Source organism: Drosophila navojoa, chromosome 2 (genome assembly GCF_054131105.1).
Source record: "Drosophila navojoa isolate 15081-1374.11 chromosome 2, UAZ_NAV_1.0, whole genome shotgun sequence".
Lineage (NCBI taxonomy): Eukaryota > Metazoa > Arthropoda > Insecta > Diptera > Drosophilidae > Drosophila > Drosophila navojoa.
The window spans coordinates 22,572,329-22,716,507 of NC_142890.1; the positions used below are offsets into that span (position 1 = coordinate 22,572,329).

At 41.8% G+C, this 144,179-nt stretch overlaps 1 protein-coding gene across 1 annotated transcript; it reads left to right on the forward strand.

Annotated features, from left to right (window-relative positions):
- The first annotated feature begins 10,948 nt into the window (after positions 1-10,948).
- LOC108660342 (cytotoxic granule associated RNA binding protein TIA1) lies at positions 10,949-110,887 on the forward strand. Its single transcript, XM_030383045.2, has 9 exons — positions 10,949-11,163; positions 11,849-12,840; positions 68,672-68,759; positions 98,310-98,385; positions 108,535-108,637; positions 108,711-108,903; positions 110,154-110,501; positions 110,579-110,747; positions 110,807-110,887. Exons 2-9 carry the CDS (start codon positions 12,549-12,551, stop codon positions 110,846-110,848), a joined length of 1,311 nt encoding a protein of 436 aa, XP_030238905.1. The 5' UTR covers positions 10,949-11,163; positions 11,849-12,548; the 3' UTR covers positions 110,849-110,887.
- Positions 110,888-144,179: the final 33,292 nt, after the last annotated feature.

Genomic DNA, 144,179 nt, shown 5'->3' on the forward strand with positions numbered 1-144,179 from the left:
AGATGAAGAAGAAGAACAAACGGAGGCAGCAACAGCAACAGCAACAGCAACAGCAGCAGCGACAGCGACAGCAGCACCAATAGCACCAGCTAAAGTAGCAAGCATTCTGAGGCCATTTTATTTTACCAACCAAAACAACAGCCACCAGCTCCCCGCAGTCACTGATCACGGCAACATTGTAGCAAAAATTGAAAAAAAGATGAAAAAAGCAGCAGAAGAAGAAGAGAATGAAATGAGAGAGAAAAAAGCAAAAGTTAACCACGTTGTCATGTTGCCATGCTTAAATTATAATGAAAAGGACTGAATCTAGCTGCTCATGGATGCGCCCTGCTGCTGCTGCTGCTGCTGCTGCCAGTCTTCGTGTCTTTAAGTCACACAACACACACAGACACACACACACACACATGCACACAAACATGGTTTCTTTTCAGCTGTAGCCTTATTTTACCCAGGAGATGCTGGGGCTGGGCTGGGCGAATGCACAAGTCGATTCCATCTCATTGAAGGCTGCCAGTGTGTGACTAGACACACTTTGCCTTTGCTGCCGGACAACTCTTGCAGCTGTTGTTGTCGTTGTCATAGTTGTTGTTATCGTTGCTGTTGTTGCTGTTGATGTGGCTGGTCCTGTTGTGAGTGACTGACTTTTGGCATCACTTACCGCTCGGAAATGGGATCATCAGCCTGCCATTTCCTTGCGCGCTGCTTCACTACACACAGCCTCGGCTATTCGGGGCCAAATGATTGTTTATGTGCGACTGCTCTTCTCTCTCTCTCTCTCTCTCTCTCTGTCTCTGTGTGCGTGTGTGTGCTATGCGGCCATACATATTTAATATTTCATATGTCTGCAACGATTTCGAAGGTCTCTTTTTGCTTTCACTGTCCCTGTTTGGTTGCTCGCTCAGCGCGTCGCTGCGTATTACATTAAATCCAAAATGGAGCTGCTGATGACGACGAATTGTCCTCGTCCTGCCGCCTCCTCTATGTGCCTACATACATACATCTGTATATACAGCTGTTTATTTGTCACTGCCTGGCCTAATGCGTCGCCTGCCGATTGCTGTTTGCCTTCTGTGTCCTGTTACCGCTCATGTGTATTTCATTTTGTCTTTGCCAGTTCCGCTTGACTTGCTCGCCATGTTGACTGCAATTTGTATGGAATACAGACCTCACAGTCCTCTGTTTCGCTTGGTTAACCTGGACACAGTCTCAGGCGAAGGCCAACTGCTCCTGCTCCTGCTCCTGCTGCTGCTGCTACTTGGCATGTCTTAGTTTTCTTATTTCACTTTTGGATTCTTGCTCGAATTGTTTAGAACAAAAGCTGCAGCTTTAATGCCATTTTAATTAGGCACAGTCCCAGGGGTAACAACATAGTTCAAATTTCAAACAAATTGACCGTTGGCTTTAGCTGGAAACTCTTGCCAAAAGTCGAAAAGTTCCTGCCCAGACGCAGCTGGACTCTGGCTAAACGCACTTGCCCAAACACGATGCACCACTTTGCGCAGAATATATGCACACACACGGCCAGCACCCACTCAGCCAGCCACTTGGACTCTGCCCATGCCCACAAGAGTCGCCCAAGTGGTTGCAGCTCAGCTAAGAAAAATATGTTGGCTTGCTGCCTGTCTGTTTGCCAGTTTGTGAAATCGGCCAAAACTTACGGTAAAAGCCAACTAACTTAAGTCAAAATGTATAACATGCCACGCCCACGCCCACACACTCACCCACCCACAGTCACATAGGCCGCCCTTTAGCTTGTTTACCTTGAGTCGGAAGTCGGCTGCGTGCGGTTCGACGGGGTGGGGCAATGCACACCACTTATGAGTGGTGCAAGTGCACTTTGCACGTTGTCGTAAGCATTTTAGAATATTTCATTGGATTCGGCTACGCTCGACAGCGCCGCATAAATACTTGAGCACTGGGACCACCCAACCACTCACGGCACCTAAAGGCCACTTTGGCAGTGGGCGTGGCGGCACATCACAAGGTCATCCGCTGCCTAAATGCTTGATAAAAAATGTCTCTTAGGCAGCGCCACTCCACACCGAAATCCAGTTACGGAAATGGGCTCAAATTTGGCAAATAATCAGCTCGATCTGTCGACGGGTGTGCATGACTGGCAAATATCCCTTAACAAGCAGCTTTACCAGGTACCTGCTGTGCAGCCAATCGACTGTAACTTGTGACAGTTTCAAAATATTTTACATTTTATTTTATGCAAAAAGAAAAGAATTTATGCTTTGCTAAAATATTTAATGGATTAGCTCAACTTTACAATAATAATGGATATTTTTCTTAGCTGGTAAAACTATTAGCCCATATACATGTATTATATGTAATGAAAAGGCTTTGTTGTTTAGTTTACTGTAAATTTCTGTATGCTGATGACGCTGCTAAACTGGCTGAAAAGGCTTTTGTTATCTTCCGAGAAGAGTATTTAGTGTGAGTAATATAAGAAATGCACAAATCGAGCTGACATACGTACAACAGTCTTTCGCATAGACGCACTTCACTCGAAAGCACTCACAAAAACACATTAAGAGACTTCCGTTGTCGAAATCATACAAAGGTTGGGCTTGGCTTGCCTTGCTGGGATGTTGACTTGGGTCTGGACCGCAGCCGGGATCACTAAAAAATTCCATTTATAAACGGCAACCGTATTAAACCAATCTCATCTCCGGTTGTTAATGACTCGCTGAGTACGAGAGAGCCAGAGCTTTAAGCACCCCAAACAGCCCAAGCTGTCACTCGCCCCTCCCCTCCACGACCACACCACGTCAAGGCTCTTCAGACTTTAACCGACTGCAGAGCGATTCACGCACTGGCCGAGACACTGAGACAAATGAAATCCGACGAAGCCGCCAACCGTCCGCCATGAGCGATGGCATTGCTCATGTGGGCGCGCGCTTGATTGGAATTTGCAGGTTGTCGCTGGCTGTTGCAACTGTTTGCCGAGTATCGCCAACAGCAGCAGCCGCAGCAGCAGCACAGCGACCGCAAATTAGTGCTAAGTGCCCCCCATAGAGCGCTGGGTGATTCGGCATGGATTTTCTTTGGCCAACGTGTTTCATTTGTTGCGGCAAGATTTGAAAGTTGATTAATGGATACAAAAACATTGAGAAAGGCTGCAGCCGGCAAGGCAGGGGGAGGAGTGGTACAAGCATCGTTTGCTTACAGCATCGAGTCCGAGCTGACCAGACGCGAGTCGCCGGAAATGAATAAAGTGTGAATTTTTGTGTTTTCACTGCAATCTCATTGCTTCTTGTGTCTCTCAATCTATCGCACTCTCTCTCTCTCTCTCGCTCTTGCTCTGTTTGCAGAATGCAATTTTGTGATGAAGAAAAATTGATTGTCGTCGAGTGGAGGAACAAGAAGAAGAAGAACAAGAAAAAACATACAAAAGAAAAACACCGCCGCAATTGTAAAATAAAAGAAAATCCCAGACTTTGCCGAGTAGATTCATGAATAAGGCAAGTCCTAGACCAACATCGAAGGACGACAGGCGGCAGCCGCTATTGCAACCCTAAAAAAAAAAACAACAAACTTAATATTTGTTCAAATTGCGGCAAAGAAAAATCGTTCATTCTAAAGTTCAATAGTGCGTAAAATAAATTGTTTCCGTTTTTAATATGCCAGAGCGAAACAGAGCGTGTGCGAGAGGGAAGGTGAGAGAGAGAGCGAGGGGAGGAATAATCGAGCGAGCTTTCGCTTAAAGCAGAGCATTCGCCATGTAATTTCGATTCAATTTAAGGGACTCTCATGCTTTATGCAGCAACTGATAATCAATTTGTCACTTCGGCCCAGTGTTTTGCATACCAAAACTCAATTAAATGGAGCACACACACACACGCACGGCTACAAATGTCGTCATGTGCCCATACAGATACAGTTACATTAAAATTTACATTTACAGTTGCATTTAGAGTTTGCCGGCTGCTGCGACCATCGCGACGGTAAATGCACAGATTTATGCGCTTCGGCATCGCCAATGTCCAATGCATATACATTATAGATATAGATACATATATACACACACAGATACATACATACATATATATGCATATACATACATATGTATCTATGTGTGACTATATGCAAGTAGTATATTCTACAATATTTTTGCATGAATTATGAATTGTGTAAATTGTGAGCGCACACACACACACATACACACACACACACACACAGCAGTCACGCCTATGCGATGCGATATATTGAGCCGCTTGTCTGTGCTTGCGGGCCACTGGATACGTAAGTGTTGCCAAGTGGCGTGTAGGCCAAACCGCCGCGCCAGCTGCGCGCTTGGCCAGGGTAACCCGAACGAGGGACACATAATTTTACAGCCGGAGCCTACAGAGTACAAAAATTTAAATCACTGCCTGGCCTCGAGTGCTTTTTGTTACAATTTACGCTTTATGGGTGACATTTTACAATTTACTTGCTCGCAAAAGCACTTTGCCAGTGTGCGTATGTGTGTGTGTGTGTGTGTCTGACTCAAAGCGAAATGGCCAATATAAATTATACAGTTATGTGCAGTTACTGTGACACTGTCTATTGCCTACGCCGCTGCAGTTCGTTATTTCCCTCCCGCCCCAGCCAACAGACCCGAAATATTTCTAGCGCCATAAATATGATAGCATTTCTGAATCTCCGAAAGCAAAAGATCAATTACCATCACACACAGCTATTTAAAGCAAAGTAAACGCTCTTCTTTAATGTGTAAATAACTAGCCTTTTAGTATGTATTTAAATATATTATTATCATAATTTATATCATTTTTAATTTCTACTACTGTTTTAGAACTCATTAAAAATAGAGGACATATTCTTCTTACAGGCAGACTAGGTATTTTTTTTTTTCAATTATTTTTATTATTTTTAATAATAATATTTTTAATATTTAATATATTTAAAATTTAAAATTTGTACAAAAAAAAAAAAATAATAATTTAATACGTTTTGAGAATAAAATAATGAAGTTAGGCGCATCAGAAAGAAAAATGCATTTAATACATTTAATACACAATACAATTTTTTAATAATTAAATTTGCAATTAATTTAATTTTAGTTACTGTGTAAATGTATAAATTAAATTTATTATATTAAAAAAAAATTTTTTTCTTTTTAATAAATATTATAATAATAAATAATAATATAAAATAGCCTCTGCACGGCACTTAGGCTATCAATCACATATATAAATTGATCAGCTTTTTGGAGATATCACGCTTATTTACCCTCAGTATATTCGTAAGCATAGACAAACCTTAAATGCATTTTTATTTTATTTGAATATGCCTAACTTCGGCAAAGTGTTGAAAACGACAGCCAAATATATTTTTACATAATTATATGTATGTAAGGGCACAGGTGTAGCGCCCAAAAAATGAGAAATAAAGGCTTAGCATTAGATTATCCAAGTAATGCCATTAATATCGTGTTTATTCGTTTCGCATCGAATATCCAAATACTAGTATTAGCGTAAAAATCCACTTGCCTTTCAGATGTGATGATGCGATAATCCAAATATAATTGCGAATATTCAAGCTAGCCCTTATAATTTGGCTTTGTTTGATGAGATTTGGCTGATTGCAGTTATTTCGCGCTACGTTAGGCCAACAGCCAGAGCACAGCTCATATTTAAATAGCCCATTACTCATATAAGGCACTGGCATGGCCATTCAGCACTCGCCTCCACTCGACATTCATCACGATTCAGAATCAAACTGGGTGGACAGTGTAAAATAATGGGCATGCGTCCTGTTGACGCACTAAACGAAAGTTTGTTGTGTTTTCAGCACTTGTATTTGCTTTGACTTTTTGCGCTCTTTATTATCTCGGCTCGATTGCTCTCATTCGGGGCATTATGAAATATTCAGCAACTGTGCCGCGTGCGTAGAGAAAATCAAATTATTGGAGCATTTCACTGAGCAAAGAAATAATATTATTTCGTTGCTCGGCTCACGATTTGTTGCCTACGCATTCAGGTTGGGAAAAGATTAAATTGTCGTAAAAGCAATCAAGTTAATGACTCCAAGAGTATCGCATAGTTGGCCAGTCGAGGAGTGGGTGAGTCCTTTTGAGTGCTCGGCAAACCTTTTTAGTGTTTATTTGTGTTGGATTTGTATTTGCGTACCGAGAAGGTTAGTTTATGCATTTTTGTTTATATTTTATTATTTTCTTGTTGTTTTCTTTTTTTTTTTTTTTTTGTGCGGTCCGAGCATATTTTAATTAAAAATATTAATAATTAGCATAGCAAAACCTAAAACCCTAAGCTGGCCCTAAGCGCGGCTGGGGCGGGGCGTGCCATTGTGGGCCTCGGTCATATCTCAGTAATATACATTAAAGGAGCATAAAAATTCATTACGTTGGCGGCAGTTGCCAAACAAATTATCGTTAGCCAAGCTAAAAGCCAAATTGTGGCGGTCGCCGAACAACAACACCGAATAAAATTGTCGCACTGCAGCCCAAGGAAAGCAACGCACAAAAACGGGAATAAAAAAAAAAATAAATAAAGCACTGAAAACACTAAAACAGGCCGCAGCCCAAAGTGTTTATCCACACAATTTTCAACAAGCCAGGAGAGAGCGAGAGTGAGAGAGAGAGAGAGGGAGAGTGAGAGTGTGAGAGAGAGTTGGGCAATGGATTCAGCGTTCACATGCTGCTTCTGTTTATGGGGATATATACACATGTATAGGTATGTATGTATGTATGTATATATGTATGTATGCACTGCCGTTGGAGCTCATCAAGCAGCTGAACTCCCTGGTTGGGCACTTATGTATTTCCATTATCTGACACACCTATTTAAACATTTAAAGCGCCGAGTGTGACCCCCATTAGGCAGCACCTTGCCAAGACCCACTCGCCCCAAAATGTGCATAAATATTTCACTTATTTCGTTTTTACTGCACGCTCTCAACAAAAATATACATACACATGTGTGTGTGTGTGTGTGTGTGTGTGTTTATGCTTGTTGTTGCTGTTTTGGCTGTGCTTTTTGGGTCGTCTTGAGCATGTGGACATCAATTTATTTAGTGCGACTCCGAAGCAACCGAATTTGCACATTCCGGATATATAACGGGCGCACGAGCGAGCCATGCGCCATCGATGGATGAAATTGTCTGGGCTGGCGCTTAATACGAACTGCCGGCCGAAAGGTGTTTTTGTTTAAAGCATCCTCATTAAGACTCGGTCTGCGTTGTGTTGTCATCAAGCTGGGACCGTTTGGCGACCCTCTTTGGACTCGCTGGGCGCACTTGACTTGTGCTTGGGCCTGCGTGTCCTTGATTGAGCAAGCATTTCGGGAGCCTCTTCATTTATTGACCCTTCGTCTGGGCACTCCTGCCCCAAGTGAGTGCCATTGTCTGCCACTTGTTCATAGGTAAAAGACAAGACTAAGCGTTTACTGTACGGCTCGTTTCACAGCTCCAGCTGGCATTGGCCAGTGCTCGATATTGGCCTCTTTGCCTCTCTCGTATTCAAATACATGCTCGAGTCATTTAACTCCATGTACTTGAGCCGTGCTCGACTGCCAGCCATGGGCACCACTCGGAGCCAGTCTCAGTTTCTCACTCATGTGCATTACCCATACGCCCCGTACACTCGAAATATCTAATTGGCTCAAACAATGCCCTAATTTTCTGCTCAGTCGCGGGTAGCGACAGACTCAGCCGCAGGAACAACAAGCGTCGTAAACAATGCGCCATTGTATTGTCCTTACACACATAAACAGAAGTCATGCCCAAGCACACACACACACACACATACACACCCATACAGACGCACACAGACTTGCACTTCATTATGAGGAGATATTTTTAGACTCATTTCGGTTAAAGAGGCTTAAGCACGTTATAACTTTACCCTTCACCCCAGCTGCTGGCTCGCCCATTGTTATTTGCCCAGCTATTGTTAGTGTTGTTGTCGCTATTGTTGTTGCTGCTGCTGCTTCTTGTGACGCGCACGCTGCAGAGTCCAATTTGACGCTGATTTACCTAACAAGCGCCAGAGCACTAAACAAAAGACAAAGGGTATCGCAGCGGGCAGCAGGGTATGCACGTTTTGTTTTCATTTAAAGTGATTTTAAAAATTTAAAGGGCAATTGTCCTCACGCGTACATACATCCGCACACACACACACACACATGCCCAGTGAAAGGAGCTGTCCTTATGGGCTGCTAAGACAAAATGGCCCTTAGCTCGCCTTTGCCTCGCGAGCTCTAGCTTGGCTCTCATTGTTTACGTCACTTTTGTTATTATGCACACTTGTTGTTGTTGTTGCTGTTGTTGTTTGCAGCTGTTGCTGTTGTTGCATTAAAACATATGCAACACGACTCCAGTCTGTGAGACATCAAATACGCTTACCGTAAGCCCTCGCCTCCCCTCCTCACAGTGGCAGCTGCTGCCCTTTTTCTTCACATTCTTTTAGCACGCGCGAATGCATATGTGTGTGTGTGTGAGTTTATTTGTGTGTGTGTGTGTGTGTGTGTGTGTCTTCTTGTAATGACTCTGACTCTTATGCTAACCAGGACAATGATAATGTCGCATGCTAAATTGCATGCAATTATGTAATTTTCTTGTTTTTGCTACCTTTTTTTCGCTCCCCTGCATGACGACCATTGGTCTCTGGTCTGCATTCTTCTCACTTAGCGCTCATTACTGTCTCCACTGTTGTTGCCCCCAACACACACACACACACATACACAACAATATAAACCGTCCTTGTGTCGTTCTCGTATTGTTTCTGTTCGCTTTTATACTCCACATACTATTTACGTTTCTCAGTAATTATGACTTCAAATGTTGATAATGAGTGCTCACTTTTCGACGACCGTATGTGTGTGTGTGTATGTATGTGTGGCTGCCACATTGCTAGTGTTGCACTCGGTTCTGATTAGCATCCACACAAACACAGTTCGCGGCTGCTGCCCCCCGCTTTCTGCACTTTGCCTTTGACTAAGCTGAAACCTTTCATTCATTCAGGTTCGCTCAGGTTCCTCGAATTTAATAAACTTTGCCATCAAAGAAGATATTCCCGCTTTGCTTTTACTGCTCACTACTATACAGGCAGCAGATATTTGCACACAAAAACTTGGCATAAGTTCTTGATCGACATTGCAGGCGAGACGGCTTGAAGAAAATTTCATTAATTTTTATTATTTAATGCGAAATTTCTGCTTGGCTTTTTCCATCTGATTCCATGTTCACAAATTGATTTCTGAGAATTTTATAATTATACAAATTGAGGGATTGGCATATATATGCTATATTCTTCTATTTAAGAGGATGTTATATGATGATTACAGAATATTTATTACATTTTCTGATATAATATCTCTATTGGCAAACTACGGTTGTGGAAAATAAATTGAGTTTCAAGTCAATTTAAATAATATTAGGGCTCAAAGAATTCTGAAAGTTTCTGAAAGGCGTGCGATCATAACATCAAAATGTTATTTTTTAATAAAATTATAATATATTTTTAATTTAATTTATGATATTATGCTTTGCATAATATATATTTTTTAAGCAATTGCATAAATATTTTTAATTTAATAAATTATATTTTATAATTTTTTTTTTTTTTTATAGGTCCAAACATTAGATTAGTTTCATTTTTAGATTCATTTCATTAACTTTATTTAAGTAGTATATATTTTTAAATTATTTTAAGTAGTATATATTTTTTAATAATAACCCAATTATTTTATATTATATATAATTTTTTTTTATTTTATTTTTTGCTTATTTTATTTCTATATTTTTTAAAAATCAATATCATAATATAATTCGTTCAACGCTCCCTAAGTTTGTCAAAAATAATAAGAGACATTAACCAAAAATGTAATGAATTAAGCTTATTTTTTGTTTTATTTCCTACTTATTTAAAGTTGTTTTTTTTTTTTTTCAATTTTTAAATACAGTAAATAAATACAAATAACAGCTAGTTGTGTGACTGTTTAGGAGTATAACAGTTTGCAACATTTGGGCACAAAAAATAATGGGAATTTCGAGGAACGACAGAGCCAACGAAAATTTTCGATGATGCCTTAAGAGTCGAAAGACAACGGAATTGAAGACTTGATTGGGTTTTATTAAATTAATATAAATAAAGCAATAATAAATCACATACAAATATTGCATTTATCTACATGAAAACAAATAAAAAGTAAATGTAAAATTATTTTATGTTCTATGCTGGTATGAAATTTCAAATTTTTAGCAACATTTCATTAGGTTTTGCGCTCAACTCTTGGGCGATTCGGCGCAGTGGCGCCAGTTGGTGGTGCACGGCAGAAATTGAGTAGCGAAAAGGCACGAAACGAAGTCACACAGACGAGCGACACACACACACACACACACATACAGAGGCATCGAGAGACAGCAACGGTATATTGTAAATGGCGGCGGGAGCGCAGCGACAGCCACGAGGCAGAGAACGAGTGGGAAAACGATGACGACAACGACGACGTCGGCGACGATAAGAACAAGCACGAAGAGGAGAGAAGAGCAGCGTAGCTCGCTTTGGCACTGGCGAGAGTGAGAGCGAGCAATTCGTGAATATTTTATGAACGAGCGCGTTACTGGGGGCTTGCTCGCTTAGGCGACACAAATAACGGGACTGTGGCAATTGGCAGCGTCGGCTCCTCAGCCTCGTCCTCGTCCTCATCGTCGTCGTCCTCGTCGTCGATATGCCACTCGCTGCAGCTCGTCGCGCGTCGTCGGAGAGAAATGTAGGGAAAAGCATCCCGACGTGCTCCTCGTCGTCGTCGTCGTCGTCGTCGTCCTCTTCGGTGTCCACTGCTTACGCGGATCGCTCGCTGGCAGCGGCAGCGGCTGTCCGCCTGGCATGTTCTGGCCAGGATAGCGCCGCCGTTGCCGTTGCCGCTGCCGTCGTCGTCGTCGCAGCAGCGGCAGCAGCGCTTTTCAAATTTTGGCCAATGCGTGCGCTGCTGGCGTTCAGTAAGAAAAGCGTCGCCCAACGGTCTAGTACGAAATCGTACCGTACGCTTTGAGTTCTTTCTGTTCTTTGGGTAGCCAGCGATGATATAGTCGTAAAGTCGCCTAGTCGTATAGTCGCATTGCTAACTAAAGAGTGTGTGTGCGTTGCGCTCGTCTCTTGACTCGTGCGTTACTTGAAACTGATCAGAGCAGCATCAATAAGTAATGACAATTGCTTTTAGAGTTCACTCAGCAATTCTGTGCGTTTCTTTGTTTTTGTTCTTTATTTTCATTTTTGATTTAGCTGACTCCATTTATTGTGCAAGGCAATGATCCCTCTCCCTGGCAGTGCAATCAACTGTTTTACTATCGTATGCGAGATTCCTACTTTTTAGCCAGACTGTAAACATTTTCTCGCCATTTTCAAGCCGCAAACTTTGGCGACATTCATTAAACTTGAGCTATGTTTGTTTAAATTGTTTGGCTCTGGCCGGCTCTTTACGGCATTCGGCTGGCAGTCACTGACATTCAGTGACTTCTGAAGTTCATTGCGAACTCATCAGCGCGCCAGCAGCTAGGAAAATAATTTGCAAACTCTGCGCACTTTTTGTTGCTGCTAAAAACTTTCGAAACGACATTGAGCTGAGACTGCTCGGCTGACTAAGAATTCCCTTCACTTTTTTTTTTTTGTCCATTGCTCAAAACATTGAAGTTGAAGTAGTACTCGTCTCGTCTGTGACGCTGTCTGGCGCACATATGACAGCAATATTTATAATTTCCGCTGTTGTTGCTGCTGCTGCTGCTGCTGCAGACACAACAAAAATTGCAAAACGATAAGCAGCAGGCGAAATCATTTGCGATTACTGGCTGGCAGGCAAATACATAGACCCATATCCCATTCCCACAGTTGAATGTAACGTTACGAAAGCCAAGAAGTCGGTAGAAGGAACAACAACAACAATAATAAAAAAAATAATATTAAATAATAAAAAAAAAATACAATTCAAGTGCGCTCGTGTTCGTGAATTTTCGGTTGAACAAACACATGAGCAAAACGCAAGAGAAAAGCGAGCAAAAATTATAAAAATAATAAAAACAACAACAACAAGCACACACATACACACACAGGCACACTCACACAAAGACACAGCATCGAGTACATAGGCGAAGGGCCAGAGACGCAGCCACAGCAGGAAAAGTGAAAATACACGAAGAAAAGTTGCACAGAGCGGCAAACATATTTCATAAGTTTACACACACTTGCAGAGCCACAGACACGGTCACAAACACACACACACACACACAGAGCCATATAAAACATAGCCCGAAGTCAGTTAGAGCGAGTCCAAGTTGCTTGCGAGAGACGGAAACGGATACGAGGGACACAAAGGCTAACGCACGACCTTTGGCACAGAGTTCAGCAGCTGCAGCAGAGGGCACCGATACGGACACGGACACGGACACGGAGACGGAGACAGGGCACAGGACACTGAGGCGAGGTCAACAAATCAATAGAAACAAAGCGCATAGCGAGCGAGCGATTGGCCACAAAAACAATATCAACAGCAGCCAGAGCTAAAAAGCGTAGCAAAATTCATTCACAAATTATGCTGGCCATGTCGACGCTAATGATGCCCGCCCCAACTATAGCCATGGGGGCCCCGCAGATCACGATGGGCCCCCACAAGCCACCGGAAACGAAGCTGCTGGCCATACACCCAGCCGCTGCAGCCGCCGCCGCCGCTCAGCAACAGCAGCAGTCCGTGACGGCTGCCCATCTGCAGCACAATGGACAGCAGCAACATGTCCAGCAGCAGCAACAGCAGCAGCTGCAACAGCAATCCTCAAATCCACAGCAACAACATCAACAGCAGATCCTGGGCAGCAACTCCAAGCCAGGTAAGCTAACCATTTATAAATAAAAATAATAAATTGAAATATAAAATAAATGTATACATGAAATAATTCACATTGAAAAAAGTTGGATATACATATATATGAGGTTATTATATAAACAATAAAAAGTGATTTTCTCACTAGAAATCATTTTTTAGTTTTATAAGTGCTAAAATTAAAAATAATAATAATAATAATATTTTTAATATATAAATATAAATTTTGACTTTTAAATAAATGATAATTTTAATAAAATAAATAAATAATAAAAAACAAATAAAATGTCAAATATACTTAGGATATTTTATGAGCAAAAGGAAAGACTTTGCGCGCAAGATTTCAAAACACGAAAGATTTCAATTGTCTCACTAAATTCACAAATATCAAAAGTTAAATATTTTTATGAATACTGTGAGATTTGAGCAAGCCGAAGACTTTGTCTGTAGCAATCAAAAGTGTCAGTTTCCTGAATTTGTAACTTTTTGCTGGACACAATAAGAGCATTGCCTCGAGGCAGACAGGAATAAAAAGTAATTTATAGAAAATTTGTATGCAACCAGGGCAACCAGCAACCAGCAACCAGCAACGAGCAGCCAGCAGTCGAGCAATGATTTAAAAGCCGAGGCAACCAAGCAACACATTCAATTACACTTCATGGCAGAGCCTCTGGCAGCGCCACTGGATGGCTAAAACTCTGAGCTGAGAGAATTCCAATAAGTCATAATTTTAACAGACACTCTCGGCTCTCATTTGGCTGTTGGATATTTTTGTGAAACTGTTGCCTGAATGGCCGAATTTGTACATTCGTGTATTCGCATGCCATGGCAATAGCAAGAATTGCACACGCATTCTGAAATGAATTATTGTCGGCAGGCCAGGGCAGAGGCCGGAGTTCGGAGTGCGGAAGCGATGGATGCGAGTGGGGGCGAGTGGGCCCAAATGTCAAACGTTGGCATTACAAGCATAAATATCAGTTACAATTTTCATATTTGCAACCGCAAATACAAAATTTGATACAGACAGGGAGCTGCCTCGGAGCTGAATTGTTTTTGGTGTCGTTGGGTGACGGAGCGGGCCGGAGCGGGTCGGAGCGGGCCGGAGAAATTGCACAAAACGAGGAGATTTACAACTTAAAAACAACTTAGGCCAGAACTTGATAACAAAGCGCAGACCAGACCCTCGCCTGCCTCGCCGCGCCTCCTTTGCTAATGGCACAAACTATATAGGAGTACACAAGTAGTCCCTGCGCTCCGCACAGCCCCTGGCCTAAGCCGGAACCAACGGCTCAGGAAGCTGCATGCAAATGAAACGTTGGCAGCGCCTGCCCATCGACTTAAAACTGTAATGAAAATGAAAAACAGAAAATGAAAAACGGAAAATGTATATATAGTTAGAATAGTGAAGTGTGTCTAGGTATATTATTAAGCCCGTCCCGCTCAGACAAAGGGCGAAGCGAAAGCAAGTTGAAAATGAATTTAATTATCGCAGAGAAAAAGTGAAAATTCCCACACTCGAGTCGGGCAAGTTTTCCTTTGCCGAGGCGTTGTTGATGAGCCCCAAAAGTGTGAGCAAATTGCCAGACAACACGAAACAGCATAACTGCGAAAAACAAGACCAGCAACAACAACAACAACAACAACAACCAAAAGCACTCCAGTAAAGTGAAGTGCCAGTCCACATCCCCTCGAATATTATGGAAGAAGCTGAAGCCAAGAGAGAGAGTTGCCCCAGTTCCGTTTGTTGCCTCAAATGACCACACACAGAGCACAGTCGCCACTCTCTGATGACAATTGACTGGGCAATAAGCGACACTTTGGAGCTAATTAGCCGAGCGGGCAGAGCTCGGCGAGCGTTGGCTCCACATGATTGCAAATTGATAATTAAGCACGCTGCACATTACCAATTCAAATATATTTGAATTTGCCACAAGCCAAAGCCAGAGACAGAGCAAGAGACAGAGCGAGAGCCAGACGAGAGCAGGGGCAGGAGCAGCAGCACAGGTCACAGCAGCCAAGCAAAACAGTTACGAAACTGAATCTGCGGCCAACTGGTGGCGCAGCCAGCAAACAGACGAATGCATTTAAATTTATACAAACACATGTACACGCCACGTACGTATGTACCTACATATACGGACCGCAGTGTACGGTGCATGAACTTTCGAGCAGCACTTGCAAACACACACACACACACTCACACAGTGGCAGACAGCAGTTACACCTATGCGACGCTCCAAAAACAAACTCCAAGATCTGAAGTGTTGCAGCAGCGCGCTGTAGCAGGTGGCAGGTGGCAGGTGGCAGAAGGTGGAAGGCAGCAAGAGCCGAGCATTGCCAACAAGTGCCAACGTGGCTGTGTAAAGAAAGAGACACTAACCGACAACAGCAACAACAACAACAACAGCAACAAAAACAACAACAACACTTGCAATAACTACACAGCTACAGTGAATACCGCTATGAGCACCGAACTTTTGCATTGAATTGATTGGAATTTTCACTATGTGGGAAATAGTTTAAAAAAACTGGATTTTTATACTTAAAAGCAAAAAATAAATCTTGTGGGCCATAGTTTTATTTTTATTGAAAATAGTTAATATTAAATGTTAGTTAATATTTAAGTTCAAGAGCTTAAAACAAATTTTGTTTAACATTATTATATTTGTAAGGCAAATTGGTAGAAAAAATGGCTATTTAAATTAATTATCTACGCATGATAAAAAATGTTAGTCAATATTTTAATTGTATTTATTTATTAATAAAATTTTTTTAATATTACTTACTTATTATTTTTATTATTATTATTATTTTATTTATTTGTATTTGTTTATTATTATTATTATTATTATTATTATTATTATTATTATTATTATTATTATTATTATTATTATTATTATTATTTTTATTATTATTTTTTTTTTTTTCTTTTTTTTTTTTGTAAAATAAAAATAATAATTTGAAATGTATTAGATTATTTATGTATTTAATATGATCTGATGCAAAAAATAAAAAATAAAAAGTAAATGTAAAGATTATTTTATTTCTAAATTTATTTTTTTTTTTGTTATAAAAATATATCATTTGCTTTTACTGACAAATATTTAAACAGAAGTTTCCGTTAGTGCAGTGAATATATTAATATTATCTTGACATCTAAAATTTGTGAATATATTTGATTTTATAACGTCAAGCTGAAGGCCTCCTGCAGAAAATATATTCATGTATGAAGAATACACGAATATTATATTTCTCTAAACAGCATCAGCATTTAAAAATTCTTTGTGCTTAAAACTATGAGATATATTTTTAAATAATTATATAATAAACATTAATGGAAGTATCAAAATAAGAACTTGTTTTCATTTTCATTAAAGCAAAAAAGAAAAGCATTTGAATATGTTTGTTGTTTACAGAGTAAGAGTTTAGTGTGAAAATGTGTAAAATTGGAAATTTGTAAAGTTTACACACATATTTCTTGAATTTCCATTGGAGCGTGTTTTATGTAAATATTGTAGAAAAGCACAAAAACCCTACCAACATAATTCCTGTTCAAAAAAAAAAAAAAATAATAATTTTGAACACCCATTCAAGCATATGGAGGGGGTGTATTAAAAACCCTTTACTGACTGCCAATCTCAGGCACATTTAATCTCCGTCTAATGCCGTCTTGCAAAGGCTTTCTTTACTGTATGCCGCATTAGTCTCTTATGCTGCGCACTGCACTCGCTTGTGTTTCTTTGACAGCATGCGAAGCGGCGTGAACAAGTGAAGGGAAGGCTGGTGCTTCACTTTCGCTTTGCCGCTGGAGACGGCGCCAGCAAAACTTTTAAATTGGTTGGCAACACTTGCCACACTCACACGCACGCACACACACATGTATACAAGAGCGCAATGACAGTCGCTTCACACAGATGCATGTTTGTTTTGGAAATGAATTTGGAAAATTTTGTGCCCGGCTCTGCGCGAAAAGCGAGCGAAAAAGCAGCAGAGAGCAACAGAGCCGTAGCCGTAGTCGTTGCCGTAGCCAAAGCGAAAGCCAATCCAGGCGAGGCACACGACTGCGAGCAGCGACTAAACGTAATTTGCCAGCAAATCATTGGAAAAGCGTTGAGAACAGCAAGAGGTAAAGCGAAACGGCAACAGCCGCCGAAAAGTATGCATTGGTAAATGTGATACATAAATACAGACATGCACATGCATGTGAGTGGGCGTGGGTGTGTGGGCATGGGTGCGTGCATGTGTGCGAGTGCGAGTGCGAGTGCGAGTGGGTGTAAAAGCCACTAAAGTGAAATGCATTTATCGACCGCAAAGCGTTCGAAATGAAATCTGTTTAAGGGATTTTAATACCCTGGCGAACGTGCTGCCAGTGTGTGAATGTCGAAAGGGCGATGGGTGTGTTTGTCTGTGTCCCTGTGTCTGTATCTGTGTCTGTTTGTGGGTGTGTGAAATAAGGACAGGCAGGCGAACACAAAAAGTCAATGAATTCGTTTGGCGAATTGAAAAATTAATTCAGTTGCCGTTGCTGGCGTCGATAAGTAGAAGAAAAGGAAAACTTTACACGCTGCCGCTCACTTCATGTGTCTTGAACTTGGTGTGTATTTGTGTGACTGACTGTATGTGTGTGTGTGTGTGTGTGCTTGTGAGTGAGAGCTTTTTACTTACTAATGATTTCTCATTTCGCTTACGGTATTTCTGTGTTATTTGCGCTTTTTGTCTTACTCCGCGTTTTACAGCAACCATCGAGCCAACGAGCCACCCCCTCGACTTGGTTTGCCTTGTAAGCTCTGGAACAGAGGCCAAATTACTCACTGCCGTTGTTGTGGATTTTCCTCATTTTGTTCGTTTTGCTCGCTAGCAACAACAACAAACAGCAAACGACGAGAAGGAAATTAAGCAAAAAGCGCAAAGATTTATTTCGCTTTGATCAAAATTAAATGAATTGATTTTAATACGCCCCGTGGGCAAGATATTTTCTACGTTGGCCAAATGAAAACGCATAAAAAAGGTGCCGCTGCTGCTGCCGCTTCTGGTCGTGGGCGTTGAACGATATACACCATTGCCATGGGCGTGGCAACAGCCTTGGCTTGCCTCGCATTCCAATCGAGCGTGTTGTGCGTGGCCTCTTTAAGCGGCTTGGTCCGACCAGCTCTGCTTAAGCAGCGCACAATCAATTCTGGCTGAGTTAAGCACTTGATGCACAGCATAGTAACGGAAAAATAGAGTTGCGTAAATATTAAATAGGAGAGCTAGCCCAACATTGTTTCGCATTTCTGGCGAACCTCATTAAGTCAATTCAATTTCACAACAATTTGAGATACACCGTTTGAGATCAAGTATACAAAGTGGGCAAAAAGTTATTACGGCATATGAAAACATAATAGAATTCAATTGTAAATGTAAGGCCCGTCTAGAATACTTACCTCTCCTTTAAAAAATTTAATTTGTTCTAATATTGGAGCAGAGGTGCGATGGGTAATCAAATGTGAACTTATATAATATACAATATATATTATCTAATTGGTATCGAAACTTTTAAGTTTTCAAAGACAATTGGAAAGTGAAAATATTTGATAAGAATATGCAAGCACGAAAGACACTTAAAGAAGTACAGTGAACAGGACAGAAAGATGCAAGCATTAGAGAAAGAGAAAAATATATAGACAGAAGGAAGAACAAAACACAACGTGAGGTAGAGAGAACTAGAAAAAGAGAATGTGCAAAAGAAAAAGAGCTTAAGATAGAGAGGGGCATATTAGTATATAGAGACATAATTATATCAATACTAAAAGAATGATATAGAGACAGATTTTTAGATATATAGAGAGCAAAATAGGTAAGATCCAGACATACGAGAAGAGAGAGACAAAAACACATAAAGAGAGAAAGATAAAGAAAATAAGAAACATAAAAAGAGTTGCGAAGAAAAGGACAAAGACAGAGAGTGTGAGTCCCAAATACACATGCAGAGAGACAAAGACAGAAGAATCTATGCATAGAATGTGAAGAAAAGCAATGGTTCAAGGAGAGAAAGTGGGATAGATAGAGAGTGAGAGAGAGAGAGAGAGAGAGAGAGAGAGACAGAGAAACGAGATAGTTTATGACAAGGAAGCAGCAGCTTGAATAAAATTTACCAATAGTACAAAACAATAATATACATTGAGTTTTGTAAACTCTTCGTATGTTTATTGCATCATTCATTTATATTAATATTCATAAAAAAATAATACATAAAGGTAAATATATATTTAGTTACTCTATAACTCTATAAATAATATAATAAATATATCAACTGATATAAACCAAGTAAAATTTTTTAGTTTTAACTTCAGCTTACTTTTAATGTAATTAAATTTAAGTCCAAAGTAGGAATATTCTCGCTTAGGCAGTTAAGTTTAGATTTCCTCACGCATATTAAAAAGCGCTATAAAAACACATGAGAAGCAGTTGATTTCGCCTTTTTGTCGCTTCAATTCGAATTTTTGTGTTATTTCCGTCAGCCAAATGGCAAATGAAAATTTAACATTTTATTGTTCACTTCAATTGACATTTGGCACACGAATTCGCATTCGCATAGAAAATGAGGCTCGAATTCGCGCCATCGACATTTGGCTGCCTGCAAAATGTTTTTCGCCGTCAACAACAGAAGCGACAGGAACTCAATTTTTGAAAATTCAGACATAGCCATCGCTCGCTGCACTTGTCGTCCCCTCCCGCCCTCGCCACCTACTACCGCCTAGCCCTTTGTCTTCTGCCCCCGTCGGCGCTTGGCGATTTCACCCACATCAAAACTGACTGAGCGCCTGCCTAGTTGCTGGGGCGTGTGTGTGGGCCTGGTCAACACTTTGGCACAATTTAAAGTTCATGCATTTTTCATTAACGCCCAAAAAGGGTGACCACTTGAGTGGGGCATCCATTTCATGGCAGAGCAGCGATACGACGACGTGCTCCATACGGCTTTAGAGACGGCCCAAACAGGCCAACAGCCAGTTAAGATGGCCAGCCTTCTTTTACGGCTGCCCATATGACAAACACAGCATTCGAGAGTCCGATTCCATTTACATTTTGCGCTCTGCTTGGACTGTTTGTATCGATTTTGAGTGTCGCCTGCCATTCGGATGGCTTTTATTTCGTATTTATGTGCGGTGCAGACTATTGACCCTCTCCCAGACCCCTAACCGCTAACTTTGGCACGTTTAAATGCATCGACAGCAGCTGAGGCAGAGGCGGCGGCTGAGGCGGCAAGTTTCCGGCTACGTGTGCAGTTTTTTACTTAACCCCGTGTAGGCGCACATTGTTCACCATTTTTTCTCTCATTTGGGGTTTTATGCCCCTTCTTGGCCTTACCATAAAGTCATTTGGCTCTCGCTGATGGAATTTTAGAGTAGTCTTTGAGCAATGGCCCTGCGAGCTCGACCGATTGCCAGTGGTAAAACGAGCAAAAGGAGAGAAGCAGCAGAGTGGCTGAGCCGAGTAAGCCGAGTTTAATGGGCTGTCGCTACATTCTACAGCATCAACAAAACGCACAGCAAACGTCAACAATGCACACAACAATTTTATGCAAATAATAATTTATGAATATCCAAATATGTAGTTTCGGGCGGGGGCAGCAGCAGGGTGGGGGCTTAAGCACTGGCCAGCACAAACTAAATAAAAATCTAAATAAAAATAAATATACTTGAAAATAAAAGCAAAGTGTAGGTAAATAAAGCATGCAGCAAGGACGATAGACCACGGACTATGGAGTATGGAATATTATGGACTATATAGACTATGTGCTATGGACTATAGAGTGACCAGCCGAGGATATGGACGCAGGCCATAAAAAGTGCTAAGTAAACACATGTGCGACTCCCCCCGGTCCCCTCGCCCCCCGCCCCGGCCCCTGGCCTGTGGACGTGGCCAAACGAATGCCTGCACATAGTGTAAACACATAAATTTATGCATTTTCAATGGAGAACTGTTAGCATAAATTTACGGCCCAAAAAAACCCCAACAAACCAGAGCAGAGCTCGTTGCGGGGGTGGCTGAGTCTGAGGCTGCCAAAGCCAGGCAAAACAAGAGAAGCCAAATGTAAAAAACAAAAAAAAAAAAAAAAAAAAGGAAAGGAAACGAAAGCGTAACAAAACAAAACAAAGCAAAAATAGCGTTAAAGCAGCGCAAAGCAAACAGTCAAAAGCTCGACAAAAAGCAAACAAACAAATAACAAACACAGCAAAAAGGCAACTCTGAACAGGAAAAAAAACGCAGGAGAAAAAAACACAACGACCCACGGGTCAACAGGCACTGTGGGCGGCGGCACAGACAGTGAGTGGGCGTGAGGCAGCTGCGAGAACTACAAGCAAGCGCCAGCAAATTTCAGTGCTTTAAAAAGGATCACACAAATCCCAATCATTGAATCAATATACAGTGACAAGTGCCTGAGCATTGCTTTGACTAGCCCTCTCTCTTACTCTCTCTCTCTCTCTCTCTCTCTTTCTCTTTCTCTGTATGTGTGTATGTGTGTTAGCCAATGGTCAAGTGTTGGCCTACGAAATGCGCAATGATTTTGTGGCAGAGTCTGGTCAACATATGGAATGCTTATCCGCTTATTAGCTGATCAGATATTTAAATATTGAAAATGAGTAAAAAATAAATAAAAAATCATAATAAATAAATAAATAAATAACATCGAATATTGTTTTAAAAAGTTATGTAAATAATCGGAGACTCAAAAAATAATAATTAAGCGAATATAATAACATTTGTGGCAGCCCCGGGGTAGAGCCGCCCAAAGCTGCGGTAACCTTGAGGCTTTTTTGTCTCTGTGTGTATTTGAGAGTGTAGAAGCTTCTCAGCTTGCACTTATTTGCACTAATGCGAAGCTTCAGCTCTGGCTGCAGCTGTGAATTACGCTTAGGGCTCAGCTCTGCTCTACCTTCAGTTTTACTTTCAGCTCTGCCCAGACATCAGCTCTGCCCAGAGTTCAGCTCTGCTCAGCCTTGAGCCCTTCTCTGCCTTCAGCTCTGCTCACAGTTCACCTCTGCCCAGAGTTCAGCTCTGCTCAGCCTTGAGCCCTTCTCTGCCTTCCGCTCTGCCCAGAGTTCAGCTCAGCTCAGGCTTCAGTTTTGCTCAGGCTCTGCTCAGTCTTGAGCTCTGCTTGAGCTCTGCTCAGGCTCTTCTCTGCCTTTTAGTTCTTCCTTCAGTTCTTCTCAGGCTTCATCTCTGCTCAGGTTCCGCCCAGACTTCTTCTGCTCAGGCTTCTGTTTTTTTCTCTACCTTCAGATCAGCTCTGCCTTCGCCTCTACATTTAGCTCTGCCCAGACTTCAGCTCTGCTCAGGCTCTGCTCAGTATTGAGCTCTGCTCTGCCTTCAGCACAGCTCAGGCTCCAGCACTAGCTTCAGTTCTGCGCAGGCTCTGCTCAGACCTCTACTTCGCTCAGGCTTCTGTTCTTTTCTCTACCTTCAGCTCTGCTCTGCCTTCAGCTCTGCCCAGACCTCAACTCTGCTGTGCCTTCAGCTCTGCTCAGGCTTCGGCACTAACTTCAGCTCTGCTCAGTTTTCAGCTCTGCCCAGACTTCAACTCATCTCAGGTTTCACCTCAGCTCAGGCTTCTGCTCAGGCTCTGCATTCAGCTCTGCTCTGCTCTGATCTAGTTTCTGCTCTACTCTACTACTATGATCGAGGCAATCAATTTTCAATTCATCATTTCCAATATATTCCAATCATTTATTTTGCAGCTTTATCCCTTATATTATAAATACCATTATCTCTTAGCACAGCAGCTAATTTGAAACTTTTGTAAGAGTCTTGGGGCAACCCCATTCGAGTGCAAGTTTCCCAACAGCTCGATTCCATTCAAAGCGAAAACTTTACACAATGCCGAATAACAGTCGATGGTCCAAGGTGCGCAGTTTGTGATGGGAAGTTAGATTTGTGCTAGTGTCAATCGAAGCAATCAATTTTTTGAACTGGGCATGCACAGGCATTTGGCCAGCGGGCAGCGGCAGGCGGAGGGCGGAGGGCGGAAAGCGGGACCAAAGTCAAAACGATGCCGGAAACGCCATTGAAAATAGTTGAAAAGGGAAATTGAGCTAAGCCAGTTGCGCAGAGCAGCTTACCAGGGGGCTTGCCAGCTGGCGTCTCACGTTCAGCGCTCAGTATCGTGTTCTCTCTCCTGCTCGTGCTCGGCGCATACCACATGCACTTTCTGCCTGGCTTCTTTGTATGAGCTGCTGCTGCTGCTGCTGCTGCTCTTGCTCTGGATAGATATTCCATTTGCTTTCGCTTGCTGCTGCCTGCCGCCTGCTAGCTGCCTGCTGCTTATGGAAATCCGCATGATGATTGCATATCCTTGGCTGCGTGGAAACGGGGACGCAGCCATATCCCTAATTCTGTTCACGAGGATGGGTGCCGAAACTTTGCGTTCATTTGGTTGGCTTGCCGTATTTTTCTTCATCGTTCCTTTTTTGGCTTTCAGCTGGCTAAACTTTTACTTTGCTCGGTTTTTCCCATTTTCCTCAACGGCAGCCCAGCCAGCGTCCTGCCAAAGTGTTTTTCTTCTTGCATTTGAAGAGCTTTTTCTTAATGTCACTTATGCATAAGTTCCTATGAGTTTCCCCACACTCGCACACACACACACACACGCAGACGAGATCCAGGCGGGAGCTCACGCTAGTGTTTGCTTGCGGATAAGTGCAACGAGCACCACACACACACACACAGACCTCCTCTCTCTGTGTGTAAGTGTGTGCGTGTGTTTGTGTTTGAGACTAACTTGACGGCACATCCTCTGAGGGGATTTACAAGTGCTTAGTTCTATGTCGGAAAAAAACGCTTTAATATTATTATATTTTCTTTTCTATGCACTTGGAATCATGCTACATGCATGTGCACCCCACCCCGCTCCCTGCTCGGCATCCTTGTGCTTTTGCCAGCTGAATAAAATTAAATTAAATGAGATATCTGCTCAACTGTCGAAATAAGATATAAGCAGCCGCGCTCTGCTCTGCTCAGCTCTGCTCTGAGCGGGCACAATACAAATTGACTACAATGACTGCCTACCGCAGGAATCATAAATAATCAGCAGCAGCAGCAGCAGCAGCACAAATGGCAACACCCACATTCCCCCCTCGGCCTGATGTATTACATGTGTTGGCATTATTTACTTAACTCTCTGCTCTATTTTTGCCGCTCCAAAAAGTCAAAGTCTACGTTTGTGCGGCTCTGGCAGCTACTATTAGTGCAGCAGCAATCGAGGCGAGCAGCCGGAAAGCACAGCACCAACAACAACAGCAGCAACAACAACAACAACAACAATAACATTGAAAGCAGAGCTAGGGACCATGAAGAAGACATTAAGACACAGCATGCGTTACTTACAGCATCCAAAAGACGCACATCCACACGCACACACACACACACACACATGCATATATATATATATTAATGTACATGGACATGGCCACGGCAGACATTGGTGGGCGTAAAGAGAAAGAAATATAATGCCAACATAACATTTAATCCAAGAAATTCCATATCGTTGCCAGTTGCTAACAAAAAAAAAAAAAAAGAGAGAAAAGAAAGGAAAACACAACGACGCAGTCAAGGAAAAAACTGGCACAGTGGCACAAAATTTATAAATTATTAAATTATTAAAGCAATAAAATTAATTTAATTTAATTTTTCAGTTTATAACAAATTTAAAATAATATGAATAATAATGCCCAAAACTAAGCAAACAATTTCAGTCAACATTCATTCTCTGCCCACTGTAGTCTGATTCGCCCACTGTATCAGGTGCCTCGCTGGGCTTAGAGCAATGGCTCGCTCATGGCTAATGCTTGGCAGATCATTGCAATGGGCGCTGCTCAAAGAACATAATGCTTATTTCCACTGTGCTTATCTGCTTCGCCAGCGCACTGGGACAGCAGTAAGAGCAGCAGCAGCGGCAGCAGTGGCAGCGGCAGTTTGGCTCTGATGCTCTGGCTGCGGCGCACTTAAATTGCGCCCGGGAAAATAGAAAAGCGCACCAGAAACGCGGCTGCCAAATGCGCGCACATACTGAAGGAGCGGCATGAAGCGGGCCAGTATAAAAGCCAGCGGAAGGAAGAAATAATCATAAAAATTATTTCAGCACACACACACACATGCACACACACGCACACACATGTGATGTTGATCATAATGTTGCAAGGCGTCGTCCGCTGGGGAATTTCTGTACTTTCGATGCCGTCGCAAGATTTTCATTTTAATGACCTGGCGCTGGCAGACTTTTTAATTTTCGTGCTTCATATTTTTCTATTTACGCAGCGTCCACTTTCCCTCACACACACGCACACACTCTCCCTCTTTATGGGGCTAAAGAAAATAGAAGCGAGCGCAAATTGATATCCCGTCGTCACTTTTAATGCCTCCTGAACGCGGTTAATGAAAGCTCGTGTGCCCCGCTCGCTGTGCGCAGCTATTTTTATTTTTAAATAACATTTTACAACATTTCCGCACAGCTTATTCACAGGTGAGTCGAGTCCCGTGCCCTGCGTCACATTAAATATTTCATTTGCGTTATATTTTTCATAGGGCTGGCAGAAGTTGTAATCACATCAGATTTGATGCCTGCAGCGGTTGTCTTGGGCGACATTGCGAATCTCATTAACATTTAATTAGACCATTTTGGTAATCGTAATGAAATGAACTTGTTAGCCGCCAGCGCCTGTTCAGCCATTGTTCAGCTCCACTCCGAGCAGCGAGTCGGTCAAGCAAATTGTCATTGATTTTGCCGCTTAATCTGCTTAGCCAAACCTTACGGCCAGTCGAGCCGGTCGAGTCGGTCGAGTCAGTTGTTTACCTACGGAGTGGAGTGGAGCATAAAATCGAATTAATTTGAGGTGTTCTCTGGCCGCATCTTATTTTGGCTTTTGTCTCCGGCTCCGGCTCCGGCTCCGGCTGACCCTCGCAGCCTCGACGCGCCTTTTGTGTGTCTTTTTGTTTTGGGGCGAGCCCGGCCCGATTCGTCGGTGGCCAACGAATGGTCATTTGACATTTGTCGACAAAACGTTTACATTAAATGTTTTGCCATTTCTTTGCCTGTTTCTGCTCTCCTCCGTCTGCGCCCCTCCTCGGCGACATTCTTGAAATTGTGCGCATTGCCTTGGCAATGGAAGCCAGAGATATTGTCTCCATGGCCGTTGCCTGGGCAGCCTGGCGCTAGAGCAGTTGAGACATTTGCGTTGACAAGTGTTTCAATTTTCAGCTCTATCTCTGGCTTTTCTTTTCCACGAAACTTTCCAAATATAGTTCTCCAAATGTCAGCAGCAGCCAGCAGCGAGATCAAAGATAGAGTAAATATGATTTGGACATTGCTGGAATTGTTCACTTCAAATAGGCGAACAAATTCAATTTATCGACTGCTGCAACAAATATCATGTTGCTCAACAATTTTTTAATTGCTTCCATTGATTTGATTATGCGAGCGCTTTGCATGCTGCACATCTGCCATTGCTCTTATACTTTTGTGCAGCTCTCTTCTAATTGCATTATCCAAACGGGACGAGACGAGACGAGACGATACGTGGTGCCTTCATCCAGCTGCTGCGCAGACCACAAGCTCTCCATTTGTCAAACGGAACGAAGGAATTCAATTAAACACATCAGTCTGTCGGCTGCCTGAGGCCGTCTGTCTGTCTGTCTGCCTGCCTACGCCTATCAGGAATCACTCAATTTACAATTTTTGTGAAACAGCAAAACCACACGCTCCATTAAATGGCAAACAAATGCCAAAAAGCAAGTCAGCCCGCCCACGCCCCACCTACGCCCCCACCTATGCCACAAATGTTGGCAGCTCGAGGTTTGTAAGCAAATTTTTTAATTTATTGCATAAAATGTTTGGGGTTTCGTTGCTGGCAAGCCGCAAAAGCCAAAGAAATTGTTTCAATTTGTCATGACAATTTCTTTGAAATGAAAGCACCGTCTCTGGTGACAGGCGAAAGGGGGCGTGGCACGGCGCGGCAATATAGCCGAATTCAATTTGGCCTTAGCTGCCGTTTCCTCCCAGCGAGCTGTTAGGACTAAGTACGCAGCAGACATAGGTCTATGTCGTTCGTTGTTTATTTACTTTGATGTAATTTGCAATTTTCACCTTTCCGCTGGTGTAAAAAGAAGCAGAGAAAGTAATGTAGAATGAAATAAAAAACACTCCGAGGAAGGAAATTGTCGAAAGCTAGGCCATTATCAGAGGTGGCGCACCGAGAGTTGACAAATCGGCAGCGCCTTCCAAATGAGATTTAAGCCAGCGAATCTGCGCCTTGGGTATTGGCTCAGGCTCAGGCTCAGGCAAGTGGGGCGAGCAGCAGGAGGCGGCGTTGCAATTTGGCCACGACAATCGTAAATCTGATATTTCCCCATGGCTGGCATGAATGGGCAATGAATCGATCGCTATCTAAAATGGCTAAAGCTCAAATGGGGCTGGGTTGGGGTTCACATGTAAGTGGGGCAAATGAATATTGCAAGCATTGTGGTTCGCTTCTCAATTAGCGCCCGAGCAAGTCATTGTCTGTATGTGTGTGTGTGTGGGGAGGAACTCGAGCTGCTGCCTGTTGATCCCTGACAACTTATGCTCAGATATTTTGACATGCAGTCGAAAAGTTGAGCCGAGGCACGGCTCACTCCAGTGGCAGCCCCTTGAACTGAGGGCAGACAGCACGGCTTAAGCGCGACCTGGCAGCTGCTCAAGTGCACTGTGCATGGCTGAGCTAAGTGGCCAAAACAAAAGCAACGCCTGCACGGGACAATAAATCTCCTCGCCTGCCACTGCGCTGCACTCGATGATGCGGCTCTCAAGCTGCTTAGCCGCAACGCTGGCAGCCCTTAAACACTGCCTGTCTTGTGATGCAATTTCCGGCGTGCCGTGGGAACGGCTCCAGACGACGCCGCAGACAGCAGCAGGAGGCGAGCATCTGCAGCTGATGACTGAGCGCCGTTCGCGGATGTAACGATATGATTGGATTATTATTATTTTATTATTTATTGAGACGCTGCGCTAAGCGCTGCTGCCAGACTCCGGCAAGGCAGAGAAAAAAGCGCACAGACATGGCCAACTGCACTTGCCCCATCCGCCCCGCCCACTTGGCTCCTAATGGCGGCCAGACATGCAAGTGGCTGGCGCATCTTCCTCGCCAGGCGCTCCATAATTGGCGCCTTTATCTCGCTCACCGCTGCCCAATTAAAGTTAGTTTGCAAAGTAATTAGGACGATTATGTGGCGCTCAAGTATCAATAGAAGGCAATTAAACTGCGACTGCGACTGCGACTGCGACTGCGATAGGAGCATCGATTGTCTTAGCCCACTTGAAAATATTTCAGTTATTTTTTTTTTTTTTTTTTTTGTTCTTGTAAGTTTTTTACTTGCGCGGCTTAAGTGATTGCCATGGCAAGAGAAAATAGCTGAGGGAAAAAGCACTTGAGGCTGATAACCTGAAGATGGAGGAAATGAAAAATGTTTAATCACAGGTGCGATTGTTGTTGCTCCTTTGGGTTAAGCAGTGAAGGGCCTGAGCTGAGCTGCGAAAGTGGAAGAATTAATGAATTGCTTGACGAAGCAGGAGCAGCAGCAGGAGAAGAGCAACACACGAGTCATTATTTGATTACTGCTTGGCTGCATTCGATACTCTACGAGCCTCTCATTCAATTAACTGGTATCAGGTGAGGCCTATCTATCTACATTTGGGTTTCAATCAGGGCAATGGAGTTCCCTGGCAGGCCAGGGCATAGTTAAGCATCTGAAAAGTGCCTAATGAATGGCAGAAGTGCAGGCACATCCTATACACAGAGACAGCTGAAAGGAGACGAGCACATCGAGAATGTGGACGACGCAGTGCATCAGAGTGATAAGTTTTAGTCTTGCTAATGAACTGCAGAGCGCATGCACTAATTTGAAAGTCACTCAGCTTAATCCGCAAAACACAGCCACGCCTTCCGCCTACTACACACACACACATACAAACATTGAGCCAAGTCAGAGTCAAGTCGAAGCTATGCCAAAAAGTTAAAATTTAATCTGTGATGTGGCAAAAGTTGATGAAGAAACTTAAGCTTGGGCGAAACGAACCATTCGGAGTGCGCCACATGTTGATGTGAATGCAAACACACACACACACACACTCACACACAAAGAACTATAGCTCTTCATTCGCACTCTCCATTCAGAGTCGCTGGCAATTCGTTCGCGAGTTTTGATTTCCCCTTGCCATGGCCGAAGGAAACTGAAAAGAAAAATAATAAATAAATAGTGTTTTAGCGAGCTGTGAAAAGTTATGGGTTTTGGATTGGGCAGGCTGGGGAGGTTGGGGAATTGGTGCTAAAAAGCATTTGTTATCGCTGCCCGAACATAAATTCACTTTTGTAATTATTTCTCGCATTAGTTGCTGAGGTGGTGCACGGAAAAGTCAGTCAGCAAATGTGAGCTGACCGTGCTCCATCATGGCCCCACTCGCCCACTCGCAAATCACACTCCTCCCCCCACCCTTCTGTAAGATCCACTAAAATGAATGGACGCTGCTCGGGATTATTTGTTAAAGCACACAGCAGTCAACTGCTGCTTGGAAATAGCACACTCATTCACACACACACACACGCACGCACACATATGCAGTCGCACACTCTTACACAACTTTAAAATTGAATCAATCATTCTCACTTTGATGCACATCAGCAACAGAAGCTGCCTTAACTGCTGCTGCAGTTTTATCAAAAGAAAATGCTTTCTACTCTCTCTCTCTCTCTCTCTCCCTCCCCCCTTGGAGAGAGGGAATCTGAGGGGGGGCTGGACGGCTGCCTGGTAGCATAAGCTGTAACTATAAACAAGCAGCTTATGTGTTTTAGACGTTCGCTCGCTCGCTCGTTCGTTCGTTCATTCGTTCTCAACGTCATTCGGTCGATGTTGCTCCATCTTTGCACAGGGTGTTAATTTTTGTTGGTTTATGAAGTCGACTGGTTGCCATTGCCGCTGCTGCTGGACTGTGGGCCCCTCTCGCTTAAACACTTCAGGCACGGCAGCTGTGCGCAGTTCTAACGAGCAAAAACTAATAAATCCCCACGAAAATGTCTGCGGAAACGGAAGCCGTGTGTTGTTCTCTGCCCAGCTCTGCCCAGCCCTGCTCAGCTCTGCTTTTTTGCTGGAGCTACTGGCAACACGAGTCCAATCCCAACTCAAACCCAAATTCAATGGAAAGGCCTGTCTACCCGTGTCTGCGATGTGTTTTCTTGCTTAATTCTTATTATTATCCCAGGCATTATTATTATTATTGTTGCTGTTGCTGTTGCTGCTGCTGCTAGCTACTGTTGCTGTCGTCTTTCACAGACTTTCTTTAGCTTTCTACTCAAATAGATATACATTTATATATATATACATGTTTATATATAGTATATTTGTACTATATATACATTTCTTTCCTTTCTTCCCTTCCCTTTTTTTGGAGCTTCTTTCATTCATTCGCTTGTCTCTGGCTGCGCACGTTCGTGTTGCTTATCGTTTGCTTGTATTATGATTGCCGTTGCCATTGTTCAGTGTCGTTGTCGTCGTCGTCGTCGTCGTCGTTGTCGATGTGTTTGTTGCTGTTGCCCAAATTGTTGTTATTGTTGCCCTGCAATAGTTCATTTTAATCTACAAACAGGATAATGCAAGAAGGATTCCGTAATGTGGCCTCAACTCAACTTTTTCGACGCCTTTCCTCAGCAATGTTTTCGCTATTTTCTTTTCTTTTCTTTTCTTGGGCTTTGTCTTCCCTATCGCATGCTTTTTATTAATACATAACTCAGCGATTTATACCTCCCCCAGTACATTTCCCGAGAGCTAAGCTATTCCACCGTATACCTCTTCCTCACTTCGTTCCCTTCCATTTCAGACATTCCCATTGCTGTGAATTGTCTACACTTTGCACTTCATTCTAAGTTCGTTTCATACATTTCAAGTGTTTCTTATGTTTGTTGACGTGCTTAAAAGACTTTCTAAACACTTTAAATAACAGTTTTCACTCTATATTGTCTACTTGATATTGATTTTGTATCCATTTCCCAATCTTGCTATGAAGCAAAGCTATTAAATTCTTATCATATTTTGCTTAATACTCTTTGTAATATTATTTAGTATACAAATTGGGCATTTTGTAATGTAACGAATTTAATACAATTGCTTACTAAACAATGTATTCAAAATATTTTTAATTATTTTTCTATATTAAGAAATGGTTTTGGTGCTTGGATCTTACTTGAATCACTTATTAAAATCATAAATAAACAAATATTTTTCTATATATGTATATGAATATACGAAGATAAATAGTATATAATAATAATAATAATATATATAATTAAGATCCATTAGTCGTTATTAATCAAGATTCAGTATTCCAATTGTTCGATTAATCTAATTTTGAATAAAAACTTCCTACAAGGGGCAGCGAGTCCCTGCATGTAGGACACTATTGTCTAAGAAATCTATCCATAGGACCTCTGATCACTACGCTCGACTGTAGTGTTCTTTAAAATACCACTCAAACAGCTTAAACTAATCTGATATTATTATTGATAAACAATATATGTACATTAATTTAACAATACGACTCCATATCCCCATACTAATTATATCCCCACGCTTCCTTAATCTCTACCTACTTGAGTTTCATAACATTAGAATACTTCCATTGTCATTGCTTGTATGGAGCTCTGCTTTATTTCTAATTATTGCACATTTTTCATATAATAGTTCAGCTTAGCCACTTAAACCTAAATCCAAATAAATAAATAATCCAAACAATAATAATCTCGGAACTATAAATAGTTGATCAATGTTACATATGATACTCTGGTAAATCATTGACAATTCCTGGCTTCGTTGCTAGGAGCTTCATATTCGGTTTTCAATTGATGCTCCCATGACAACGATTTGGAGTTTTGAGCACTGTATGCGACCATTTATATTGCGCTGCGTTAAATGAGAAATCTAAAAAGTTGCGAGTGCAAAACTCGTTCTGAATATTCTCCCAAGGCGAAGCGGTCAGACGAACGACGAATGGTCATTGGCCACTGCAATCGCAAAAAGTTGGACAGCATTTTGAAAAATAAAAAATAAATGAAAACTTCAGCTGCAAGTTCGAGTCTAAGCGTGTGTGTGTGTGTGTGAGTGTGTGTGTGTGAGTGTGAGTGTGAAACAACAAAAATCTAATTGCGCACAAAATGAATTGATGTTGTTGCCAAGCGAAAATGAATGGATGGCAATGGCAGTGGTAATGGGAATGGGAATGGGAGAAGGAATGGGAGTGGGTATTGGGAAATGGGAAATTCGGAAACAGAGGGCAGACATCCACGCAGACGAGAAGAGCGCTGAAGGCCCTTTTCGGGGAAAGCCAGCCTCTCGAGTGTTTTATTAAGCGCATGTATCTAATTTCGAAACGGGGCTCAAGTGGCCAGAGTGGACAATGGCTGGCAGGACGAGGGAGGCGAGGCACGACGGGCCGAACTAATTTATGGCGCTCCATTAAAACTTGAGTTCAATTGCCAAAAATTTCATAAAAATTTTATTTAAAAAGCAACAACGAGCGAGCTGCGCAAAAAGCCAAAGCGAACAAACACAGCGGCAAGAAGAAGAGCAAAATGAATTTAATACACATTTATATATATATATGTACATTGCTTATGTATGTGTGTGTGTGTGTGTACATAAGAGATGCGCAATCAAGTTTATTACGTACTCGCAGTCGTCGCCCAAGCGGCGCCAAAATTGGACCCCCCTCAAGCCTTTGCAAGGCTGCGCTTTGAGCATGTCCTGGGCTGGCAGGACTCGTCCCGCTGGGCGCATTGCGCAGTTCATTTGTGCAAAAATGAAATAAATTTAAATATATTTTTAGTGCATTTCGCATAAAACAAAAAGATGCCTCGCAGGCCAGCCCCTGCTCCTCCTGCTCCTGCTGCCTTCCTGCCCGCCTGCTGGGCAGCTTTTTGGCTGCTCGTTTGCTCAGCCTTGGGCCGAATGCCACTTCTTTTATTTTCCGACCGTTTGCCGTCTCAGCTTTTCCAGCGCCTTTTATTGTTTGTAGTTTCCCCCAGCCAGCCCCCGGCCCGCCGCGCCGCTGATATTGTCTCTGTTTACTTATTTACTTTTGCGCTTTATTATTCTCCATTAACTTGACAAAATGAGCAGAGCAGGAGGCGCAGACATCTTTGCTTGCTGACCACCACCCATTCAGTCGGCCGTCCAGCAGGACGTCACCCAACTCCGCTCCACCCACATCTCACTTCTCTCGGTCTCTTTATTTTTCAAAAAACATATAAAAAGAGAAACAAGAATTAAATAGATAAAGTCTTCTGCGGAGTCTCATTTAGGCAAAGGACTTTCTGCACTGCACCACACAACACATTCGCACATTTCACAGAAGGCTTTACAGCTGATCCAGGTGGTGCTGGCCCAGTTCGAAAATTCTCATGAAAGGGACAATTTTTCATACTAAATGCGTATGCGCCTGGCAGACCTTTGTGCCAATCAAACGTTTCACCTTTGGCTTAACTTTTTCCCTTTCGCATTATATTCCTGACTAAGCGAAAAAGCAGAAGAAGAAGAAGCAGCAAACATGCTCATTACGCTGACAGCTCAGCCAATTTTCAAAAATCTGCCACAATTCTTTTGTTGGCAGCTAACCGGAAGTTTGCAATTTAGGCTCTGGGACAATTTTTGTGGTGAAGGGCTTAAAAAAAGGGGCATTGTTGTTGTTGTTGTTGTTGTTGTAGCTGCTGTTGTCGAAATTGTTGTGAGTGCTTAGCGCGCCTTAAATGAGTTTCTGCTCTGATTGTGCTTAATTTGTCGGCCTCGCTGTGTAGCAAACACTTGCGCAAGGCAGCGCTGTGCGGAAAATTAAAGAAAAGCGGAATTTTCCATTGAGCATGTGTTAACTCATAAGCCAAGTACGTGTGCAGCTCGTGTGTGTGTGTGTGTGTTTATGTGTGTGTGTAACTGGGGCAATCTCAGAGATTAAGCCAATTAGCCGCTCTGGCACTGCGCTGGCTCTTAGCTTTTAACTGTTGTCCTTGCTTGGCTCTTGTCTTAGTCCAATTGCCAATCTAATGTAAATTCCATTCAGCGACAAGTATGTATGTGTTTCTCCCTCTCTCTCTCTCCTTCTCTCTCTCTCTCTTTCTTCGTCTGTCTGTCTGTGTGACCAACTTTTCAGGTTTAATTAGCTGACGGCTAGTTAACTCGGTCCCAACTTCAGGCCACCTCTGATCCCTCTCGACGTGCAGCCATGTGAATTCCATTTCCATTCCCAGCACAGGCTCGCATGTTATTTTGCCTGCATGCATCCAATTAAGAGGTTTGCCCTCTGCCACGCCCCCACCTACCGACCGACCGCCCGTCCGCCCGCCTGAGGCACTCCTTGTACGTTTTCTTCTCTGCTTGTTGTCCTCCTCCCTCCGTCCCGAGCTGAGCTGATGAAGGACGGGGTGTAAGTTTTTAAGTGAAAAATACTCAGCGCGATTTTACTTATTTAGTACGTAACTGCAATTTACGCCATGCATCTGCATACAAAATGCATTTTTTCAGCTTTATTTTCTCTCTTTCATTTTTTGTTCGTGTTTCGCTGGGCGGCACGCCCATTTTTTACGCCAACTGTGCACACAGACCCACACAGACATATTATTTGTGTATATCTATGTGCCCCTCTCTCTTTGTGTGTGAGTGTGTGTGTGTGTGTTTTGGAATGTGTATGTACACTGGGCCTCTCAACTTCCCTTTTTATGTACTGGCTACTAGCCTAGCCAAAAAACAAAAAAAAAAATGAAAAGAGTAGGGGGGGGGGGGGGGGGAAATGGGAGAAATGCAAATAGCATAAAATACAATGCTGAAGTGCCTGCTCAAGCTCCTCTCATCTCTGGCTCTGTTGCTCTCCAGCTCAAGCCCTTTTTCACTTAACTCCTCGCTGTGGATTTTTGTATATTTTAAATGCATTTTCGACAAACACACACACACATGCACATTGCCACTCATACAGACACACTCACTGGGCACATACCAGAGAACGATGCATCCTTTTGGCGCAACAAAAAATCTTGGCAAAAGGGTTCGCATTGGCAGTTCTTTTTTATATATATTTTACTTTTTCCTCCTTTTTCTTTTTTTTTGTGTCTGCGCTTCCTTAACATTTGATTAATGAATGCACAACGCGTTGGCAGTTCATTTTTGGCGCACTCAGGGCGGCTTAAGCGGATGTAGCGACAGTAGCTGCGAATATTGCGCATACGCCGGATTGGCTCTATCGGGCGCATCTTGCAATTACGACATCATCGATCGAATGCAGCGGGCATTCCATATGCAACTAGCAGCTGAAACTTTTACTTTATATTTACCCAGCTGGCTTTCCACTACACTGGGAGATACGCAAATCATCTGCAATGTGCTCGCTTAAAGCTTTAAGACTCTTCGTGGATTGCCGCCGTGTATTTCAATTCAATAACAATGCCGGGAAGGGAGCGCACGGGCAGCCAAACGGCGCTCGGGCCACAGTCAATGTCTGCTCAGAAATTGAATTGTAAGTAAGGCTAGAAATGCCGTCGCATAAATGCGATAACAAATAAAAAACATAAACTATGACCCGCTCTGACGGCAGACGGCAGACGGCAGACGGCAGTCGGCAGTCGGCAGTCGAGAAGCCAGCAGCAAAGGCAACGACAAAGGCGAAAGCACCACAAGCACGGGCCGCGCCACAAAACGAGGAAGCCCAACATCAATTCTGGGATTTAGGATACTGATTTGATATACTTTTTATTACCATTAAGTATAAGTTGACAAAATGCCGCCACAGCGCCGATTTAATGGAAAGGACCGCCCTGCTCCCACTGCCACTCCCACTCTCATCTCCCCACTGACTGGGCAAAATATCGAGCGCTGAAATTTAAAGCTCGCTGCTGAACACTCGCAGTACTCGCACTTCATGAAATAGAAACGGCTCTCTGCTCTCCAGTCATTAGCTGCGCACCATTAGTGTCGGCGTCAGTCGACCGCACCCTCCCCCGATCCGTCCTCAATCTGCTGCCCAATCCACAGCGCTGTGGCCCGAAAATCGTGGCTCGTTATTATGGCTGATAACATTTTTACGATGCCGACAATGACATGACATGATTTTTTTCTCTCTCTCTCTCTCTCTCTCTCTCTCTCTCTTTCATTTTTTGTTCTGCTCCCATCTCTCTTATTCTCCCTCTCTCTGTCTATCGCTCACTCGCTTTCATCATGTTCCCTGTGATGCTGATGTTCACTGTCAAGGGACAAAACGATTTTTTATGCCAGCAAAATGACGCAGTTTTATTGCGCCTCGGCCAAATAGTCTTTACGTTTTTTTCCACACGCCGAGATTTTCATTTTTAAATCATTAAAAATGGCTCATAAATTTATTGCTAAAGTAGCCAAAGCAGACATCACAAAAATATGCCTTTGTCGGAGCTTATGTTTCCACAGAGTCCACAGAGTCCACAGAGTCCAATAATATTCGGCCTCTGCTCTTGGCCTTATAGTTATATTCTAATTTCAAACGAAGACATATTTCTGCACTTGTTTTTACAACTTAATTATTGGGTAACATTTCACAAAGAGAGAGCAACAGACGCGGATGCTGTGGGTAAGCTTTAAAAGCTGTGATATTAAAGAAAAGATATAAAGATAGCTTTGGCTTCAATAAGCGCAGATGATATTAACTATTGCTATTAGTCGGGGCATCGAAAATTCGCTTGAATATTTGAATTTTATATTTGTAATAATGAATAACTATTATTCATTGTCTGTTATTATTCTTATGAAAATAAATTTTAATCTTATTTATGATGATTAAATTAACTTTTATTTATGGAATACTATTTTTTTTTTTTTATTATATATGAAAATAAAATTTAATATTATTTATAATAATTTTATTTATTGACTATTATTATTTGTGTCCAAATTATCCATTGAAGATCTTAATGTATAGGAGACTCACAGTCTCTTGAAATTCATTTCGGCCAATCTTTCAATTAACTGTCAAATTTTAAATTAAAGTCTAGTTTGTTAAATATTATCTTGCAAATTTAATTTAAATTTAAATAAAAGTCTGCTTACCTTTAAAAAGATTTAATCTATTTTAATATACGTTATTATTATTATTATATATATTATTATATATAATATTAATATAAAAGTTCTTATTTTTTATAAAGTGAATAAAAGTCAGAATAATTTTTTGTAAAAACAGAAAATTAATTAAATTATTATAGCAATACTTTCACACATAAAAAAAAAAAAAATATTTTGGTATTTTTTGGTATTGACAGTTAATTATTCAATTTATAAAGTTTATATAAATGACAAATAAATGAATTTATATAAGTAATAACTAAAATATTTAATATCAATCAAACATTTGAAAGGAACTACAAATCAAACAGAATATTTTTCAACAAAAAATAAACAAATAAATAATAATAATAAATAAATAAAAAAATCTGCTCAACTAATTGAGTTTCTGCCTGAGCTGGACTTATCCAAGTAATCACTGAATATGTAGCTTATGCATAAATTAGCAACACATTATTACAATGACAACGACTGGCTGGGGTGGGTGGGATGGAGGTGGAGGTGGAGGAACATGTGTATTAAATATTATGTAATTAATTGGCATTAAAAGCCAAACAATGCCAAAAACAAAACACGAGTGAGCAGGCACAAAAACTCACATAAAATCCATGCCAGCCGGCCACAATATTGAATATGCCACGAGAGGCGCTCACCTCAGAATTATCGAGGACCGCCGCCCCCCATTAAGTGCTTTCATGTTCGGCTTATGTTTTATTAATGACTTGGCGTCAAATTTATGTATGCGTATATTTCCGAGTAGGAGTGTGTGTGTGTGTGTGTGTGTGTGTGACTCTGCATAATTAATAATAAAAGAAGGCTTTGCTACGATTGCTTGAATTACGCACTTGCAGCCGCAATAAAAATACTAAAAACTTGATGGGCAAATTTTGCATAATAGAAAATCTATGATGGGATTATATATACTTATGCACATGCACATTATTCCCCACATTCGTAAGCCTAATTAAATGTAAAAAATGTTTATTTACAATATTATTTGTATTATTTTTTTTCTGCCATACATTTATATTACATGAGCAAATATTCGATTGAGCGTAATGAAAGCAGAATTTACTGATATTGCAAATAATATCAATGAGCGCATACTAATTGTAATCCATGTTCTATGGGCCTCGATTGCCAGTCGAGCTTGACTTCTGTCCGAACTGTTCACACAATCAATTTGCCTGACCCATTGTGCGGCCTGGTCACACTTGAGAAATTACATGATGAAGTTTGTGAATGGGAATTGTGTGCTTGGGTTGCCTTCAAATTAATTTGAAAATTACTTAAATTGTTGATTAATTTATTTGAATATATATGTATGTATGTATATGTATATGCATAGGCAAAGTTTCGGTTTTGGTGAAATTGTCACGTACTCGTCGTCTTTGACAACTGTCGGTGTCTTCAATCACATGTCAGCGTCAGGTCAGTGCATGTCATGAAGTGCCTGGTAATTGCCAAACTAAACCACAAAAACTCACACACACGTACACACACACACTGGCACTGTAGGGCGATGGCTCTGTTAAATGCGTCATCAAATCGCCTTTGCATGACTTTGAGCCACTTAATGCTATTTGCATCCAATTGCGGCTGGCGACAAGCAAAGGACATTGACGTCCCTTCCGTTACGGCCCGCTGCATATGTCGGTCAGGCCGGGTCCGGGTCCGTGTCCGGGTCCGGGCGTCGCGGCACTGCCCCCCATAAGGCTGATGCCTTGTCGGGGCTGCACGTCATTATTATAATTTCTGTATTTGCACAAATGTCGCCGGCATTGCCAGCCCGTAAATTGCAATTGCCAACGATTATTGAATTTAGTTAAACAACGTTTGTCGTGGTCGACAGTTGCCCCACACAGCTGGCACGCCGTCCTCCGCCCTCCCTCTCGCCTGCCCACGCCCCGCCTTCACAGTGACCGACCACAGCTGTCCGCAGTGCACCTAATCGCCAGCTGCTGTCGCCAGGACATTTGCAGCCTTCGCCCTGACCCACCAGCCCCCACCCCCACAGAACGTCGAGCAGTACGTCGCCGGCTCAATGCAGCAGCATATCCGGTGCGCTTGCGTATCAAAGTCTGTCTGCTTGTCTGATTGACTTCCGTTGTCTACGTTTGTCAGTTTGGCCATTTTGGTTTTGACTCGACCCGGCTACACAGACAGACAGACGAACAGACAGACAGACAGACAGACGGACAGAATGGACAGAGTGGCAGCAGGCGAGCAGGCTGAGCTATAGCCAACATGGAAAGCAAGAGTGAAACGGAGCGCATGCACTCGACGCAGGAGAGCGAAAGAGATGGATCGATTGAGGCATCTGCTTCAGCTGGCTGCTTTCTGCACTTATTTACACTTTAAGTGAATTGTTTGCTTGCGTTTTAACGCAAATGCAATTATGCGCAGCCAACATTGCAGTCGACGTAGCCGCAGCTGCAGCTGCTATTGTTGTTGCTGGTAATGCAAATGTCCATGCTGCTGCTAATGCTGCTGTTGCTGCTGCTGCTGCTGCTATTGTTGTTGTGGAAAGGCAAAATGTAAATCGTGTTCTTACTAATGTTTGAACATTAGTTGTTCGTTGTTGTTGCTGTTGTTGCTTTAACAACTTTCCATTGCTCTTTGTCGAATGGCAATCATGAAAATAACGATAATTGCAATAGAAGTCTTTCTGTCAAGCGGCCAACGGCACAGCACATGTGGCCCAGAAGGAATAAGTCTAATCTTGACTAGCGATATGTATATCAATATGTAATATATATGAATATTTTATATATTTATGTATACGTACATTTTATATACATATTTAGTACATTTTGTCAATTTCATATATACATTTTTTATATAAATTTATTTATTTATTTAATATTTAATATAGTAACTCAATTATTTTTTATTTATTTATTTATATACATTTATTTATATTTTTTAGATTTGTTTTATATACAATTTTTATTATTTATTTATTTAATTTTTTTACAATATATATTTACATTATATATTTTTATATAAATATACTAAACTTTTTTTCAATATTATTATATATATTTTTTATGTATATTTATTTGTTCTTTATTTTTCTTTATAATATATTAAAATATTTTATAATATATTAAAATATTTTATAAGTATTTAGTATTTTTCAGTAGAATTTATTACATACATTCATTATACATATTTTCAATATGCAAATGCAATTGCCAGCTGCAATTAGGCAGAACGCGAGATCTCTGACTGGCCTGCAATTAGGCTGAGCCCTCAGCTCTGGCAAATATAATGACAGAGAGCAGAGCACACGTATGAATTGTAAATTGAATTCAGCCAGACTCAAGTTTGCCCCCTAAGTGCGCCAATATACAATGGGCGCAGCTGGCCGCATTCACTTCGTCTCTAATTGCTGACAATTGATGGAGAAAAATATCAGTTGGTCGCACTTGAAGGCGGAGTCCAGGGCATATAAAGGGTATATTTATTGTCCACTATGGCTAACTACATATATAAGTGTCTATCTGCATTTCATTACTAAAGCGTGAGCAATTCGTCCCTTGCCTTGACAAGAGATAACCGATTAGTCTGAAGTTTTACAAAACAACTTGAGCCTCAACAAAAAGGAAGGAAAAAAGAACCCTCATTGACAGCCCCAGCTACCAGCCGAGTCGCAGCCATAAACTCATGGCTTATCAATCAACACAAATTACGGTCATAAAGGCAGCCAAAGTGAATGGGACAAGAGGGCCCAATATTGGCTGCAGCTGCTGCTCGACACAACATGAATATTTACGAATAAAAAATGAATACCCTTTGCCGATTCGTCCCGCTCGTGTCCGTCCTTTGCCAATTCGAGCTAATACCAAAGTTCAGCACGGCTGTCGCTTTGTTAAGCAATCACATCGATGACCCAAAGGTTGACTTCTTTGCATCCATTTTGAGGGATCATAGTGTGCGTGAGTGTGTGTGTGTGTGTGAGCGACCTTCCTCCATGAAGCGAATGCCAAGCAGGCATGAAACTCAACTTAAGCAAGTTACATGCAGAATTACCTTTAATTGGCCAAAGATGAAGCGCATGCAACTCAATCCATTCCATTGAGCCTCATTGAAATATTGTTAAAACAGTCCAAACAAAGTTAAGCAACTCCGACAACATTTCAGCCCCTCCCCCTCCTCAGGCAACATCGAAGCTCCGATATATTTCCATTTCAGACACGTGGCCAAAGGGGAGGCTGCGTTTGGGCCGCTTACGGAATTATTGTTGGCCATATTGAGCTGCGTCGTGCTAAATGCAAATTGAAAACTTTTGCAATAAAATTACATTAAAGAACAATTTGTCTAAGCGCTGGATCTTCGTCGAGCAATAAGCAGGGAGAGTATGGAGAGGGAGGCGAGTAGGAGGCTTAAGTGCTGGCACGCCCTGTCGACATGTGGCTCCTGCCGATTCGAACTGAATCAATCAACTGCGGAAATTATGTTAACAGCAGGAAAAGTTTTTTTTTTTATTCCTTTTGCCTTTTTTACAGGACAAATGTGGGCATGCGAGTCGCTCTGAATTCAATTGTAATCGCAATTGTGTGAGTGTGTGTGTGTGTGTGTGGGTGTGCGTAATATATCATCGAGTGACCGCAAATGGAACTGAAGACAGCAAATGTGCTGCCTCAAAGTCAATTGGATATGGTGGCACGTTTTGTCGGCAGCGGGAATACGTCAATGTCAGCGCCAGGCCAGACCCAGCCAGACCCAGCCGGGCCAGCCAGAGCAGGGCAGGCCAAGAGCTCGGCGCAGGCTAATTATTTTACATTAAATTAAATAATGATACACTTTCGAGAGCAGCGCGTCACGAAAGAGTGGCACAAGGTGCCAGCAGCGGTGCAGAGGCGAGGCGGAGGTGGTGCCGTCATCATCAGCATAACGCTGCTACGCTGGTTGTCAGTCGAGTTCGTGCAACGACAAAGAAATCATTGGGGCACGTGACGCAATTTGCATAAATTTGAAGCAGCCACAACGAGCCCCGAAACGGAAGCGAGCGCGTAATTTCAATTGCGGTTAAACAGCAACCAAGTAGAAAAGCAGCAAAGTGCCAGACACACACACACACACACACACACACACACACACATAGAGAAGAAGAGGAAGCGGCAGAAATAAACTAGTCCGTGTCTGGGAGAGCTGCTCTTGAGAGGCGAACGTAATGCGGACATTATTGAATACGAAGACCCGTTATCGACATAAATGTCTCAGAACGTGTCTCCTAATGGCTCTTGAATTTATTGAAAAATTATGAAAAGGACGCGTCGTCAATGGCCACAGGTCAGGTGGCTGGAAAAGCAGGGCGGAAAAGCTGAGTGGAAGCGCTGGCAGCGCTGCCCAGACGAAGCGTGGGCCTGCAAGTTATTTCTGTGCGGATACATCCTAAATAAACAATTTGTACGTTACGCCAAATGGCCGAAATATATTTTCCTATTTGCCGTTAGATTTCTAATGAATTTCGGTGGCCAGCAGACACGCCCCCTCCCGTCCCGTCCCGTCCCGGTCGCCCACTGACTGCTGTCAGTGTTCTGGCAGAGATAACGAAAGCCACTTGAAGTGTTTACTTGCGACAAATTGATGTGTTTGCATTAGACGAAAATAATAAATTAAGTTTTCTGTGCCGCAGTGTCCGACTGCTCTCTGCTATATGTCACAAAGAATATATATACACACACACACATATATATATAAATATTGATGGTATGTAGCGAGGCAAGGATTAGGAATGATTTCTCAGACATGTATATCCATCATAATGTGTGCTATTAATCGAAAACAAAAGCAGAAACTAAACAGACAGACGAAATATCTGCAATATTAGATAAACTCTCTAATTAATTATCCATCTCTCCTCTTTTTCTTCCTATTCTTCCCAGGTAAGCGGAACACACGCAAGCGGCAACGCAATCAAAAACAATGCTGAGCCCATTAGCTCTGGCCCAAGGTGAGACCACACTTATGGTATATATATATATATATATATATATCAGACGCTGAGCTATGAACCCTGCGCCCTAGTCACATTTCCTCCGGCCCGGCTAAACGTTACGCCAGAGCTCTGCAGCTCAACCGGCCAAAGTAGCGTATAATGCACGGCTATTCTCAGGCAGAAGCTCAAGCAAGGGCCGCAGTGAATTGTGCCAATATTTTCTAAAAATAAGGGAACAGACGCTGCTTGCTTGCCTGCAGCTCGATGTGGCACGCTTCTGCCCAATATGCGGCAGCTAAACGTTTCCGTGCACGCGAAAAAATCGCAGGACTACGGCTCCGGCTGGGTCTGCTTTGCATAGCTGAGCTGAGCTGGTGGCAATGCAGTTGGAGAGCATGGCAGGCCATTTCTTTGCACTTTTCGTGTGCTTTCATATTTTCCTAACGTTAATGTGGCCACAAATTGAAAAAGAACAGCAAAAGAATGAAACAAGCGCAAAATCTGAAGGGATAAAGTGGAAAACGGGTGGGAAAGAGTTTCGGTGCGGGGCGCGTGTGAAGGGGCGAGGGGCAGGCGAGCAACACAGCGCACCTGAACTCAATAAAAGCTTCATTTTGGGTTGTTCAAGCAGCAGAAAACCAGCACCAGCAACAGCAGCAGCAGGAGCAGCAGCAGGAGAAGTGCAAAGAAAACAAAAACCAAAAAATAAATTATTTAAGAAAAATATGTTTTACATAAACTTTCGAAAGCAACGAAAAAAATGAGGAAAAAAAGGATGAAAAAAAGGAGCCGCAGCAACACAAGCCAAGTAAAAAATCAACAAAGAACGCTTGGAACAAATGGCATGTAGTTGGAGCGTTGAAAATTGCAAAAGTAAATAACTAGGTAGTGCTCAGAAGAAGGTCCCGGAACAGAGGTTTTCACTTGGCAGTCGACAGTCGGCACTCGGCCTGGCCTGGCCTGGCTTGGTTTGGTTTGGTTTGGCTTGGATGGCGGCAGAGAATGAAATCCGCGTTAAGGCAGCGCCAGCAGGCGAAACAGTTGCACAAAAAGTTGTAAAAGTATTATGAAATTTCAAATAATAACTGCATCTACATCTACATAGAATCTAAGAAGCCGCAGCATCAGATGCAGCTCCAGTCCGAGAGGCCAAGGCGATGCGATGGCTGGCAAGTAAATAAGTTGAAATAAAGTTGAAAGTAAGGTTCTTAGTTTGCTTTAGCCGCTGGCTGCTGACGCTGCCTTAAAGGCTTAATAAAATAAGTATCCATAAAAAGATATGAGCTCCATAAAAATGTGCCAACAACAACAACAACTAGAAAGGTCTTAAAATGGAGAAAAAGAAAAAATTAAGCAAATATCAGGGATTAAGCTCAGCCAAACATCGTGGCCCGCGGGCGTGCAACAGTGTTTAAATCCATTTGAATGCAACAGCTGAGCCAGCCCGCATTAGCCCGGCCAGAAGCTGGCCAAAAGTCCTTGAGCTACGCGAAGCAGCTCCGGGAAATTATCGGATGACAGCTCAGCAAATCGCCATAAAAGCTGCAAATTACACTCCGTTTACTCAGCGTATGGCAGCGGCTGTCGCCGGAGCGCCATCAATTGACGGCGCTGCCAGCGAAATTGCAGTGATCCATAAATGTTGCAAGTGTCAGAAGTGCCAAGCCGACAACACAAAATGCTGAGCGGTCGACCTAGTCGACCCAAGCTTAACAACAACAACAACAACAACTTGAACAACAATTACAACTACAACTTGGAACTGGCCAATGGACGTTGTGCCGCTGTCAGTGGGCGCTGGGCAAAAATAAATGTCACACTAGCTGAGTAAATACTATTGAAATGAGCAACACAGTGGAGTCCATGGCCACTGATGGCTGCACAAACAATTCAAGTGCCGCAGGCAACTGCAACTGCAACTGCAAATAGTTCGAAATCAAAGCAGGCGCAGCACAAAATGCCCTGCTGATATATATAAATGACTTTAGGGAGTTTTAGTGTGGAATCAAAAGTACCTCGTTTAATGCAAAATAAATATATATATATATATATATATATATCTAATACAAAATATTATTTATTTCGTAAAAAAAAATAATAATAATAATAATTATAGTAAAAATAAATGAAAATAATTTTGGAGTTTATTGAAAATTAATTAACATTTATTCGTCGATTTGTTAAGTATTTTATGTTAAGTATATGCGAAAGTTTTAATGAATAATTTAAAAATAAATAATAAAAAACCTAAAATATTTTAAAATTATTTATCTATTTATTTTTTATTAACTTAATTATAATATATATATAAAAAAATAAGAATAATAATAATAATAATATATATAGTAAAAAATAAATAAAACTAATGTTTGAGTTAATTGAAAATTAATTAACATTTATTTGTCGATTTGTTAAGTATTTTATGTTAAGTATATGCGAAAGTTTTAATGAATAATTAAAAAATGAATAATAAAAAAAAAACCATATATATTCCTAAAATTATTTATCTATTTATTCATTGTATTTTTTATCATCATAATTATTTTTTTTATTATTTATTCATATTGCATATATTGCATATGCATATAACTAATTTTTTAGTTTTTTAGTTAATAAACTTTGAATTTATTACATTTCCAAAAATTAATTTTTATTACATTTTCCATCGAAACTCAAAGTCACTCTAAAATATATCAAATCTCATTTCGCTCGATCCAATTACATGTATTTATTCAAACGAAATGCGTGACGAAATCGTGATGCCCATGGTTGTCATTGTGTGCCAGCTGACAGGAGACAGCAGACAGCAGACAGCAGACAGCAGAGAGCCGAGCTGACATTCAGTGCTCATCTGTCCGCCTGCAACGCTTTGTCCACTCAGCTGCGCCCTCGCCGCGCTGTGTGTAATGGCTGTGTAGTCGTCTTTGCGCTCATTTTGTTTTTGCCGCTGCATAAATTTAATATTTTGACATATGTAAGCGCAGCGGCAGCAGCAGCGGCAATAACAACAATGAGGGCTGCAACGGCGAGAGGACTACAAAAATGAGCACAAATAAATTTACATGCATGCATTTTGGTTAAACTGTCAGACCACAAATCAGAAATACACTAACACCATGACATCTGTCCCCAAGTCCCGCAATTGCTGGCTTGCGTCTCGCTCGCACAATGTGTGTGGGTGTGCGTGTGTGTGTGGGTGCGTGTATCTTTACTTGTATGAATAACTACTGTCAAGCGTGGCAACATGGCCGTGAGCATGAGCTGCCAGCCCCCACTTGCCGACCACAGAGGCGGGCACACGCATACATCTATATGTATGTATGTGTGTGTGTGTATGTGTATATGTATAAGAGATTTATGAACGGCAACGGTTTTTAGTTGACGCTCGTCTCCCTCAGCTGAGCGCTGGTGCTTATCTGCATTTGTGCCTGGTCTGGTTGGGCCTTGCCTGGCCTGGCCTGGCCTGCACTCCACTTTATATTTAATGAATGCCATAATGACTGCAATGCAACGCATGAAATATTTATAGATGTGAATGGATAGGACTCAGTCAGCCCCACGCCCAGACCCACAGCTCCCACCTCACACCTCACACACCTCAGCCCAGCAGAGGGCTGCGCACTCATTTCAAAGGTTCTGCTTTGCGTACATCATTGAAATTTGTGAATGTATGTATGTATATGCATTGAAGACATAATGATCACTTGTAATTATGATGCATTGTCAGCGCTGCTGCTGGCTCAAATATTGATATTGTGTCCCCCGCAGCTGTTGTTGTTGTTGTTGTTATAAATGCAGCGGTTGTTGCTGCGGCCAGTTGCGGCAAGGCCAGCACATAAAAAATACTTAATTTCCTTTAATAAAGCCGCACAAATTTAATTAACCGGCATGGAAATGCATTTACACCTTAATTATTAATTGAATTTAAATACATAAATACACGGCACAAATTGCAGCAGAACCCGGACATAAAGCACAAACACACACAGACATTGAGCCACATATTAATACATACGCCCACGCTCATACACACACACACACTCTTAACTGTAAATATATTCCCTTATATAAAACATATATAATATATCCCTTTGTTATTTTGTCCTTTCCGCAGCGCCATTCTTTTTTTTTATGTATTTTTATTTAATCTTTAAATATTTATAATTTTAAATTATGGCCATGTTTGGTTTATTAAAGTCTGCTATTTGTTCCCTGTTAACTTGACTTATTGTTGCTTACTTGGCCTTTGTGGCTGCATGCGGCCAATCAATTGCCAGAGCACTACAGAAGCTTCAGCTTAAATATAGTTAACGCAACGTAAAGTTACTAGACAATAGTTTTAGTTTTATCTAACTTGATAGAGATTAATTCATGCTGTACTATGTACTACAGTATTTAATGCTACTAGGATGATCGAGAAAAATTACTTAAATATTAATTTCATAGAATGCCTTTGACAATTTTAATCGAACGTCCAACTTTAAACGGTTGCTTAGAGATGATTCCGGCTTCATTATCACTATCATGATGAGCATGTGATTGTGATGCGTCGAACTTCGTCTTTTCTCAGGGCTTGCCATGCTTATGCAGAATGTAGACCATCAGGAGAATATATCATGACTCGCCTTTGGTCTATACAAAAATGATTTTAAATATTTTTATATGAAAACATATTTATGAATTAATTCAGATTCTTAATGATATGTACCAAGACTCATCTGGAATTTGAAGTGCCATTTAAATAGATGATTGTAAGAATGCCATTATTATATATAAGTTTTACAAGAATATGCATATAAACTGCATTGTGTCTCTAGTCTATGTTCGGCTCAGAGTAGACTCTCAAAATCAATTCAGTTTGTTGTCTGCATAATTACTCATGCAGATTTTGTGGCTGGCCTCAAGTTAGTTCAGATATTCAGCACACAGACACACACACACACAAACACAGCTGGACAGACACACACACATTCAATGTGTCAATTGTGTTGTAATCAGCAAATGTCGCGGTAAGAAGCAACGACCGCGAGGCATGCAACATCAATATAATCGATCGGCAATTCAGTCAATCGCACCGCAATTCCGTTACCCAAGTAGGCGTGGCACTGTGCAAATGTCATTATGTAACTGCGTATAATTAACCGAAAATCGTTTAAGTGCCCAACTCCAGGCAGCTCTGCTGCTCTCCCGTTCTGCTGCTCTGCATCTCCCTCATTAGCGATTCGCCCAGTCGCTGACCGCAGCATACAAATTAAAAACGCAGCAGTGTGCCCGGAGGCGTGGCACTGCTGCACTGCACTGAACCCTGCTCTGCTCTGCTCTGCTCCGCTGTGTTTATGTGTGTGTGTGTGTGTGCAGAAGAAGAACGACGACAGTTGCATTGCGCTGCGTGTTTACTTTGACATTAAATTAAGTTGTTTGGTCGAGCTGCGTTTTTAATTTGCAACACAACTCAGGGCCGAGTCACTGTGCCAGAGGCCGGACGATGTCGCTGGTACAGTGCTGCGGTGGTGCGGTGGTGCGCTGTACGCATATATAACAAATAAATCATTTATGGCCACAGCGAAAATATTTATTGAGTTGCCAGCTCGAACGCACAACGAGAAAAAGAGACAACGAACAGAGCGAGAGAAAGCGACAGAGATAGAGAGAGAGAGAGAGAGAGGCGCATGTTGAGCAGAAATAAATTAATTAAAAGTTTGAGTGCGTGGCTGTATCAAACTTTTTGCTTGGCCAACGCGGCGTATGCGCGATGTTTGTCGATGTTAGCTGCGACGCCAGGCCGTCGCCGTTAACAAAGACGCACACACACACACACAGGCACAGGCACACATGCACAATTGTCAGGGCCAAAACAGAACAGAACAGAACAGAACAGCGCTCAGCCTGTTTGGCTGCCTTCCCGCCTGACTGCGCCGGCACAAATGTCAAATTGAGGACACAAGTTGGGCAGGCGGCTCATTGCTGGCATTGCTGCCATCGCTGGCAGCAGGGAGCTGGGCAGCAGCAGGAGGCACTGCAATCAGCAGCCAAGTGCAAAGCTTTTCACATAATGCGCGCTATTGGTTCCACATATGCAGCTGGCATTTTTAATTTGTCTTAACATTTTAATTGCAACAGCGAGCGCGACATTTTCATTTCGTATTGACGCCCCAGTGCATGGCTGCCTAAAGTGTGCCGCTCCGAAATTCGCTGGCACACTTGTGCACAGACAGCGGACATGCCGGAGGAGATGGGCTGTGGCAGTGGAGGCGAAAATTAATCAACACGCTGCCAACAACTTTGTGCCAGCTGTTGTTGTTGTTGCTGTTGTCTGCTCTGCATTTCACATTTTTAGTTTTTTTGCTCGTAATTTCTATGCAAAAGCCAAACAACAACAACAACAGCAGCAACCAAATTAACACTGCCAACAACACTCTCGCAGCATACGTTCATTGCGGCCAGCACAACTTTAGCCCGACCGCCTCCTGCCAGCCTGCTCAACTGTCTGCTGTAAAGCTTGTTATTTCGTGCTTATTTTAACATGGAACTTTTGACGTTCTCTCTCTCTTCATGCCAGATGCTTATCAATAATTTATTTATAAGCTTCACCTCAAAACACATGTTGTCAGTAGGATGCCATGTCACGTCCCCTCAACCCGTCTCCCACACCTCATGCAGATGTCGACGCTCTGCTGCCGTCGCTGCCGTCGTTGCTGTTTTCTGCTTTATGAGCTGCTCTCACCGTAATAGTTGCGTTGGCAGTTTAGCTAACAAGCCGCAGTTGCCGCCTGACACCTGTATTCCTGCCTGCCATCCCCTCACACACACACACACACACACATGTGCGAAGAGTATGCTGAACGTGGCACTACTCCTGCTACTCCTGCTGCTGGTCCAGCTGGCAGCTAGTTTAAGCTGCTCTCCTGCTTGCTGTGAACTCACTCGAATCGCTTGCATAATTTATGATTGCAAAATGTGTTCATTTAGTTTTGCAAATTGTTGACATGAACAATCATTAGGGCCCAGCACAGATTTCAACACCATTTCATCCATGTACGAATTCATATGCGGCAAATAAGTGCCAGACACGCCGACAAGCTGTGTGCAGCCAACGAAATGAATTGAGCTAATGAATCAACTCAGGAAACCATGAATTGAAAATGAATCGAAATATGTAGTATATGAGTGGAGTTAGGCAATATTTCGAATTACTTAAGCCTGAATGGAAAAAGAGAAAAGCAAATAGAATTATATTGATAATAATAATAATACTGAAATTAAATAAAATACTAAAAAATACTACAAAATACTGAAAATACTACAAAATACTGAAAATAAAAAATGATTTATTTGTTTATACATAAATAATAAAAGTATAAATATTATACGAATGTAGTATCTAATCAAATTCGTTGAAAAAAAGGTCATTACTAATAACTTATCCATTAAATTGTTTACTAATTATACTAAAATGTACTGAAAATACTAAAAATACTGAAAATACTAAAAAATCAAAAAATATAAATATTATTTAAATATTATAAATATTACTTGAATATATTTAGTCTAGTTAAATTCTTTATAATATGTATATATAAATATTATACGATGATAGTTAATCTGATTATATTCCATCAAAATAAATACAATATTAATCAAATTCTGAAAATACTAAAAAACACTAAAAAGTACTAAAAAGATTAAAAATACTAAAATACTGCAAACACTAAAAATTAATATTATAAAAACAGTATAAATATTTGTCGAATATATTTAATCTAATTAAATTCTTTACAATTAAATACATTTTTAATAACGAATATATTCATTTTTATATTTATGATACAATAAATACTTTAATTACTTAAAATACTGAGAATGCTAAGAAACAATGATTTATTAAAAATAATTGTTTAATTATATTACGAAAATATTTAATATAATTAAATTCTTTAAATATAAAGACATATTCTTAAAGGATTATTTATAATAAAAATAATTCGAATTGCAGTTACACAAAGATTGCCCATTTTCAATGGCTGCAGAATATAAAAATATTAAAAATATGTGTTTGTCTGTATACATTATAAAAGTCAATTATATTTTATACATTTCGTTTTTAATTTAAAGCAAAATGAAATATAAATAGAGAGATGCTTGAAGCTCTTTCAATGTTTATTTGCCAAACAACTTAGGAAGCTAACACATACTCGCTTATATAAGTATGTTCGTCAGCCAGATATGAAGACGATGAAAAATTAGCAAGTGTCAAAGATAAATAACTGACGCTTCCCTCAATCTAGGCACGCAACTTTCCGTAGCCCCGTATTCAGTTTTTCAGGCCAAAGTATTTATTTGCCTGTAGAAATAGTGTCAAACTGAGTGGCTCTTCACATACTCTGCGCCCAGAGCTACGGCGCGACGTGGCCCGAGCCAAACTTGACTAACTATGCAAATAAGTGCGACATGTGTGCCACGCCCATTTACAGCGAGCCCAACCAGATGCCCGGCCAGCCGCCCTGCCAGCCCCAGCCCGTGCCGACTGCGCCAGGACGGCACTTGGCGCGCTGGGTAAGTGCAGTTGGCAGAAATTAAGTAAGTTTGTAGCTGCAATTTTTGGCTAGAACTATGTCAAGTTTGGTTTTAGTTGCCAGCAAAGTTTTGCTTAAGAAAATGCCAGCAAGTATGTACATAAGTACATCAAATAGGGCACGGCAGAGGGCAGCTGCTACGCTTACTGTTGCGGCAGGAGTGCGGGCGGACTGACACTAAACAGAGTCGGCAAAACCTAATGAATTTCATGCATGACATGCAATTCTCGCGACGAGTCGCTTAATTAAAACCATTAGACGTGGCCCAAACTTGGCTGGCCGAATAAAATTGAATGGCCCCAGTCCCCAGAGAGTCGCAAGCTGTTTGTCCGCTCTCAAGCCCATTAAACAATGGGAGCCCCAGCATCCACAGCATCCAATTTACATAGTTTCTTTAATGTTTGCTGCATAATTTTCACATTTTTCAATGTCAAACTGTGGCGCTGCATTCTCTGTGCAACTGCCGGCAGCCGAGAAGAAGCAGAAATCTTTGCATGTTTCGGTCATATTCTAAAAATAATAGCAGCAGCTATACATGCATATATATATATAAATATATATGTATATGTATATGTATGCATATCCTTGCATATGGCATGGCTGAGCCTGGTCAAGCGACCCACTAAGCTGACCCGGTGCTCGGACTTTTATGACTCTATGCCAGAGACAGGCGCTGCCAGCGGGCTGGGAGTGTGAAATTATAACATTTGGTAAAATAATGTCGCCTGGCTGCAACTGAAAGCAAAAGCTTAACAAATTTGCTGCATAGATTAGAAAAAACTGACACAATTTATGTGCCGCAGGGGACCAGCATGCGAGAGAGAGAGAGAGAGAGGAGAGGAGGGGGAGAAAGTGGAACTGATTAAATCTGCTGGTACAAAGAAAATTCTGCAACTGGCAAAATAATGATGCTTGCCAAAATGAACTTGCTTTCATTGCGAGCGCAGGCTAACTTTTCTCTCTCTCTCTCCCTGTCTCTATCTCTGTCTTCTGTCTCACTCGGGCGATCTCTCTCAAGTTATTGGACAAGATTGCAAAATTAGATGCCAAAGCGGCAGCGGTAAATGGCAAACAGCAGCGCAGGATGCGAGCGACGCCAAAGGCCCAAAGCAGCTGAGCTATGGCCAAGTCAAAAAGTTTAATTCAAAAACTTGTACAAAAATGCACATTTAATGGAAATTTACTACCTGCAGTCGCGTCAAAGGCAGAAGCAGCAACAGCAGCAGCCGCAGAAACAAAAAAAATACACACAGAGAAATTACAGCAACAACCTAACAAGTGCCACAAAGTTGCAGTTGCAGCTGAGCAAAGTGGTGGCTGGGTAGGGTGGGGGAAGGCCAGCAGAGCTAACAGCAAGAGCCTGGATACACAGCAAAGTGTTAACGGTTTGTTTGCGCGCCAAATGGCAGAGGCAGAAGCAGAGGCAGAGGCCGAGGCAAGGATGCGCTATTTTTGGAGCGCCTCGCCTCTGTCGTTGTCCGTTCGCTGCGCTGCGCTGCGCTGCGTTGCGACAAGCAGCAACCGGAAACGGAAATTGCGTAGCGCCGTTGCATGGCTGGCAACCAGCTAGCCCCACTCTGTGACCATAACCATAACACGAGCCACCGCACCACAGCACAGCACACCACACCACACCAATCTACGACAGCCCACCCCTGCTGGGCAGTGCTCAGATGGCACCGCCTGTCCGCCATTAACGCATATCCAAAGGAGGGGAGGGGGGGGGGGGGGGGGGCAGCGGCATGGCCAGGATGGCGCAAGTGTTTTATAACCTGTTTGAAAATGTCAAGGTTAAAGCGTTCGTAGGTAGCAGTTAATGTCCGTATAATGGCAAAATACGATGTTGTGCATTATTGAGGCTTGCATCCCACTAAGTAGAGATGGGTGCAGGAGTCGGGCGCATGGGCAAAGGGCTCATTTGAGAGCATCAGCAGGAAACTAGCTGCGACGAATCACAATGAATGAAAATGCCAAAAAACTTTTCATGTGCAACACGCTGGCCGCTATAAAAACCGCTGGCAATGTAATGAAAATGGAAAATGGAAAACTCCATTTGCTGACCAGCCACAAGGTCTGTCTGTCTGTGTGCGTGTGTGTGCTGCTGCTGCTGCGCTAGAGCCAAACAAATAAGAAATTAGTTGTTGAGAAATTGTTGCAGCTGCAACCATAAGAGGTAGAAGGAAAAGTAGCAACAGGAAAAAACTTTGCGCTAATGTCTTAATGCAAAAGTTTGTTAACGGCAGCGCACCGAGGGGAGTTCACCTGGCTCGAAACTTGTGTGGCAACTTTTGGCTGGCACGTTTGATTGAAATTTGCGGCATATTGCCTGCCCCGCCCACGCCCACACTCGACATAATACCATGCTTAAACAGCTATCAGCGTAAGCTGAACTAACTGAGCTGAAATGAGGCTTCAAATCTGATGCAGCTCGACTGTGTATATTAGTTTGCCAACGAAATAAAAGAAGAAGATGATGAAGAAGAAGAAGAAGAAGAGGGGCTCACTCACACACGTTCGCTGCAGTTTTGCAATTCGAAAATGGCAACGGCGGCAGCCAAACAAATTGTTGGCCATTACCGAGTGAAGGGTAATTTTTACTTTGCAGCTCCTGCCTGGCGCTTTATTTGCCAGCCAAATTTGTACGAATCGCAACAGCAGTTGTAAGAGCCAACAAAGCCATCAAAACCAGCAGTTGCTACAACTACAGCAGCAGCATCAGTGAATGGCTGCCTGTCGATTCCTAATAGGTGATTTGCCAAGAGGAAATTGAGACATCAATAAATGTGGCTTGCCTTGGCTCCATTCACTGTGTGTGCATTGCAAAAGTTCAAGGGGCAATACACATGAAGAGGCCAATACAAGCAGCCATAGAAGAAGACAAAGTGAGAAAGGGAAACACACACAGAGAGAGAGAGAGAAAGAGAGAGAGAGAGGCAGCAGTTGTCTAAGCTGAATATTGCGTATACGACCCATTGGCCGCTACTAATTGACTAGAGCTACTTCCAGTAGTTAAAGTTATGTAGTTAGCAGGGTCTTGTTCCCATCATCATTCGCTCTGGCAAAAAGTCAATTTGCATTCGCCTTCCAGCTTTCGTTTTGTGCAAACAAATTGAACGTTATTGCAGCGACAGTGCCCGTGTGTGTGTGTGTGTGTGTGCAGGTCAAATCAACGCGCCCTTTTAGAGAGCAAATGTTGATATGACGACTGCACATGGTCACGGCAATATAGACAACACGGTGCGGCACGGCACGGCACGGCACGTCGACTCCAGAGCTCACGCAGTGCGCGAAAGAAATATTTATGATGTCAACAATCAATGCACCGAATGCCAATACAAACAAAGCGCGCTGCGTGAATGAGGCAGGGTCTTCATATTGTTTGGTTTTTCCTTTTGCGGTATATAGACATATTGACACACACACACACACTTAGTTAAATGCCTGTTGTGTAGACTATGGCAAATAATTTTAATATAACAACGGGAGCACAGCAGAGCTGGTTGCCATTGTCGTTCGCCTTTGTTAACCCTGGACAGCCATCAACCAATGCCAATAGACAAAACCACTGAAAATTCCAGTCATCAAATAGAAATAAGGATGTTCAATTAAATATTGAGCTCGATGAGAGTGCAGAGTCAGGAGTGAATAATACCTGCAAGAGTAAAGTGAACGTACGGAGTGCGCTGTTGAAAGCAATTTTAAGAGCGACTAATTTATAAACTGAAGCACGCCAAAATTCGTATTGCAACTCTTCTCTTCTGTAACACTTGAGGCTGTTAACCACCCAGACTAAAGATCGTTCATCAATCACTATCGCCTCTTTGAATGGCTCTCAAATAACTATCGCCACCATCGATTGCTCTTGCTCTGCTTCCCATTGGGTAACTAGGAATGTTATATTTAATTATGATTTCCTCTTTTCGAATTGAATATATGGTTATTAAAATATTCAAATTAATAAAATTAGAGTGTGCCAACATTTTTTCATTATTTCATATTGCTAGGTTTATAAGAGTAGTACTTTATATTGAAATACCGCTTTGAAGATATAAAATTTCAGTCTTTCTGTATTCGCATGTCTATGCTCGTTTACTTTGCTTAATCTGAACTTGTTTTTACTGAATTAAAACATGTGTAATTTAAGTTTGAGGCAATCAAATGTTGCTGGAATATTTTTCTTTAGAAAGAAAACAAAAAGAAACAAGGCAAGATATATTAGTCTTCTATAATAATTATATAGGTTTTTTAATCCTTCCTTTTATTTCATTTTGATTGAAAATGCTTTCATTTAAGCGAGAGCTTCAAGACCACAGCTTGGCAACTGAATTTAATATAAATAAATAAAGTCGCAAGGTGATTATCCGCTTTCTGGAAATTTTTAATCTTTCTAAAAAACATTGCATCTTCTTTTTCTTGCTATCTCTGATGCCTCCATAATCTTAGCTCTTTTCTGGCTTGTTGTACTTTATTTTGTTTTTAAAGTTTCTTTTTTTTTTATTCTTTGCTGCAAGCAGTAAATAATATGCTAATTGCATTTTTACGGCGAGTTTTCACTTTGAAAACAAATGCAGAGGCAGAGATTGCAATAATGACAATGACAATGACAGCAATAATTAAAATAGCAACGGCTGTGAGCGAAAAAGTTTGCTACATTGGCTAAGCAGCTTGCGGCATAATGCAAATATAGTCATCATTTGCACATCACCCTGCACACACACACACACACACACAGACATACACACCTATACAGGCGCAAACTGCATATGTCATAATCAGCGTGCAATTTGCGCCTAAAAGTTGGCTGCAATTCGCAATGCAGAGGTGCGTGTGTGTGTGTGTGTGTGTGATGATATTTTTTCGTGCATGTGAGCTGCTGCTGCTGCTGCTGCTGTCATATGTTAAATGCTCATATATATATTTACAATTTAACATGCATGAATTTTGTCGCTCGGCGAGCAAGCCAAAAATTTGGTTAACAATTTTCTGGGCCAACACATGAGTGTTGCGTGTTTGAGTTTCCCGGCAGCGGAGCAGGCAAAGCAGCGAAAAGCTAACAATAGCACACAAGACAAATACACACACAAAACTCGTAGCACACACACACCAACACACACACACACACAGCATGCATAACGTAACGTAGATGGAATAGCTTATATATTATTTGCAGTTAAATTAAACCTAACAGCTGTGCATTTTACATATGTGGGACCAAGCTCTACACGTCCTTCTCTCTCTCCCGCCCTCGCTCTCTCTGGCTCTGCCTCCCTCTATCTCTCTGCACGCCCACGCCCACTCTTTTAACAGCTTGTGAAAACAAATTTAGGCAAATATGAATTTTTAATACAATTGCTGTATGTTATTTTTGTTGGCTGCTTCAGCTTCAACTTTTGCGCATTGGAAACTTTGCTGCAGTATTTCTGCTTAATTAAGTATGCTAAAAGTGGGCGTGGCGCAAACACACACACATATGCCTGCACTCAGATGCGTCACGATGCGAATAATCAAATTAAATTATTTATATTAAATTGGACATTTCCGACAGGCAAGCGCAAAATAAAAAAAAAAAAAAAAAAAGTAAAAATTTTGGAAGAGAGAAATGAAGAGAAAAAATAGTTATGAAGCGACCTCAACAATGCGATATCCGATTTAGTTCTCGCTGCTGAGCCACTTGAACTAATAATTTACACAAATTGGCAATTTCGCTGGGCGAGCAAACGTCCGTCAAGAATCGGGCCGGACTGGCTCGTAAACTGCGAAATTCGGTCAAAACTTTGTTTCAGCCATCTCGCAAACTTGTTCTCACTTTATCGCATCTTTATCGCCTCAGCCGCGGCAGCAGCAGAGGCAGCTCGACAAACACGTCGAGAAATTCAAATGATAAGGAGCCAGAGTCGACGAAGCAGCTGTGGCTGCTGGGCATGGCGCGTTATGACAACATAAACGATATTTACTTTCTGGTTCGGTTTTGTTGTTGCTTTTCCTTTTGCTCTTGCTTTTGCTCTTGCTCTTCTTTGCATTTGGTCGGCTCTATTTTTTGCTTTCCTCAGCCGTTCTAGCCATTTCTTTATGCCCGTCTATGGTTTTTATGCGCGTTTGCCATTTTATTCCAAGTCGAACTTAACCGAACGCAAAACTTTTCGACTGTGTGCCATTTCCATTCCCATTTCCATTTTCAATTTTTATTTTATTTTCGCTTTTCGTTTCAGTTTGTTTCTTTTGCACTTTTTGCTATTTGAAGTACTTCAAAGATTTTAGCATATTTTATTTGAATACTTTATTTCGCTGAAATGCGTTTGCCTCTGTCTTATTCAGCGGCTCTCTATGTGTGTGAGTGTGTAAAGAGAGAGAGAGAGAGAGAGAGAGAGCAAGTGGGAGTAGAGCGAACTAGCCAAACGAACGACACGACTTTCAGCTTTGTTGACCTCGTCCCCTCCGCAATCAGTTCTAACTAGTTTCTATGTCTTTGGCGCAAAGTTTTTCTTTAGACATTGTGAAATGAAATTTTTGAAAATTTTTCCGCGGGGAAATGAAAAAGTTTGTCCTGGCGGACACAATGCGGCTGGCCGCGCTACACCCGTCCGTCCCACCCAGCGCCGCTGGGCCACTGCATTCGATTCTCTAGCTGGAGACCGAGCTCGAGCTCGAGCAGTGTCATAGTTAATATAACGCATACGCCGCGTTGCCCTTTTGACTTTCGCCGCCAGAGCAAACGGACTGAGTTCATGTCCTGCTTCTGCCATTTGCGTGCCAATGTGCCGAGCGCAGCTGTCGGCGAAACCCAAGCACCAAGCACCAAGCATCGAGCATCGAGCATCGAGCATGGAGCATGGAGCGTGGAGCTTGGAGCGTAAAGAGCGCAAAGCATGGGATAAGCAATAAAGGATAATGTCATTCAATGTTTTGTGTGTCGTGCACACAGAGCACCGACAACGAGGACGCTAACAACAACAACAACAACAACAACAACAACAACAACAACAGCAACAATAGCAACAACAGCAACAGCAATAGCAACAAAGGCGGAAGCGCTTGCCATCATCAACGTCTTCCTCATCGCTGTCGCTGTCGTCGTTGTTGTCCTTGTCGCTGTCGTTGTCGTTGTCGTTGTCATTGGCAATAGTTTCGCACAGACTTTGTTGCTGTTGCTGTTGCTGCTTTTCGAGCTCTCGGTCTGCTCTTCGTATTGCTGTGCGGCAGACAATAGTCAAAAATGTCTTCATGCTCAACGCGATGCGCATAACGGAAATTCGCATTTGAAAAATACTTTCTTCATTTAACAACAATGTCGTAGAGTGTAGGATCAAGAGGGGGGCGAGGGGCGTGTGGGTGAGAGGCGAATTGGGCCAAGCAAATGCCTGGGTGGCAAAGTGTTGGCATTACTGTAAATCGCTTTCGTTTTACGTTTCATAATGATGAAGACAGCCGAGACGCTGCCGCTGTCAAGTACAATGGGTGAAACCAGACGAAATACACATACAAAATAACTGAGTAGCTGTGAATGTGAACTCATTCTGTTTTATACAATCCAATATTTAGATAGACTCTTCATGCGCACAATGAATATAATATATTTGCCAAAATTTCTTCAGCTCTCAGCGAAAAATAAAATAAAATGCATAAAATTTCGCGCTCTGCCGTTCTCAATTTAGAATCAATATGGAATGAGTTTTGCTAGATTCATTCCATTATGCCGAGCTCGTTGATTTTGAGTCGCGTCTTGTTACATTGAAAAACTTTTCACATAAACGTAAATATGAAATCGAATTGATTTCGCTCTGATAGAGAGAGCCAAGAGACAGAAAGAGTGAGAGAGGGAGTGAGAGTGAGAGAGAGGGAGGGAGAGCGGCAAGTACATGAAATCCACCTAAATCCATGCCAGGACTCAACGAGTTTTTCCAATTACATTTAGTGTTGTTTTCGATTTCAATAAACACTCCGTGCTCAGTGAGTGTTAAAAAACAATTCCGATGCGCTCGTCCAGCAATTGCAGCTGCTGGCCCCGCCCATAACGCGCTGGCATGCAGAACATCCTCTTAACGCCAATTAAAGGCAACGTAAATGCGGTGAAAAAACTGAGCCACTCGATAGACGGTTGTCACAGCTAATGGCAGCGCCCGGGACGTCAGCTCATTTCGATCAGCGGGACATGCGCTGACATTTCGCCAGCAGCTACCACAGCTACCCCATGGCTGGAGGGGAAGCCCCGGGTGTGCCATATTTAAATCTAATTTTGTCACCATGCAAATAACGGCACGTTTACGCGCAAAGACACATGACGCCCTGCTGCAGCGCTCACTCTCCCTCTCTCCCACTCTCTCTCTCTTTTTTGCTCTGGATATGTGTGTGAGGTGCTTTGACTCGTTGTAATCGTGATTTCCTGCGCTACAGACGGCGTCAGCATCATGTGAAGGGGGATGGTTAGCTGCTTTGGTTAGCTGGTCGACATTGTTGGCGCTGCTGCCTTTGTTGACGGCGTTAAAAATGTCACAGCGCATTGCATAGTTATTGGCCCGTGTGTTAATGCATCGCGTACACCACAGCCCGCAGTCCGCAGTCCGCAGTCCACATGGTCGGGTGCCGCACCTACAAGGCAGCCGCGTCCTTGCAGCTCCCGGCCGCCAGCCATTCATACCGCGGGCTAAATGTTATACGCCGTGTGCATTTGTGGCTGCTGAAATCCTTTTGATTTTATTGTTGCTGTTACTGTTATTGTTCTTGTTGGTGTTGCTGTTGTTGTTGTTGTTGTTGTTATTGCATTGTGTTGCGCACACCATTCGACGTTTGCATATGCCCTTCACACACACACATACACACAATAGGTATATCTCGTCTATTTGTGCCACCTTTTGTGCCGTGTGTTGAAATTAGCTTTCAGCTGGTTGGCGAGAAAAGACCGCAACTGCTCGCAATTGCACAAAAGCTTATTATATATGTATATATTTGTATATATGTACATATATATATATTTGCCTCGTTTCTTCTTTTGCCATCCCCTTTCTATGCGTATGCGTGTGTGTGTGTGTGAAAGAGAAAGTATTACATTTTACAGCACATAATGCGCTTTGAGGTCGCGAGCTTAGTGTGCATCAAACCTTTGGCAGCAGCTCGCAATGCCTCTCCATTTCAGTTCCCCAGCAGCTGAAATGCTTTTAATGTTATGGGTATTTACAGCACGCGCGTGAATGCTGTTACAAAGCTTAGTGCATTTCCAATTGTTTATAACTTAATACAAACTGGCCTGCATGGGGAAATATGGAATTGAGATGTGGTTTTATTAGATATCTAAGCAATATACGTACCTGCAGTTGGCTAACTTCTGCGAACGGGAGTTGCAAACCAACAGGATAATCAAAAACTTCTTTGTTTGAAAGTCTTTTAATCAAATCATTCCAATCTTATAAATTTGTCACATAACTGAGCCATAGGAGAACATGAACAACTCAAGTAAATTTCAGGTATTAATTAATCTAATACTCATCTCTCTCAACTCTCTCTGACAAAGCTTTTTATACCGGTTAAATTGGATTCCTAAGTAAACAATTTGTTTATTAAATCTTCTTTTTTTTATAATTTTTTTTTTTTTTTTAATTTTTTAGTCAAATAAGTTACATAGAAAAACGCATTAGTCAGCTTAAACAAAGCTTAAATTTAATATATTTATTGAGAGAGGCGTTATTCACATTTCAGCATCCAAAAGATATTTTCTAAGGAAAACGTACTCCAACTCCAACAATGGAATGCATGCAGTGCCATTTGCTAAAGCATTCTAAAGGCATCAAAAAATAAATTTTAATTTAAGAAAAAGACATTTTATTTATTTTTTCATTTTTATTCATTTCTTTTTATTTAAGGAATTATAAGTGACAAACCACATATTGTTGTTAAAAGCGATAGAACTTAGTACAATAGTCTTAATAAATGGGTATTAAATATTATAAAATTCTTTAGTATTCTTGAGCTGTATAAATAGCCGATGTTAAAGGACTTTGTGTCTGCGTTACAGTCTGTCAATGATTGCCCATATTTTATACAATATTGGTATATAAAATACGGGCTATCATTGACAGACTTAAACTCAGATACAAAGTCCATTAATATCGGATATTTAAACAGCTCAATGCCTAGATGCCTAAGCCAACATGTCAAGTCAACAATTGGAGATTATTGAGAACTACAATAGGAATAGGAGAAACCCACACAAGTCGACTTAATTATCAACTGGTTGCCAAACTGGCTTATTTTACATTATTGGCCTCAAAATCTTGGGTAAATTTAAGTTTTAGATTATTATTGACCAGGCTTTGGGGTAGTTGAATCTCTCTCACATTCACGAATGCTGCTTTTGAGAGCGCTTTGCCGTATGTACTCATAATTCATATATTTCATATATGCATGTAGAATCGATTCTGGGAATAAATATCATAATCAGCTTAGCTGTTGAAGAGCTGTGAGGCTCTCGGCTGTGCAGCTGCAGCTTTGATCTCTTGTTCTATTCAGAAACGAAAAGCAAAATTGAATATGAGCACGACGTGAGGTGGGCAAGCCTAATTTCGCATCCTTATGCCCTCCATTCAATGCTCAGCAGTATTTACCGCAAGGGTAAGCCTGTTGCATGGCAGACCGTAGACAGTGTGGGCTGCATGCTGGAAGCTGAATGGCAAATCTTAACTTGGGGCAATGGTCAGAGCTGCTGTGGCTGCGCCTTGAATATATTTTCAGAGCACTTCCGCTTATTGTTGTTGTTGTTGGTGGCAGGAGATGTGTGTTTGAGCTGTTGTTGATTTCATTCAAGAGGCAATGCATTTTACAGTCGAGTGTTCATATGAAAAATGTACAGCAATTCGAGTCAGGACTTCTGCCCACTTACGCTTTTATCCTTTTTATCAGTGCCATTGTTGTTTTGGATGATGCACTGAATGTAGTTGGAGCCATGCATGCAGGCACTCGAACCAACAATGGACGCTGATAGTCGTTGCATTTATTGTTGCTGCTGCTGCTGCTGTTGCTGTTATTGTAGTTGTTGTTGTTGTTATTGCTGCTGATGCTGGCAGCACGGTGTGTCTTGCGGGCGTTGCTCTAAAGAGGTACAAGTGCCAGTGTAACATTATTTCCGTTGAAAATACATCAAAATTCGCCAACGTGGTAATCCCGCTTTATGTGCGTGTGTGCGTGTGTGTGGACACTGCGAGTTTATATACATACATTTATTCACACACACACATGGCCGATTGCTGTGGTTAGTTAGCATCTGTGTTTATATTTGTATTTGTGTTTACATTTGTTGCTCCACTCATACCAATACAGAGATATTAAAACGAAAAACATGTCAGGGGTGGGGCAATGCTGCACACCCACACCCACACACACACACAGAGCACCGCACATACACATGCATATATCCATCACCTTTTCCACCCACGTGTGTATGTGTGCTTGGGCTTCTCTTATATGTATATGTATATATGTTTATATATATATATATTATATATATGTTAGTTACCAACGATTTGGCGTCGCACATTTGTGTTTGTTCAGCTACTTTTGCGGTTTGCCGCTTTTCGCGTACATTTCAACCACATTTGTAGTCAGTCCGGTTTCGGTTCGCGCATTGGACATATGCCAAAATGTATGCCTCATCGGTGGGTGGGTGGTTGGATCGAGGCAGCTCTGCTGGCCACCACAACATTCCACTACCGCAAGCTTCACTTGAGTTCACTTTATGCTGCCTGCACGCAAATGAAGGTAAACACTTGCTGAAAATGTGTGCACACTTCCATTTCCAGCGCTGCCCCTAGGCAGACCCACATTCAGTCAGCCGACTCTATTCAGTTTTTCTCTTGGTTTATGCAGTGTGGAAGGAGAAGAAGCCAATTTTATTTTGGCATTATCTATAAAGCCTGTGTAATATGGCAGGCCAATTGTTGTTGGAGAACTACGAAAAGTGTGCGATAGATATTGTAATAAACAATTCTATCGATAGTTGCAAAAATATTTTTTTTAATAAATTAAAAAAATATATATAAAACCACATATTTTTATATATACATACATTTTTATTTGCGAATTTTATTGTTGTTTTTATTTTCTTATATATACAAATAATTTTTATACTCATTCACGAAGTGAATTAGTATATTGGTTTTGTGCAATGTCCGTCTTGCTGTCCGTCCGTCTGTCCGTCTGTCCGTCTGTCCGTCTGTCCGTATGAACGCAGTTCATTTCGCCGCTATTGAAGCTAGAGACTTGAAATTTGGAACACATACTCGTGTATAGCTCCGATTTATAAAGTGTTAAAATTTTCCCGATCCGCCCACTAGGGGCGTGGCAAATCGGAAAATGCATTTTCCGATATACCAGAAATCATGTTAGTTGAAGAGCTAGAAAGTTGAAATTTGGTATGTAGATCCGCGTTGACCCCCCAAGTCCAAAAAGCTATGGTGGATATATCTACGCCCATTGGGGGCGTGGCAAATCAGATAAAACTGTATCTCCTAAAGTTCTAAAGTTAGAACGTTGAAATTTCGCACGTGAGCTAATGCTATAATTCTATAATGACTGATGGAAAAATTTTATGTCTACGCCTACTGTGGGCGTGGCAAATCGGACCTGAAGATATAGTAATTTTTCAAATTTGGCTATATTTTAGGCACTATTGATGCTAGAGACTTGTAATTTGGTATATATACGCGAGTTGACCACCCAAGTCCAACAAGCTATGGTGGATATATATCCGCCCAAAGGGGGCGTGGCAAACCGCAAAACTTTATATCTCCTACAGTTTAAGACCTAGAAGCTTCAAATTTGGATAGTTGAGTTACTGGTAACCTCCTCTATCGATGCCCCAAAAATAATTATCACGCCTCTTTGGGGGCATGGCATATCGAAAAATACCCTGTAATTTTCACATTTTTTGAGCGTAAGCATTCAAATTTCGCATTTACGTTACCGTTAGCTCTTTCTAACAACTGGCCAAAAATGATGTGTCTACGGCCACTAGGGGCGTGGCAATCGGCATTTGTAGTATCAAATTACGACATTTATATGCCTGAGCTATCTATGTATGTACATGTATATACAAATAGGCTTAATAGGCATTGATAACACGGAAGGAAACATTTTTATAAAATTTAAAAATAAAATTTAAATATTTAAAAAATATAAAAGAAGCTAAAATAACAAAATTTTCAATTTACAAAAAAGAGTTTTCCGCGGGATTTGAACTCGCACCCAAGCCATGTTTGTCAAAATAACAAAAACATATTTAGCCGGCGCCTTTGCCGACAGCGCTACCGCCTACTGTCAACAATAGTAATTAAAATGAAATCCAAAAATAAGATTCTTGTTATGAGAGTAGCGGATGGTAAATTCAAAAACAAAGCAAAAACAAATCAGTCTCATTTCAACGCTAGAGTATGCATTTATGTGTACATACATACACACATACAAATGAGCGCGTGCATAAGAAAGGCTGGAATGCTTGATGCTACATATGCGTGCAGACTTATGTATGTACATACATATACATGCATATATGCGTACATACATATATGAGGGCTTTTTAAGAAGAATAAAATATCTATTTTATAAAAAACGAAATATGTATGAAAAAAAAAAGAAACTCAACCCTGATGGAGACTTGAACCTCCGCCACTCTAACATAACTTGCGACGCCTTTAGCGCCCACGCTATTGCTTTGCTTTGCAAACTGGTAGCTAAAATACAATAAGGTAATAACAGAGCGTCATCTGACAAAACTACAACAACAGCTAGAAAATCCAGAAATCATCGCAATTCTTAGAATGCTAAAAAGCGCGCAGTTGTAATGTAAGCAAACGCTAAAGAATCTGCAATAGGTGTGACCGAAAGCTATTAACGAAAATTACCATACATTTGTACTCAAAAAGTGCACGATCAATATAATAATTATCGATTACTCGATAAAAATTACCAAAAGCTACAATATAATCAAAAAGCATAATTGTTTTGTACTAATTTTTTTTTAAAGCCAAATTAAATTAAATTTACAAAGGGACTGTGAATGAGTATTCCGCAGTCGGTAGCGCCCGACTGCAACGTTCTTACTTGTTTTATATGCAGTTTTATTTATTAATATAGTATTATTTCATAAAAAAAAAACCATAACGTAATTTCAATAGTTAAAAAACTGACTAAAATTCTATAGTTAAAATACGGAATAAGCACGATAAGAATTTTTACGAGTCATTTGACATAAATGAAGGGCAAGTAGTAGTGAAAGTAGCACTCGAGTTCGATCAATTGGCAATTGGGCAGGCAGCATTTAGATTCTCATGCAGTTCGTGCACTTGGGACATGGTGAAAATTTCAGGATTCTAATTGATGCGCAACGACTAAAGTGCGATAATAGCGCTGCTAAATTGCAGCGAATTGCAATCACAATGTGATGGCTATACACAAATAGGGTCACTGCGCACGGGGCGTATGCGCGATTCAATTATAAATGACAAAATGTGAGAGGCCGTATTAAAGGGCAGCTGCAGCCAAATGTAATTTAATAGGCAAGTGAAAAGCAGCTCGTTGCTCACAGCTCACAGCTCCCAGGGGACTGGCAGCTGCACGTATTTATTAGCTGACTTGCACTGATGAAGGTCGCTCGCCGCCCGTTTCCTGCGTCGGTCCCAGGTCGCTGATTGACTCACGATTATGCAATAAAACAACTGGCGAGGACAACAGCAGAGCGACTAGATAGAACTGCGAGCTGAGACAATGCTCGTGTCTTACTTTCTCTCTCTGTGTGAATGTGTGTGTGTGTGTGTGTGTGTGTGTACTCCACTGTTTCATTGACTTTATTTCAGCGCCAGCTTTTCAAAAAGCTCCAACTTTTTTATGTCCAACTCATTAAAAATGTGCGCCAATGGACTTTATGCCGACCCGCTGCGGCCACGCCCACAACTTTGGGGCCTTTCTGTTGTGAGCATTTGGGTTCGCTTGCCGGCGACTCCATGAATGGGCTGTGCAAAGACCGCGCGAACAAGCAGCAGCAGCAGGAGCAGCAGGAGCAGCAGCAGCAGCAGCAGCAGCTAAATGCAATTTCCAAGTTTTTAATGTGCGAAATTTCTAATTTAAGATTTACGATATTTTTTATGTTGAATTACATTTCCGTCTTCGTCTGCCCCGCCCAATCGCACAATGCCTTCAGCCTTGATGTTGGCTCATTTTCGTTTGTTGGCGTTTGGCTGTGAATTCATTGCGCCGGGCTTTGTCTAGCTTTACGCCCCGTTCTCGAGTTTGGCTGGACTTTTTTATGTGGCCCATCCTTAATTGCTGGCAATGCTTTGGCCAGATTGCAGGCGATTAATTGCTGTTCCTACAAAGTCCTCGCAGATATCCCGACATCATTATAGCCGAGAGCATAGGTCAGTAACCACCATTTCATCTACTGGAACTTTATTATGGGCCCAAATACCAGACCAGACCAGACCAGACCAGACCAGATCCGATGTGTAAGTCCCCCATTCCGTTTGTTGTTGTTGCCAAATGAAATGCGCTGATTTAATTGTTTTCGGCTGACCAATCGACCAGATGCGGAAGGGAAAAAAGTTTGTTGTGTGAATACGCTTTGAAGTTTATGGCCTGTTGTTTACGGCCGAGCCTGTTGTTGAGTGTAACGAGTTCTCCTGCTGCACTTTGTCAGTCTGGGGGCAATAAATCGTGGGTTGGAGCAGATTTAGTTGCGCACACGGAATGTTTGACTCTGCGATTCGAGAAGATGAATTGAACCACGATTGATGGGGGAATGCATTTTCAAATTTAAATATATTCCCATGCATTCCACTGGACAATGGACTGGACTGACACAATCCGGAGTAGAGCCGGAGAGGCCATGTTTGTCAACTGCTTAAATTATATTAAGCGTTAAGCAGACTCGAGCGCGAGCGCCTGACATCAGACATTGGTGTGGTGCAACTCGAACCACTTGTGCGAAGTGCCGGCGATTCACTTCGCAGCCCAAACCCGAAAAAAGAAACCACAAAAACCGTATCTCTATTGCAATCACTCAAAACAACGGAAATGACGCTTAGCACAACTTCCTGCCGTTTAGCCGGACAAATGGAAGAGCGCGTGCCAAGCTACGGGACGACGCGCAGCTTAAACGTGGCCAAAGCCAGCTGCAGACACGATAAACCGAATGGCCAGGCGGATTGCCAGGAGCAGGAGTGGGAGGGGATGGACGTGGAGGAGCATGGGCAAGGGCAGCAATGGGTAAATGGGAGCTGGTAAATACGTTTTTTGGCATATTTGTCAACGCTGTTGCCACAGTGGCAGCAAATGAGTGCCACGCCCACAGTGCCATTCATACATTTGCCTTTGCCGCTGACTGACATATTCAAGTGCAATTTCCTTGTAATACGAAACTATGTCATTTCGGCACGGACACGAACACGGACACGGGCACGGACACGGGCCGGAAGCAACAGCAGACGAGTTGGCCAACTGAGAGATAGCAGAGAAAATTGTTACATCTGCGAGTGCTTGGCATCTCTCTGCATAGAGACACCACACACACACACACACACACACACACAGAGATGACACGTCACAACATTTGGGCGCCTTTCGTGTCCAGCACCTGCTGCCTGCTGCTGCCTCCTGCCTGTTGCCTCCTGCCTGTTGCCTGTTGGCACGTTGCAGCCGAGGCGACAGCTCCTGTTGGACGCACAGCTATATATGCCAGTATCTGCGGCAACCAGCTGGCTGGCTAGCTGCCTGGCCTCAAGTAGCCTAAAGAAGCGTCAGCTGCCTGCAGTCTCTGGTCTGGGACTGGGACTGGAACTGGAAACGCCGCTTGCCAAACAACTCGACAACGCCACTAAGCCGGACGTGGGACAGCGGGCTGGCTGGCCGACAAGCGGCGTTTGATAATGTCAAGCCCAAAATTCAGCCACGAGTGCAGATCCAAATGCCACCTCCGCAATCGCACGTTGCGATTTCAGTAGCCGACAAAGGACAAACGACAGACGACAGTCGACGAGCTGCAAGTGTTGCCAACGATTCTCGTGTGGGTCTCAAGTGTGCGTCAAGTGCTTTGGCCTCAGGCCTGAGCTGCTGATGAGTTTTGGTTGCCAGGCGCTTAATTAGTTTTAGTTGAACTTGTGAGCGTTCCTCTTTGTAATTGCCTTTGTGTGTTTTCGTCTCGTTTGTCATTGCAGAACAGTTTCACATCTTCGTGGGCGACTTGAGTGCTGAGATAGAGACGCAACAGCTGAAGGACGCATTCACACCATTTGGAGAAATATCGTAAGTTGAATAAACAATTTGATTTAATGAAAAAAAAAAAAAGTCAATTATATTTTATCGAATGTATACAAATATTGTTCTATATGCAATTGGGGAAATGTAAACAAATTTATATATATGATCTGATTTATACATGTATCAAAATATATTAGAGCCTCACTATAAAAATTTACAAAAAAAAAAAAAAAAAAAAACCTGAAAATTTTATATTTTTGTTAGCCTTGAGAATATTTCCACTTGGCCAGTCGTTGAGTGTATAATATTTGTATTCAGATCAAATTAATTATCTACTACTAAACATCAAATCTACTTTATTGACGTTGGGTGTGTGCTTCGAATTGAATATTAAATTGCATTGTAAAGAAAATAAAAATTTGTTTCTGATACATAAGAATATTTCTATTCTAATATTTATATTTTATTATTTTATTTATAATTAATTTTAATTTTATTTATTTTATTATTATTATTTTATTGTTACGTAATTTTATTAATTTATTCTTATTATCAATTATAAATTTTTAATATTATTATTTTATTATTATTATTATTATTATTGTTATTATTACTTTTATTAAATTAAACAATTTCGAACATTAGTTTGTCCTCAGCTTTTGTTTCAATGGCAATATATTATATAAATGTTTCGAATTACATTTATAACTGGCATCTAATGTATTCTGTTGAAGTAATTAATCATTGAAAGAACAAAACCATTGAGAAATCCATTGATAACAGAAATTTCAAGACATTTCCCGCAAAGGGAAAAGGAACCAAAAGCAAATGGAAGCTGGGCAAATGGGCAAATGGGCAAATGGGCAAATGGGGCTGTTTGTATGCTCTGATTATTTGCTAAACATGAAAATTAATTTTGTATATCTATGAGCATTTAAGGCTGTTAATTGCTTTTTCATGACGACTGCGATCGACGAACCTAAGTAGGCCAACAGCCAACAGCCATGAGCCATGAGTTTGCCCGCTTGGTTTTGTGGCAGCGACTGGCGAATTGCTTTTTGGCCGGCGCATTAACTTCAATCAAAGAACATTTTGCGGCACTTGTGCAAATTATTAAATAAATAAACAAACGTCGAATGCTGTGCCCAGTCGGCGCAGCTATTCCCCAGCAGCGACCTATGTACGCTTTATTTATGAATAATTAGCAAGCCGTGGGGCCAACAGCGCTGAGCGCTGAGAGCTGAGAGCTGAGCTGAGGAAAGCCACAGAATGTGGCGCCACAGTAACGTAACGGGCAGGTTATTTTGGTTCTTTCTCTGTTTGCCTTTTTCTTTCTTTTTTTTTTAATGCTGAAAAGAAGACCGGGCCATAGAAAATGGAGCTGTGTCGGGGCTTCGAGCAACGGGCAATAAATTAATAATTTAATTTTCGACTTTTTTGTTTGAGCCAACAACAACAACAAAATGCAGCGGCCCCAATGCTGGAAACCCGCAAGCGGCGACGCGGCAGCAAACAAAGCGCCCTTCAAACCGAATGAAAATGGGGGAAGCATAATATCAGAGCAGCGAACAAGTGAAAGCAAATATAACCTGATTTATTCGCAGTACGAACGGACCACTGACACCACCCACCACCCAACACCCACCTGCCCACCTGCCCACCTGAACACCGCCCACCGCCCACCGCCCACAGGTCAACGGCAAACGACTCGTCGTCGTCGCTGTCGTCGTCGCACTAGGAAGCCCCTTAATTTGAAGCGTGTTTTGCTGGCTTTTCATTTGCCACTTTCTTAATTAATGAGCAGCAGCCGGGCGCTGCCACGCCCCCCAGTGCACCTGAGCCATGCCCGCAAGTTGTATGCGCTAATTTCTTTGAGATTTTGCAAACGCCAGCTACAAAAGTTGCTCTCATTTGGGCCAATGCTCTGTGTCAGCCACTATTTATTTATTTAACATTTTATGGGCCTTTTTGCCTTTTTAAGTTTCTCCCGTTTGGCTCTTGCTCATTAGGCTGTGAGCAGCAGCGAGCAGCAGCAGCAGCAGCAGTCAGCAATGGCAGCAGGAGCCGGCGTTCGTCCCGCTGCTCAAGTGGAGCCCGAGGCCGTCAAATAGTAACATTTTCCGCGTGTTTATTTTTGTGAACGCAAATCTACGAAATAATTACATTTTTCATTTGCACCTAAAGTGGCTGCCCGGGGGCAAAGGAACGGTGCTCCTTTATTTGATTTTTAGCGTCTTGAAGGACGCTCGCGCGCGCTGCTTCATCAGAATCCTTGATGTCGCTGATGGCCCGGCAGTCGGCAGTCTTCAGTCTCCCGCTCATCCCTATCCCCATTCTCATTCCCGTCATCGTCGTCGTCGTCGTTGTCATGGTAGTTGTCGTACTTAGCCGTAGTCTGTGGCCTTAGCTTTTAATTTATTGCTCTTTATGTTTTGAGTGCCCGCGTGGGAAATAATCGCAAATGTGCTGCCGCTGCCAGCGGCGCAGCCGGCGTCGCAGTCGCCATCGTAGTCGTAGTCAAAGTCTCTCTCTGTTTCGCTTAAGGTCTTACCTACTTTTCATCAGGTTAACAACACTCATGGGTAGATTTTTCATTTAGTCGCGCATAAGCAGCAAAATTTATACAACAATTTCGCCCCATTGCTGCTGCTGCTCCTGCTGCTGCTTCTATTTTTTTTAATTAACTAAAAGTTTCTTTGCATACACTTTGTACCCAAGCCAACAACAACGAAAGCTTTGATAAATATAGATATGTGTATATGCATACGTATATGAGCATCGCTCTCTCTCTCTCTCTCTCTCTCTCTCTCTCTCTCTCTCTTTCCCTCTCTGTATGGTTTTAAATAATGACAGCACAAGTTCTTACGTAAATTCATAATGCCTTCAAGTTTTTGCGGGCTTGCGTTGCCACGAAACTCATTAGACGACGCCTTGGGAAGCCGGTTCGAGTCTAATTTCCCAAACTCACGAGCTCAAGCACGTGTTCAATAGGGCTTATGGCTCATGCCCGAGCTCCCTCCGCCCTAGCTGCTGCAATTTCACATTGAAGCGCATTTAATCAGGCCAATTATTTGGCTATAATAGTTTTCATGGTTTGCTTATTAAATTCGGAGCAAAAGTCGAGTAGAGATAAAGTAAGAAAGCAACGTCTGTCGGGTATGGCCGATAATGGCCATCAAGCACATGACCCAGCTCTTGATTAGAGCTAGCACATAGCTGGCGTCGCTCTTATATGGCCAATAAATAATTTGGCTATTGAATGAAACTCGAGTGGACCAAGCACAGAGCAGCCCAGCCAACAATTAGATGGAATCAGTCGACAGCAGCCATTCAAGCGCCGCTAGAGCTGGGAATGAGACTGGGACTGGAACTGGGACTGGGACTGGGGCTTCATATTGAATTTCTATTATCTATGAGCCCGGGGCGATCCTTGGTCGAATTACAGCCGCTTGCCGGTCTATGCGATTAAGATTGATGCAATTAAGCAGGCGCACTTAACGAGCGGCCCGAGCGGCACACTCCGGTACATTCGGCTGATTAATTAATTACATGCAATATATTTATGGCGTGCAGCCGGAGTGGGGGTGTCTCTCATAAATGTGCCCGTCATAAATAATCGAGGCCTTCTTCACACGTTGTCTGTGCTGTGTGCTCTGTGAATGGCATTATTAGTCGGATTTCATTTGATGGAATCCACATCCAGAGCCGAACAAGCGCCCATTTCTTTGCCAAATAATTGAATAACATTTGCTGTAGCATACTTTTGTGCGCGCCATAATTGGCAGTCGACTGGCAATTGTTGCTGCTGCTGCTGCTGCTGCTGGTCTATTTATCGTTGGCAACAAAGGGCTTAACTTGGGCTGGCTGGCTTCTGGACAAACTTTGCCAAACATATTTTAAGAGCGGCGCAGCATCACACAATGAAAACCTGACCTTCTGCTGCGACAACAAGGTGGGACCAGTACGTGCCACCGCGCCAAAGCAACCAAATCAACAAGATAATAGCTGAATGAAGGCACCAGCAAATGGAAAGAAAACTCGCTCGCTCACTCACTCACTCACTCACTCGTTCGTTCGCTTCTCCATTTTTCGGTTAGTTTTAATGATACTTGAGAAAGTTTTGATTTTGGCTGTGTGCAGCTCCAGCTCCAGCTCCAGTTCCAGTTCCAGTTCTGAGGCGTTGACATCATTACGTTGATTTCTTTTGCTTCTTCTTCATTGTATTTTTTGTTTTCCTTGCCAACGGACTCGCATAGGTGATGCAGCTCGTCGACGCTTAGGCAGCAGCTCTCAATTGAGGCGATGCTGAAAATGAGCAAAACTTTTAACTTAATCTATTCAGAAAGTTGGATTTGTCGCCGCTGCCTGCTGCTGCTGCTGCTGTTTCATAAACTTCAAAATGCGCTTGTGCACGTCGCGCAGTTCGACTTGCAGCTGCGCTGGCTGGAAACGGAAACCAATGATCGGCGACAAGTGGGCGCCTGCCGTCTGATGGAGCTGCTTTCATTTCAGAATGCTGCTGCGGAAATGGAAATGGCAATGGCAATGGCAGAGGCAATGCGAGGGAGAAGGTGGGGGAAAAAGTTGTGCGCGTCGCACTAAGTAGGCGTCGGCTTTTGTCACGACGCAACGAATGACAAATCAAAATCGCATTCAAACGCGACGCGGCGTGCAGCGGAAGTTAATGCGAAAAACTTTTGCCCCAGAGCCCGCACAATCAGTCAGTCAGTCAGTCACCCAGTCAGCCAGTCAGCCAGGCAGGCAGTCAACCAGGCGCCCCCTGCCCCAGCCCAGATCTTAGCTGGGTGTGAAAAATGAGTCTTGGGAGTTGCGACTGCAGCAACCGCAGAAGCCTGACACTTTTTCACGCTGCCTGCAACAATTTATATTTGTTGGCAAGTGTCAAAAGTTGTTCTAGGCGAAGAAGCTGCTGCATATCGAGAGCGAGCCATATACGCACGTATTTGTAGCCGGCATGAGGCGGCCAAACTTCTGGCTTTAAAATGCCACTTCATTAAACGCAAATTAAAAGCATTGCCCGGCTCGGCCCGAAAGTGTCAGCATTTAAATTGAAATAGGCCAAACGGCTGCCGTTGCCGTGTAAACTTTTTAATATAATTTTAATGGCCGCTCGTTGAAAAGTTTGCGCCCGAGGCCGAGCAGCCAAATCATTAAATTGCTAACGATTTCCATCCCTATTTTCAATTTGTACAGATTGTGTATCAATAGCAGCGAGCAGGGGCCGGGCGCGCCCACTAATGCTCAGATAATAGACAACAAATCCGCTTAGATGCGAGGCCTCCGTGTGCAACATAAATTTATTTAATTTACTTTGCTTTCGTGCTCTCGGGCAGTCGCTTTATGGCAACAACTTTTCACATAAAATACGCATTAATTCATTAAAATTGACAAAAAGGCAAAGCACGAGTGCCAAACATGGTTGGCTGCCTTTTGACAAGCACTGTGCCAACTTCTGCAACTAACTGAGTTGACTGACTGACAGACTGACGGACGAACTGACGGACTGGCTGTCTGCCACAGAGCTGCGCTGAATGGCCAGAATGGGACACTGGCATTGTCCTGCGCCGAGGGCCAACTAAACGGCTCTCAGTTGGCAAGCCAAACAATTTGCAAGGCCCGCAATCGCCCGCTGTCCTCCAGCAGGAGCCGGCCGCTCGAATATATATAAATAAAATTGCTTCGCTGCGCAATGAAGAGCCTGACGAAGGCCGCCGTCACCATTTAAAATTAAATCAACAGAAAATCCCGAATAAAGGCTCGCCCGAGGCGCCGCTGGCCGGAGCGACTTTTTTTATCGCGCCAACAAAGCAGCTGCGAAAATTATGCTGCAATGAAGACGACAATTTTTGGCTGCCATTTAAAATGGCACTTTATGCTCAGCTACAGCTACAACTGGAGCTACAGCTACAGCTACAGCTATTGCTATTGCTATTACCATTGCTCCAGCCTCGTGTCAGGCTTCGCCTCGCAGTGCGGCTGTCAGTCGCAGGCAGCGCAGCACAAATTGAATTTAAGTGCAGTTTTTGGCTTTGCCACAGCGCAGCCCTTGGCCGAGCAGCGGCTTGGCCATGTTGAGCGGCTGCCAAAAAGCTGTGAGGCGCACCCCCCCTCCCCCCCTCCCCACACCAGCTGGCGCGCACATATGTTGCGAGTTTATCACTGGGGCAAATAAAAATGTTTGAAATTTCTGCCGCTTTGCTGCTGGCCTTGCTCTAAACTTTTTGGCTACAAATTTATTGGCAATAAATTGACTGCCATTAAAGTAAGCGCCAAGGCGAGGCATAAAAAATGGCTGCCAACGCATAAATCCTCAAAATAATTTGACACAATGAGTCACACAGATTGAGTGGGCCTCCCCACTTTATGATGGGCTCAAAGCGAGCCTATGGGCCTTTGGACGACCTGCGACCCGGGCGGGTGGGGAGCCGCAGGTGCTGCACTGCCGCACGGCAATCTCAGTTTAAAGCACTCGAGCATCGAGAACTGAAGCCGAAAAATTAGCAGCGAGCAGCAGCAGAGCAGAGGACGTCGCACAAGCCCTATAATCGTGGACCAATAGACTGCTGGGCCAACGTCGTCCACTGAGTGACACTCTGTGGCATTCGCTGTTGTCCCGGCAGCCTGGCGGTGCAAATAGGGGGAAAAAAATCTAATCAAAGCTAATCCAACAAAAGCGAATGACGGCCAATGTCAAGAGCCTTCCTTCCTTCCTTTTGTTTGCCCAAAGTGGCGTAAGCGCTGGAATTTGCACAGCTGCGGCCAGGTGAGCCACGCGGAGATGCGCGCGACGCAGACGCTGAACATTTATTTAAAATACAAGCTATAAAATGAGCTGCCACCAGTCCCAGCGCACAGCACACAGCAGGAACTCCAAGCTCCCCCCTCCCATTCCCTAGTCAAGCGCTGTCCAAGTGCCGAGTGCCGAGTGCCGTGTAATTGCAGCACAAAGGTGTGGCAGCAGGAGGACGACGAATGGGGGGCGGGGGCGGATTTAAATGAATTTGATTTACGTTTTTAAAGCCAAATAAACGCCTTTCAATTAAGTCCAAGCGTCAGCCACAGTCGCGACCCTCTGTGGCAAGCACCTGCGTCTCGCATTCCCTCTCTCTCTTGTCTCTCTTCCTCTGCTTTTTCTATTGACTTTGCAGTGGCGTTGACAACGCTCACGTTGGCTGCCATTCGCTCGAAATACTCGAAAAACCACCGCAAACACCTAGCAAGCATTCATTCGACTACATTCAGCGACTGCCGAGCCAAGCCGAGCCGAGTCCAGCGCCCCGCTGTCTTTTTGCATGCAGCACTCATACGCCCCATTGTCTCTCGTTTCGCCTGTCGTTACGTTTTGCACGCTCTACGCTTTGCTCGTTGTCGTTTTAACGGGCGGCCAGGCTGGCTGGACGGCAGACGTGTTCACTGATTTCACTTGCAAATTAATGAGAAATTAGAGACAACGCCAGGGCCACAGAGCCACAGAGCCACACAGCCACAGAGCCAAGCGAAAGCATCCCAGCCATTGCCATTGCCATTGCCATTGCTATAGCCGTTGCTATTGCGACTGCTCTGGCCGCTCTGCCATTGCTATCGCCGTTGGCCGCTGTCAAAGTCATAAAAAGAACATTTGTGCTAATTTAGGAAAAGGCAAATTTGGACAGGACTTCATTACGGGCACGTAACGGCATTGGCATTGCCTCTCGTTTGATTGATTGAATTTGTCTGGATTTGGGCTGGAGCTAAACACTTCTTCTGCTCGTTCTTCTGCTTCTTCCCCATCTTGTAGGGGCCGCCCACGTGGGCTCACCCATGCATTTCATAGAATACATTGAAGCATTCGTGTTCCCAGATTGATATCAATTTGATATGTTTTTGGCAGCTGTATTTGCATAATGACTTTTTAATTTTAAATTGTTTGAGTGAGCTTCACAGGTTGTAGCTTGAAATACTTGCAAGAAACGGGACTTGATCCTAGGCTAAGACAGTTATGGGAAATTTATATACAGTTTGCGCAATTGCATAATAATAGTTCACTCAACTTGGTACAGTTAAAGCGTCTAAATAGATGATATAGAAATTATTTGAATAATTTATGAATATTTTATTATTTATTTAACTATTATTTTATTTATAATTTTATTATATTTATTATTTTAAAAATATATTTTATTATACAAACTCATTTGATAATATTAATTTTTGATAAATAATAAATAATTAATAAAATAAATGTTGATAAATAAAATTACACACAAAGTACTTCACTTTTATACATGAGATTTTTGTTCTGCTAGATCTGCCCCAATGATTTCATGTGCTAGAGTGAGACAGTTGCTTAGCGTAGATCTCTAACAGAGATCTGTTAAGGCTGGGATTTAACATTGTTAACAATGTAATGCATTACTATTGGCCTGCTACACTAAATAAGACAATGCTAAGATATTTTTAATTTGCTTTAGGGTAAGTTTATAAAGAAAGGCTATTCTAAAGACGTAACGAAAGGCTTACGTTAGCCTACATTGTCACAATTACATATATTAGTGCAGCAATGACTAGGAGATATAGGGAGGGACTGACACTGAGAGAGGGAGAGCTGAACTAATCAAGTATTGCATGCGAGGGCCCAGCCCAGTTTGTTAGTTCAGCTATGAAAAGTGACGCATTGTGATGCGTTGTAATTTGAGATTAATTTGCATATTGAAACGCACAGCACTAACAACAAAGACAACAACAGCAACTGTGGCAGCAGCAGCAACTGAGGCAGCAGCAGCGACAGTTACACGTTTGTACTTAGTCAAAGCAATGACGAGCCGATTAATTGCATTAGATTACTAAAGCAGTACACGCACACACACACACACACACACACACACACACACACACACACAGTCACATACGTTTACTTAATTTGAGCTTTGAGTTAATTTCATTTCTTTGTTGTTGCTGCAGCGCACAGAGGACGAAGGACACGTCAGGCGCATGGATGAAATTATAATTGAGAAGCCGCAGCAAAATCCTCAAGCTCACACACACACACTCACACACACGCACACTACGCGTTCTAATGAAATCAGCACATACATACGTGTATGCCAGCGCAACGTGGGCTGAGTGGGCGTGGCTGCATATGTGTGCGGCTAAATAGCTATGCATGCCTAATGCCCTGTACTCAGCTCTGCATGCGCTGTCCCTCTTTAGCTCTGGGCACGAACGTAATTATAGACACGGGAGCAGCGGCCCCTCCCCCCGCTGGCTTCGCCCATTCTCGGCTAATAATCAACTAACACATTTCTACGTCCACAAGCAGGCGAAGATAATGCGCCTTTGTCTCTCTATCGCATGGCCACGCGCTTTTTATGATTAAAATAACAAAAATATATACACATGCATGCATGTATGTGTATGTGTGTGCGTGTGTGTTAATTCGCTTGCGCGTGTTCTTGTGTCGAGTGCTCAAATTAATTAGGCAAAACAAAAAGCAAAGCGCAAAGCCACAACAAATTTAATAAAAGCGTCGACAATTTACAAAGTGCCACAACTGGAGCTGGAGCTGGAACTGGAACCCAAAGCCAATTCCCAGCCCAGTCCCTAGCCTGTCCCCCTTTCAACCCCTTCCTTATCGTGAAAACAAGTCAGGCACTGTGGCCTGCTGCGCAATTAACAAATTTCATTTTACGGTGCAGCGCAGCCCTTTGATTAGATAAAAAACTTCCCTTCACATACCTCATTCTGGCGAAATACAATTTCGTAATTGACGCAAATTGTGAATCTGTACATTTTTTACCTGCCCTCTTCTATTTTGCTTTGTCTCTCTGTTCTTGGCCAAAATAAAATACTTGACTGGCAATTGCCTGCCTTTTCCCCATCCGAGTGAGAAGTCTACAACAATTTATTTACATTCATATCAAAGGCAACTGTCGAAAGCTCTGCGAAGGGCATGAGTAGGGGCACAACTAAATGGCAATGATTTTTAAATAATTTTTACAATATATTATGCAAAATAACATGTGGAATGAAAAGAGTTGACGCACTTCAAGCGTCATTGCGCATGCAGAGTGTGAAACATCTTACGGAATGATATATAGGCCCAGACCTTGGGCAAATGTCGCTGTCTCGGGACTCTGTCAGCTCACAGTTTCCAGCTGGCAACTGCCGACGGCCATATGATGTTTGATTAATTGTTGATTTATCGCAGACAGACAGACAGAGAAAGAGAGAGAGAGATAGAGAGTGTGTGTGTGTGAGAGGAGTGCGACTTAGGCATATCACGTATACGTACTCACATTTATAAATCTAACAAACGGACAGGGCGAAGACGTCGCATATGAATAAGCCGAGCAAACGTGAGCCGTGTCACTGAAACTCGAAAGATTTTGCCAAATGGTGCGAAATTTATTTTCCAGTTGAAAACAAGTGGCGAGGCAACGCCATGTGACAGCAGCAGTTCATTGGCATCTAGCAACAGCTGCTCAAAAGCAAAGCCAAAGAGAGAGACAGAGAGATAGAGAGAAAGAGAGAGAGAGATATATATACAGATAGAGACAGACACTTTCCCTTTGTTATATAAGCGGATGATCTGTGTTTTTCTACCCCCAGGCGCAGCAGCTGCAATGAAGTCATCATAGGAGCTTTGAATTTGTGGCCACAATATTTTCTCTCTGCATATTTATGGGGGCTGGGGCGTCGCTAGTTCGGGACACACCTCTTGAGTAATTATGTGCGCCAATGCTCGGGTTGAAATCATGTTGTGTATTTCCGTAGCAATTTCGAAATTTTAAACTTGTTAACAGCAAATTGAAGTCATTTCCTGCGCGAACAGTAACACCAACACCAGCAACAGCAACAACAACAAGGTCTCTTGGAGCAGGCAATGGCAATATGTTGGACAAACGTTTTACTGTTGCTGTTGCAACGGCACCAAATAAATGAGAAAACCACAAAGTGCAGCAACAAAAAATGGACAAAAAGGCAAAGAGAAAAGCAAACAAAATGCCAAAAAGCTTCAGAAACGGAAATAAATGCAGCCGGCAACAGGCAACTGGCAAAGGTAAAGGTAAAAGCAAAGGCAGAGGCAGCGGCAGAGGCAGAGGCAGAGGCAGAGGAGAGCCAAAAGCTGACACCAAATGCAGAGGCGGACGGCCAAGGCGCAGCCAGGAGCAGCAGGCGGCCACAGGATAACCTGTTGACCACGTGCATACTGCAATTCGAGCAGCACACACACACACACCCACCCACCCACACACACACACACAGCAGACACACAGGGGGGAAGGAGAATAACAAAGTCCAAGTTTTCGGCAAAAGTGCCAAGAAAATTGCATTTTCGTATGCCAAAAGAAAATAAAAATAGGGGGGAAAAGAACCAAGCGACAGGGAAAATAACAAAAACCGAGAAACATGAAAAAGGTAGCAAAAGGCTGCTGAGAAATAAACTGCAGCGTTTTGTGCTCGTCGGGCGCAAGTGAAATGCGCTCGTCGCGTGCTGTGAATGCAATTTTGGAGCAACCGACAACAACAACAACAACAGCAGCAACAGGAACAGGACAGGCAGACACACACACACACACACACACACATGAACGCTTACAATTTCAGTATGAACGCCGTGCTGAGGGTGTAGCTGGGGCGACAAATGCAATCTACAAACAATGAAATGAATTGTCAAGTGCACAAGCATGTCGCTGACGTGCAATTGCAGCAACATGCCGATCCTCGCGCCCCACCGCACCACCGCACCACCGCCCCGCCCTGACCAGCAAGGACAACAACAGGCCTTCATTGGCTGCAATTGCAGCAGCACCCACATGCATTGCCAGCGCCATTTCCATTGCCATCTCTCAGCTCCCAGCTCTCAGCCCTCAGCTCCCAGCTGTGAATGCACACCCAGTGCTTGTTAACGCGCGGCTCAAACTTAAATTTATTTGCCTGCATCTGGCAGCTAGAAATCAGCTAAACAAAATCACGCTAGTGTCGCGAATGCGCCGCAGCAGGCAGATCGCCGAAGCCATCGCAGCTATTAAGAGTGGGAAAACTCTTCTAAATGCTGCCGAGCCAATAAATAAAACCAAAGGGCCTGAAGCTTTAATGACTCTGCAATTTGGCTCAAGCTGCTGTGTTGTTGTTGTTGTTGAATGTCCGCAGTGACCCTGAATTGTCGTCGTCTCGCTCGTTTGGAGTTTTGACTTGATTCTAGATTGATTGAGCTCACTTTAGCGCTTGGCCGGCGCCGACACGCCAAACACTCAAAATGCTGTGGGCTATGATGGAACTGTAGACGAATTGTTGAGCGAAATCTCACGTAAGTTAAATACTCTGAGATGAATAGGATAGATGCTGTAGCATTAGCAATTAGATGGAGAGACTTATATATAGTAGAGGGTTGTTTAAAAAACGTCGATCGTGACGGTTGTCCAATGATGAGCCGTCGAGTGAGTCTCAAGAGAGAAGTGAAGAGACGATGAAAACCCATTCATAGAACGTACTATTGTGATTATTATTATTTTTCATTATTATTACAATTTTTTAAAATTTTGTTATCAATATATAATTAAATATAGTTTATTAAAAGTTTGTATATTTTTTTAAAGATTATTATTATTTATTTTTATTAAATTTCTATTTTATATAATTATTACAGATTTGTCTATTTACTAAAGATAAACTACAATTATTATTATATCTATTTTTTATTTTTTATTATCAATAACATTTTATATATTAAAGATAATATTTATATATTTTTTTTATCATTTTTTTTTTTTTCTATATTTTACTATTTATGTAATTTTTTTCTTTTTATGTAATTTTTTATAGCTTTGCACTCAATATATATATTATGTACAATATATATATTATATTATATTTTTTTATTATTCACTTATATTAATTAAATCCTTAATAATCATATTGAATATAGGCTTTACATATTGCAATCCATCGTCTCCTCGTCTTGGGCTAAGCAACTCAATGACTCAGTCGCACCTTCGCTTTGACTTTTGTAAATGGTTGATTTGAACTTTTGTTTGGCCTTATTTATTCTTTTTATTTTTTATTTATTTATTATTTTCTTTTTTGTTGACTGCCGCAGGTTGCTTGGGTCAACTCGCCTCGCCGTTATCTTGTTGACATGCCGGACGTTGACATATCCATTTTTTACGAGCCTTGTTTTGCTGCCCGTTGGCCAGAAGTTGATTTGGGTGACTTTTTGTGTGTGTGTGTGTATGTGTGTGTGTGAGGAATATAAGATGAATCGGCAGATGTAGGGGGAATGCCAACAATAACAATCAACTCGAAAGTAATTTATTATTTTTATAGCGTGAACTTAGTTCTTGGCAAGCTGTGGCCAGCCAGTCCACACCTTCTTGAATCCGCCTTTTAATTGAATCAATCTGCAATGACGTCATTATCAAATTGCCATGGCAGGCACGGCCACAAGCAGCCAAATGTGTGTGTGAGTATATGTATGTGAGTTAAGTCGACGGCACTCACACGACAATTAACACTTGGCCATTACTTCCATTTGCGGCATGTTAATTTGTTGCCACATCAATTGCTGCTACCAATATGCGAGGCACATATCGAGGCCCACACACTCACACACAGATAGACGTTGTCCTGGACCTGTGCCTGCGCCTGCCTGCGTAACAATCTCACCGACAGCTGACACTGTTGCGGTTTGCAACTACAACTATTACAACAACAGCAACTATAACAACAACAACAACAACAACAGCTACAGCATTAACATCAGCAACAACAACAACAACAACAATAGCTTCAGCAGCAGCAGCATCAGCCTGCTGTCAATTGCCCGACACTCGGCAGCTGGTTTATTTGCCACACACACACACACACACACACACACACACACACACACATGCACACGTGGACAGAGCACGTACATATGTGTGCGTTATGCGTCCCGTTCACCCGCACAGCCACCCAGCCACCCATCCACCCAGCCAGACGGCCAGTCAACCGCCCACTGTTTTAGCCCGGCCAAGTCAGAGTCAGCGCCAGATAGAATCACATGGCCTGCAGCCAGTGGGCGGGTCGCGACCGGGGGCGGGACCGGCAGGCGTCGGCTGAGCAGTTGAACAATAACGCTTGAGTGATTATGCAATTGACAGCTAAATCAATCAATGATGTCAACTACATGCCGACAACGGCCAAACCGAACCAACACACACACACACACACACACACACACACACATACACATGCATGCACACAGACACAGAGCGGCGGGGGCATAGGCAAACATACACAACAAGCACACTCAATGTTTATACCCTGAACCCATTGAAAATGGGAAATCAGGGTATAATGGTTTTGTTAAAATGTATGTAACAGGCAGAAGGAGGCGTGGCAGACCCCACAAAGTATATATATTCTTGATCAGGGCGACGAGCTGAGTCGATTTAGCCCTGTCCGTCTGTCTGTCCGTCCGTCCGTCCGTCCGTCCGTCCGTCCGTCCGTCCGTCCGTCCGTCTGTCCGTATGTTTGAACGCGTCGATTTCAGAAGATACAAGAGCTAGAGACTTCAACTTTTTTTTAAAATGTCCGTATATATCACGCGGATATCGAGTTTATCACTAAAAAACGATAACTCATTTCGATACTTTTTTATCGATAAAAAACCTTATCGAATATCACTTAAATAATTATATCTCCTACATCTTTCAAGCTTGAGTCTCCAAATTTAAAATGTATATTAAGACGCATGTCATACAATTTCGGTTTTTGTTAAAATTTACCCCCCACCCCCAAATCCACCCCCTCACCATAATCTTTGTAAAAGTCGTATATCAAATACTAGAGACTTGTGCTTCGGTATACACATACATTTAAACAATATGAATACGTTCTGAAAGTTTCATTACGATCGTACGTCTAGAAATTAAATTATTCAACAAATAAGTTCTCCTAATATTGCCAACACTGCAGCGCAACCCAAGCGCAATGTGAGTGTGTGTGTGTGTGTATGCGTGTGTTTGTTTGTGTGTGTATGTGTGTGCGTGTGTTTGTTTGTATGCGTGTGTGTGTGCGTGTATTTTAATGGATGCGTGTGTGTGTGCGTGTGTGTTTGCTAATTATTATTGAAATATCAGTTGCTTGCAGGGTTCAGGGGATCTCGTAGTCGAGCAGTCTCGACTAGAGCTTTCTTACTTGTTATTTCTACGTTTTGTATGAGACACAACAACAACAGAAACAACAATAACAACAACAGAACACATTGAATCCCCAATTGGTAGAACGATTGACGTTGTTTTTGACATTTTCAATTTTTTATGGCGAAATTCGAAATTGGTACAAGTTTTTTTTTTCACCATACTTTCCATTTTCCATTGTTGGTAGTTGGGTCAAAAAATAAATTCAGACATTTAGGATTAAACTCTGCGCAGTTTATAAATGATTTCAAATGAAATATAAAGCATTTTCGCCAGCAGCAAAAAGTCAAATCAATTGCTCTTTAATTTAAATAAAATTTAAATGAACCCAACTGAATATCAGAGCTTCACATTCCTTTTTTCTCGGTAGCTGAGCGAAAGGTTCAATCACACTGCGAGCTCAGCGACTAAATAACAAAATTATGACAAATTCTGACAGCAGCCACAAGGCGTACGGAGGGACCCACATACATATTTGTCAATTCTCTTGCGCTGATTGCCGGCAATCGTCAAATTGACAAATAGCCCAAACGCCAACGCACGGAACGCATGGAACGTGCGGCATCCAACAGATTTCGCATTCGCAATTCGTATTGTTTGCCTGAGAGATGATAGATATTTTAGGGTATTTCTTTTTTGTTGCGCCCTCACACTCTTCCTCTCTCTCTCTCTCTCTCTCTCTCTCTCTCTCTCTCACACTGCCTGGCAAGCAAATGACAGAGAGCAGTCCCTCGAGCAGGTCATGTATATTTCATTTATTGATGACGTTTAATATAAGCATATAATGAAGTTGATGTTTTCGCTCACACGACAGACTCGAGATAAACGAGCCTAGGCATGCAAAGCATTCAATTACCTGAAAGCCTAGATGAAAGGTAAGGCAAGGGCAGCATCTCGCCAGCGGTAGTGAGCTGGATGTAGATTAGTGGCCATGGAATATTTACATACGTTGCTGACGCTACTTCCAGTCTGGTATTGCCAAGCAGCTGGCAAGAGAAAAAGTAAATAGCAGATATATATTGGTATGATTTTTCGTATAGTTTTGAAGATATATTTCTATATATGTATATATCTATATATCTTCAAAAAATATATATATAAAGGATGTTCCTGGCGACAAAGTTGATATATTAGAAAAAAATGAAAAAGATATATGAACATTTCCTTCTGGCTTGTGCCAGGATGTGTGAGTAAGAAATAAAGTCAACTTAAAATGTGAAATTATCGCATGTAATTATTATTTATTTCTTTTACTTTACAATCAAATTTAAAATAGGTCATTTATTAATATTTATTATTATATCTTATTATATTAAAACGGTATATACATTAAAATAAATAATTTATATATGTGACGATTAAGTATTATATAGTTTTATATGTTTATATTTTATTTTATTAATTCAATTACTTATATTAATTAAAATAAATAGTTTTAAATTTGTTAAAATTTTTTTTTTCCGAGTAATTATTATATAAATGTATACAATATGAAATTCATTCGCATAAATACAAATAATTAATTCAAATCTTTGTTGGTAGATGTCCGTCTACATTATACATTAATTGTCTGCAATATACAAGATCCATGATAAGAGGGTTTGCACGTAAAAGTTCACATTTTCCCTCTTTTTTCAACTACTCTATCTATCTATCAATCTATCTATCTATCTATCTATCTATCTATCTATCTATTTATCTATCTATAATGCAGCATTTGAATTGCCTTGACGAGTATTTCAAGAGCTTAAATGCTCTTACTCTTACAGATATACTTATGTATGTCTCTTGCCAAGTCGACATAGGTATACTTCGCTTCATACAACACTTACGTATCGATATCATTGCATATACTCTATGTACACATAATATGTACGTATGTATGTGCATGTATGTGTATGTGTATGTGCTTGCATACTTGAGAGTGGATGTTGTGTCTGCTGCTGTAGCATATCATCAATTATTTCAAACGGAAGTTACATTTTTGTATATGTGTTCATGTTGTTTTTGAAAAACAACAGCATCAACATGAGCAGGAGCAGAAGCAGGAGCAGGAGCAGGAGCTGGAGCAAGAGGAGGTAGCATAGCGCAGACTCTTCAGCCGGCTATCGAGACTTGGCTAGAGAGATGTGTGGGAATGTGGGAGGATTGCAACCAGAACGCTGATTGTTTTTGCTTTCATCGTATAATTGATGCTTTTCTGCAGACAGAGATAAGACAACAACAACAGCAACAACAGCAACGGCAGTAAAACAAATTTACTTGGGGCGCGAATATCTAAAATACGTTCAGTACTTAAATAAATAAAAAATCTGAATGGATGAACAGTATGGATGTCACAATAGCAATGCGAGTTCGCTCACATCTCTCTCTCTCTCTCCCTCTCCCCTTCTTTCCCTCTCGCGTATTATGTAAATTATAAGAGATGGAACATCTGTTGAAAATCTTAAATATTTCTACTCTGATATTTGCGTGGGAAGCGCAGTTACTTCAGCCATGTGTGCTGTGCCCGCCGAGCCATCCATCCCTGTTGAATTTGGAATTTGATTTCTCTCAGTTTATTTTGCCCTCCACGCACAGCCCATATCCCTTTTTTTGCAGAGCCGAACGGCAGCTTCAGCCTGTTGGCACTTTCATATATCGTTGTTCAATAAACATTTTTCAATATTTCTAACCTGGCACAAATGGGGAGAGCCGGTGCGGCGGAAGTTGCCATTGCTGTTGCGGGATTAACAGGGCAACACATTGTGTTTCCCATGCATGTGTGTGTGTGTGAGTGTGTTCGTGTGTGCGGCAATAAAGGATGCGTACATGGCATCTGCTGTGCTGTGCGGGTGAAGTCATAGTTGTACTCGCAGCTGAAGCCTTCCCTATGCGCTACAAAATCTGTTGAGTACAAAATACCAAAAATTTCTGACAACGAGCCAGATTGCATGTGTGCTATGCGATTGGAAGCATTACATAAATATTTGGCCAATACAAAACGCTGGCAGCTGGAATGACAGCCGCCCCGCACAGCCCATTCGCTATGTGAAACTCTGCATCTTCTGTTAAGCCAACTGCCAGCAGTCAACTGCCAACTGCCAGCAGGCAACAGGCAACAGGCAACGGTGAACGGTGAGCATACCGTAAATGAATGAAGCTGAAAGCTGCACGCTGAAACGGCTGCCCACTGACACTTGCAGTCGTTCATTAGACAATAAGCCCAGTCGAGCAGCTGTATGGCGATTTTTTGGCCGGATTCGTGCAGATAATCAGCGCCCAACGGTGGACCTGGATGCCATGAGTATATCGCGTCCGGCAGTAAAACAATACGGATAGCTGCAAAAAGAATGCCCCCAAGCTGCTGCAATGCGCAGAGCTTAAGCACGGCGCTGCACCGACTGACCAACAATTCGACAAGCGGCAGCTCTGACTGACAGTCGGACGGACAGTGCGCATCGAATGCAACTCGAGCCCTTCTCAGCAGCTGGATTTCGGCTTTCGCTCCGGCTCCGGCTCTGGCTTCAGCTCAGACCTCGACTACGACGTTGGATCGCCACTCGACGTTGCAAAAGTCATGAGCATAAAATCCAATAGCTTCCGCTAAGCTAGCTTATTCGAGCGTAGCTTGGGCCAATAAAACATTTCTAAGGATTTCGCCAGGATTTCGCAGAGCGCCCTTACGAGCGCCGCGAACCCGCGCGTAAAGCCAACTTGGGGCAGCGTGTGGGGCAGGTTCACAGTTCGCTCCGAGTCCTGCTTCTGCCCCTGCTACTCCTGCTGCTGTCGATGGCAACTGGTGGCTACTGCACTTTTATTTGCCGAGTCCGAGTCCGAGTCCAATCGACATGCGATGGCTGAAGGTTTCAGGCTTGGATTGCTTGCTAGTGCTGTAAATTATTTCCTAATTAGTTGGGTAGTTCATTTAAAGCACGTTCACATGTTGCCCCACCCCGTTGGGGAGGAAGCGAGAATTCGTATCAGGGCTGGCGCATCTGCGGCTCCATTCGATTGCCACAAATTTAAGCATTATTGCCGTGGCACTTGCAGCGACTTGCCCATTTAAAGGACAAAGCCTTATTTTATTGCCATCCTTTGTCCTGGCCGCTGCCTTGCTTATCTCAAGGAAGTTGTGCTCAAAACGCAGAATGGCTACAAACAAAATTCAAAGCCAGTTTGATGCTTATCCTTAATGATGCAGTAAAATGTTTTTTCTTCTTTCGTTTTGCTTCTGCTTTTTCTTCTTCTTCTTTTTTCTTGCCCCTGGCCACAGAGCAGAGGACACAGAGTTTGCAGTTTAAAGAATGGAGCCAATGGCAAAAGTTTTCCACTGCCATTTCACACGACCCGCCCCTCGGTCCACTTCCTCGGACGCTTTGCCCTCGCAGCAATCAAACTTTTGCCAGCTAAATAAATGCCTAAAAAACATTTGTCCCCCCCGCCGCTGCTGCACTTGCCGCCATCCACATTTTTAATTGCAGCCCGCGCTCATCTATCAATAGAACTATAGACGACGACGACGACGATGATATTGCATGCAAATCAAATTACACGCCATATCTGCCGGGCCTCCCATTGTGTGTGTGTGTGTGTGAGGCTTAAAAAAGGATAACGAGCCAAGTTGTTACAAGTTTTTAATAGAGCAAACTATCAAATGGCGACTGAACAACAAAAACGGAACGATGAAGAGGAATAGGTCTTGCGAGGGGGATACCCTGCAATAGAGCTGTTAAATGAAATGAGAACATTTATTTATTTGGAAAGGTTTATATATATTAACTGATCAGTTTGTAGACTGATAAATGGTACAGGATAGAATACGGCCTATATGATGTGAATGAATTTTAGCTTCAATTGTAAGATTTAGTTTTTGTTGATTACTAAGTATCCTTGTATTCATTGCTTGCTTGAGTCTCAATCTTTATATATCTGCATATTTATATTTACTAAAATGCATCAACATGTGGAATCTATCCAGCTAACATCTATTCATTTGCTAACTACTTATTTTATATTATTATCAACTTATTCATCTATCATTTACTACTCGATTTTCGTTTAAATTCCAAATCTCACTCGGATATACAAAAGAATAAGGGCATAAGGACTCCGCTTCGTACGGTCCACAGACAAACTGAAGATGATTATAGTCTCTTTTGATTATAGTCTCTTAAAACGATAATGCCCTGTCCTTCCTTATAACCGGATTCGTCTTTATCTTGACCAAATTCAACCAGAGTATCAGCATCTTCAGTTAAAGCTAACGGACTTCTCCACACTCCGTTGTGACGTGACCCGTTCTCCTGAAACTGTCCGCCGACAAACGCGACGTAGGCGGCATAACAGCCGCATAAACTGCTAAAAAGATGATGAATTTTCCGACTTTATAAACTTGCCAGTCTGCGCCAGCAGCGCAGCTCCCGACTCGTGGCCTGTCTGGGCAGCGCGCTCTGTAAGCTACCGACTTTCTTTGTCGGCTGTCGGCGAGTGGTACACAAACTTTTGAGCAAACTTTACTTCACTATATTCCTCTTGTTCTTCCTCTTCTGATGCGTTTTTTATTTCGGTTTCATCTTGTTTTTTATTTGCAAAGTAGTGTGCAGTTCGTGTACGACAAGTTTAACACCGAAAAGCGAGTGCAACACGGCACGCTTAGTTAGTTATGTAGATGGCCAGGTCGACAACTGCCAGCCAAGCGGAGCAACGTCCATTGACACACTCGCACACGGAGAAAGGGGGAGTGAGAGAGAGAGAGAGAGGTGTACTATGGCATGCGGCAGCTGCGGTCGCTCATCTCTGACATCATTAAGCGCCATTTTGCAGTGGGTCGGCAGGTGAGAGCTGGGCAGGGTGAAGGGGTGGGGCACTGGTGACTACAAGCTGCTCAGATTTGGCCAACAAAGTTGCCAAAGTGTAGTCGAGCAGAAACTGAGTCTCAACTTGAGCTGCTGCGCCCACATAAAGAAACACACAGCGAGTAATTCACTTTTATTATGTATTTCATTTTCTGAGCACCTCTCCCTGTCTCTCTCTCTCTCCCTGTTTCTTTCTCTTTCTGTGTATGTGTTTATTTGTGGGCTGAAATTTTTATGAGCACGCAACTTGCGGCTGGGGCTATTTTCGGGTCCATCTAGGCAGAGATTTGAGCGCAACGGCCATTAAAGTAGCCACAAGAACCGATTCGACCTCGCTCTCCTTCTTTCGCTCGATCCCGGCGCTTGTTTCGCTTTAAAACTAATTAATCTAAATGGATTTTTTGTAGCTGCATTTTGCACTGGCGCTGGCGCTGGCACTGGCACTGGCGCATAAAAACAAACCAACACACACGCACACACATGCGAGAGAGTTTCGATTTGTGTGTGTGTGTGGCGTAAAATAAAAGTCGAGTAAACTGTAAGCGAGGCACTCATTGAAAGCGAAAAACCGAAGCGAACCGCAAGCAATTTGCATGTTTGAAACGCCATGCAACGCCACAGCCTTCTCGGCTAGCCCTGAATCCGTCCACAGCGCCGCCCTCGGTGCCCCGCTGCCACCCCCTGCTTGCTGCCATTGGCCAAAACATGAAAGGGGCCGGTCCACGTGGTATACTCGTATCATGCACAAAATGGGGACAGGACAGCGTTAAAGTAGCCTTATCGCCAACCACACATCGCATCTGCTTCAGCGCGACCACTGCTTCCCCTTCTCCTACTCCTGCTTCTGCTACTGCTACTGCTACTGCTGCTGCTCCCCTCCTGCTGGTACTGCGGCACCAGCTCGGTGCTCGGTGCTCAGTGCTCTGGTCGTTGCTTCAATGTGGACAGTTTGAAGCGCTTTTATTGACGTGTGTCCGGGCGTGGCCAGTGCAAGGCGGCGGCAGCGGAAACTATAGTTGCCACAATGGGGATATAGCTGTTGCGTTATAAATAAAACCCGTTTACCCTTTCCATCTGACGGCCTTCCCACTGGGGTTAAATGTACTCATTTCAATGTATAGCCAGGGGCAGGCAGCATATCATGCAAATATACATACATATATACACATACATATATATATATAAATATAAATTGCTAAAACAAGAAAAATAAACTTTAAAAACATTGACAGCACTCACTCTCTCTCTCTTTCACTCTATCTCTCTGTTTCTCAATTTCTCTGCGATTTCTATAATTCATGCTAAATCAAATGCCTCAGGCAAATCGTAATTTATCAAGCAACTTTTGCATAACACACACATACACACACACTCGCACACATATATAGAGACATTTGTGTCGGCAAAATGGCAGCGGCGCCATTTTAATTTGATTTCCAATTCTTTTGTTTCATTTTTTTTTATTTTTTTTTTTTTTTGTTTTTTGTCAACGTCGGCGTCGTTTTGGCCATGTGTGACAGTTGGTTGACCGGCTTGGGCGATTTTAGCTGATGGCTTTTGCAGAGCGCACACAAACGGACAGTTATAAATTGCAAATATATTGAAAGTTCTCTTAGCCTGAGTGGACACAGAGGCTATATTAGTTTCAGCTAATAAAGTATTCTGCAATAATCATATTTATACTATATACGTGCAAGTGCAAGCAATTCGAAGTGCAGATTACACCCTGATACTCCATAGAGCCAAGGTATATATTATGTGAGCGATAATGAACAGGTCGAGTAAAGAGTTCACTTTTAAATTGTTGAAGCAATTGATTTTTGTAAATGTTCAAAAGGAGGTATGAAAAATACGAATGAAGAAGGCTGGTCAAAGTTGCAAAAATCCAGGAAATGCTGATGGTGATATGATGAGCTGATAGCTGATGCAATCATGGATGACCAGTTCCTAACATATGCGTTGTCAAAGTATCCCATTTCAGCAGTATGTGAGCAAATGCAATTGATATGGCTTAGGAGTCAGCAGCCAGCAATATACAAAATTGAACAAGCATATTAAAGATCAATAATTCTCTTAGTTAATTTATTTTATTTTGTTTGTTTATTTTTTTAGCTTTTTAATATTTAATTTTTTATTATTTAGCTTATTAATTTATTTATTTTTTCTTTATTTAATATTTGTTTATTTATTTATTTTTTTAATTTAATTTTTTTTTATTTTTTTTATATGTATATTTATTTAATTATTTATTTCTTAATTTATTTATTTTTATTTATTTATTTATTTATTTTTTAATTAATTTATTTTTTTTATTTATTTATTTATATATTTATTTTTATTTTTTTTTTTTAAATTTATTAATTAATTATTTTATTTATTTATTTATTTTTTTTATTTATTTCTTTCCTTCTTTATTTATTTCTTTATTTATTTATTTATTTTTATTTTTTTTTTATTTATTTCTTTATTTATTTATGTATTTATTTATTTATTCATATATTAGTTTACTCATTTATTAATTTATTTTTATTTATTGAGTATACAGTTCGTTTTCGTAGAAGAGCGCCTCGTCGATGTAATCTGCATTTTTTAATGCTAATGCAATACTATTTTACAGTAATTCCATTAAATTTAGAAATCCTTCAACCACTTAATCATCTAGTACAGTATTTATATTAAAACAGGCCTTGGATCAATACACACAATTAATTGCAATTAATTCATGCCCAAGGCCCCAGTTAGCTGTGCTTAGTTCCTAACTTACCTTTAATTTTATATTTGATTCAATCTATAACGAAATAAAATAAATGAATTACTATTGATTGTATCAGAGTTTTAGCTGCTGCCGCTGCTACTGCTGCTTTTGTTAATGAGCCAGGCCAACAATTAAAATGACCTTTGCAGTTGCCCGTTTCGCTCCATTACGATTCTACACCGAGTTAACCCTAATAGATGTTTGCACGTGTGTGTATGAGTGTGAATGGTCTGAAACTGTTTGTATTTTCGTTGCTTTTTCGAGGTTTTTGTGGCTTTTTTTGGCACATCGTTTATTATGCCAAGCGAAAAATGCAATATTTTCTCCTGTGCCGCTACGTGGCCGACAAAAATATTTACAATTTGGCTGTGCTCCCTCCCGGCTCCCCACATATCAATCCCTAAAGCCAGCCCACCAACAGCTGCTGCTGTACAAAAAGTAGAAAAAATGAATGAAAACGGAAGCCATAAAAGGAAGCGCCATCGAGGCAGGCCAAGCAGCCACCAGAAGCCGCTGCCGCTGCCGCCGACTGTCGGCGCACTCCATAAAAAGAGGCCACACACCATTCGGCTAAGCTCAAAAGCGGTAACTTCAATCTTTGAATGTTTTATTTACTGCAAAATCGATATGGTTTTTTATAAGCGTGCGAGAGTGTGAGTGCGAGTGTGAGTGTGAGTGTGAGTGGGGGGCTTGGTGGCGCCACCCGGGCTTAACACACAAGTGCCAGGCGTAACGAGTTGCATGCAAATTCGTGACCGATTTTTTTGTCTTCCCATTCTTTTTTTTCTCCTCTTATTCTTCCTCTTCTTTTTCTGCGGCTTTGCCTTTGGCTCTTTGACTTTTTGGTGCTGAAATATCGCCAGCGCCGCGGCTGTGTCTTCGAATCGCGTCTCTGGGCACAAAAGCAGCAGAAGTAAGTCGAGTTGCAACTAGACTTTGAGCTGGGGCAATTGCTGTGTAAGCCGGGAGGCTGGGTGAAATGTCTGTGGCAAATCACACACCACATAATTTGCCGCTGCACTGCGCGCTCCAATTCAAACAGAGAGAGAGGAAGAGCGAGAGAGCGAGAGAGCGAAAGAGAGAGGTGGAGATAGAGATACAGGCAGACAGACGGCTGCTGCTGTGGAATTAGTGAAGCAGCTGCCTCTGCCTTTGCATCCAATACTCCTCTCCTGCTCCTGCTGCTCCAGCTACTGCTGGCTGTGCTGCGTCGCTGGCATCCCCGGCCGCATTACGTATGCATGACGCTGGCGCTTGCCCCAAAACTCCAAGCCGCTGCCGTCCAGCGCGTCGATGGTGTAAATGCTTGAAAGGAATGAAAAACGTGGCAGCATTGCTTAGCTAGAGAGGATATGCTCTCCTCCCTTTCCCATTCCCCCCTCTTTGCTGGCCCTTTTTGGCCAGTTCAATGCTGATTACGATCGCTGCCTTGGCCATTTGTTTGGCCGGTGCGACAGAGCTGGGGCATTTGACTTCTGTTCGTGTCCCACGTTGATAATTCGAAATTTGTATTCCAATCTTCAAATTGTCTCCAAAATGGAATTGATTTTATGCAGATGAGCATGAAATTGTCTCAATGCGAATTTACCATGTTAGTGTAAATAAATGCCGCACTGTCGCCGAACTATACTACGTGACACGCCCCCAATTTCCACGCCCGCCCCATGCAAAGGGCGCCAGGCGCTTCAACTTTGAGTCATGCCGCATCGATTTATGACTTGGAATTAAATTGAAGCGCTGTTAGCTTTTGGCCAGCAAATGAAGTCAATTCGAATAATAGAGCCACTCATAAAATGCTCGGGCAAATCCACTTTAAATACTTGGCTAAGCAAAAACCGAACGCCCAGGCAAACCACCCAAACCGGCCAGCCCACCCAGCCCCGAACCACCGAAACCACTTCAAGCAATGCGCGCGCTTGCATTTCATTTGAATTTACAACTGTATTTAATCTGATCGATGTAACTGCAACCAATCCAACCTCGCCCACATGCCCCCACGCCCACTCACCCGGCTAGCCCATGCCGCCAGGCAAGCCAATAAAATGTTAAAGGCGAACGAGAGAAATGAGATGAGCAAATCGCATAAAAATTCGCTGGAATATTTGGAAAAAAATTCGAAGCAGCGAAAAAATGCTGCCCAGTCAATGGGCCAATATGCAAACATGGCCACAAAAGATATGTATATATATACATACATATTTACATATATTTCAAAAATTTCAAACATCCTGCCAACGACAATAATCGTGATGATGATGATGATGATGATGTTGAATGTGGACGTTGTAGCTCTGGATGCTGATTGCTGAACGCTGATACATTTCTGGGCCAGGCCAATAACAAAATTGGCCAAAGGAAATTTAAGGACAGCCGCAATTCATTGACTCTGTGATGGATTTCAGCTATTCCTCGCCTCGTCTCGCCCCGCCTCGGCTCTCCCCGCCACTCGCTGCTCCAGCGATATTATCGACTCCTATTTGTTTGCACTGCTGAGTAATTTGTGTTTACATGCAGTGGAGCCGGAGCTCACGCTCTGTTGCATAATATCGCACACGAGCTGCAAAACATATAGAAAGTGCCGTTATGTGAGTGCGATGAAGTATCGATAAGGTGCCTTCAAGTGGCCAGGAAATTGCAAATTGCTGGCTGAGTCGACTCGGGCTCGCTGGCCATCGATACGCCTCACATTGATACATCACATTCGAGCCATTCACAATTTGTAATGATAGTTTAGCTTTCTCAAAAATAAACATTGGCTCTGGCGATAAGCGAAGAGTGGAGAGTAGAGTGGCATTCGCTTCGGCAATTTATTGCTTATGCAATCGGGCATTCGTTGCTTGTGTGATATTTTACAGGAAGAGCAGGCCAGGCCATTTCACTTTCGTTGTCCTCTGCCGAACAAATCTCATGCATAAGTTTTCATCTTATTTACTCGGGCCAAACAAACGCCAGCCAGTTCGATGCAGCAGCATCTGCATCTGCATCACGATCTCGAATTTCTCTATAAATCAACTATGCAATTTTAATTCAAACACAAAAGAATTTCCACCGCACATGCCGCACCATAGATAAGCCCACACAGACTCGCTCTCGGAGACTTGGGGGCATTGTTAGCATAAACCAATTGTAAGAGCCAAAATAGCGACAACCTCCCAACTAATGCGCTCAATGCGCCCCAAAGATACACTGAAGAGACTTAGCCTCGGGCCGAGGGCATGAGTAGTTGCCCCCCAGAGAGTGCGGGCCAAAAGCTGCACGAGGCACGGGCCAAAGGCTTGGGACTCTAGCCAAAATATGTAGTATAAATAACCGCATTTGGGTATGTGTATGTGTGTGTGTGCGAAATATTTTGTTTAACGTTTATAGTTTTATCCACTTAAGATACGAAAATATTTTTTGGAAATTTATTTTCGAGCTGCAGCCAGAAACAGAGCCAAAAGCCAAAAGCAGAGCCGAAGCTGAAGCCAAAGCCAAAGCCAAAGTAAAAGCAAACGCAAAACTTTTGCCAATATTTGTAAAAAAGATATTGATTGGCCTGAGCTGCATACACTCCGCTCTCCACACTCACACACACACACAGACATGCAAGAGTCCTGCTTATGCACATAAATTTATCCTTTCAATAAGACATGCCTTGCGTGTGTGTGTGTGTGTGTGTGTTGCCACCCAACATCACTGTTCAATTGTTAGTGCAAACAGAGTGAACGGGTATGCACACGCCCTCGACACGTCGCCCATGGCACCACCTCCCGTCCCGCTCCACTTCACTTGGCTGCTGCATAAGTAAACGTCAGCGGATAAATTGCCACAGTTGTTGCCGCACTCGGAGACGTAGTCAAATTTTTGAGTTGAGTTTTTCGTGCATGATAACAACTATGGCAACAGTTTGAGAGCCATTGAAGCGAAGTGCCAGACCCAGCAGCAGATATCCACATATACGTGCGTACGTATGTTTCATTTACAAATATATATATATATATATATATATATTCATTGCAGCAGCTGACTTCACATTTGGATTTATTTCTTGAGCCATGCCAAAGGTTATGTTTGCTCTATGTTAAATGCTCGAGCATATTATTGCAATACGATACTCCAGCGCGTGCTTATCGCAATTTACACATTTATTTGCCCAACACACATATATACATATTTAAATAAAGCCTTGCTGTTGTTGCTGCCCGAAATGTTCAAACAAAAATGTTAGGAAAATATGAACTGATGCTTATCGATTGTGAAATATGATAAGTTTGTTTGGAGCCTCGGCAAACATGCAATGCATATATATGTATATGTCTGTGTGTGTTTGTCTCACTCTCTGACTATCTCTCTCTCTCTCTCTCTCTCTCTCTCTCTCTGTCTTGCATATATTTAATTTGTTGGCACAATCAAAGCCAGGCAAAAGGGCGGCTGCATTATTTCATTATTTGTGTGCATTGTTGCCGGACTTATGAATGTGTGTGCGTGTGTGTGTGTGTGTCTGACCCTGTGTGTTTGTGTGTGTGTGTATTTTCATATCATGTACACTTGTTTGCGTGTCAGCCAGACCGCAGAGAACGAGATAGAGGTAACCAGACAAGAGCCGACCAAACCAATACCAATACCAAAACCCAAACCCAATCCCGACCAATCCCAAGCCCACGTCCACTCGGCATTCCCTAGCCCAATTTCATGGCCCCGAGCAATTGCAGTCGAATTCCTTTGGTAGCTAATAAATATTAAAGTTTAATTAAATATGCTTTTCCCCCAATATTTATGTGCGTATCGATTACACTGGGCTTGGCTAGCCAGCGCGCGGTCCATTGGCCTGCACCAATGCAATTTCGCTCTTGGTCAGCGCCATAAATTGCAGCCTTGAAGCTTGAAAGCTGAAACTGAAGCTAAAGCCGAGCCAAAGGCCATTAAAATACATTTTTTTTACTCTCTTTAATTTTTTTTTGTTTTTTTTTTTTTTTATGCCGTTTTACATGGGCCGAAGTGTGGGCATGGGCTAAGCTAAAACTCATATTAAAAATTGACTTTTATCGTGATTTACAATCAAGTTGGCCTTTTTTAAATGCCGCGGTCGACATGCGGGTTGTCCGCCCATGCTCTCTCTCTCTCTCTCTCACTCTCTCTCTCTCACTCTCGCTCTCTTTCTCTGGCCTTTCTTCACTCGATGTTTGCTCGTGTTAGTGTTGCGGTCGAGCCAAGTATTACATGCCCAAACACACACACACACACACACACAGATACTTATATACATGTATATATACCACACACTCATCAGTGGGTAGCGCAAAATATTTCTTCGTGGCTTAAGCGAGACGGGCAGACATATTTAAAGCCCTGCTGCTGCTCTCCAGTGAGCCCAACATCCGACACGTGGTCTAACACTTTCTGTGGCATTTTGCAGCTGAAATCCTTTTAACTAACGGCTAACAGCGAACGGCTAACGGCCAACAGCGCCACGCCCAGCGCATAAGCCGCATGCTAAGGTACTTAAGAAGCTGCCTTTATAATTCTGCTATTCTTCTTCTTCGCCTTCTGCTTCTATCTTGACTCGTCCATACGGAAATCCAATTCCCAGCACCTTCTATTCGCACATGCAATTCTATTGGATTTCTTGGCAAGCGACACTTGACTTTCAGCTTATGCACTTCATTGCGGCCATCCTCGCGTCTTTCTAGGTCACTCTAAGCAGGGCGAAGTAATAATTTAATGTGGAATTTATATATTTAATGGAGTCTCCCAGTCGCGCCCTTTAAAATAATTAGTTAATAAGAGCTTGATTACCCAAAGTTTAATATCGTTTTAATATCTTTTTTTCTGTCACTTGCAGAGACTGCCGAGTTGTGCGCGATCCGCAGACACTAAAATCAAAGGGCTATGGATTCGTCAGCTTTGTCAAAAAATCGGTAAGTCGTCAGCCAACTCAATGTAGCTCAGCTGTCGTCACACGAGAACATCAAAGGCCATCACAGCCAGTAGCACTCAACAACAACAACAAACAGCTCAAAATGAACACAGTTATGTGAAGAGTAACATGTCAGTTTCCAATTCGCTAGCCAAGTTGATTGATAAGGCGAAATAATGCATATTAATTATTCCACAGTCACAATCGGCAGTCACTAAAAACTATATTCATCTCTTTTATAAATATATACCTGCGTAAAAAAGGTGAAAACTTTAATATTCACAAAAAAAAAAAATAATAATAATAATAATAATGAAAAAAAAAATAAAATAAAATAAATATATTAAAAAAAAATATATATATATAAAAACAATAAATAAAAAAATATACAACAAAAATTAATTTAAAAAAAATTTAAGCGATTATTAACATTACATACATATATTGTTATTAATTTATACATCCTCATTGAATACCTAAGGACAGCACATTTTGTTATTATTTATTTACATACATACATAATTTATTTATATAGTTATTTATTTTTATTTAACATTTTCATAGTCACACTACCATTTTGATGACAGGAACTGTTATATTTTATTACTAGCTCGTAATATGATAGAAAGGGACAGATATATTACTATTCTTATACTGTTTTACCAATCAAAAAGATATGGATAAAATGTGAATTGAAATGTTGATTCACTTTGGAATATTTTTGGAAAATGTTTAATTGTAATTATTATGCACATAGGCAATCAATCCCTGCTCTGTAACAGCCTTGGGATAAACTTGAATGAATAATTCAAATCTACCTACAATTATTAAATAAAAAGGAAAACAGGGAGAAAGAGAAAGAGAGAGAGAAAGAGAGAGAGAGAGAGAGAGTAGGGATAAAAGTGTGTGCAGTTTGAGTCACGCATAGGCAATATTTTGCCACAGATGCAACAAGTCTCACGGTGGTTCGGCAAAGGAACAGAAGAAGCTGTTGGAAAGCGTTTTCGCTTCATATTTTATGTGTTCAAACCACAAGTGATAAGGGTACAAATGGCTTGTAGCAATGCTTGAGTGTGCGCGGGTGTGTGTATTTGTTGTGATTGAATTTCATGTGCTTAATAGGTAGAAAATTCGACAAAGCCGAAAGGTGACGCCCGGGCCGAGTGTGAGGCTGGCTTCAAAGGAAACCAGAACTCGGCTGGCAAGCAGCCATGCAGAAAAAATGCGTAAGCTTAGCAAAGGACAGACACGCTGACAGGCGTTAAGAAAATCAAAATCAAGACCAACATCAACATCAACATCGAAATCAAAATCAAAATCAAAATCAAAGCTAAAGTCAAATCAATGCTCACGTCGCTCATGCGAGTGACGTCAAAGCCAAGGGCTCACCAAGTTAATTACGCAGCATACGTAGCGAGTTGTTAATTAAATTTTAATGCCAATATCAATATTTTCACAATGAGTACACAGATTAGGCAAGAGCGCGGACGAGGAGCGGCAAGTGCGACGGTAGCTGAACGAGATGCGAACTATTGCAAATATACACATAGCATAATCCATGACACTTAGACTTTGCCACGGCCACAGAGCCACTGGCTGGGCTGGGCTGGGCTCGGCTGTCAGTCAGTCAGTCGTAAGCCGCAGGCTAAGCCATATTACCAGTGTGGCTGCTGCTCTTGTTCTTGTTCCAGCAAACGTAGGTGCGGAGGCGGCGGCAATGCGGCGTATACGCAATTTGCTGCGCTCTCAAAATGCGACTGCGATGTGTCAAACGCATCGCTGCCACTAACTAGTTAACTTTTTATGTTGCATCAATGCTCTAGGGGTTAGGAAGGGGGAGTGGCAGGGGCTGGCGACAAATTTTCGAACTTTCTCGATTAGTATCGATGCGGCAGCCAAGGCAAATGAAAGAAAAACAAACGCGCTCCAAATACCAAACTCAAATATTTCAAATTAAGTTTCTCGACATGAGTTTTGCACACAAACACTAGCACGACCGCACACACACACACACACATATATATATATATATAGACACTCATATGCGCCGCTCTAAGCCGATGCCCAAGCCATGGCTGCCGTCGCTTGCAGCTGATTTAATGCAAATTTTATTTATGCGAAAAGTTTTATTAAATTTTTGAGCAAAGTTTATATATTTTCTGTGGTTTTGCGGAAATTGAAAAGTTATTTTTCGAATGGCTTACTGCACACCCACACACACACATACACACACACAGAGTGAGATTCGCATTGCCAACCCCACATACGCTGTGTGTGTGTGTGTGTATTTGTGTGCATTTCGATTGCAACTGCAAACGGAAAAGGAAGAAACATTTTCTTCATTTTGCACTTCCGCCTGCGCATAAGCATTTCGCCAGTCCGGGAGCTTTGCATAATGCGTAGCTGAAGGAGCCCTCAAATATTGAGCGTAAATTGTTTGGCAACATGTTTTAAATAAACACCAGCCAACGCTGACGATGTACACAAATTGCCCTAATTTAATAACCATCAAGCCGGGCGAGAGCCGCAACAGCAGCAGCAGCAGAAGCAGCCCTAGAAGCCTGCCTTGGCGCCTCCTGGCTGCGTGTCATTAGCATCATAAATCACAACAGAAAAAGCAAACAAGTAAGAAGACTCTAGTCGAGACTGCTCGACTAGGAGATACCCTGAACCCTCCAAGCTGATATTCTTATCATTCTGCACTTCTTTTATGCACGCACACATACATTTACATGCATCCACCCTCACGCGCCCGCGCTCTGCTAACTGCGCAATAAGCAGCGACTGCGCTTGGGCTGCGCTGCAGTGTGGACAATAGTATGAGAATTTACTTGGTGAATAACTTCTTTTGTAAACATACGATCTTAATGAAACTTTCAGGGCGTAATTATATGGTCAAAATGTGTGTACATTCCAAAGCGCAAGTCTCTAGTACTTGAAATACGTTTTTTACAAATTGGGGGCGAAGGGGGCGTGGTATCCAAAATCTGTTGATTACAAAATGTTTGTATTCATCATCTATATATACACAGTAAATCTGAAGTCTCTACATCTAATAGTACTCCGATGAGGCTCAAAAAACAAAATCAATTTTTCGATTATTCTCGATAAAAAAGTTATCGGATGAGTTATCGAAAAAATAAAGCAAACTCGTACTGCGTATGGTATACACGAGTATGCACACAAAATTTCAGCTCTCTAGCTTTTATATCTTCTGAGATCTCGGCGTTCATACGGACGGACGGACGGACGGACGGACGGACGGACGGACGGACGGACGGACGGACGGACGGACGGACGGACGGACGGACAGACGGACAGGGCTATATCGACTCAGCTCATCGTGCTGATCAAGAATATATATACTTTGTGGGGTCTGCGATGATTCCTTCTGCCTGTTACATACTTTTACACAAAAACATTATACCCTGATTTCCCATTTTCAATGGGTTCAGGGTATAAAAAGAACAAAAGAAATGGGAAACGCGAGCGTAAACATTAAACGCAATATACACGAAGCTGGAGCTGCCTGCTTGAAAATGCTAATGGCATCGTTGGCAGCATCAGTTATTATCACACATCACATTAACATATTATTGCACGCCAATGCGACAAAGCGAGAATGCGGCTCACGCGGCGTATGAGCAACGACTCGACGACTTGCAGTGGCTGCTGATGCAGTGGCTACTGTTGCAGTTGCTGCTGTTGCTGTTGCTGCTGTTGCTGCTGTTGCAATTGCTGCTATTGTTGTTTACATCTTAAGTGGCCACTGCCACGACTGCCATTGACTTCAAACTGATTGCAGACACTGTACAGTCGAGAGATTGCCTTTAATCGCATTAGAGCTGCAGGTGCCATTGCCTCTGTCTGAGGCAGCGGACAACAATCGTTGGCAGCTTTGTGCGTTGCACAATGCGATCAACTTTTAGAGTGTACTTTTCGCTTTTTTTAACTGTCAAAATGTGTGCAGCGAACAAGATATAATGCCCGAGCCCCGTCTCCACCTCCTGCTCCTGCTGCTGCGGCGCTCCTTGTTGACAATGCTTGCGACACTTTGATTCGACAGTGAGTGCAGCTTTTCTGCTTTTCATCAACTGTGCTTATTATTGCTGTTGCTTTCAGCTCAGAATGAATGACTTCATATATATACATCCATATATATATATATTTATATATGTACACAAGAATTTATTAAATTTATAAGTATATACATATATATTAAATATATTTGCAGCGCTCTATGAAATTTTAAGTTCGTGCAAGCAGTTTAATATATTTCTATTGATGCTTGATTTTATTCCTTCATGGTCGAGTTGTTATATTTAACTGATATACAACAGACATACAAATACATACATATATGAACTTCACGAGCTCTTCAAATTTTCAAATATATAAAAGTATTTATTAATAGAAATTCCCTCAAAATCACGCGGAAAAAACAGTGAAAACGACCTTTAAAGATTTTTGCCTTTTTAGGAAAACTGAGACGCCAAAATCCTTAGAGACTATGCAGACATACCACATGCATGTCAGAGATTTTATTGAGTTTATTAGATTCATGCACAGAAAGAGTTTTGACATTTTTTTGCTCGGCATATAAAGAAGAGAAGAAATATAGAGATGGTAAATTAATATATAAACTGCATCAGAACCATTTTCATATACAATATGTAACTATATTAATAGTATACAATACTAGACTTGTGAATAAATAATAACAAAATAAATAAATAAAACACATATATTTGAAGAATATAAAGTTCAGATAAAAATCCCACAATATATGGCTTTTATTTATTTAAGTAATTTTGACTTTTTAATTTAATTTTTCTTTTCATTTATATATTTTTAACAATTTTTAGTGATGCAAAAAATCAAAGTCAAGTTTTGTAAATTGCTCTTTAAAGCTCGCTTCGATTTCAAGCTAATTTCATTGGAAACACAAAATAGCAAATAAAAGTTGTGCGTAATAAATTCGCTGAAGCGGACAAAACTCGGTTATAAATATAAATGGCCTGAACATTCATTTTGTGCTTTCCATAATAATTCAGAAACTAGTGATTTTAGGTCCAAAACTGGCAACACACGCATAAGCTGACCCACTGGACATGCTGAGCACAGGGACAGAGAGCCGGCGCTGCGGGGGCAGCGACCATAAAAAACAATTGAGAGGGGTGTGGCAAGCCGATGCGAAACAGAATCGAAATGAAAAAAAAAAAAGAGAATCCAAAAAAAAAAGAGAAGCAAAAATGAAAAGGAAAAAAAAATGGCATACACAAATAAATCCCATGGAATTATGTCTTGACAAAAATGCGCTCTTGCGTAAAATACTGATTTTCAGGCCGACGTCCACGTCCACGTCCACGCCCACACCCACACCCACAGTCCCACCCACACCATTGAAAATGTTGTGATGTGTGACCGACCAGGCGATGGTCAAAAATCGAAAACGTTTTTGGTCAAAACGAAATGAAAACAGTTTTTTAGCCATCGATTGGGCATGAGGGTGAGCTGGCCCCGCTCGCTGTCGGGCTTACACACATCGATATATGTATGTATGTTTGATGCTTTAGAATGCGACAAATGGGACAGCGTTTCAAGTGTGTAAACGATTTGCCACTTGAGTTATTCTATAAATATCAAGAAATCATCAGAGATGGCCAGAAATCCTGAGTTTGCCAGACGAATTGGCCGTTGCCGCTTGCTGATTGTGGCTTCTGACGTTGCGACTTTAAAGATCCGTATTGGATATAATGGGCGGCCTTAAAGACGCTGCGGATGCTTTGGCAGCTCGGGCGCTTATCTAAATAGCCACGTTAATGAATCTGACCGAAGAACATCACAAAACTGGCTTAGAAACCCGACTTGCGAATCCTTTTAGCCTGATGATGTGCGGCCGGAGAGCTGAATGGCCGGGTTGACCAGCACTAAATGCTTCGGCGTCTGCTTACCTTATTTGAAAGACAAAACGGCAGCAAGTGGAAAAAAAAAGGCAACACATTCTCATTTTCTTCGAGAGTATTTGTGTGAGGATAATCCCCCTTTTGTATGTTTGACTTTGCCTTTTTTCACCTTTTCGCTCGCTACAGTTTTTTCCTTTTCCTGTTTAGCCTTTTTATGTTGTTGTTGCTTGAGCCGGGCACAAACCATTTCCTTATTGTTTTAATAAACATTTAAAATGTCTTGCTGTCGACTTGCGTTGCGTATACAAAACGTCAGCCCACCCATTTGCGGCAGTTGGAATGGGCGCTGGGTACACCACCCTAGGATGTTGGTAGCATCCAGATGAAAAGTATGACAAAACCCTTTTAAACCACTTAAAAATTCTTCAACTTACTTTGCTTTCTTCATTCGCTTAATGAAGGTATTTCGCCTTTTTGCTTCTGTTTCTCGAGCTGCACAGCAACAAAAACTTTTTCTGACTTCTAGCAACGGCCACCGCTACCGACGCTTACGACTCTGCCCCCCTACCCATATCCCAATACTATTGCCAGGAAGCCATTCTAGCCGCCTGGCAGTTTCATTTCCCTTTTTAGGGCCATGCGGGGGCATTAAAGGATTCGCAACGCTTATCAAGTAATCAATATTTACAAAGGCGCACGGCAAAAGCATCAACAAAATGACTTACAACAAGTTGAACATCAAATTGAATTTACAGAAAATTTTCTTTAAATTTGGCCGTCCAGCGAGCCAGAAACTTTTGCCGCCATCTTTCGTAGAAATTAATTATCTTCTCCTTAAGCGGAAGTTGTCGTCTCCATTAAATAAACTTGTTTCCCCAGCAACCGATTTTCAGCATTCGTGCCATTCCTGAAGCTTAGCACACGTTCTGTTTCCCACTCGCGTAGCCAGCCAAACTGGGCGAGATCTTGAATAAAATTTAATTAAATTACAGCTGACTCAATTCACTCAATTAGAATACATTCGTTGCATATAGAGAATATATCCAACTGATCATTCCGATTTCTAGTTCTATCATTATCATATATATCGTACAGGGTATCTACTAGCCGTATGTTCGATTCAAACATCTCCATTCCAGTTATCGTTTCTGGCTCTGCTTGTGCTAGTTGTCACAACCGCAGGCAGGCAAACATGTCGAAAGTTTTCCTCGCTATTAGCTGCAAATTTTCCATACACAATTAATTAATTTTGTCTATCCACAAACGGATGCTACAGCACTGGCAATGCCACATCTCGACATCTCAGCCATGCCACAAGGATTGCCTAAAACTCCATTGGCAGTGGCAATGCCAATGATCCGAAAAGCAATTGCCAGAAATTGTCTTGATAGAACCAAAATATTCTGTTCATTCCGTTTGTTATTTTCCCCATGTTTTTGTCCGGAAACTTTGCAATTAGTTTTACACATTTTTTGAAGCGGTTTTGCTTTTGTTCATGTTCGTGTTGCTATTCTCCATCTCTCTCTGTGTCTGTGTGTGTGTGTGTGCTTGGACTCTAAATGGAAGTTTCATAAATAGTTTTGGCAAGTTGAGGCCAGGCGATCGGGTGTCAGGTTGCGGCACTCAACCAACACTTGCACACCAGATGAATTGGCAAATTATTTAAAGGTCCTCGAACTGTGCACCGTAAATGCAAACTTATGACAGGCAATGGAGCAGTTAAAAGCGTATTTACGCTCATGGCTGACTCATAAATATCATGCCAGCACATTTCGTGCCTGAGTCTTAAACAAGTCTCGAGAAGATGCAGTTCAGTTCACGCCTTGCAGTTCATGTTCACCAAATGTTTTCTGAGCAATTTACCACCAAAATGATTGATAAACTTTTTGCCAGGCTCTACAAATAACAGCAGCAACAACAATTTGCCCAGCAGCAAAGGCAAGTTTTGGCCAAAGTTCGCTCTATCTGTGGCATTGCATTAGCCGTGGCCATCGGCTAGCGGCTGCCAAAGTTCGAGTCAGCAGCTAAGCTGACCGTTTGTTAAGACAATTTCCGTTGACACATGGAATTGCAATTGCAATTGGCAAAGCCAAAGAAACAGAAACTGAAACTGAAACAGAATCGGAATGGGAATCGGAATCAGCAACAGAAAGAGAAGCAGAAACAACAGCAAAGAGCTGCAAACTGCATTTGTTACAGCGACTGCACTTGAAGACCGCCTGTCAAATGAAGCCAAGCCGAATGGGGAGCCACAACAACAAGAACTGCAACAACAACAACAACAACAACAACAGCAACTGGCTGTTGGCAGTAAATTAAATATTGCATGTGGCTGTTTAAAGTTGCAGTCGCCTCAGTGCCACGGCTGATAAATAAATGTAAAATATTTAAATAGCTTCTGCTGCTGAACAGGGGTCGGAGACGGTGCAGCGGGCCGTCGCATTGTTTGCCAGCCCTGCTGGGCCGCTGCTGTCCTGATTGTTGTCCTGGCCGTACCGGCTGTCCTGGCTGCCCTGGCTGTCCTGGCTGTTGCTGCTGCAGTGTCGCAATCAACGATGCGTATCGGTTAAAAAATGTAAAATTTATAGTTTATGCAAATATGAAAAATGCAACTGGCAATGCATAAAAATGCGCACGCACGCAAACTGCGTGACTTAACCAAGGCAAGCACACGCACACACACACACAGTCACACAAACATACACTCACTCAGTTTAAATTATGGACAAAGTTGCGCGACAGTTGCTTGCTTTATCGCTGGGGGCAGCCACTCAATTGTTGACTTCTGTTCAAGTGGTTAAATTAAAGCAAAAAATTACCAAAGAATAATCGGCCGTAGATAGACTAGGAAATACTCTTTAAAGAACTATCAGATATAGCTATAATACATTCACATGTATGTGGCAATGGAATGTCAAGATCTCTCTTTAGATATTTAATAATCTGTTTATTACAAAAATATTTTATTTTATTATAAAAAGATATTGAAAGCAAGAGCAATTGCCCTTATAGAGAATGGGAAATACGATTTGAAATGAAGCTATGAAATTATTAAATATATATCTCAACAAAATTGTAACTTATTTGCCAATATGATATGATTGAAAACATAACCAATTAATTCATTAAGAATATAGAAATTGTTTCGTTCATTTGCTTTACTTTTTTGGTTCTTTATTTTCTATTCTATGATCCATGATCTCTTCAGTTATACATTTGTTCTTAAATAGATCGTGAGATATAAGGATATTCTCCATTAATTTCCATATTTGAGAATATACTATCATTTTTTTTTAGCTCAATACCCTTTCTATTGGTTTATCAGTTTATTCATATATCTACGGATTAAAGATTCCCACCAATTGTCTAGCTATTCTATGTTCTATTGATCGTTACGCATGTACAATAGGTATATATAATATTTTAGCATTGACTTTCTACTATACATATACCTCTCTCGCTCCCATCGCAGTCTGGTCTATATATGAGCTTCCGATTGGGGCTTCCACATAGAGACAAATTTACTTTTACAGAGCATAGCGTTGGGCGACACTTTCCATAGCTTTTTGTGCCTGATTTCGAGCGTGGCACGTACCTGGAAAGTTAAAAGTAGAAAAAGCTTAAGAGAACCATCGGCGGCCGGTGCCTGGTTACACAGTCCGTGCTGCACCGCCGCCGCACGGCACGAAACGTGCACCGCCAAATGCCAACAAACTTCATAATGGCAATGTAGCTCGATTGCGACTTGGTCTTTCAGTATGCGGCAACGAAAATTGCTCTGTAACGCCCAACTCTCGCACACACACATACAGAGTTAAGCAGCTGCATGCAAGAGTTGCAGCTGGCTGCAATCATTTTCATATGAATCACGTTTGATACGCACGAAATACCTTTTTCGCCAAATTGAAATTATAATTTGTGCATGCGGCGCCCGCCGAAGGCCCCAACGAGGGAAGGGCTGGGGTGTTGGCTGGATTAGCGAGAGGAAGCCAGAGTCGAGCGGTGGCCAAGCAACAATGTCGCTGCCAGCAAGGAGCAACTTTCCGACGAACGCAATTGTTTTTTCTTCAACACTTTCTGAGCTGTTTGTTGATGTTTTTACTTGGAGCCTGCTGCTGGCTGCTGGCTGCTGGCTGCTCTGGCCGGCAGCTCCGGCTGTAAGCGGCTTAAGCGGCTAGACAAACTGTGGCAAATAGCGCTCAGCTCTTAGCTAATTGCTTTCCATTTAATTTGGCACTTTGCAGGAAGCGGAAACCGCCATCAATGCCATGAACGGCCAGTGGCTAGGCTCGCGGTCCATACGCACGAATTGGGCAACACGAAAACCGCCGGCCACCAAGGCGGACGGTAAGTGTACGCGGATATTCCAGTATGTATGTATGTATGTGTGATTTGATCTCTTGCATTCACCTTCACGCAGTCAACGTGAAACCTTTGACCTTTGACGAGGTGTACAACCAGAGCAGCCCCACCAACTGCACCGTGTACTGTGGCGGCATCAACGGCGCCCTCTCTGGCTTCCTCAACGAGGAGATATTGCAGAAGACATTCTCGCCGTACGGCACCATCCAGGAGATACGCGTGTTCAAGGACAAAGGCTACGCATTTGTGCGGTAAGTGGACCCAGTCACCCATTGCGTATACGCAATGTTCGCAATGTCTTTGTCTGAAGAGGCGTGGAGTTTGGTTGGGTTGGCAACAATGGCGAGCAGCGGACGCTTGTGCCACATTTGCTCATTGTTTAGCGCCATTTTGATTTCGTTTTCAGCAGCTAGCCCGCTCTCTCCCTCCCGCTGTCTCACTCTCCCTTTCTCTGTCGTTGTCGTTGCAATTGAGTGCGCGGCATTTCAGTGCACGTTAATAAATCAACTACACTTTTGCACTCAGCAACCGCAATAGCAACCGCATTAACAACAGCAACAGCAACAACAACAACAACAACAGTATTCAGCTCAATTTTGAGGCAGCTAAACAATGAAACGCAATAACAGCAGCAACTTCGATGCCCATGCAAAAGAAAAAAAAAGCAGAAAATATTCCTTGGGAAAAAAGTATGTAGCCCACTCTCCCATCCCATCCACCCACAAAGCAGTCAAAATCGAGGAACACGAGTCGAGGGAATGCATCCGAGCTGCGGGCAGATCGCAGCTGCCGCCGCGAATGCTGATAGGGTTTTAATGGTGCGCCATTGGGCCACCAGGCGAGTGCTGGGGCTTAACGGCGCCCCAGCAGCCAAAGGGGGCGGGGCAATGCACTGCTGCTGCTGCTGCTGCTGCTGCTGCTGCTGCTGCTGGCCAGGTTCATGTGCGCCTTTTGTGCTCTGTCCAAAACTCATTTCTGTGGCATGTAAAGCGAGTGAGAGGGAGAGAGAGAGAGAGAGAGAATGAGCTGGGTCATGCTGAGCAGGCAGCAAGGGGCGGCAGGGGGGCGAAAAGAGAGCGAATGAGCCGCATTGGCATTGTTTGGCGCTTTGTAACATAATGAGCTTGGGGACTACAAGTGGTCTCTGCCGTGGCCGCTGCTTGCGCAGTTGCACCAGTTATACTCAAACTCAGCCACAACAACAGCAGCAGCAGCAGCAACAACAACAACAAAATCGACTCTCAACTAGCAGCCACTACAAGTACAACAAGCACAAGAACAATTCCACAGACGCTTGTACCACTTTTACGCTTTGTTCTGACAAAAACACAACTTGTTGTCGAAGTTGTTGCTGCTGCTGCTGCTGTTGCTGCAGGTTAAATGGAAATTTAAGCAGGTCAATCTGCAGCCAACTCCCCCCAGAAAATTAGCTTACTCTAACTGTATACTCTGCCACCACACCCACACCCACACACGCGCACACACAAAATTACGCCTTTAGATTCTCGACAAAAGAGGCCGCTACGCACGCCATCGTGGCCGTCAATAACACGGAGATCAACCAGCAGCCGGTGAAGTGCGCGTGGGGCAAGGAGAGCGGCGATCCGAATCACATGTCCGCCATCGCCGGCCAGGCGCTGGCGCAAGGCTTTCCGTTCGGCTCGGCGGCCGCCGCAGCCGCAGCAGCTGCCGCCTATGGACAGCAAGTGGCCGGCTATTGGTATCCACCGGCACCCACATATCCCACTGCAGCCCCGGCCAGCGCCCTGCAGCCGGGCCAGTTCCTGCAGGGCATGCAGGGCTTCACCTACGGTCAATTCGCGGGCTATCAGCAGGCCAGCTACATGGGGTAAGCGAATCTTGTTGATTGAATACGAAGAAGCAAGCCAAGGCGAACGCCACTCTCACATCTCCACCCCCAAATAGCATGGGCGTACAGCTGCCGGGCACTTGGCAGAGTGTGCCGCCGCAGCCGCAGCTGGCCAGCGCAGCGGCCGCTGCAGCGCCACAGATCACGCAGAGCGTGGGCGGGGCTCTGCCCCAGGCGGCTGGTGTTGTTGCCTATCCCATGCAACAGTTTCAGGTCAGTCCGCAGGTAAGTTGCCGGGCCAGCATTACGGCGTATGCTCGATACTTAGCTTGTGGCACTTTCAGCTGGCAGAGGACGAGTGGCTGGCACCCAGTTTGCTAGTGTAGCTGCCATGAGCGGTGGCCATGTATCCCACACAGCAGCAGCAGCACCAGCACCAGCACCAGCACCAGCAGCAGCAGCAGCAGCAGCAACAACAGCAGCAGCAACAACAGGAGCAGCCACCGTGCGGCGATTATGTGAAGGAGCCGCGTTTCCAGCTACAACAGCAACCACAGCACCACCATGTGCAACCACTCCACCACCAGCAGCCGACCTACGAATTGCAGCCACAGCAGCAGCAGCAATTCCACCAACAACAGCCGACGACCCAGTACGCACCACAGTTGCACTACGCGCAGCCACAGTGGGTGGCCCAGCAGATGCCCAGCAGCGAGCAGCAGCTACAGCTTCAGCAGCAACAGCCACCCGTGAGCCACGTAAATCCCGTCTATGGCATGCCCGAACTGTACAAAGATTAAGATTCGAGTGCATGAGAAACGGCAAGTTTTATTTCATGACCCGCGTCGACACATTAGCGAAATTAGCATAGCGAAAAGTGAACCAGTAGCCAGTGCATAGAAGAGGACACGTTTGAATAGCAAACAGAACAGAAACCGATCGAGGATTATCACATCAGATATTCAGAGTTGAAGCAAAGCATATTAAATAAATCTAGTATAAATAAAAAAAAAAAAAAAAAATCAGAAAATAGAAATAAATCAACTGCAAAATGAAGGCAAACGTAGTTTAAGTTTAAAGAGCAACAACAACAACAACAGCAACAGCAATAAAGCCAAATGTGCAATAGCTAAATTAACATTAAATGTACAACTAATTCAATCAAGAAACAAAATATTATTTAAATGATATACATATGTATGTATGTGTATGTATATATATATATATATATATATATATATATGTATGTATGTGTGTTATTTTGTGTCTATATTCTTGCAGTCGTGGGTCGCCGTGGTGCAGCTCTTAGGAAGTTCTAGTTATAGGCGCAACTATATACATCTATATATAATAGACATACATACACAGCAGCGGAAGTCGAAGTTAGAATAAAGTTGATGCTAAGGTCAAAGGTTTTCCGTATGTTGCTGGGGCACAGCGTCCACGTAAACCTTTCGATTGGTGTTTATAGCCACAGGCAGAAGATGTCGAGCTAAATGTTTCCATTGACTGAGATCCAAACTATTTAAGCTGATTCGCTACTATCTTCGGATGTGTTGTCGTTGAGCTAAGCAGACACCACCATCTTTGTTACTCGACACGAGTAGTTAACTAACTAACTTATTAGATGTGCCTAATTTAAGATCCGGTTTAAAAGATGCGGCGAATGAGTTCGGTCCCACTTACTTCAATAAGTTAACTCTGAAAAAATTTGTTAAGTTTAACCATTGAGCAAAGGAACCAAAACCAAACGAAATCGTAAACTAAAACTTACAATTTTAATACGATCGTCGAAAACTATATAGATAAAAAAAATATAAATAAAAACAAAATTCAAATGAAGACACAGAAATACCTTCGAAATAGCTAAATGTAAACACGAGTCAAACGGAAAAATTAGAAAATGTGCACATAGGTAAAACATAGTGATAAAGCAACACAAACCAAAAGGCAACCCTAAGAAGAATATAAAAATTATGAACATAAAATACATCTAGATGTACCCATGAGAACCCACAACTACGTAGGAGTGCAGCACTTGATATGTGGGCGTAATTAATCGAGGTGTAACTTATATAGAAATCTCTTCGTGTATTTGTGTAATGTAAATGTGAACAAAATACAATTATTAAGCAAGTGAAAGTCAAGCCAACTGAGGCAGAGGATAGCGAATTATTTAGAGAAAGTAAATGAGAATGAAAACAAGTAGAACAGAAAACCAAAAGAAGATGAAATACAATTAAAAGTAAATTATATATATATATATAATTATATATAGTCAGCGCGAACCTTGGGACGTCGGCTGCGACGTGTAGTAAAGCAAATTTCAAAGTTTAGTCAATGTTTAGTTAAGATTGTAATTGTAACTATATATTATATATACATATACTATATGTTAAATGTTAACGAAACACAATTATCTATGGTATTTACAAAACAACAAACAAACAAAAAAACAACAACAAAGGCTAAGGCGAACCACAAAATCGAAAATCATCAAAATTGTAAACTATTTTTTACAAGAATGCAAAAACGAAAAAACAAAAAAAAAAAAAAAACATATATATATATATGTAAATTATATATTAAAATTAAAATTAGCCCACTTTGGAGGATTGGGGAACTGTGGAGAGCCCAACAGGAAGTGCGTCTAATTTCTCTAAGTTGTGATTAAATGCGATGAGAGTAAACGATGCTATTGACAAAGTAAACTGATTTATTTTTTAAAACTTGGCAAACCGTGTTTTTTGAGAGCCAATGGCAAAAACTGTGCAGCGTTGTTTGCAAACTTTAACTTTACATATTATATATATATACAAAAACAAACAAACAAACAAGCAAAAAATCTATATACATATACTTATATAAATATGTATGTGTGTGCATATATATATATATATACATATGTATATATTTATCTATATATATACTAAATGTTATTTGAGTAAACAACAAAACTGTCTGCTTACCAAAGAAAAAGCTATGCATACTTTTAAATAAACACACAAATGAAAATACACTACAATAGAGGCAAGAAGAAGAGCGCAAATATTTAAGAAGAAGACATCTTGGCAGAAGAGCAAGAAGATCAATTGAATATACCTTTAAGCATTTGTGTGTTGATAAGTGTCTGAACATAGAGGGCTAGAGCAAAATTTAAGAGAATAAAAAAAGTTAAAAACAAAGAAAAGCAGAAGAAATAGAATGAGTGTGGAGCAAAACTCTTTATAATACTATTACCTATAATATGAGATATGGCTATGTATTTAGCATAATTATATTTAATTATGTACACATATACATATACACACATATATGGTTTAAGCGAAATGCATATACATAAAAGGGCAAAAACAAAATTTAAAACAATAAATGATTCAATGTTGTGTATGTACATATAAATATATATATATATATATATATATAAAGATATGGTAAAAATGAAAAAAACAAAGCAAAAAGAATGCATACAATTAAAGAATGTCTATCAATGTATGTGTGTTTGTGTTTGTGTTTGTGAAAGCAAATAGCACACATGAACACTCATCCAAACAGAAATAAATAAAAATATAAATTTAAATGTATAGAACAACAAAATGCCAGAGATTAAACAAAGCTGCATAAAACAACAGAAATATGTTGAAAATGACAAAAGCCACACACACACACTCACATACACTCACATGTAATTGCATTGGAATTAGCAGCAGGTCAAATAGAAAGAGCGTAACACAGACGAATAATTATGAACAGCGTGCAAGCAGAATGGTATAATTATGTTAAGAGCCTTTCAAAGCCTATTCAATCCAATCAAATCGAACATGGCTCCCCCCCGGATAGCATTCACTCACACACACAGCAAAACCACACAGACACACACACACACACACACACACACACAATTGCACGTAAGGTGTGGAGGCGAACCAGTTAAAATATGCATAGTGAAATGCGGAAAAGCAGGAAAAATAATCAAATAAAATGGAAATGTTAATCAAAAAAACAAAAAAAAAAAGGAGAAATAAATAAATAAATAAATAAAAAATAATTGCATTTTTTTACATTTATGGAATACCAATTAAGGTGGGCAGAGGTGAGTAAATCCGTAACGTCTATTATTGAGCGTTGATTGAAGCGTGTATGAGATGGACAGAGTATAACTGCGATAGCTTTTTAGCCGAGTGCCAGACGGGGCGATACCCTCTAAACATGCATCCTTATAAATATACATGCATCAACAGATATACAGTAAGTATGTATGATAACAGGAGATTAAGTACAAATACACTTGAGGATAATTAGAGATTGGTTACAAATATATTATGATAGGAAAAGCGGCTTCCATTTACATTTAAACTCTCTTATGCTTATTTTACAAAAATAAATGTTTTAAACAGAACTATTTCACACAGATTTCCCATTTTCAGTGGGTTCAGTGTATAAAAATAAACTTTATAATGGGTAGAAATTAAAAATACTTGAAACAGGATATAAATGTAAGTAATATCGGAAAATTTGCAGACAGCTACGAAACATATCAAATTAAAAATTATATAATTATTAAATTATATTTTGTTAAAACTGTAATGAAGCTCAATAATTATTTTCATCCTTGTACACTGAAAAGGTATTAAGAACACAAATCAACATTTTTCGATTTGTATACAAATTGAAGCGGACACTTGAGGCCCAGCTGCACGAATATACGAATTTGCTTGATATCAAATGGATTTATCTGGCACACGAAAAAACTGGTAAGCACTTAAAGAGTGAGAGCTATCATATGGTATGTATTTCTACATATACATTTCATAAATACAACCGAATGTGTCTGTCTGCATTTGCACATGTCGCGTTTCCACTTGACTCGGTTTGCCACCGCTGCAGCTGCTATGGCAGCAAGAACGCCAAATGCAACTGCCACATGCTGGTCACGTAAAATCAAAATCTCGCTGCGCATACACGTCTACATGCATGCATGTGAGTGTGTGTGTGTGTTTGAGTGCACCTTTCAACTCGCTTGTAGCGTCACTCGATGTCAGCGGCAAAAACTTGACTGCCATTACGCATCATTGCACAACGGGAAACTGTACAATTTCAATATTTTACTGCATTTTGCACTTTGGGATCGCCGCAGTCGCTTTTGTCATTGAACCCATTATGCCGCCTTTGCCGCTGCCGCGCTGCAGCTGGTGCAGCCAGCAAAAAGAGCAGCTAATAGCCCAAAATTAAGCAACGACTATTCAATATTTCAGCCATTAAACTCATTTATTACTCATACGACTATTTGCACGATCCCAGCTCAGTGCACTTATGAAAAAATATCATTCTCTTGACCTGAAATGGATGCAGTTGACAAATTCATTCAAATTAAATTTATTAAAAAAATATCAACAAAAAAGGAATATATGGAATATGAATTAAATGAATTAAGTACAATTATAAGAAAATACAGAATATTTTATGGGCATAACTAATGTGGATATATGTATATTACATTATCAATTGTCCACACATGTTCAGTTTTGAGCTTGCTAACTCTTTGTTTCAATTTCATAATGCAGTCATTCGTCATTTGCTCAGCTGCCAAGTGAGTAAAGGAAGAACGAGAGGCTCAACGGGAGCAGAGCGACTGCAGACAGAACGTTATTCCTTCTTTAAAAAATCAAACTTCTTATGCCGCTCACTCAAGCGAATATTGCCAAACATATATATAAAAATATTTTACACTCTAGAAGTTTTATATTATTTTCTTATTTAAGAGAAAATCTATTTTTTATACATAGTATAGGCAATAACTATTAGTTGTTATTGTATTGTATAAAATATATATTATGATATTCTTCATTCTGGAGCTATTAATAGTAGTAAAATAGCTAGCTTTTGTTTTATATTTAACAATGCTTGATATTTAATTGACGTAGCTGCAGCTACAAATAATAAATAAATTACTTGTGACTATGATTCACATTTAGGTTATTTCATTCATCTTATTTCTCATACATGTTTCTTGCGCTTTGCAGTTTAGAGAGTCTACAAAATTTACAACGAATAGTGAAGATAAAATTAAAGAGTCTAATAAAATTCTGCGAATTTTAAAAGGCAGATCAGCATATTCCCATAAATGGCATGAGCAGTACCGGCATTTCTTATTCAATTTGGATATCAATTAATTCTAATAATAAAATTTAAGCTACTATACTAGCTGATACAGTAGCCAGACTGGCCACAAAATGAACCTTCTCTTATATAGACATTGCCATGAAAAATATCCAGTTTCATCTCTTCAGCTTATTTTTCAACTATTTTGATCTAAAATCACAAATCGCTAAAATAATTACTTAGGAAATATCACTCTCGCAATGAAATCGCTTTACTTGACAAACTCTATTTTGACCTATTTTTTCTCAATATTTCCCGTAAATTGTTAAGATTCGAACAGTTGTTTATTGATGAAGTTTCAGAGTTGCGCTGACATCACAGCGTTTTAGTGGCTAATATATTTTTTTATTATTGCTCGCCAATGCTAAAATATGAAGCATTAAAAAACTTATAAAATTTGAGTGCGTTGCAAGTTTTGCTTATATTTGATTATTTTTGTTCGTACCTGAGCTGCTTTCTTTCATTATGTGGCATATAAAAAAGCTCGCCAAGAGGCCAACTACAAAAGTGCACCTAAGTTTCTTTATATATTAAATAGAATAAAAGAAGCCAAGCATACACAAAATAACACTAAAAAACAATGCAAATGCAAGGCAAGGTATACAGGAATGCCAAATACCCTGGCTTTGACAGAGATTCCTAGTAATTTTACTAAGGCATAGATTAGGAATCAAATTTTCAAGTAGAGGCGAGCTCTATTCATTTCAATATGAATTTCAATGCCGAATATTCCTCTTCCAACCTTTAAGTACAGGGTATCAAAAGCATCCAGCGATTGCTGGCATTGTGAACTGCATATAGATTTGGTGGGGGCTTATTACAGAGCCGTTTCGCCGTTAGTACAGCTGCAAATGGAGACCCTTTACGACTGACGCTGCACACTATGAGTGCTTTCGGGCACGCCCACCTTTCACCTTTATGCTCTTTTAATAGCACTCGTTTAGCAAGCAAACAACGCTGCCAACTTAAAAAAAAAACACAGCCCTCGCCCGCCCCCGCCCCTACCACCACCACTCACGCTTATCCAGCCAGATATTTTTATAGCAAAAGTTTGAGTGTTTGTCTGTTTTATTAACCGCGCTCGCTCGCTGACTCCAGCAGGAGTCAGCAGGAGCAACAGCAGCAGCAATGGCTCCTTAGCTCGTTGCATTGCAATGATAAGAGAGGCAAGGGCAAGGGGTGCGGCAGTGGCAAGGCAAAAGTTTCTTAGCTTATTCATAACACACACATGCGACTGTCTGACAATCATTGGCAACTTGCAACAAACTTTTTTGTACATGTCTGTGTGGGTGTGTATCTCCGTGTGTGTGTGTGCGTGTGTGTATTTGTTGTATCTTAAATAGCACTTGACGGGGCTGCCTGTTGTTGTGCTTTGTTTGGCTTAGCGCTGCTGTTATTGCTTTAATTGATTGCTGGATGCGGGCTCTGGCCATAAATAAGCGTATGATGTTGCAGGCATCTTCTGGCATCGAGCGCTGCAATTTCTTGCCGCAACCGCAACGACAAACAACAATCTCGTTTCTAGAATGCAAACACTAATGACAAAATGTCTAAAATCTAGCCGCCATCGTTGCCGGCGCTAAAAGCAAACGATGTGCCACGCGTTGTGCTGCTCCCCTTACCCCTCACCCCTTAGCCCCTCCACACTCCATTACCCCTTTGCCAGAGCGTCACGTTGAGCCGGTGCCCCGCAACCATGCGCCATGTGCTGCTCGGTCGTCTGGCAGCGCAACCAAAAACCGCACAAAAGCGAGGCGTCCATTAATTTTCGCGCAACCGCAAAATTCAAAATTGTTTATAAAGCTACGCAGGATGCGGCTTCAGAGACACGTGCGCCATCCTGTTCGCTCGCCCACACCATCTCTCTCCCTCTCCCTCACTCTTACACTCTCACTCTCTCTCTCTCTCTGCTTCTGTCTCCGTCTCTGTTGCGCTCCAATACTCGTGCTGTCTGTCACGCGGCTTGGCCTCTCCTTATGGCCAGCGGCATTGCCCGGGCAAGCAGCTACAACTACAACTACAACTACAACTACAAATTTAAATGAATTTTAACGAGTCAAAGCGAAAACTGTCACCGAGCTAAAGGGCGCTCCAGCTCCATCTCCAGCTCCACCTCCAGTTTCAGTTTCAGTGCCAGCTCCAAGCTCTCCCCAGCCAGCGCCATATGCCTAGCCAGGGCCACTAAATTATACACACGCGTGGAGCCAAGTTCGGCAGCGCGATATCCACGCGGCTCTTCTCTGAAATTGCGAACAAATTACGTAGAAAACTATTATCGTTAGGAGCATATGTGACGCCGTTGAAGCGCCAAAGGCCCAATCTTCGTCGCTTGCTACGCACCCCACCCACCACGCGCCCACCTATCCGCATCATCCAGACTCCTGCCAAGTGCCTACAACAACGGCACTGGAGTACCTAAATAGATTCGCTCGTCGTGCCCCTCCCGCCTCGGGCTGCATGCGGCGCGCTTTGTCTGCTTCGCCCAGCCGCATGCATTGCGTGTGTGCATATGCAATAACCACCAGCACCACCAGAGCCAGCGGCACCACCAGCGCTCAGTCATTGGCACTGGCAATGCATGCTTATTGTCTGGCATGCCGAGCCGCATGCATAGCACCCAGACCCGAATCTAATACCAATCCCAAACCCAATCTCCAGGATGAGCTGCGGCGTCGCTAAAATTTCGCTGTCCTGTTAATGTTGTTAGTTGATTTCAGTTTAGCCTCTCAAACAGTTGTTGTCATTGTCGATGTAGTTGTTGTCTTTGTTGTTGTTGTTGTTGTCGCTGTCGTTGTCATTGTCGTTGTCGTTGCGGGCGCTGCCACGCCCAGCAGTTAACTCATGGGGTCATGGCTGGATTTCATTTCAGGTGTTGCCAGCAAAAAGCATTGCCAAAATTGTTAAGCATGCACACAAAGAGCGCCATATCAATGCAGCCAGCCAACAACAATACAATGCCGAGCACATCTAGACCCTGTTGTGTTGCCTGGCACACACACACACACACACGCACACACATATGCTTACCTATGTATATCGAGCTTAGGCATTTGTGTTTATGTATTTGAGTTATGTGCGACATTTTGTTTTTGGGGCGTCGGGATGAAGCATCCGCTTTTAATGGTAATAAAAACTAAAGCTGCATTTGAGCACTCATGAATTTGCAGCAGCATGTCCTGTCCATTCTGTCTGTTGGTCTGCATTTTGCCTGTTTGCCTGGCTGCTCGTCTACCCGGCCACCGATCCACCCGTCCGTCCATTGGCCCGTTGTTCATCCGGCACTGCGACAAAATGGCCGCCGTGTGCAACGGAAGTGCACTAAACTCAACTAAGCCAAATTAATTGCCGCTGGCAGAGGTTGTTTAATGTGCCAACAAAACTTTGATTCAACAAAACGAAAATGGATGGAAATCTGCATGCGACTGTTATATATGTGTGTGTGTGTATACGAATATGTATATATTCCCACATATACACACATGAGTTTAATCGCATTCCCATCGAACAAATAAGGGTTGTGATCCAAATAAACACATTAAAAGCTGTACACAAACCCTACTTTAATATAAGATGAATAAAGGCGGAAAGTAGCAACTCTTTGATAGATTTAAATTATTTAAAATTAGCTCATAATTATACGCAAAAATATTGAAGGGATTTTAATGATTAAAAATTCATTTCGTATGCAAAAATGAGGAGTATACTTGGAAAATATCTAATGAAGTATAAAGTAAAAAGCCAATATACTCTATAGGCAACACTTAAATAAGATCAATCTATATAGCTTATTTCCTGTTTAATATTAACATAATAATTATTGACCAGACTTGATCAAAGTATGAAAAAATAAAACATAAAAAAAAAAAATATTAAGAAAATATATAAAATAAATTTAAATGAAAAATATTAAAATAAAGTCAATATACTATGTATTTAAGCAAATCATATATCAAGCCTTACTATGTGATCAATTTATATTATTTATTTATTAAGAATAATTATTCAACAAATAGATGGCTCTTGACTAGATTTAAGTATGGAAAAATCAATCTGAAATATAAAATTTCAAATAATATATATCTAATATATATGTATATATGTTATTATATATAGAACTTCGTGCAAACAATAATGCCGATATACTCTTTAGCCAACTGTTACTGCAATGCCCCACTGCATCAAGCCGGAGGCCGTTTCCCAGCGGCCAACTGCCAAGAATTAACTGCACTAAACACCAGCCCGGCAGGCGAACGAGCAAAACATCTCTAAGCTAAAGGAAGAAAAAAAAAATTGAAAAAAAAAAAAAAAAACGAGAACAAATAGCAAGTTGCACGAGCAGGAAAATTAATGGTTCCAGTAAGGAATTTTAATAAAAATGCTTGCAACTAGATAGCTAGAGGTGAGCAAAAAACTGGCCAACTGCAGCAACGAGCCAACTGCTGCTGCTGCCTCTGCTGCTGCTGCTGCTGCTGCTGTCATAATGCTGCAATTGTTCATTATCCACTAATGAACAAAAAGTGTATGAGGAGAGAAAGAGAAACAGAGAGAGATAGAGAGAGGGGGGAGAGATAGAGACAGGGTGCGTGTGTGTGTTTGTGTGGAAATCGCACACACTAAAAACCTAAATAAGGAAAATGCCGCACGGCGCACAAAGATGAAAAAGCGGCGACGAATGACAGCGTATGAAAAGAGGGGAAAGCGCACAATTCTTTCAATCTAACGGAGGGGGAGGGGGAGGAGGCGAGCGTTGGGCAATGCACACAGAATGCAGCGACTTGTTTGAAACACATTGCTCTGTCAGCAGCTGAGGAGCCAGCACCGATGAGGAGCCCGCACAGAACACAGAATCCGACTTCCTGCCCAGCCAGCAACTTTAATTTGCGCCACAGCTCGCACGTTTTCTTATTTGCCGTCTGTTTTCGGCCATGGCGATGGGGCACATCGCCCTCTCCCTCTCTCTCCCTTTCTCTCTCTGGGGACTAGGCGAGGACTGGGAAGACGTTGCTTTGAGTGCATTACGTGGAATTTTTGAAGCACTTAAGCTGTGCCATAAAATGCTGCTGCTGCTGCTGCTGTTGTTGTTGTTGCTGTTGTTGTTACTGGTACTGCTGCTCCTTGGCTCACATGTGACAGTTGCAGTTGTGCCTGAGCCCGACTCCGAGTCCTTGGTGAGTTTCGGCCTGGGCGCTGGGCTCCTTTTGTCTGCGCCGTTTTTGTTCGTGCGGCATTTTCTAATGACAATTGTTTTGCAATATAAATTGCACAAGTGCGCAATATTTGCTTTTGTTTATGCGAAAACTTCAGCGCCCAGATCCCAGCCAACCAGCCAACCAGAGCCTGACACCTGCCCGCCCAAATGGAAAGGCGACTCAGCGAAGTAGCAGGCATGAGCAGACGCTTTCAGCCATTTGTCTCGCTTTGCACGTTCCACACTTGATCCGTATGTGTGTGTTTGTCTGTATGTGTGTGTGTGTTTGCTTTTGTTTGCTGCTCTGCCTGCTGTTTCTTGTTTCATTAGGGGCCAGATACCCCCCAACCAAGCAGCACCTCAAGAACCAACCAACGTCTGTCCTCCAACAACAGAGCCTTCCACCGCACAGCAGTTGCATTCAATGGCTTTTGTTCAAGTCGTGATATTTGCTTAAATTAAATGACGTGAGTTATGAAATTACGCTGAAAGACCGAGGCCAAAACATCCTCCTCTGCTCCCAATGCAAATGCATGTCAAGGGCTCCTTTCAATGGGATACAAATTGATATTGCTGAAATGAATATATATATGTACATATAGTTATATAATTAAATAATCTGTTTCAAGCTTAAATCAAATCAATTTCTGTTATTATCAGTTTTGTATTTGTTATTCTCTTTAAGCTTGAGATACAAATCTATTAAATCTTGATATCATGGGAACGGATTTACTGTCTAAAAAAAATGTTTTACTATTTTTTTTATTCATTTATTTTTTATTTTCTTTTTTTTTTTTGCAGCTTGGCTTGATATTCAGCTCAATTAAATCACAATTTAAAAGACTGATTTATCTTATAAAGTAATAGCCCTATTTTATGTTCATTTTATCTTTTCTTTTCTTTCTTCTGTTCAGTTGACAATGCTAATGTATAAATAAAGGATTGCAGGTGTTTTTAACGAAATTTGAGCTTTCAATTTAATTATTCAGCATTTAGAAGAAATGTTGACAGAGAAAAATGCCCCCATGTAAAGCAAAGCAAAGCTGAGCAATGGCAATGCAAGTGACATTGAGGTTGGCGGCTTGGCTTGGCCTGGCAGCAGCAGCAGCAGGAGCAGCAGCAGGAGCAGAAGCAGCAGCAGCAGCAGGAGCAGAAGCAGCAGCAGCAGCAGCAGCAGGAGCAGCAGCAGGAGTAGTAGCAGCAGCAGCAGCAGGAGCAGCAGCAGCAGCAGCAGCAGCAGGAGCAGCAGCAGCAGGAGTAGTAGCAGCAGCAGCAGTGTCAACGAGTGACGGATTTATCCTTATTTGCATATCATTTTGCTCGTTAACGGTGAGTGCGTACCGCGCTGTTACCATTTACATGTGTGTGCGCGCATTTGCGCCACGTTAAAAAGCTGTCCTAATTTCCTGCTGCCCGCTGTCCGCTGCCCGCCTCCTGCCAGCGTCAGGCTGATTTTGAAACTCGCACAGCAAACAGTGCAAATATGTAAAAGTCTAATGTAAATTTATTGTTAAGCCGGGCGGGGCAGCAGTACGCTCAGGGAGAGGGCGGGTGAGAGGAAAACCCTTAACGATGTCCCCGGCAGGTCAGGCGGGTGACCGCAGTGGCCAGCAGAGCTGCAGGCATGAGACACGAGGCAAACCGAGGCAGAGTATCTACAATAGCACGAGCAGCGGCAACGCCAACGGCAGCAGCAGCAGCAGCAGCAGTAGCTCCAGCACCTGGCAGGTGCAGTGGAGCACAATAAATCTAATTTGCGTCGCATTTAATGACTTTGTCATGGCAGCCAGCACCCCTGGCTGGGCGACTTTCCTGGCAGCTGACTCGTAAAAATAGTGGCCGCTCCACGCCTCCGATGGCCGCTCCAGCGCGCTGGCCCGGTAATGGCCGGCACTTGGCAGCGTCCAGTGCTCTGGTGATATTTAAGCTGCTCCCAGCGCAATTTTAGCCAGCAATAATTTTGGGTAACGGTGCAAAGTGTCTCATAAACAAATTAAAAGCGCTAATTAGAATTATGTGACAAAGTTAATGCGCAAATTGTAAATTAAGCAATGTGCAGCCAGCACAGCACGCGCTTTCTTACACTTGGGGTTAACGCTGCGGTTACGTAACACTTTCATAACTGGAACACAACTGCACACGAAACAGAAGTAAAACCAAGCTAAGAATTAAATTATGATCGCTACGCACACATAGCATTACGGCTAACCAAACATGGAATTCCCCATAACATCACACACAAAGGCCTTTAAGAAGAACTTTTTCAAATCCATACAGCTTATGTATTGGTGACTTCCCCTCAGGTTCGATTAACAACCATTTGGGACGACCTCAAGCTCAGTGCACTTTGAAGCTACAACTGAAATTGTTGATTCTTATATTATATATACAAATTATATTTGTATATTCTCCTCTCTCTCCTTTTTAAATATACATACGAATGTGCACATATTTCGTTTCGTTACTGATACTGTAAAGTTAACAGCGGCGTCCAACAGCAGAGTCTAACAGCAGAATATAACAGCTGGGTCCAACAGCAGAGTATAACAGCACAGGCTAACAGCCTCAGAGTTTAATAGCAGAGTCTGCAACTGTTACAGAAGTATTGAAGTGAGCCCACTGTTAAAGGCCACGCTCTGCAAGAGTGACAGAGAGAGAGGGAGGCAAAGATTGCTGCTGCTCACGATTGAGTGATTGTGTCTTTTAACAGTGGCTGCTACGGCTACGTAGATCGGGTGTTGCTATTTAAGTCATTTGGAAAGGATCGTTATCTTTGCCTGTGACTGAGTGATAGTTTCTTAGCGAAGACTAGTTAGTAAATTTATAATTTTAATTTAATCTAACGCTGCGTCACACGCTTGCAGAATGTGTGCATTTAAATAGAAATTTTTAGCGAAATGTAGAGCAAGTTTTTATACGCTTCGTGCAAATCGTTGTAAGGGCGATCATGATTATATTTCCAACTCAAGTAGGCGAGATCTCTAGCCAATATTCCGACGAAAAAGATGACAATTTAAAACGAAAAAAAAAAAAAAAAAAAACAATATATATGAGTGATTAACATATGGAACAGAAATATTGTATAGGTGCAGAGCTTTGAGCACTGGAAATATAACCAAAAGAATAGTTTATTCAAAGGCCTTGAAAATAGATTTTGATTTATTCCATAGCCGAAATTTGTAATATTAAATCAAAGCTAATATTATATCTGCAACATTTTTTGTCATGCTGCAGTTTTAAATAATAGTTTATATTTCTTATACTCTCATAGTTTGTGTACTCTCAAAGGTGTCTATTTCAAATAAGTTTCTAGTCTCATAATATGGAATGCATCTGATGTTTAAATAGTGAAAATAATTAAATAAAACAAAAATTTGAAAATGAAACAAACACGTTGCAATGCATTTTATTTGTCAATGGAAATGCATTAAAAGTATTAACAGAAGACATAGACAAAGGAATATTTATTATGGTTATCTTGATATTCTTCCTGTTTCATTTAAAATAAAAGCACTCCTATAACAGGCAATCAAGCTGAAATGAATAAACTCTGATTTGATTGATAATTGCTGTGACTGCATAACGGCACATCAGTTGTTGGCATTCATCAATTGAACTGCTGAATTCTCAATATCTAAAGTGCTCTAATCGAGTTTTTCATAACAGTTAGGAATCAGCTATACGCTCTACTAGGTGGGAAAAGAGGTTTGGGGGGTTTCCGCTGCTATGGTATGGGTTTCACATCTTCGAGCTCACGTCTCACATTTTCTCGTCATCGTCGTGAGTTTGTACAACATTTGTTGTGTTTGGCCCGTGAGTTGGCTGATTTATGTATGCTCTCCTGCTCCTCCTACTCCTGTAAGTGCTCCAGTGTGCGACCTGATAATCAGACGCCATTCACCCAAAGGCACAGCTTCATGTGTCCAATAAAAATGTCTGCAGCGACGAATTTTGCCTGACAACAACAAAATGTGTGGCGCAGTACGCAGCGCACGATGAATGAAAAAGGCAACAACAACAGCAACAATATGAAAAGGCAACAATTTACAATTTACAATTTGCATATTTGATGCTTGATGCTGTCTGAAACGTCACCCCTGGACGGTCTGCAGAGCTTCAAGTGGGGGCCCCCGCCCCAACCCTAAGTGCCAGGCGAAGGGCCTAATATTTTACCAATACGCTGGCATTTTTGATTTACAGCGCGAGAGCATTTTCAAAAAATTATTTATTTGCGAATGAGCTGCTGGCAGCGCAACCAAGCAGCGAAGCGCTAAGAGCCCCAATGCCATTCTTTTCCCTGGCACTCGAGCATATTCAAGGCACTCACTCAGGCAGGCAGGCGGGCCATTCATTGATTCATTCATTTGATTGGATGAACAGTTGAGGCGAGATGCCGCGAGATACGCACTTCATGCGAAATGATTTATTAAAATTCCGGCAGCATATCGAATAGACGACTTACAATGGAAGCCTCGCACGGCCCAGAGCGCATTAATAATAAATACAAAATTAGAAATTCCTTGACTTCTCTTGTGTGGTTGAGGCGCTCCACATCGAATGCAACAGTTTGGCGAATATATGCCAAGGATGCCCAATCGAGGCAGCAATCGACATTGGCTTCGACTCACCGCAGACAAAATACCAAAATTCATTTGTCCAGCAGCCAGAACAACGAACGAACAACCAAACAACAGCAACAAATCACAGGTTGTCGCATAAAATATGCATTAGACAACAAACTAACATCGACCACTTAACATTTTATAGGTGAGAGAAAGAGAGTGAGACTGAGAGGTTGAGTGCGAGAGTGAAAGAGAGCGAGTGAAAATGCGAGTCATGTGGCCAAGTGGCGAGTGGTTAAGCGGCTGGGGAGAGTGGGAACATGCTAAAGGTTGTTGTTGTAATTCTTGTTGTTGGTCACATTTAAATTTGCCAACTTTAAGCTGGTCACACTGGACAACACAGCACTGCTGCCCCAGCCAGTGTGTGCATAAATTGCCATGAAATTATGTTGTTCGTGTCAGGCTGCGTTTGCGGCTGCGGCCATGCCGTCCGTCGCGTCGGCTCGCAACTGACATGTCAAGATTTAATTCTCCCATGAAACCAAACTGAATCTTAAATGAGAAGCCAACAAACGTGTTGGCCATTGTTATAGCTGTTGTTATTGTGGTCATTGTCATTGTTGTTGTTGTTGTTGCCTGGTCGGTCTGTCGTCTGTTGTTGCGACTGTTGTGGCTGCGCTTTTGTTGCGGCGGCCATTCAGACTCAGGTGTCTCTGCCTTGCCGCCATCCCCGTGCCCCACCCCTACCCCACACACACACAACTCATTGAGTCTCTAGCAATTTTATTTGGTTTTATATCACTTAGATTTCATTTCATTTGCTATGCAAAGATTTCCCAAGCCACATACATGTATAGTACACAAATACTTTGCAGTTAGCATTAATTGCTGTACAACAACAACAACAACTACTACTACTACAACAACCATTGCTTGACCTCAAAACACAAACTTCTTAATAACATGTCATTGTTTGCCATGCATTTATTCCCTTTGATACACGGCACTTGCAGTGCAGTTTCACTTCAATTTATGATTTATTACATTGAGCGAATTCATTAAGACAAATGAGCAGCTGGAGAATGCGAGGCACTGAATCAATTATTAATATTGCAAGTTCAAATATTTCCGACTTTATCGGCGAGCCCAAAACAAATATTAAGTGCAAATCTGTTGGCCCTAAGAGTGAGAGAGAGAGAGAGAGTGGAAAAAACATTTACTATATGCATATAGGTGGAATTCCTTTGCCCGATCGCATGCCTTTGCCAGCCAGCTGCATGTGCGCATACATAAATAGACATATATTCAAAATATTTTGAGTTATGCCAGCTGACGCCATTGAAATGTCCTCAACGTGTACTGTACTTTATTACAACACAGGCAGCGGCAACAGCAACAGCAACAGCAACAGCAACAGCAACAGCAACAACAACAACAATGGCCACTAATAACACCAATGCAGCAACACAGACAAAAACAATAAATAAATAAAAAGATGGCGTTGCCTCAGCCATTGCTGATGCCTGCAAAGCCGCAACAAGCACACAACACACGTAGCAGTTATAAAACACAGAGCAAGAGAGAGGGAGAGAGTGAGGGGGCGATAGAGTGAGAGGAGTAATCTGCCCGTTTTATTTGTTTTCACAATTTTAACGTTTGTGCCTCTCTCTCTGTATGTGTTTGTGTTGGTGTTTGTGTTATTCTGGTTCCTTTTGGCGCACACATGCAGAAATTTTTCTTCACGCGCTTGTCAAACCGTTGCACCGCGCTCATCCATTTGCCTGGGCCTGCCCAGGGTCTGCGCCCAGTTCCGCTTAGTTGTCATGCGCTGCCATAGACCAAAACTCGTGCTGTCGCTAGAAGGATTCACGTATGTGGACACTACAACAACAACAGCAACAACTGGAATACATTTTGCTGTCCACAGTTGTGAATTTTTACAAGGTTCGCAGTTTTTTTTTTTTTTTTTTGTTTTTGTGAGTTAAATTTCTCTTGCTCTTCCATTTTTTCAGTTATTTATTTTTTGTTCTTCTGATTCAGCTGCTCTTGTTGTTGTTGTTGTTGTTGTTGTTGCTTTTGGTTTCATACTTTTTAGTGAGCCGCTGACAACGTGGCGGTCAGCAGCAGCATTGAGGTTGGGCTTATTTGCTTTGCCCAGCGGGCAGTGCTGCGCCGTTGCTTTGTTTGCTTTTGCTGCGGCACGATTAAAATGTGCTCGACAAAGGAATTATTTAATACACGTTTCACCTTTTTCTCTGTTTTTTTTTCTGGTCGCTTCGGTTCGCTCTTGCCAAGATTTCTGTTTGCATTGCGTCACATGTGCAACCTCTCGCCCCTCGCCCCTCGCTCTCGGCGCGTCTCTGTGTCTCTGTGTGTGTGTGTGCCTGTATGCATGTGTATAGGTTGCCTCAAGCAAATAACGTGTTGGTTACACATTTGTTTGCCCGCTGCTCAAATATTTGGCTCGAGCAGCGGCGCTCTCGCTACAGCATTTGCACTTGCTGAAAATATAACGTATACGCAGCTCGCATTAATATGCATATCTGTCTAGCTGTGGTCCTATTTGCAGGTGTGCGTGTGTGTGATACGGCACAAACTTCTGGCCCATTACAATAAATGCAAATGCCAATGCCATTGCCAGTTTGTCAACTGAAATATTTATGGCCCACAGCTGAATGGCTCGAGATAATAATTTAATTTGCGGCACTTCGTCAAGTGCAACAAAGTCGACAACATAGCTCAGGTGTGCGCCAAATTGTAGCCGACTCACACACGACGCACACACATCAATTCGGGCACATAAAAAGTAATGCTAATGCCCTCGCAATTGGCACTCGTGCACGTTACACATATCTTTATTTACATTCGGGTCTCCGCTGCCTGCTCTCCTTCTCCGGTTTCCACTGAGCCTTTACGCTTCACTTACAATTAGCGATAAAATAGCGCTTATCGCAAGCCGCACAATTGCCTCGATAGAGTGGGCAAGGGGGCGGCTGGAGGGTGGGGGGAGTCTATGACTATCATAAGCATTTATAAGCGCGGCAAATCAGAGGCACATTTATAAGCATCAGAAATTGAATGCTCATTGCCTGGGCAAGCGCGCAACCCGTTTGACCCCTGTCAGCCGTTTACCAATGAACCAGCCCCCGTCCACCCGTCCATCCGCCCGCTCTGTAGCTCTGTCGCTCTGTCGTGCCCTTGGCCGGGCCATATCGCATTACCGATCATTTGCTAAAAGGAGGCGCACAAGTGCAGCATCATTTCCGTTACATATAAATACACTTTTCTGCTTCAATTGAGACTGGGCCACGACTTGGCCAGCAGCAGCAACGGCAGCCCCATTACCATTACCACGGGCAAAGGCCTCGGCGATGGCAACGGCAATAGCTACGGCATCAGCGTCGGCATCTTCCGCACGGCAGTCAACAGTCAACGAGCGCAATTTAAACTTGTTACGTGCTTCAAGTGCCGAACAGCGCCATGTTGAACGTAATGAAATGTGGCCCACACTCACACCCACACAGACACACACACACACACACACACTATCTGACTGGGGGATATAGCCATAGCTAGTCAGACATGGCAGCGTTTTTCTGCCTGATTTGAAGGCATCGACGGCTGCCTATCGAAGCGTATCCTTTTATGATTATCAGCAGAGCAGCAGCGTCATGCTTAGTCTGAAAATTCCCGACTCTCTTTAGCTCTCGCCCACTCTCTCTCCCTCTCCCTCTCCCTCTGTCACTGTGTGTGTGTGTTTATCTAATGCTTAAAATTATGAATGTGCTTGGGAGCAGTCTCTGATTCAACAGTCAGCCACGTCATGGCCAATTCCAAAGTACTTTTCATAGCTCGTCTTGGCTCGTTTATGTGTTTGTTACGTATACGCCATGTTTTGCGTACTTGCTGCTATCAGGCGCACAGATTCTATCAGCATTTACGACTTTTGTTTTATTTTCCAAATCATTGGGCGACTGCTTGAGACTCCAACTGCAAACAGTTTATATACAAATACATATATATTCATCTGTGTGTGTGTGTATGTGGTAATTTAATTGCATGCATATTAATAATGGCAATTCAATTACTATTCTTATAAATAGCATTGGCAAACAAGCAGTGGGCGAAGAGCTCAACTCAGCTGTAAATACACAATCAGCATGCCTTTGTGCTGGCCAGGCTAACAGTAATTGCCAATGAATAACCAATTAAAATAAATATAAACAGCAAATAGACAAACGAACGAACGGAATAATGGAATTTTTAAATGAAACATCTAGCCAAAGGCTCTCACTCTCTCTCCCTCTCCCTCTCCCCCTCTCTTTGGGGCAAACAATGATCGAGCATACATATTTGCAACACAATTGCACAATAATTAAAAAGTCAATCTGTTGAAGTAATGGCAAGTGAACGGCAAGTCGACAGGCAGACAGGGAGACAGAGAGACAGACAGACAGGGAGACAGAGAGATCTACGCCGTTTCACGATTTCGCTGCGGCCATAACTCAGGCCAATAAATTCCACGGCTTTCGCAGCGCCGCGAACTGATTGCAGCCGTTTGATGATAAATTAAACCATGTGTCTACAGCTCGAATTTATTATGCGCCAAAACGCCAAATGCCTGTCAGAGCCGGGCCTGGGGCAAGCCGCGAAACCTTTTAAACTTTAAATCCCGCTTCAATGCATCATCGCCCCGGGGCAAAGAGTGGCCTTAGCCAAGTTAGTGCCAAGGTGAATGGTGGCAAAAAGAAAAAAAAAAGAAAAGACTTTTCGCCACGCTTGCCATAAATTGCAAAAGTGGCTTTGCAGCTAGCTACACACAGTAGAGCTCGCCCTCGCCCCCACGGCCACGCCCATTACCTTTCACAGCTTGTTTATGCGCCTCACACGCGTGTCTCGGCCTCGACTCCGGCCCGGCTCGACTGCTGCCATATTGGTTATTAATGTTTATGCCTGTTGTCGGTTAGCGGCATTCGATTGCCAAATGCAGTTCATAATTTAGCTCTTACCCGTTACGTTTATAATAACTCAACCTTTCAACCTGCCCCAACTACACCTTATGTATGTATATGTATGTGTATGTGCACATGTTTGTATGTTTGCTGTGGCAAGTTTTTAATTTGACGCCCGAGCCACACTTCCGTTTTAGAGCGATTTGATGTTGTTAGTATGTGTCCGGGCGGGCGTTGCCTTGTTGCCAATGCTGCTATCTATTTGCTAGCCGTGCTTTATTGCTTTTATATTGGCTCATATTTTGCGGAGCTGTCGTTCCGTCCAGCCTCAGCCGGGCAGGTGGTGAATTGTGACAAGTTGCCGATGGGGCTTTAAATTTCAATATTGTTGCGTTCGGCTTCATGTCAACGAGCTCCCATTGCCGTTGCCGTTGCCGTTGCCATCCTCTCCCCTTTCCAGCAGGGCCTTCAATCGGTTCTCTGCTCGCCTTTGTCCGTGCGGGTGTAATACCGGAAATTTATGGCGTAATTGAATCCGAAAACTACAACGTTTTGTGGGGAATTTTAATAAAGTTCGCCTTTGTGCACGAGTTATTTATTGACAAATAGCAGATAATTTGATTTTGTGCCAATATTTAAAACAATGCAGGACACACACACACACACACATTCACATATATGCACAAAGGGACACACATGCTCACAATAATAAAATCTCAGAAGTTTATGAGCCAAGCCTTGAAGTGATCAAAGGAAAACTATTTTTGGCCACAGCCCGTGCAAATAATAATGGGCGATATCAACCAAGATATTCTCGCCTTTTTCTCATAATTAAATTTAAGCCAGCAATACCTGAGCCGCACATAATTGAATTCAAGGAAAGAAAACAGTTCGTGAAATAAAAGGACACTCAACAATAGCTGCTAAAGTGTTGATTGGAGACAAGTTGAAGTAGTTTAAAGACTTTATTGGTATTCGTATTAAAGTCAACTATTTGGGTCAAATTATACAATTTGAGCAAAGAGAGACAGAGAGAGAGAGGAATGGATGCGAAAGAAAAAGAGAAAAGGCAAATGAGAAGCTGAGAAATCTGCTGTCATGATTGCGCCATAAAATAATGCTGATGCACAGGCCAGCGAATCGATTCCACAGGCCTAGATAAAACTTGCGACAAGTATCATTTCATTTTTGGGGCAATAAAATTCCATTAAACAAAGGCGAACTTTTATCATTCAGCCATTGGCCGAGAGGACGTTAGCTAAGCAGCTTCATGAGCGAGCCAGTCCCAGTCCCAGTCCCAGTCCCAGAGGAATGCAAAATGAGGCAACGTCCAGTGATGAGTATGATGACATTTTTATAACTCAAATACTCGACTTGCCACACAAACACACACACACGCACACACATACACGCACAAACTAGTTCAATATCTCATGCTTGCTGGCCAAGGGGAGGAGATGTGCAAAAGATGATGCCGGAACTGAGATCAAAGCCATGTCCGGCACACAGACAAAGACATTTTAATGGGAATGCCGTATTCCCGATGGGTAAGATTAGCCGCTGCCATCGTTCGGGCACATAAGTGAAAGCCCATTTACCAGCCCTCGTCTGTGTGCGGCCAATGTAACAACTCCTGGCCAAAAGGCAAGGCAAGCAAGCCAAAACTCAAAACCACATCAAATGCGCCCAGGCCAGCTCGAAGCATGCTCCTACTCAGTAGGAGGTTGCGCTGTCCCGCAGCTGCTCGACTGCTTTGACTTATGACTTTAATTTCAATTTCAGACTGCATTGATATTTGCAGCTCTCATTCACGCTCCCATTCCCATTCCCACTCCGACTACGACTACGACTCCGACTCCCATTGCCGTATGCCAGATGACAGTTGGCATGACCCATTGGCCATAATTCTAAAGTCAGTGACGGATCATAAATTGGAAACTTGCTGCCACGCTAGCTGCAGCTGCAACATGGCAGAGCTGATGCCATCAACTCAGCGTACAATGCCGAAAGCATCATATGCGAAAATCAACTAAATTTACATGATATACATATATATGTATAGACTTGAATCCTTTCAAAGCTAGGAAAAGAGTGGCAAAATATCCTTAACAATTTTTGATGCTTGAGAAAAGTGAAGCTTTTAACTGTTTATATAGAAAATATTAAAGAGAACTTGGCTAAAAGTTCTTAGATATTTTTTTTTCAAATACTAGGAGCTAAAAATAAATAAAAAACGCACACATACACTATATTTCATGCGTTTATTTATTAAGTTCTATAATATAAAATTTCTTATTTATTTATTTTTTATTTTAAAGTTGAAATCAAACATTTTTGTGCCTTAGTTCCATTATTTTGGTTAATTCTAACAATGTAAATAACAAATAAAATGTAATACAAAATTCGATAAAAATCAGCAAATTTAAATAACAGTTAATTTATGTATTTTTGTTGCGAAAAAAATCTATTTATATTTTTGTGTTTACTTATTGAGTTTTATAATATACAAAATACAAGTCACAGTAGCTTAAATATAGCTATTTAAAATAAATACTCTTAAAATTGATTAAAAATCTGATATTCTTAAACAAGTTTAAATAAAAAAAATATATATATTTTTTTATACATTTATTCACCTCTTTATTTATTAAGTGCAAAGAAAACCTAGTTTTATAGTTTAGGGTTATTTAAAATGTAATTAACAATTAAAATAGATTGTATATTTGATTTACTTACTTCTCCATGCTTAAGATGAACAATTTTACATTTTTTAAATGTTTTTTTAATAATAAATTTCTCTTTACACCATATTTAAAATATCTAACATTTATTTATAAAGCAAGGAATGTGTGGGATAAGCACCCGTGGGCCTCCTTTTTGACTCGTTTCCATTCACATTGCCAGTGCGCAAATGGAGTGCAAGTATGAGCATGCCCTGCTCGGCTTAGGGCAACTAGGTAAAAACCGTTTGTCAGCACAGCAATAACAACGACAAGGCATGGCAACTGCAAATTACACTTCAGTGGAACATACATAGCCCACACACAGGCAACCCAAACAACAACAACAATAACAACATAAACAAGGAAAAGGCAGAGAGCAAAATGGTAAGAGGCAAAAGAATGCGATTGGAAAACGATTTTCATTTCTGCAGCTAATATAAGCGACAAATCCAGGCGAGGCTGGACTGAGCAGCTAAAGAGATGGGCGAGGAATCGCCAAGGCACACACACACACACACATTCACACACGCATACACATGCAGACAATTTCGAAATCAATATTTATGACTACCTCAGCAGATTTATTGCAGTTTGCACACTCAAGAACACACAAGCCCAGGGAGCGGGGGGAAGAGCATTAGCTAGATAAGCAGGATGTGCGGGGGGTTGGATCTGAATTTGGCTATGGCAAGCAGTTTGAGTTGTTGCTGTTGCTGTTGTTGCTGTAGATTTGCACGTCGCCTCTCTGTATACTTTTTTCCGCTTCTGTATTCACAAAATAATAATATCCTTTCTTTGATGTCAACATATACATACATATGCGAACAGCTCTCCAGTATGGCTGGCTTTGTAATTGTGCCTGACTGCACTTATGACACTGCAGCGTGCAATGATTTATGCATTTTAAGGAAAATGTCTGCAAATGGATGACATCGATGACAGCATAAGGATGAATTTAGCTGAAAAAAACTCGTCTTTTTGCTCTTCGTTTTTCTCTCTCATCTGAAATGCTTTTTCCAATCTATCTGGCCAAAGCATTGAAGCAAGCGGAATCGAAATTGATGCAGTTGCATGCATTGCATCCAGCATTCGGGCAGCAAAAGTTGCATTCAATTAACACACACATATGGTTATGTACAGCCGCCAGCTGTATTTATCATTAGTCACACACACACACACACACACATACAGTTAGTCGCCTAAAATCCCTCTAAAACATTTCGTTTGTTGTTCGTTATTTGGTTTTGTGCAGCTAAGCACATCTCCAATTGAATTATGAATTTCAATTTTACTTCATAGCCACAGCAACGGCAACGGCAACGGCAACATCAACAGCAACACCAATAACAACAACAGCAACAACAACAACAAAAGTTGCATGCAATGCAATGCTAACAAATGCATAAACAAACAGTAATTGCTACCTAGCCTGTTGGTAATCTTCAAATGAGTGAAGCCTTCCACAACGTCCAGTTTGTTTTCGATGAGAATGCCAAGGATATGGACGCAGCTGCTGCTCGGCATCAAATACGATTTCAGCTATCAGCATGATGCTGCTGATGATGATGATGATGATGATGATGATGAGGATGAGAGACTGACGTTGACTCTGATGCTTATGCTGATGCTGATGCTGATGCTGATTCTGATGGCTGTTGCATGGATATCATATACATATTTATACAAACACAAATGCCTATGTGTGTGTGTGTGTGTAATGTTCATTAAGACTTTAAGCTGTTTGTCTGACCAGAAAAACACACACACTCACACACACACGCTCACATACAGTACATACACTTGATATTTTATTGTTCTTGGCTTTACCAAAAAGGCCGATGCATTGCATTACATTTGCTTAGCTATAGGCGAAGGTAGGCATGTCTGCATGCATGTGTGTGTGTATGTGTGTGTGTGTGTGTGTTTGCGTGTGTGTCTGCCATTATTTGATTGAGTTTTGTGCTGTTGCTTAAATTCAAACATAATATTTGATATGATTGCTACTTTCGGATTGTGATGGGGCCTGTTCAAACAAGCTGTCCATTTGTGCCTTTCATGCAGAACTTTGAGGAAATATTATCTAATTGAGGCAGCGGTTAAAAGCTTGTCAAGGCTTCCAGGCTTTCCGGGCTGCCCAAGTTTCTGGCTAATGAGCCGCATTTACTCGACTATAAACACGATATTCCAGAATTCAGACGCAACGGCAAAACATGCGAAAAGTCCCGCAATCTGATGTACGACACAATGAGTCCTGGTACCTGCGCAGCGGCCACGCCCACTCCTCGCTACAGAGGCAGCAGCAGCAGCAGCAACACACATCATGTAGCTGTTGCTTGGCCCGCGGCAAGTTTTGGCAACTTCCGAGCATAACACATGCGGCAAGGCGCATCGCCCGAAATCCGCGGCTGGGGACTTGCTTATAATTCGCTCACTGCGGCTTATTTCATTAAATGTGGCAGCAGAAGTAAGTAACATGGCCAAAGCGCCGCCAGCCAAGTAAGTAGTTGGCGTTAACAATGTGGCTTCCCAACCGCTGTTTGCCGACTCGAACCTACGCGCAGCAGCAGCAGCAGCCGCCCACAGCTCACAGCAGCAGCGCCAAACAAAAATCTAGAGCTTATTGTCGCGCTTAGCTTGAACATATTGAATAGCACGTTCAGTCAAGTCGCCTTTACGGTTATATTGGTACGGAATTAAGACAAAAATTCCATAAGTTATTAATATGTAGAAAAATATTGAATATAAAAATATGAATATGTTGTAATAGTGAATAGAAAAGAAAGTTCTCCCAATTTTAATTACTCCAAATTATATTTGAACTGATTATGGATTTTTAAACTAATTAAAAAAGTCGAATACCAACATGATAAACTCAAAGTTAATATACACAAATTATATACGATATATACTACATTTATAGCACAAACAACGCAAATACATTCTCAAGCAGAAGGCCGCAGTTGCCTGTGCTAAACTCTTAAGTTAATTCTAAATGTATATTAATTATAAATTCCAATAAATATAATAATAATAATAATAATAATAATAATAATAATAATAATAATAATAATAATAATAATAATAATAATAATAATAATAATAATAATAATAATAATAATAATAATAATAATAATAATAATAATAATAATAATAATTATAATAATAATAATAATAATAATAATAATAATAATAATAATAATAATACTAATTTTTAACATAAAAATATTAATATTATCAATTTGATTTGATTATATAAATAATTTGATTTTAGATAATATAAAAAAATATATAAATGATAAACTATTATGATAATATATATGATAATATAATATACAATGGAACACAAAAGTATTTTGACAACACATTGCAGAAACTTAGACCGCTTATTTCTGCATGCTGAGAGAGGTAACGTTACCCATTATATTTTTAAGGCAGAGCAAATATGAAAAGATTTAAGTGACCAAAATATTGCATTGAAAATATAATTCATTCTTTTTCTATAACTATTTGCATGGCAGATTTTTTTCTTATTATGAGAATATTCTCTCTCATTTTGACCAGTAAACTTGATTGGGAAAATGCATTTAAAAAAGGCAATTAATTCAACAATTAATTGCACATTAATTAATATCAGGGTATCGCCTGGTCGGGCACTCCACACATGAAACCGCTGTCTTCCCACATTATCTAACAGAATTATTGATTATTTCTTATACGTATAGACAAGCTTTTAAAGAAACCCCACCGACCAAACACAGTAATTGAATTACAAACACTTTCATTAGCCATATTACAGACACATGTCGACCCCCACTTGAAAGACTCGAAATGATGATTGCTATGTTAATTATTAATTATTCAGGCGCATAAAAAGCGAATAGTTATTTCATGTTACAACACATTGCTAAGCCAAGTACTTAATTAATATGCTCATAGCTTTCTAATGAGTAAATGCAAGGGAGAGTTATGTAGCTATCCATCATAAGAGCCAATTTACACACACACACACATACAGAGACACGGCAATACATTAGTGAGCAAATTATGTGGTGTCATTTTAATTAAATTATCCAGATATTTTCAAAGAGTAACCAAATCGCACAAGAAAGTGCTCAAACCTAAACCCAAACCGAGGTCCAAGCCCGACCCCAACCTCAACCCCCAGTCCCAGCGTCCTGCACTTGTCGTAAGTGGCTTCATCAAAGCAACACGTTTACTAATAAATAACACGAGCGTTGAATTACTTAAGAGCCGCCACGACATAAGCCCTTTTCATTTACACGTCCCTCTGAGACTTTAATTAAATTCAATTGCCGGGCAACGGGCGATTGACCATTGCCGGTTGGGTTAAGCGGAAGAAGCGGCATAAGAAACCATTGAACAAGATCTTATTCTATTTTTAGCTCGACCGGAAGCTGTTTCTGAATTAAATTGAAAGCCAATCGCTGGGTGTCAAATGTGCTCCCGATATGCAAATCGATTGACCCACAGCCGAACGTGGGCAGAAATGGAGGCTTAAGCTGTGCATCTGGCCAGGCCAAAGCGGATGAGCAGCGGGCTAGCCGTGTAGAGATGCCCGGCACCTGCAACGGACTGTTATCCCGTGCAAGCCGCAAACAACAGCAACGCATTAGGCTTCAGAACAAAAACAAACGCAGCAGCAGCAGCAACAGCAGCAGAAGCATCTGTTTGACAAGACTCGGGAGCGACTTAGTGCAACAGCAACATGTTACAACAGCAACAACAACAACAACAACAACAACATTATTCTGGCAACAACTTAAATCCCTGCACTGGCAAAAATCTCTTGCCTTTTGCCATGGAGCACTTAGAAGCCTCCTGACTGTTGCCTCCTGTCTCCTGCCTCCTGCGCGCTGCCTCCTGCCTGTTGGCTAGTATTATTTAGTGCGTAGGCAGTGCAAGTGCTTAATTACTTACATGCCCATTGACCATGCCCACTTTTGGTAGGTGCGAGCCGCCTGCTACTTGGCCAAGATTAAAATGCCAGCTTAGTGTAGACTTTTGCATGTGAAATTAGAAGCTTAAACTGCTCTCCTGTGTGTGTGTGTGTGTGCGGGTTGGGGATACTGCCAGTATATAGCTGCAACTTGTTTGTGGCATGCTCCAGCACACACACACGCACAGCTGTAAACTTGTGTGTGCTTGTTGCTGCATGCGTATGATAAAATAATTCACTCGACTGCAACTCATAAATTCTCTAAGGTAGCGCATAAATTTTCGACAAATCTCGGCAAAATGCCGCAAAGCAGCCTCCAGCCTCAGAGGCGGCGCCAACTAAAGCGGCAGAACAAGAGATGAGACCCCAACAGCAGCAGGAGGAGTGGGAGCAGGAGCAGGAACAGGAGTTGGAGCAGGAGCAGGAGCTGTAGTAGTTGCAGACAACACCGCAAGTTGGCCTCTTAAGCCAAGTCCACGATTCTTGCTGCTGCTGCTGCTGCCTTTGCTTAACTGTTACTGCAAGACAACACACACACACACACAACAACATATTTATTTGTTTAAGTAAGTAAATGAGTCAACAAAGCTAGAAGAGACTGCTCAGAGTTGAGCCATAAATTGATTTGCTGATTGATTAATTGCTAAACAAAAGGCAAGATATTTAATAATAGACAAACAAAGAAATTGAGAAGAGCCAGAAATCAGTCCACGACTCCTGCTCGCAGACACTTGCTAACTTTTCGATTGCATATTTTGTTAACAAAAGCGGATCTGTCAGTGATTTTGATTTTTACACTTGTTAAAGTCAATGCATTTTTATGGGGACAAGGCCAACAGACAAAAACAATTGCGAAATAAGTGAAAACGAAACAGAACAAGCGATGCCAAAGTGTTTACAATGTAATGTGTTGCCTGCAAAAAGAACAACAACAACAAACACAGCAACAATATCTGCCAGGCAGCAGCAGCAGGCAACACCAGAAAAAAAAAATTACCATTTAAAAAAAATGCCAAAAATTTGTTGCCGTTGCATTTTGCACGCATCATTGGGGCTCAATGGAGTGTGCACACACTGATACAAAATGGCGGCAGGCCATGTGTATGTGTGCATGTAAGTGTGTGCGTGCGTGTGTGTGTGTGTAGCAAAAGTTTGCATGCACACAGAAAACGCCTTGCTTCATTGGCTTGCGCCTGGGCACAGCCAGTAAGTAGTTTGTTTGGCAATTGTTTGCGGCCAGTGGCAAAGTAAATCAAAAGGTTGCTCTAATAAACGGAAACGGAAATGCGCACATGCAACTTTTGTCAGCGCAAGCCATGAAAAATGCGCAGCAAAAGTTGCTGCAACTACGAAAAAAAAACAAAAACAAAACAAATCTACAGAAAAAGTAAAAGAAAAACGCAACAGAAACTAAAAGCAATACAAAAATAAAATCAAACTTGCTCTAGTTGCAGTTGACACACTTGGAAATACCCTGTAAACTGTTTATATTCATATATTTATGACGATTGTGACAACTTTGATGATCATTATTCTGACGAAAATATACCCAATTCCCCAGACCATTCTTCTCTTATTTGTGAGCCTATTAAGAAGTAAAAGTTAAGAGAAATGTAAATGTAATTCTCTAGCAGCAAAGTTGGTTAATTCCATTCTTATAGTCTTAGAGGTGTGCACAGTATATTAAGATTAACGACAGACATATTCATGAAATATATAAATATTTAATAAATACTTTTCCAATTAACCCTTAAAAGGTATGAATCTGGTAAAGTCTTCAATGGAAAAAATTTAAATATTTCATTTAATTTTTATAGAGATTTAGACAGCCAACGTATATTTAATACTAAATAGACCTATTTATATATTTTTAATATTTAAAAAACAATTAATTCTTTAATTCTAAAGGCTGACTGAATGCACCGCCCGTACTTAAATAATTAAAGCATTTAGTTTAAGTGCACATATGTGTACAATTATTTTAAATATTTGATTCGATGAATGAAACCGATTAATTTCTTCTTTAATTTTAAATATTTTAAATGTTAATCTCCATAGAGTCATTCACATAGCCGTTAGATACAGTTAGACCTAGCCAAGACTTTCATACATATATCGACAACCTCTGCACACGTGAACACAACCACCAAAACTCCCCTTTCTAAAGTCTCTGTGGCAGAGCTACAGGGTGCGAGGCATACACATAAATTTGCGAGACCAAACGAAAGCCCCCTTTGAGCACTGAGCGGCTTGTTCGCAGTTATTGACTAACTCGACCTAAGATACCAGGAAAACCAAAAGCAGCCAACGCAGAGCGAAGCCCAGCATTGGCAATCCCTTAAGATTCTAATTTATATCAGTGGCAAACTTATTTCCTATTTCCGCGCTGCTGCTGCCGCTGCTGCTGCTGCTGTGAAAATGTCGTACGTGATTCAATTATAAAATGCGGTCTCTCAAATCGTTGCAAAATTTATGTATTTCATTTTATTCGCAGCGTCTGCGTCTGCCACTGTCTTCGGGCGGCTGCCACATGTGGCCCAAGGGTGGCCGTGCCCCCATTTTAATGGACTGCCTCGTAAAATAGCACAAAAAATGTCACGAAATTTATGCGCGCCATAAAGAGCGGGAATATCTTAAAAACAAAGCATGCCAAAAAGGACACCAGAAGCGAGCGCCCTTCAAGGATCGCCACTTGAGCTGCACTCTGGCCATTGCGCTTACTTGGGCGCATTTCAAGCGCAGCCCCCCAACGTATTTCACGGATATCAAATTAATTATGCACTCGCCGCACAGATGAGTGCCGTACTTTGGTTCGCTGCCCGATTTGGGCCGTGTCGAGCCGTGGCCCTTGATGCTGATTTCGTAATGAAAGCCTCTTGCGGTTGCCATTGTTAGACGGCGCACTGCACTTGCATTACCAGCCAATTAAGATGGGTCTAGATGGGCTAAGGGGTGGGGGGGGGAGAGAGGCGCAGGTTAAGCACCACTAACTGCACTTTGTGCCAGCGACCGCGTTTGCGTCCATCAATTTGCACAGTTAATTGCTGATTGACCTCAGGAGCTGCTGCTAATGTTACCGATAATGTGTGCTTGCGGTTGGATCTCACGAATTCAGGCAACAGCATGCCGCTATGCAGTGCTGCTGGCTTTATGGATGACATTAAAAATGAAAGGGATAAGGGAAGTAGAAAAAAAATATATACATATATATATGAAGAGAACACGAAGACATGAAAGCAAATGAAAAATGTATTTTCATAAAACGGCGAATGGCGTTGCCAAGAACTGACAGACATCTCGCTGGCTGCTGCATCTCTCAGTTCTTTTGCGTTATTTCCTTAACATTCGTTTGTCCTGCCATCACTCAGCTCTCTGCAAAAGTCATAAATCGTAATGCGTGGATTATGCAATTTTCATGTTTGCATTTGCGAGGGCAGCACACAAAAAGGCTGACAACAATGCGTTACATTTGCCATCAAGGACAACAGCAGCAGCAGCAGCACATGCAAAGAGCTAAAAAAAAAAAAAATTAAATCTATTCTAAAGTGGGCAGAGGAAGGCAGCAGGAAGCGTCAGTGTAAGGAAAACCTAAATAGCTAGGAGATGCGGCACTTGCAGCAGCAGCAGCAGCAGCAGAAACACCGGAAGCCATCAAACAATGACGTCTATGGCGGCAGCAGCGCCACAGCCTCACATGCAGCACACAAATGTTTACTACAGAAATGAATGCAAAACATATTTGAATGTTGAGCACAATTCGCTTAAACGTCAAGAGAGTGTATAGAAAACTTAAGTACAGCATGTGCATATGATCCTCTAAAGTAGTTCAAGTGCACAAAAGTAAGAGTAAGATAAATATATAAACTATTTTTAATATATCATTAAACATCGCTCTTTGTGCCTTGCATTAAATCGGACTAGACGTGCATATAAAGTTACGGTTTTTAAAATGCTTTTATAGTTTATTTATAATTAAAATTAAATTGAATTTGAGTTCATTTTCATTATCATTTCCATTTATATGTAAATAGCATTTCATTTATAAATATCAAGAATATTGAATGATGCAGAAATATATTACACATAAAACCTAAAATTTAAATATATAAATATTTAAAACATACTACATTTATATTATAATACTTATGAAATCATCTCGTTGCCAATCTGTTGATACTCAATATCAGCTAAAGATTCCAAAGGCTTCATGCTCCGGGCCGTCGAGAATCGGATTAATGTTTAAATAGAACTGGGCTTAGACAAATAATACCGGCTTCGTAGCCTAACTAATTGGTTAAGGTTTTGAGCGAAATGTCTTGTAGATTTTTTGACAAAAAGCTGATAAAAATTAATGTATAATATATAATGTTAATTCACATATCATTTTTATTTGACTAGTCTCCTCTATGGAAGCTACTTATGTATCTTGCATAGATTGAATATCTATAATGTACTGAAATGTCATAGACTAGTTTTATATAAGCAATATAAAATTATATAAAAGTATTTTTAAATTGTAAAAAAGTAGATCACTTATATAGATATATATTCATTAATTTATTTATTTTTTTTATTTTTTTTTTGTTTATTTATTTATTTTATTTTATTTTAATTTTTATTTTTATTTAATTTTTTTTTTTTTGTACTCAGATGCCAGCACATTCAGATTGTTAACCAGCTGACTTCATGCTGTAAAATACTAAAATTGTCGTTTAATGAATTTGCCACCCATATATGTTTGTTTCACTAGACATAAGCTTTACAATGAGTCTCATTACTAAATGCTCTATTCTTAAAATAAACTTCTTAACATTTCTATTTGGGTTGCGAATTCTGTTTTTCGTCGGCCCAAAATACTGAATGGCGCTGCCTTCATTTGAAGCTCTGGCGGCTTATTAACCTCGCGCTTAATATTATATAAAAACGCAGTGAATTGTGGGCTGCTGACTGGTCAGCCACACACTGCAACAGCCAGTCGGTCTCCGTACAACTAAATTATTTAGTTGGTTCTGCGGCCAGCAACAGACACAAGTTATGCCCCAGCACCGCTTGAAGCGGGTGCGGCTGGACGAGCCGGCTGGACGGGCTGGACGGGCTGGTGTGGAGAGGCGGAGAGAGCGCGACTCACTGACATGGCCATTCGACGGTCGGGCCGGGCATCAAATGATTGCCC

Excerpts from the sequence above, each read along its gene's own strand:
- LOC108660342 (XM_030383045.2), top strand. The coding sequence starts at position 12,549 with ATGCTGGCCATGTCGACGCTAATGATGCCCGCCCCAACTATAGCCATG. Across the intron at positions 68,760-98,309 it reads ACACCATTTGGAGAAATATC|AGACTGCCGAGTTGTGCGCG; the intron begins GTAAGTTGAATA and ends TGTCACTTGCAG. Across the intron at positions 98,386-108,534 it reads TCAGCTTTGTCAAAAAATCG|GAAGCGGAAACCGCCATCAA; the intron begins GTAAGTCGTCAG and ends GGCACTTTGCAG.